Here is a 120,625-nt window from a genome sequence, read left to right as displayed (position 1 = left end):
TTATATTTTCAAATGGATGGTCCTTAAATTTTCATCGAGTATGATCATCATCACACATGTTTTTCACCAACGGCATTGTTTTTTTTATATCATGAAAATCACTCAAAGCTTTGAACAACCCAATCTGTTGGATACCTGCAACCTTCCTACATACGAGTAAACGAGCTCCAGCCCCCAAATTACGATGTTGCCAACTTGCCATGTAAATAAATTAATTAATTATATATATTATTATATTTGATTAAATGGATTGATTGGAACATAAATATTTCTTTTTTCTTTTTTTCTTAACATAAATCATTCTTTGTTTTAATATATTAAATGAACACCACAATTCACTTATTGTTATTAATTCATTGTGTATTAAATAAATGCCGTTAAGAAAAGTCTTTTCAACTCTTTATATTTAACGGTAAGTGCAAGATTGTTTGAGTGATTTGTTTGCTTTTCATATTATAGAGTTGGTATTCGAACCTTGTATGCTCTCCCTCAACTAACCCATAATATTCTTGTTATAAAAAAAAAATATATATATATATATATATATAACCACGTGATTGAGATTTGTTGTCAATTTATTTTTATTTAAGTATTACAATCTCATAATATTAGAGTGATTATGTGTATTAAAAAAAATTTAAGGAGGTAAAGATGTAAGGCTTAGAACACGAATTCCTAAGAAGCAACCCAACTATTCGGATAACACAATACTTACTAATAATATTGAGTTAAAATGGTGATAATTCCCCTCTTCTCAAAAGGAAGGTTGGAGATTCAAATTTACTAATTTAAGTAAGAACAATAGTAAATTTATGAATATTTTATTTTACCGAACCTAAAAAAAAAAAAAAAAACCTAATTTTGTCACGGTCATACTCTCCTCAACTATCAAATTTTTGTCAAATGAAGACTAAACTTAAACTATTCAAAATAAATCAAAACGATTATCATATGTTAGTTTACTGTCCAAACTTAACAAATAGATTGAGGCATGTGACTACCACGTGAGCAGTTAAACATTTGATAAAAAATCATCTTTTCATGTTTAAAATACCCTTGCAACTCATTATATGTGAATGCATCCTTTGTACTCCAATTTTATTTTCTTTCTTAGTGTTGTCTTTAATCTTTATGTATATATTTCAATAGTTCTCTTCCATCCATGCTGTGTGACCTCGACGTGCTTCTATGCGTGTGTGTGCTTTTTTGTACCAAAAGTGCCCCTATGCGCTGAAGCTCTTAGAATTATTATCTACTGAAAAATGAAAGAAATATTCTAAATGGAAGAGTATTATAATTGTAGGATCGATCAAGGTAATGCTAATTAAAGGTTTTTTTACCTTACAAGTTAATTGTGTCGCTTGTCTATTATTATTATTTATTTCACCAACGAAAAATTATATTAATGGACAACATTCAGGACATATATTTAGGGGTGGCCACATGTCGAATTAGACATTAATCATAATCTGATTCGCTCCTAACGAATTAACAAAAAATTTATTCACCACCGATCCGTTATTACACAAATTCGTGTAATAACGGATAGGATTGGATATGCGAATTGGGATTTATTTAAATTATTATATTTTTTTATAAGTAATATTATTTATTATTTATTTATCTTTTTAACCCTAATCCAATACATAAAATTTTAATTTATTAATATTAATACATATATTTAAATAATTATTAAGTAATACATCCTTAGAGTACATTAAATTATCATTAACTAATTAAATTAACTAATATATTATTTGAAAAAATATATATAAATTTCAGGGATTAGATTTACAGATCAGATCGAATTTTTAATCGTCCAATCCGTGATTCTATCTGTAAGCTACGGATTTAATTTTTTAAAATTTGCCACCGATCTGTCGGTGTACCAATTCGATCCATTCCGCACAGATTCGTGAATTCACAGATTATTTATCCACCCCTACATATATCCATATGAGTTTTATCCAAAACATAAGAAGGAAAATTATCATAAATAGTTTATTTATTATTTATAAATATAATACATGAAAAGTGTTTGTTGCATTTAAAAATGTTATGAGTACTTTATATCTATAGTGTACCCAAAATAATTTGTTAAATATTTTTGTCAATAATATTTTGTATAACAATAAATGCTTTTTTAAATAGGTGTAAGTTGCCATTGGCATTTTAGTGAGTTAAAAAACTATAGGTAATTTAGTAATAGACTTTGACCTAATTTGAAAATATATCTCAAAAGCTGGATTTCACTGCCTTAAAAAAAATTATAGGATTTATTGTCTTCTCAAATTTTTTATCTTCAAATTATTTCCACCGAGAGTCTACTTGTATCTCTTTTACGTTCATAATACATATTCTTGTTGGAATAACATGTTACTTACTTAATCTAATAAAATTAAGAGTAAATTATTAGGTTAAACTATTATAAAAAACTACTCCAACATTTTCAGAAATTATTTCAATGTCAATATTACCCTTCAAATTAATTAGGGTGCATTTTTACCCTTAATTAATATGTGATGTAGACAAAACAAATTCCAAATATATGACAGAAGTACCTTAATTTTTTTTTACATAAAGTTCATCTTCTCGCTCTTTTAAGGTATTTTATCATATGTTTGGGGTTAGTATTGTATTAATTTAGGGTAAAAATGTAACTTGATTCATTTAAAGGGTAATTTACATCACAAAAAATTATTTTAAGGAAAGTAAAGGTTAACTGCACTTTCATACCTGTTCGAGGAACTAAAACAAGGAGGTTAGACTTAATTTACTTGTTAGTTTGGTGAAGCTCAGGTTTGACAATTTTGACCAGGTTGAATGTTACAAACTTCGTGAGTCTAGACTAATTTACTCAAGCTCCGTTTAGATAAATAGAAATAAGTAAGAAAATAAATGAAAAAAAAATAAATAAATAAAGTAAATGAAAAGAAAATTATTTTCTAACATGCATTTGGTTAGTATAAAAATTTATTCAAAAAGATTGTATAAAATATTAATTTGTTATTTTGAATAGCATGAAAGTGATAAGAAAATGATTGAACATACTAAAATTATCCTTATAATTTCAAATCCTAAAAAATAAGTGAATTTATATTTGATGATGCCTATTTTTAGCAAATAAATAGTAAAATGAAGGATTATTAAATTTAATAATATAATTATTTATATTTTATATATATTTAAAGTAAGATTTCATAATACTTTTGTAGGTAGAAGTATAACTAATTATTAGTTTAAGAGAAATGAAACTTAAAAAAAAAAAAAAGGGAGACGAAGAAACTGATGCCAATACTAATTTTTGAGAGAAATTTGATTATATGTTATTGTTGCAATTATACATGAACTTGTGAAAAAAAAAAAAAAAAATTGTTTTGCGATAACTTGCATCTTTGAAAGCCAATTAAAAAAAATTAAAGGAAGGAGTTGTTTTGCCCAATTAAGTTAAGAGTGAACTACATTACACCTCGATTTTCAATTTGAGTTTTGCATTAAACCCCTCTTTTCAATTTTTTAGCCAAACACCCCCCTAACTATCCAAGGGGTGACTTAACAAAATATTTGCTGAAAGGGAACTAAAATAAAAAATGACTTAAATACCTGTTATGTCTATTTGAAAATCTACTTTGTGTGTGCGTTTTGATTTTTTTTATTAAATAACCCAAAGGACTTCATTAATGGAAATTAACGCTTCTATTGACTTTTTTTAATATGTTAACATTTTACTAAACTGTCAAGTTCACATTAGTAAGATGGAAGGAATATATATAATTTTTTTTATAAAAAAAAACCTTTTTTGAAATATAAAAATATATAAAAATCAAGTATAAAATAATATAAAAGAGGAAAAAAATTAGGCATTATTTATTATAGTGTCCCTTTAACGGATCTGTATAAAATGAAAGTTAATAAAAATCACAGAAATGAATGCACAATATAATTCTCAATATATATACAGAGAGTAGATAAAATTCAAGAAAAACCAAATTTATATTGGTACTGGATAGAAATGCAAATATAGTATAAATAATATTGAATGATACATATTATATATACCACTATATTATGATACATATTTTAAATATGTATCATAATATAATTTAAAATATGTATCATAATATATTGTATCATATATGACGGGTAAATAAAAGAAGCTAAGTAAAAAGAAGAAAAGTACTTGTTGCTGCAATGGTGGAGGATATGGAGCTAAGAATAATAATGGAGTAGATATATATGTGAGGGTATATTAAAATAGGTACAAGAGCATTTTTGTCTAAAAAAAAAAAGAGTTAATTCCACTTACACCCCCTGAACTATGCTAATATTCCACACACACCCCCTCTACGTTTCATAATTCCACTTACCTCCCTTGAGATTTTGATTTATATAGCAAACCCCTGCCGTTAAGCAACTGACGGTGTCAGCATGAACAATTATGTACAAGGTCAATTTTGCCATTCCAATACTTAAAATAACAATTTTAACCTCGTTGACCAATTCAAATTTACAAAATTACCCTTAACTTATAAACTCAAAAAGTTTAATCCTTGGTGTCCTCGTATCATCGAACCCAGAACACTATTCACTGATTGCCTCAACTTTGTAAGTCGCCGGAATTGAGCCCATAGTATTAATCCATGCACCAAAAAATGGTGACCAAACAAGTTCGTTGCTCGACGGACTGAAAAAACGGACTGAAAAAGAAGGAATTTACCATATGATCTAAAATCCCCTTCTCTGTATCTTTTTGAGCTGAAATCCCCTCTCGTTGTAGAACCCTCCCTCTCTCAACTGGAAATCTTTCTATTTGGAATTTTTTTTTGCAAATCTCTCTAGTTGGAATTTTGTTTTTTTAAATCTATCTCTGTTTCTAATAATCTCGCCATTAACCCTCTCTTTCTTTGTCACCAATTCAAGATGGTTATAGATAAAAAGAAGAAAACACGTACAAATGATTAATTCTATTCTATTGAATTGTTTTATCAAAACAAAAATAGAGACCAGCACACTTCAGAAACACGGAATTCAAACCTGAATGAAGCCTTACAGGAACTGTTGATGCAGAATTCCGCGCAACCCGGATCACAGTGACCTGCTTTGGATGGGCTCCTGCAGTGACTGGAATGATAACTGCCCCCAGTGGATATACTTTGTCATCTGAAAATCCCACCAATGGTGACTTTATGCGTGGTAGCTTCTTTCGGCCAATTTTCAATTTATCGAACACCCAAGAAATAGTATGTCAACTGAGCTGCCATTGTCAACACGTATTCGTCGAATAGTGAAATTAGCGACCACCATAGAAAATACCAAAGGATCATCATGGGGCTGGTGAATTCGCTTTTCATCTTCTTCAGAAAAGGTTATGTCCGGCTTCTCAACTCGCGGTAATTTTGTTGGAGGAATTGTCACTCCAACTTCATTCATCTCTGAAAAACTCCGAATTCTCCTGGCATGAGCCCTTTGAGCCGAACTCATCTCGCCACCACTAGCTAAGCCACTCGATATAACTTTGATCTCACCTATTGGTTGATGTAGAGAAAGGCGATCATCTCAGTCCTCTCGGGCTGGGTTGGAGCCTCTTCTTCCATTCCCAGTCGTGAATCTACGTAAATGACCCTTACGAACAAGGTTCTCGATCTGGTTTTTGAGGTCGAAACAATCTTCTGTGTTATATCCATGGTCTCGGTGGAACCTACAGTATTTTTCTCGAGACCTCTTTGTTGGACCAGCTTTTAGCTTTGGCGGCCATTTCAATGATGCGTCATCTTGAATCTGTAGAAAGACTTATTCTACAGATGTATTTAGGGGGGTGTAGTTATTATACGTGCCTGGGCTCACTGGACGGCGATATGATCTGTCAGCCTAGCTGTTTGAGAATTTCTTGTACTTTGATTCCTTTTCCTCCCTAGTGCTAGGTGCTGGCCTCTTTTTATCCGACCTCTTATCTTCTCTATCTCTGTTTTTTCATGCATTCATAGCATCTTTAGAGTTCATGTGCTCCCGCGCTCTAACCATTAACTCTGTCATGCTCGTAGGTGTAATACCCCTAGTTTTCAAAAGGATAAAATTGGGAATTAATTTTGTTTTTATTGATTAATTAATTTAATTATGTGATTTATGTGTTTGGTTTCTTAATTGATTAAGTGAGTACTTATTTAAATTGTATTTGTTTTATTTATTTTAAATTAATTGTTTAATGGTTATTTTATTTAATTATTTGATTAATTGGTGATGCAAATAACGTGTTTTAGTTGATAGTTGATTTGATTTAATTGTGTTAATTGCGTATGTGCTGAGATGGAATAATTGGTTAAATTATGTGTGTCGTATATATTAGGGTTTTATTCTTTATATAATTTAGGGTCGCCGACTTGTAATTTAAAAAGGGTTTAGAATTAGGGTTTAGTGGAAGCTGTTATATATATTCTGTATTATCCAACTTAGGGTTTAGCCGTATATATATATATATATATATATATATGCTTGGTTTGTGTCAGCGAGGGTTGAAAATCCTATTCACTTATTAGTGTCTTGAGAGAACAGAGAGAATAGAGAGAGACTTTGGCAAAATATATAGAGGCTCAAGGAAATATTCGAAGGGAGCTACTCGTGGGTTGAACCAAGAAGTAACAGAGGAATGAAACGGTGATCAGAGGAGGAGAATTACTTGGGGTTGCCGAAACTGATAGACGACGTTGAAAGGTTTCAAATTGAAACCTAAAGGCAAGTTTCAATCTATCTCTTTCTTGTAAACTTGTGTTTTGTGCATTCTTTATAGACTCTAGGGTTTAATTCAACTCTTAAAAAGGATGGTTGATGCATGTTTCACCGGACTGTAACTTGTATTATATTTATTTGACTGAAAACGGTTTCTTGCGTAAACTAGTCTGTGTTTGTCTTAAAATTCTGTAAATCAATTCAAAATTAAAATTGAGGTGTTCTAGGACTATTGGGACTTATCTTGAATCTTAATAACTTTAAGGAAACTTTGGAACAGAGGTTAGAACTTTACCGGAATCAAGGAAGACGAACAGAGGCAACATAAACTGTTTTTATTTTTGGTTTAGATTTTTTTGTCGATTAATTCATACTAGAAGGAGAGGAGGTTCTAGAACAATAAGAACTTAAATTGAACCCTAGGTATGTTAAAAATAATTGGGACAGGGACGTTGAACTTCGCCGGAAGCACAGAAGATCACCGGACGAAGCAGAGACGAAGCAGAGGGTGCTCTCAAGGGGAGAGCCGGCTCCCTAAGTGTGGGAGCCGGCTCCCATGAAAAGAGAGCCGACTCTCCATGGGGGGAGCCGGCTCTGGAAGTGTTAGAGTCGGCTCCCATGGTGGGGGAGCCGGCTCCCTTGAATAAAACCCCTACGGGGTGTTTTCAGGTAAGTTTCTGAGTTCAGGGGCTTAAATGGAATTTTTGGAAAATGTTGTGGGGTTTTAAATGTTTAAAATTAACTTGATAAAACCCTAAAATAATTGGTTTATGCTAGGGTGCTAATCCTAAGGGGCGTCATGAAACCTAATCATATAATGCGCATGCTGTCCGAAAGGAAGGAGGATTGAGTTGCTATTCGTTTTAGCAAATTAAATGTATTGATATAAAATGGATTTTTAGGATTTTATATCAATGATATCTAAGGTATACTTAAGTCCCAGGAATGTTGGTTAGGTTGTGGTTATGGACATCATGTAATTTTTAGCTTTTAAGTTGCATGTCGTCAGGAGTTGTAAATGTTTAGTTACTAGCTTTGTTTTGGCAAACTAAATGGACTAGTATGGAAATACCATTAGGTTTCATATAATATACTCCGGTTAAACTTCCAAGTGTCATTATATCAGTCACTGGGTTCATAAGGAAGGATTAATGGACATCATGAAATCTATACAAGAATTTGCATGCTATCAGGTATTTAGGAGGATTTAATTACTGGTCTTGTTTTAATAATTCAAGTGAACTAGTATGGAGGAATTGCTTGGGATTTCTAGTATAATGTTGCTCAGTTTATAATTCTGATGATCATTATATCATGCTATGGATGTTAATTGTTGAACCAATATAAATTCTTGTTCTGTCAATTATATGGGAACGGATGGATTAATTGTTTATTAGTTTAACAATTTTAAAAGGAGTTTTCTTTATGATTATAATCATATACTGGATGCATGATAGGATCTTAATAATATCTAATTTCTATTATGCTGGTTTCTGGATATACTTGATATTCTGATGAATGTGCATCATTTGTGGATCATTTGCATTATATGTACCGGTATGGGACGGTGACATATCAGGGATGGATTAGATCAAAAAGTTAAGTCCTACCCCTTTCATACATACGGAATGAATTAACTAAAACAGTTAACTCCTACATGGATACATGTTCTGTCAACTAAAACAGTTGAACGACATAACGGATGTTTGTTTTATTTTTCTGCATTAGGAAGGAAGTTATATATATATACTTATGGTACCGTGATACGAACTTGAGTCTCCTGATCACGGTTAGGGTGCGTATATCGCAAAGGTTGGATAGCTAGATATAGCTGATGTTCCTTGGTAGGTCTAGGTACTTGGCCGTTGAATAGCGTGTTTTATATATCACCTTCTACCCAAGTTAAACTATGTTATAGGCTAGTTAGCATTCTATAGTGTGTGTATATATATATATGGACTATTGTAGATATTGCCGAGCTATCTAGGATGTATCTGCGTATCGGGTTTATGTACGGATTGTAGTAGATTGGAACTTGCATGTGGGCCTAACCCACTCCTATTTTTCAGGTATTCGCCAGCACCAAGCTTAGAGTTTGATCGTGTTGATGCAGATACAGACACTCACTCTTCCGGTTACATAGGATTTCTTTTCTATTTTGGTTTTGGATTTTAATTCTGTAAATTTATTTCAAGATTTGGAATTAGGGGTCCACTAGGTGGATTCCCGAGTTGTACGAACTTAAATTATATTAATTTATTTTTTTTAAGGTTTGAGGATTTTCATTTTAGTTTTCTTTCTATTTATTATTATTTTAATCTTAATTCAGTTTTATTCCTACTTGTTTACATATTGATTGTTTGGTATCCCTTGATTTTGTGCTCGGACTTGATCACCCGTGCCTCTAGAATCGAGGGGTATCACAGTAGGGGCTTCATTTGACAAGGAAAATAGGAACTTAGAGGTCTGTAGTCCTCCTATAAAGACTGTGAGGGCAACTTTGTCGTCCACCTCTTCTACCTACAGCATTTTAGTGTTAAAATGACTTATGTAATCACGAAGAGGCTCTCTGTGATACCCTCGAATTTTCGGATGCGGGTTGGCCAGGCCCACGCCCGATAACCCGAGGATATCAAATCAATTAGCAATTTAACGAACACAGAATACAATATATAAAACAAGAATGAATAAAATTTTACTGAAAAGAACTAAAATGAAAATCCTTTAATGGAAAAAAAAAACCTCCGAATAAACTTTATATACAAGAACTAGTTTGAATACACTAACTTCTCATTTACTTCTAATACAACTCGGGAATCCATCTCGTGGACCTCTACTAAAAATTCCAATACTGAACATGAACAACTGCAAAGAAATCCAATGCTCATAATGAAAAGAAATACTCCTACATCGTCGGTGGAGTGAATAACTGTATCTGCTCAGCACGATCAAGCTCTAAACCTGGAACTAACGAACACCTATAAAAATAAGAGTGGGTCAGGCCCACGTGCAAGTTCTATCCTAACTGCAATCCATACAGTGACTGATACGCAGATACACCCTAGATATCTCAGTAATAGCTATCTAGTCTATACATATATAAATATCCATACTAAGGGACATTCACTGGACTATGTAGGGGGTCTCAACCTGAATAGAAGGCAACATGCAAAAACACACCCAAAGGTGGGCATGAGTACCTAGACCTAACAGAGTACATCTCAACCTACAATAACCAGCTACGCATCCACTACATATACGCACCCTAACCAATGAGTCTGAGACTCAAGCTCATCTTGTGGTACCATAATCATATATTTAAAGTCCGTCCAACCAGAGTATGTCGTTTAATTCTTTGTTGATCTGACATAAGACGTATAATCAGTTAACCACTCAACTTATTCAGTTGATATGAGTTAACTCCAAACAACAGTAAATCCAAATGGTCACTCAACCTACTCAGTTGATCTGACCTCAACCACAAACATCAATTAATCCAGATAGTCTCACAATTTACTCAGTTGATCTGACTTAAACAAAATTAGGATTCAATATTTTACAATTCTTTTCTTTAATCCAATAGGTTAGGTTTATGCGTTTTAAGTTAAACCATCCCTAGTATGACACCGTCCCATACCGGTGCATACAATTCTCCATATCCATGTAATTGACAGAATATATATTAATTCAGTAATTAAAATTCAAAACTACGTAAAAATTACAGACTATGATAAATAGTACAACAATTTAATATCCAAAACTAAAAGCCAGGTAATTGCAGAATAGTTCATATAATACTTCAGCAATTTCAGTTCAAAACCATCATCCAGTTAATTGTAGAATAATATATACGATTTCACAATTAACATCCAAAACCATGTAAATTACAACATATAAATTAAAGTTTAGCAATTCACAGTCCAAACTAATATTCAAATAATTGCAGAACTGTGTTTAACATTCAGCAATTCAAATCCAAGTTTATAACCATATAGTTACAGGAACCGATTTAATAATCCAACAACTAACATCCAACGCATGTGTAACACCCCCTAATTTCGGAACACGGGTTGATCAAGTCCGCGCACAAAATCAAGGAATATCAAAAAAATAATTTAAGTATTTAACAAGCACAGAGTACAAAATGAAATAAAAAGAATAAATAATACGCTGAAGAAAACTAAGGAATAAAAATTTCCATTAATAACTTGTCAATGGTTACAACTCGGGAATCCATAACTCAAGGACCTCTTAACCAAAATCCGCTATCCATAAATCCATAAATAATACTGAAGTAATAATATTCTACTATGAAATAAAATAGAAAGAATAGATAAGTCCTCCAGCTGCGGATCATCAACCTTAAGACTTGAACTTCTAATAACTTGAAAAAATAAATCGTGGGTTAAACCCTACGAGCAAGTTCACTCTACCAGACCTTTGAAAACCAATAAGCAGATCATCTCTGATCAAAACCAAACCTAATAAAGTTTTAACTTTAATATAACATGATATACATATATATAAATAATTATATACAATATAACCTTCCTTTCCATTAATAGTTTTATTAATTTTCGAAACATTAAATCATGGTTAAACATAGTCACACCCAAACCAACTCAAAACTCTTCCTTTATTAAAGAGAAACCCCTTTAACCTACACTCCATTTTAAATAATTATTTAAATAATAAAATATAATTCAAAGAAAACTATATTTATTCCAAAAGTCAATAGTGAATTTAAATCATTTAAATCATATTTCGAAAATCTAAACTTTGACAAATCATCCATGTCTTCACCAGTATTATTTTATTAGTATGTATAAAATAATACACTAACTTGTAAGCAGTAGACTATTCTAATTTAAGACTATTTAATCTTAATTCAATCTATATATATAATAACCATAGATAATATTTTGATCATCTAACACATAGCAATTTAATTATGCGTTGACAAATCAACCATGCCATTATAAATATTTTCATTCATATATTGGCAACTCAACCATGCCTCCTGAAGTATATTTATTTATACTTTAGCAATTCAACCATACCTCCATAAGTATATTTATTTATACATTGGCAATTCAACCATACCTCCATATATGTATATTTATAGATTAACAATTCAACTATGCCTCCACAGACATATATATTTATATTTTTAAATTAGCAACTCATCCATATTTCCTATGTATGTATTTTATTCATACGAATATTTAGGCATTATATTTACACCTATGGCAACTCATTCATGCCTACAATTCAACTATGTACCAACTTTAGACTCAATAATAGCTAATTCATACATAAACATCTCATGCAGATTATAAGTATATCACAAATACTAACCATCAAATCCAGATATATCAAATAAGAATAATAATAATATTCTTAATTGATATATATATTACATACACATATATTATATAATATATAAATATGTATAATACCATCCATAATAATCCTTGATTATTTTAAATATATATATATATATATATATATATATATATATGTGTGTGTGTGTGTGTGTGTGTGTGTGTGTATACATATACTTCCTTCCATAACAATATATTAATTGAATTATATTTATGCAATTTAAATGCTACGAAATATCGTCAGATAAAGTTTCCCATAAATACTCCATCTCGGTAAATAATTTTCTTACATCGTCTCACTAAAACATAAATATCTCCTACTATGATGAGAATCTGATAATGAAATTGATACCATTGGAAAGAGAACGAAAAATCCTTGAATTTGAGCTCAAGAATGACCCAATTTTGATTTAAAATAATTAAGTTATGACCTTTTAAATTTTGAGTAACAAAACAAGAATAATAATAGGTTGAGCTTAATGGTTACTGTGAGCGCGCCTACACCGGATTATATCAAGCTCACATAAATGCACCACACCAGATTAGCTCACTTGAGCTCACATGTATGCATCCACACCTAATTATCTCACCGAAGCTCACATATATACACCCACACCAGATTATCTCACATGAGCTCATATGTACCCATCCACACCAGATCAACTACCCATTAATCAAGACCCATCAGAGGCCCAGATTCCATGTGCACCGTGATAGCATGCGCCGCATCACACCGGATTACTAACCTATTCTTTTTATGCCGCCGCTACAAAACCTCATATTTGTATAAATATATATATATATATATATATATATATATATATGTATGTATATTGCCTAGAATATATATAAATAATTCTAAATAATTTCAGAAAAATATAAAACAACTCTAAATTTTTTTTTTTAAATTACATAAAATTCTCAAAAAATTCTATAAACCCTAAATAATTCTCTTGGGTCAAAGATCAAGCATAAACAGTTGATATTAAATATATACAACCTATATACATAATTAAAATCCTTCAATTCCAAAAAAATAAAAATAATAATCAATCATGCTTTTAATACTTCAATTTAATCATGATTTAACCAAATAAAATTAACTTAATATTTTTGTTATTAACTCCCTTCTAACCATGATTTAAATTAACAATTTAATTAAATTAAAGCCTTGATACTCAAGGTGAAATCCTTATGGGTTCTAAGAGGAAAGATAGAGAAAACTCGCCTGAAGGTTTCAAAACAAAACCGAAACTTCAAGCCTTGACTGCCTTTTTCAAATCTGATGTCCTCTTTTTATAATCCGGCCTCCTCTTTGTCGGCCTTCTCCTTTTCTCTCTCTCTTATTTTTTTTTAGCGTGTAAACTTTTAACCCTAAAGTCTTATGCGTATATTTATACACATTAGAATCCAAATCCTATTCCTACTAGGACTTTCAAATAAAATAATAATTTTTAAATAATATATATCTATAAACACATATTATATTACAAATATATATATATACCTTCCATAATTAATTCATGGGTTAATTAAATCATATAGACCTATAAATATTCATAAATATATATCTTTATATATATCTTTCCATAACAATTATTAATTAATTATATTTATACATAATTATATATATTTATAATTAATACAAAAATGATCATTTAAATAATTAAATAATCATGAGCCTTTATTAATTAACCCAATAAGGCTTCCTACAAGCCCAATACCACATCTTTTGGTCCAACTTCCCTTAATCCCAAATTCAATTAATTTAAATAAATTAAATAATTAAATAGACACTTAAATAATAAAAACTAAAAACTAATTACACTAAGCACATAAACAAAACAATAAATTACAACCAAGTTACACCATACCAATAAAATTAATACGTCAACAATTCAATCAATAATTAAGCACACACACAACAATCATCATATCAATAATTTACGAAATATAAATAAAATAAAACAATTAATCTAAGCACTCAATAAAACAAATCAATTAAAAATTAAAATAAACGCAATTAATTCAAATTAAATCAAATATATCATTTAAAAATAAAATAAAAGTAATTAATTCTAATTAATAAATCCTTTAAAATGTCGAGGTATTACAGCATGTAAAGATCAATTCTAATAAATCATTGAATTCACCATGCATTTAAAATAAGTTTTACAATCATAATATTGTCCAAGAAATTGCTAAAAATTAATCATAGCAAATCAGTTCCTTTTATCCGTCAATGGCATGCTAAGTTGCTTACTTGAAAACTGTTTTATTGTTTTAGCACCGAGCCATAAACCATGCCACAAGTGATCTATTTAACACTTAATCATTAAGTTAAGAACCCCAGTATACTCCCAGTATAGTTTAGAAACACTTAAAACCATCCAAACAACGCCCAAAAACTCCTGAAAATACACCCGTGGAAAAGCCTGCTCCTAAAATGGAAGAGCAGGCTCCAAAATAACCTAGAGCCGGCTCTACTCATGGGGGAGCCGGCTTATCGCTCCATGGAGTCGGCTCTCTCCCCGTGTAAGAGCTTCGGTCCGTTTTTGATTCAGTTATGTCCTTTTTGCTTCTTCTTCGGCTTATTTCTACCCTTCAGTTGGTTCCTAAAACTAATCCTAAGGGTCTTATTAATATCCACTAGCATCCCAAAGGTTTGATTACAACCATTTGATTCAATTACATAGATCAAATTTGCTACCGAACTAGACATGCTTTAGAGACAACACTGAAACTATTTTGCAATAACAGTTCTATTCTAACCCCTCTGTTCCTCTTCACTACTGATCTTAAGAGTCCTATAACACCCCATAATCATCCCCATGATTTATTTACAGAGGTTAAAAGCAATTACAGAAATTAAAAATTGCTAACAACATAACATGCTTAAAACAAAAAACTGAAACAAGACTTGCAAGAATTAAACAGAATTGATTTTTAACACGCATAGACCATCAATATAACATATAATAAGCATGTAAGTTCCAATTCATAATTACTTAAACCCTAGAGACTATCTAGGTGTACAGAACATAAGCCAAAGAGAAGGAGCAAGGAAAGAACTTGCCTTTCGGTTTCGGTTTGAAACATTTCAACGTTGTCTTCTTCCTAGACTCTCTGGTGATCGTAACTGCCATCAAGGATTCCTTGGCTCCGGTTCTAACCCTTAAACAACCCTCAAGCTTCCTCCTTAGTCCGGCTTACAATCCTTGGCTTAAACCTTACCTTCCTCTCCTTCAGTTTTTCACTTAAACTCTCTATTTCACTATATGTATTTCACTATTCGTGAATGGGTATTGTGCTTACAACCCTCAATAGACTTATAACAGTATATATATATACTTAACCAAAATCCTAGGCTTTGTGTAATTAGAGACAAAACCCTAATCCTTATTGAAATCCAAAACCGACGGACAGAAAACCTAATGTCGTAGGATAAAATGATTAATATATATATAATTTATAATTATATATATATACAACATGTTAAAACCCTATTATTAACATACGTAATACCACTCCATCCTTACATACTGATCGGTTGGTCAATTAAACATCAATCTTCGTAATAGCACGAATCATTGTAAAATAGGGCTATTGGTCGGGTAAGTCCAACCACTGGGACTGCGCTAGTCTATGGCAACCTAAGAGTCTAGAATTGTTCTTAGAATGATAAGGGGTAATAAGGGTTTGTTTGATTGGTTTGTCACTAAGCTAGTAATTGAAGTGCATAAAACAATAAATTGCAAGGAAATTAAAGGAGTGAGATACAAGTAGAAAAGACTAGGGAGATGAATCCACACTACACCCTAAGTACATGCTAGATTAAGGCTAAATTGGGGAAGTACAATGTATAAAATGGTCACGGAATATATAGCAACACTAGATTACCATATACCCTTAGAGAAGTTCATTAAATCATTAAACAAGAATAATCCCTCAAAAATTAATACATTTGAGCTACCTAAACTAAAGTGTAGCCTTCAACATACTCACTCAAGCAAGAACTATCAAGTTTGTAATCAAATGATAAAGCCCATGAGGTAGGAAACTAGCATAACCCATCAAAGGAAGTTCCTAAGTAATGGACTATCCATTTTCTCCATCAACATGCCTTGAAAATTATTCATAATCCTATCTCCATTGTCACCATGAAGAAGCAAGCATTATGATTACTACAAGAAACCATCTAAGACAAGATAAATCACTTACAACAATCATTTATAAACATTAGAATTCATTACAAGAAGTAATATGCTCTAGATTATGAAAAGACCAAAAATGATACATCTTAATCCCCAAAATAGATCCTAATCTAGAACATAAGCAAAAGGGGAGGCTTCATCACCTCCCTAGATGAGGTTTAGTTACCCATGAGTGAACCTAGATGAAGGAAGAAGCAAGGCTTTCCCCTCCATTTTCGAGCTTCCTCCTTGAAGCTTCAAGAACTCCTCCTCCTTGCTCTCTTCTCTCTCCTCTCTCTTCCCAAACTGAAGTTTAATGATATTGTGTGGCTCTTATCTACCACTAAAAGGCCACCAACCAACATCTCCAACCACTTCATTAAAGAGGAAAACAAAATGAAGAAACCAAGGTGCAAGTGGGCTGAAATGAGCCATTTCCGAAGGGCATTCTGCCCAAAATTCGAGCACTCTAAGCAAGGCCTCGAGCACTCGAATTTAGTGTAAAAAGCTCCATGCTTCACTTGCTCCGCCCAGACCTACTTTGGTTAAACAGCCATAACTTTGCGCTCCGAACTCCGAATGATGAACCGTTTGAAGATTTAGAAAGCTAATTCAGAGCTATAAATATTTTATGTTTTGGTAGAGATCCAATTCTCAAGGATGGTTGGTCGAAAATGAAGATTAAGGCAGAATTTCATTGCTGCCTGGCAGTTCTGCGCACCTCTGGTAACAAGGCCATAACTCTCTGCTCCGAGCTCCGAATGACAAACCGTTTGAAGATTTAGAAAGCTAATTCAGAGCTATAAATCTTTTATGTTATGAGGGAAGTCCAGTTCTCGAGTTTGGAAGGTCAAAATGGGGAGCAAAGTCCAGGTTCTTCTGCTGCCAGAATTCAGCATTGGCACCTTTTGTTGCTCAAGATTCCACAAGGCTTTATTCTTGTTCCATTTTGGCCAATGAACCTGAAAATGCATAAAAACATAGAAATGAAGATAATCTACATAAATTAACATACAACGGACTTTACTAATGCAATTTAGGGCGCTTGAATATACAATATTCGGCGCTTATCACACCCCCAAACTTACATTTTGCTAGTCCCTTAGCAAAACTACAATGAAAAACTTAATGAAAAGACAACCATGGGCTTGCTACTACAAAAATATCATCCATGGTAAAATAAGATATATACATTGCTCAAAAATAACTTGAAATAGAAAAAGAGCTGGAGATGGGGTCATTGGGAAGACTACCTTGCATATAAGAAGCATTGATACAAAAATTAGCTAAATACATTTCCACATACATGCATCAACATCAAAGTTTATATAAATAACTCAATTATCATCTCTTGAATGGAAATCAACTCTAGCTTCAGTGAAAGTGAATTGGATTCTCAACATGCGGCTTTTACTTTCTTTTCCAATTCCAAAGCACAAGTTTTCAAATCATTGAATTCCCCTTTAAATGAGGTTCCTAAGGCATGATTTTATTTACAAGACAACTTTTATTGCTTGTTGACAATTTATCGTAACTCATAAGCGAAACATAGAATGGTTGTGCAATGCTGAAGTCCCTTAAGCTTTCTAACCAACTTATGTAGCAAGCGTTAGGCCAACAACTCCCAAACCAGATGGCTTTAGGGTGTTAAGTGTAGAGACACTCCAAAGGGCTTAATAACTCAAGTTGGAAAGGCTACGAACTCTAGCGAACCATGTTTATTACCAGTTTATTTTTTGAATGACCGTGCAATGTTTAAGTCCCTTAAGCTTTCTAACCAACCCTTGTAGCAAGCGTTAGGCCAACAACTCCCAAACCAGACGGCTTTAGGGTGCTAAGTGTAGAGACACTCCTAGGGCTTAATAGCTCGAGTTGGAAAGGCTACGAACGTCAACTGGTCATTATTTTCTTTCCTTCTCAGTTTTTTTTTTTTTTTTTTTTTTTTTTTTTTTTTTTTTTAGATTCATGCCAAAAGTATTCATCCATTAGGTTCATCAAATCAGATTAACTAGGCCAAGATCAAGGTCAATCAAGTTGCATGCCTCACAGTTAAGTTTCCAATGTGCATCTGTGCATTGTGAAGCTTAAAAGAGTGTCAAATCCAGCAAGAATCTAATTGAGACATTTATACAGACTAATTTGAATCTACATGATCATTTCAACTCAAATTTTTCTTTATTTTCAAAAATGTCACAATTGCTTCTATACACGAGGTATTAAACATATGCTTCATCTCCAACAGGTTTCAAATTACAATATCATTGCTTAGCAAAAATGCAAAACCAAAAATGCATAAATGCACCCCCCAAACTTGAATGTCACATTGTCCTCAATGTGAGAAGACAAGTAAATGAAAATAAGAACAGAGAGGGTTAAAGAACAATAATACCAAGCGGAGTGAGGAAGGCAAAGGTTTCCATCTATGTGAATGTGCAAGTGCTTCCCCCAAACTTGGACATGAAGACCTAGCAAAACACAACTAATATACAAATGTAAAAGCATAGGCTTTTAAGGAAAATCAAAACAGAATTAAAAACACTAACCTGAATTGTAGTGCAAGATAAAAATCCAAACAAAACACAAATGCAGACATTAGCCACAAGTGTAAAATGGATAGCAAAAGAATGCCAAAAGTGTGCCATTTTTTTTTTTTTTTTTTTTTTTTTGAATGGCATGCATGAGGGTGTTGTGGAGGAATTGAGGATGGGGTTGATTGAGTGTGAAGGGTGGTGGGTGGTTAGGGAGTGAAGGTACCGAGAGAGAGATGGTGGCATGCATGGTGGGGTGAGGTGAGGAAGTTTGGTGAGGTTGGTTGGATGGTTGGGAAAACAAAGAGGATGCCGAGAGGGGCATGCATGGTTGAGGATGATGAGGGGTTGCCGAGAGGTTAGTTTGTGGGTTAAGGTGGTGGAAGTTGATGGTGCATGCAAGATGCCGAGAGGGTGGGGTTGGTGTTGGAAGCTGAGGGAAATGAGGTGTGGGTTGCTTGGGTTGCCTAAGGATTGCATGGTGGAGAGGGAAGTTGGTGCGAGCACTCGGCATGGTGGTTTGGAGGTGGAAAGTGATGCCGAGGGGTTTGTTTGTGGGTTGGTGCATGGATAGAAGTGAGGTTAGGTTGATGATTTGCCGAGAGGGGTGGTGTGGTATGTTGCCGAGAGAGAGGGAGTTTAGGGGTGAGTTGGTGGGTTTGTGCTGCATGGGGGTGGTATGCAGGTGAAGTTGTTTGGTTGGAGCCTAAGGAGAGGGTAGGTTGGTTTTGATGCAGGTCGTGGAGTGTTGCATGAGAGGTTGGTTGCAGTTTGCATGGAGATAAGCCGAGAGTGATTGAGGCTGGGTTGGTGAGGAGGTTGATTCAAGTGCTCGAACTGAGCCTGCGAGCACTCGAATTGAAGGCAGCCGAGATAGGTTGGCTGAGGAGATGCCGAGAGGGAGGAAGGTGGTGTGTGGGGTTGAGGTTGAGTTGGTGGTTTGCAGGTGAGGGAGATGGGGAAGATGGTTGATGCCGAGAGCTGGTAAGGGTTATGGTTTGGTGAAGCGAGTTGTGAGAGATGAGGGATGGTTGGAAGGTGAGTGTGTGCTCGAAGTGAAGGCAGTGGCCGCGGAATGGGTTGAGAAGTTTCATGGAGTTTTCGAGCACTCCAAATGGGAGAGAGAGGGCTCGAAAATGAGGCAGTGAGATTGAGAGAGGTTAGTATGGGATGGAGCAAAATTCGAGCACTCCAAAGAGGAAGCTGGAGTGCTCGAGCTTGGGGCAGAGAGAATGGCCAAGATGTGGAGGGATGTCGAGCACTCGAAATGCCAATTCGAGTGCTCGAAATTGGATCAGTAAGCTCGGGAAAATGAAGAGGCTTACATTTCGAGCACTCGAAATGGACTTAGAGCGCTCGAAATACAAGCAGTAGCCTCGGAATGGTTTTGTGCAAGCTTCATAGAGCTTTCGAGCACTCCAAAGAGGAAATAGAGTGCTCGAAATGAAGGCAGTAGCATTGAGGTTGAGAGATGAATTTTTGCATGCATTGTAACATTATGCAGTGAGGTTGAGAGATGAACTTTGCATGTCATTCCATTAGGTGCCTCATTCTTATGCATTGTGAATGTATACATGATCAACTGAGAGCTGAAGAATTGATAAAACCTTGCAACATACTTCCAAATCAATGCATGGATGAATTATTTTCACCTTGCATGCATGGAAAATAATGAAACTTTGCAAATTAATACAATCCAATGCATGGATGGATAATTGTCAAACTCTACACTTCATTGCAATGCAAGGAAAATTTTGAAAATTTTTCAGATTGTGCAATTTTCCTCCAATGAACTTCATTCCATTCCATGGAAAATTTTGAAAATTTTGTTTTTAAACTTTGCAATTTTTTTTTTCAAACTTTGCAATCATCTCAAATGCATGGAAATATATATATATATTTTTTTAAACTTTGCAACTCCATTTTAATTCAATGCATGGAAAAATTTAAACTTTGCACTTTCATTCCAATGTAATGCATGGATGGAAAATTTTTGGAAAAATTGTCAAATTGCTTAACATTTCTAATGCCTGGATGAAAAATTTTCAAACTTTGCATTTCATCTCCAATGCATGGAAAATTTTGAGAAAATTTTCAAACCTTGCAGCTTCTCTCTAATGCATGGAGAATTTTGAGAAAATTTCCAACTTGTGCATTAAAAATGAGAAAATATGCACATGAGAAGCATTCCCAAGATCCGATGAAATTGCTAGGAAGCGATGGAAATTTTCGGGAATGAAAATTAGGGCTGAGAAGGTCTAAGAAACCGGTCTAAAATTGCGGAACACAACTGAAGACCATTTCAGAAAAATCAAATTTTTGGCTTTCCGAAACCATTTCCCAGAAAATTTCAAGGCACGAGCAATTTGAGAAGGTAGGGAAGCTTGGAACATCGAAAGAATTTCTTCCCTTGCTTTGCTAAATTTAATGTCGATAGCTAGACGAAGTTAGAGCAGGCACTAATCCTCAAAAATCTCGATAGCTAGACACACCGAGATCAGGTTAGTCCTCCTTACCCTATACCATGTCTCTATAGAGATTCAAGCTTCCCTAAGTAAGAAAGTTCGTTTGGAAGCGGAAGAAAAAGAGCTTGAAGACAAAAGTTGGAAAGAGGTAATGGAAAGACCTCAATCCACTCTTCATCCTCAATGAAGAACTTTGGACTATGGGGCTGATTTGGATTATAGGAAGATGGAGTAGGTGAGAGTGCACCTAGCAAAGGCTTTTGAAGGGTCATATTGAGCACGGGAATGCTCGACAACTTATCCTTCAAAATTTCAACATCCTCCTCACACTTATCCGGCGGTTCGGGCTCAACAACTTGAGACAACTCAAGTGAGGGAATGGGATGAGATGCAAGCTCCCAAGAAAGAGATACATTTGATGTTGACCAAGGAAGAGAATGAATATGTGGATGAATATTAAGCAAAGAATTCACCTCTGAAATGGAATTGTCAACATTAAAATCCTCACAATTGAAATGAGCCAAACAAACTTTTAGAGGATCCTCCATTGAAGGAGGTGCATCAAGCAAAGGATTATTTAGGGGTTGTTCTGGAGTTTTAAAGGATGCAATCTTATCATCTTTTTCCTCATTTTTAACCACAAATTCTTCCATTTTATGAGTGGCAACAATTTGATCTTTAACCACCATTTCATCATTTTCACATGTAATAACCACTTGTTCATTCTCATGATGAAAGTTACTAGGAGTAATCTCATCATTCATAGAATTTTCTTTTGGATTGGCCATAAATTCAAATGAAAATGTTTCCTCCTCTTCATGATTTTTAGCATTAATCCTTTGTTGAATTTGAGATATTTGGTCATCTATCATTGCACTAACTTGGGACTGAGAATGAGTAGTGGATTGCATGCCAACAATGTCATCCAACATTTGCTTATTGGACTCCATCATTTGCGTGTGGAAAGACTCCATCATTTGTTCATTGGCAGCAATAAATTCATCCAATGAAGACGGTGGACAAGGAGAAGAGGGCGAGAAAGAATGATCATTGGGTTGAAAAGGTTGCATATGAGATTGTGGGGTTGAATTTCCTATGTCATGCCACAAGAAGTTTTGTTGGTCTCCCCAACCCGAGTTATAACCATTGAAGTATGGATCACTACCCGGTTCAAAGAAATTTTCATTTGGTTGCTCTAGATAGAAGTCCGAGAATTGTCTCGTTGGAAGACATTCTCTTGTATGATGTGTATGACTAGAGCAAAATGCACAAAACTCATGTGGTGTGTAGAATTGAGTTGGAAGATAACTATTCTCCATCTAGGAGTAATTCAACAACACACAAAGCAATCAACACACACTTCATCACCATAACCTCCACATACAATGTTCCCATTCTCCTCAATTATCAAGACAAAAAATGTAAATGGCCACGACAAGGACCGATGCTTGAACACGAAATTTAAAACAATTGAAATAGCCTCGACAAGGGCTTGCAATTTAACTACTTCTAAGCTTAACACATGCACGATATTCACAATTCGAAACTAGAAGTCACAAGACTTACCTGGGGTCCTCTAGACTTACAATTTGCTAGCATTCCCACGGCGAGCTTCGAGTTCCTAGAATCTCACTTACAACACAAAAAAGGTTAAACCACACAAGAAATATTCACAAAACACAGTATTCACAATCAAACTAAATTTAACCCTAGAACCTTGGTCGCTAAACCGTTTGCAGTCCCCGGCAACGGCGCCAAAAATTGATCGGTTGGTCAATTAAACATCAACCTTCGCAATAGCACGAATCATTGTAAAATAGGGCTATTGGTCGGGTAAGTCGAACCACTGGGACTGCGCCAGTCTATGGCAACCTAAAAGTCTAGAATTGTTCTTAGAATGATAAGGGGTAATAAGGGTTTGTTTGATTGGTTTGTCACTAAGCTAGTAATTGAAGTGCATAAAACAATAAATTGTAAGGAAATTAAAGGAGTGAGATACAAGTAGAAAAGACTAGGGAGATGAATCCACACTACACCCTAAGTACATGCTAGATTAAGGCTAAATTGGGGAAGTACAATGTATAAAATGGTCACGGAATATATAGCAACACTAGATTACCATATACCCTTAGAGAAGTTCATTAAATCATTAAACAAGAATAATCCCTCAAAAATTAATACATTTGAGCTACCTAAACTAAAGTGTAGCCTTCAACATACTCACTCAAGCAAGAACTGTCAAGTTTGTAATCAAATGATAAAGCCCATGAGGTAGGAAACTAGCATAACCCATCAAAGGAAGTTCCTAAGCAATGGACTATCCATTTTCTCTATCAACATGCCTTGAAAATTATTCATAATCCTATCTCCATTGTCACCATGAAGAAGCAAGCATTATGATTACTACAAGAAACCATCTAAGACAAGATAAATCACTTACAACAATCATTTATAAACATTAAAATTCATTACAAGAAGTAATATGCTCTAGATTATGAAAAGACCAAAAATGATACATCTTAATCCCCAAAATAGATCCTAATCTAGAACATAAGCAAAAGGGGAGGCTTCATCACCTCCCTAGATGAGGTTTAGTTACCCATGAGTGAGCCTAGATGAAGGAAGAAGCAAGGCTTTCCCCTCCATTTTCGAGCTTCCTCCTTGAAACTTCAAGAACTCCTCCTCCTTGCTCTCTTCTCTCTCCTCTCTCTTCCCAAAATGAAGCTTAATGATATTGTGTGGCTCTTATCCCTCTTATCTACCACCAAAAGGCCACCAACCAACATCTCCAACCACTTCATTAAAGAGGAAAACAAAATGAAGAAACCAAGGTGCAAGTGGGCTGAAATGAGCCATTTCCGAAGGGCATTCTGCCCAAAATTCGAGCACTCTAAGCAAGGCCTCGAGCACTCGAATTTAGTGTAAAAAGCTCCATGCTTCACTTGCTCCGCCCAGACCTACTTTGGTTAAACAGCCATAACTTTGCGCTCCGAACTCCGAATGATGAACCGTTTGAAGATTTAGAAAGCTCATTCAGAGCTCTAAATATTTCATGTTTTGGTGGAGATCCAATTCTCAAGGATGGTTGGTCGAAAATGAAGATTAAGGCAGAATTTCATTGCTGCCAGGCAGTTCTGTGCACCTCTGGTAACAAGGCCATAACTCTCTGCTCCGAGCTCCGAATGACAAACTGTTTGAAGATTTAGAAAGCTAATTCAGAGCTCTAAATCTTTTATGTTATGAGGGAAGTCCAGTTCTCGAGTTTGGAAGGTCAAAATGGGGAGCAAAGTCCAGGTTCTACTGCTGCCAGAATTCAGCATTGGCACCTTTTGTTGCTCAAGATTTCACAAGGCCTTATTCTTGTTCCATTTTGGCCAATGAACCTGAAAATGCATAAAAACATAGAAATGAAGATAATCTACATAAATTAACATACAACGGACTTTACTAATGCAATTTAGGGCGCTTGAATATACAATATTCGGCGCTTATCACATACGTATATACTCAATTAAATATATATACCATCCTTATATGAGTAATTATTCGTACCCACAATTACCTCCATCCAGATAATCCACGAGACCCCTTTGGGTCGATCCATTACTCCTACTCCAATTCCTTCTTTTTAAACTAAAAATAAAACAACATAAAAATAAAATACACATTAAAGTCAAATAACAAATAACAAATAACAAATAACCGCAAGTCAAATAACAAATAACCGCATTCAATACTTAATGTAAACACAACACTTAAGCACACACTTACATATAAACAATTAATTCATTTAAACACATAACATGAATCCATATAATCATATAAAACACTTAAAATAAATAGTAAAATCTCAATTATATCCTTTTTAATTTTAGGGGTATTACACTTTCCCTTCTGCTACTTCACATTCAATAAGTGTGTTGCTGGTCTCCTATGAATAAGTGTCCTATAAATTGTTTGCTCAACTCATTAAGGTTTTCAATGGAGCCTGGCTTTAATTTATTGAACCAGAGACGAGCCTAACCCTTTAGTGTGGTAGGGAAAGCCATGCACATAATCTCGTCCGGTACGGCTTACAAATACACGAGAGCTTTGTAGGTCTCCAAATGATCGAGAGGGTCCCGCGTCACATCGAAGCTCTTAAGAGTTGGCATCCTGAATTTGCTAGGTAGAGGACAACTCATAACAATAAGGCTAAATGCTATGTTGGTCTTCTATACCAGATCATTCACTGCGACCTAGCCCTTCCTTTTCATTGCTTGCATGACGTCTTCGACCTTAGCTCTCAGATCTTGCATCTGTAGATTGAAATGAGTGACGTCCTTGGTCTTGTCGCCAACACGACCAGAGGTATCTCCACGAAGCCTGGCGGTATTCCGTTTAGGAGACCGATGGTGATGGCTTCTCTATTGACCCTCTATTTGACTAAGCTCAACGTCATTGTCAATCCTACATGAGTCATTGTTTGGTACTTCACTGTTCTCCACCTCGTTGGGGGGCGGCTAAGCGTTGCAGAATCATCGCATTTTGCTAGACTAATTTGTTCATTCCCTCATTTAAGGTTTGAACCTGTTGTTCCAATACTGTGACGTGTTCCTGATCGTTTAGGACGAAGGGGGGTTGCCTCGTCGAGTCCCCTTGATCAGAAGTCTGCAACGCTTCGTCCTCGTCAGTAGCCAGACCAGATCGCAATTGAACTATGCTTTGTTTAGAGAACTAAAATCGTTCCCACAGACGGCGCCAACTGTTGATGCAGAATTCCGCACAACCCGGATCTGATCTGACTTCCTGAACAAAGAGAAGAAAAGGTGATCCTACAGGCATCGGTGTGTTACTGGTGGAGTAGGCTTCGACGAATAAGCCAGTATACAAAGTAATCTCTCTGGAGAAATCAAGAAATTGAGTTAGGATCTATTGTATACCTTAAAACATCGATTAACCCCTTTATTTATAGGGCTTAGGTTAGAATGTAACGTAAACTTACCGTTGTCTTAATCCTTATCGTAATCTGTAGCTTAATCCTTATTATAATCTGTAGGCTTAATCTTTATCGTAATCTGTAGAACTTATCTCAATCTTATGAGATAGTGCGTTAATTTAACAACCTTCTCCCATCCGCAGGTATTTAAATTATATATCCATCAGGAGCAAACTGGGTCTTTGTTGGACCAAGGCGGGAGGGAGTGTCACTGAAAAGAGGGGATCAAGCATGATCACTAACCGCTTTTTTGAAAAGAAATTCTTTCACTAAACGAACCTGTAATTCGAGGATTGATGGAGACAGAAAAAGTGTTGCTGAAGAATCTGACGATACGCATTCAAATAGACGGCGGTTACTAACAGGGGGTGTAGGTGGAATAATGAAACGTAGAGGGAGTGTGTGTGGAATATTAGCATAGTTCAGGGGGTGTAGGTGACATTAATCCAAAAAAGAAAAAAGAAAATAGGGGTTTGTTATCCCAACTCCCTTTCCTTTATTTTTATTTTTTGGGTAAATTTCACTGACACCCCCAGTAGTTTGGCCAAATATCAGTCTAAAACATCTTTCGAAAATAACTATCAGTTAGGTCCAATTTCGCTTTTCCGTCACTAACTCCGTTAAAAACGTGGGAAAAGACATGTTTGCCCCTAATTTTTTAATCAGATTTAATACAAAATATCAGATAAGGTAAATGGCTTTTATACCCTTCATTAAACTCTCACCTACCCACTCTTCCGCCAATACACAAAGACACTTTCTCTCTCCTCTATCTCTATCTGTATCAGACGCTTGTCTGTCTCTCTCTCTTTTCTACAGATCAAAACCACTCTCTCATTTCTCTACAGATGAAAATCATTCTTTATCTTCTCTACAGATCAAAACCACTCTCTCTCTTCTCTACAGATGAGACCCATAGATTAACAAAAGCATGAAACCCTAGCTAGTTTCAGAGTCGTAGTTCTAGAGTCCATATTTCATACCATCAAAGCCTAGTTCTAGAGCCATATACCTTTCATCGAACTGTGTACCGCCGATCAAGTCCATTTCAGGTCTTTTTCATGTACAATTGACCCATTTCAGAGTCGTTTACACGTTAATCTCAGGTTTTGTTTTTGTTTCCAAGAACCCTAATCTAATCATTGCTATGTTATTGTTTTGTTTTCTGCATGTTATTGTTTTCTTTTTTGCATGTTATTATGCAATTAAGATCTTCTTTTTTCGTGGAATAAGATGGTGTAATTAACCCTAATTCTAGCAAAACCCCCATAATTAATTAGGGTTAATTGATGGGGCTTTTGCTGGATTAACCCTACTTTAGGTTAATTATCTCTGAAATTACCCAAAATTAGGGTTTATTAACCCAAATTTTGGGTCATTTTAGGGTTTACATTTGGGTTTACTTTTAACATGTTTATTTTTGTTGGATTAAGGTTTGTTGATCGTTTGCAATTACTTTTACCATTCTTTATTTTGGCTATTAGCAATTAGTTTTGTTTGTTAGCATGATTATTTGTCTTCTTCTTCTTTTTTTATTTTTTTTTATTTTTTTTATTTTTTATTTTTTATTGGCAGATTCAAATGGCATCTGATACTTTGCATGATATCATTGTTCACTATGAGGGACATATATATGTCATAGGGAACATTAATCCTGATAAGTATAGTTATTTGTCACTGAATACTCATGTTACCTACTTGCTACGTGATGAAGTGTGTCATGAGAAAGGTTCTGTGGCATTTCATATTTATTTTCAAATTCCTGATTGTACTGATAGAATGTTGCTAGAACTGGATGAAGATGTAATTATCATGTTTGAGTTGATGAAGGGCTGTAAGGATATAAATGTATTTGTTGAAGTTGTTCAGTATTATTTAGCTTTATGTAATAATGGTGCAGGCTCTAGTAATGCTTTTGAGGTGGGAGGAGACAGTGATGTTGAGGAAGTCATTCCAAATGAAACAGTGATGTCAGATGAGGAGAGGAATGATGATAGGAATGATGAGGGGAGTGATGGTGGTGAAGGAGATTCTCAGTATAGTTTTTCTGACAGTGATGATGAAGAGTGGACTGGTGTTCATGAGGGAGGGAGAGCTAATAATTTGGGAGATGACAATTTGGATAATATTGAGTTAGAGAAGGAGACTTCAGACCATAGTGATGGTGAGTTTTCTGATTATAATGAGGATTACGATTTCAGTGGAGAAAGTGAAAGTGAGGAAGAAAGAGAGACATGTGGGAGTCAAAGTGGAAAAAATAAAATTAGAAACAGAAAATATAGAAATATAACTATGAAGTATTTACACAGAGCTTTGAAGGGAAATCCATTTAAATATGGTGAGGGGGGTAAAATTGTATTTGAGAAGTACCATCTCTTTGATAGTATCCACCACTTCAGAGATGTCTTGGTAGAATATTCTATCCAAAAAGGTTTTAAACTTGTGAGGCAAAAATATGAAAGGAAAAGAATTACCTGTCACTGTGGGAATGCAGGCTATAATTGGGGAATTCATGCAATCTTATTGCCTGACAAAATGTCTTTTATAATAAAAAGAGTTGGCCCAGAACATTGTTGCATCAGAACATTTAAGAACAAATGTGTGACTTCTACATTTATAGCAAAACAGCTTCTAGATAGGTTCAGAAAAAATCCTGACATTTCAATAAAGGATTTGAAACAAGAAGTTAGAGAGAAATTTCTTACAGTTGTTACTGATATAAGTTGTTGGAGGGCTAAAAAGAAAGCAAAAGAGGAGATTGAAGGGAGTCATACTGAGTCGTATGGAAAGCTATGGAAGTTTGTAGCTGAGGTGATGAAAACAAATCCAGCTAGTTTAGTGTTCATAAGGAAAAATGCAGATGAGCCTTAAAAATTTAAGAGAATTTTTTTATCATTTGCTGCATGTCAGAATGGGTTTGTTAATGGGTGCAAACCATTTATTGGTATTGATGGATGTTTCTTGAAGGGACCTTTTGGGGGTACTTTACTTAGTGCTATAGGACTTGATGGAAATAATGGGTTGTATCCATTTGTTGTTGCCATTGTTGAATCTGAAGGAAAGGACAGTTGGAAATGGTTTTTAGATCACTTGCACAAGTTCCTTGGTGATACAGCTGGAGCTATTCCTTGGACCTTTATGTCAGATGGGTAAAAGGGAATTTTGGGAGCTATTTCTGATATTTTTCCACAGGCACTAACTAGGAGATGTTGCAGGCATATCTATGCCAATTTTAGGACAAAATATTCTGGTCTGAAGTATAAAAGTTTATTCTGGGCAGCTGTAAATGCATATAATCAATTAGAATTCAAATCTGCAATGGGGCAACTGCAGGCAATCCGTTTTGGGGGGGGGGGGGCTGCAATTGGTTGATGGAACATCCTTTAGAGACATGGGCTAGACATAAATTTGATCCTAGGGCAAAGTGTGACTTTGTCACCAACAATCATGTGGAGTCATTTAATTCTTGGCTTGGGAATATCAGACAAAAACCAATCACTGGAATTCTAGAAAGCATAGCAAAAAAGCTGATGTCCAAGTTTGGTAAAAGATTTCAAAGGACAGTAGAGTGGACAAATACAATAGTGCCAAAAGCTAGGAACAAATTGAACTCTAACATCTCTAAAGCTGCTACATGTGAACTGATTTGGCCTGGTGGGAATTTGTATCAAATTACACAAATGGATACACACATGTCTTATATTGTGAACCTAGGTGAGATAAGTTGCTATTGTGGGAAATGGCAAGTGTCTGGAGTGCCTTGCAGGCATGCATGTGCAGCTATTACACACACAAGGCATGATTTTGAGAGTTTTTGCTCAGATTTCTACAGTAAGAATACATATGCAAATACTTACAGTACTTTTATACACCCACTGCACCATGACACTATGTGGACTGAGGTTGACAAAGCACCATTGGAGCCACCAGTTCTCAAAAGACCAATAGACAGACCTAGAGTGAAAAGAAAGAGGGAAGTTGGTGAACCAGAAGCAACTAGAAGGTCAAGTGTTATCACTTGCAGCATATGTGGTGTGTTTGGACACAACAAGAGGGGATGTGAAAAGGCTCCTACTGCAGCACAAGTGAAAGCAACAAAAGCAAATGCAACAACAGGCCCATCATCATCAACAGCCCCAGCAGTAAGGAGGAGGAAAAGTGTACCAAGAAGATCAAGAAGGATTGGAGCAGCAGCACAAGGTTCTCAGGTATTTAATTCATCTCTTAAGGTTTTGATTTATATTGTAAAACTTTTTTTATTTCAGTTTATATTTATATTGTGAACTTTTGTTTTCATTTCAGGGTTCAAGAAGTATGGCAGCAGAAACAGCAGCAACAACACCAATAACACAAGGCACTCAGGTATATAATTCATATATGTCTGATATTATTCATTTTAACAGGTATAGGTATAAATTATGAAGCTTTGTTTTCATTTCAGGATTCAACAAATAGGGCAACAGAAACAGTAGCAGTACCACCAACAGCACAAGACACTCAGGTATATTATTCATATTTGTCTGAGATTATTCATTTAACAAAATAATTTATAAAGTTTTGTGCATTTCAGTTTATGTTTATATTTATGTCCTTGTTATTCAGGGTTCAACTTCAATATTTATGGAACCAGCAAGAGCAACATAAGGCATTTAGACTCCATGTTGCACCACTTTACCTCCTACAACAGGAATTAGGACATAGTTTATGGTAAACATGACTTTTTGCACAGTGCCAACATAATTTTTTGCACAGGCTAAATTTCACACACAGCACAGTTTTTTGGGTTATGCAAGTAGATATGAGGGATACTTTTGGGTTATGCAAGTAATGATATGCAATGGGGAATACCTTTTTGGTTATTTTGAAAGTTTTGTAATGAATTTGAAGAGATATTTAAACTTAGCTATGTGGCTGTTGGTAATGGATTTGAAGGGATGTATTTTTTGGCTTTTAAAGTTTGTGATATTTGATGGATTATATTTTGTTGTGAAAAATGGTTTTGACTTAGTTAAAGGCTGTATGCATGCTTTGATATTGTAGTTGTGTTGCATTACTATATATTGATTATAATAGAACACTAATTATTTTATTTAGATAGAAAGGCAATGAACATTGTTAGGACAGCTATAATACAAATGCCCATGCTTGCATACACAATTGACCTCATCAAAGACATTAAACCATCTATAATGTCATTCCTGATTCCATCATTGACATTAGCAGCATTCACATTAGTAATAACATCAGGTGCAAGTACATCCTCAGGACTCAACCATTTGAAGTATGCACATCTTCCATTATAACAATTGTAGAAGTGTCTTCCAGGATTTTTGTCTGAATGAGATACCCTCAATGCTGCTCTTCTTCCACATGAACATATTTTAGTTCTGAACATTGGCAACACACACTTGATTGCCCCTATTTACTTGAAAATATACATGTTACAGGTTAAAAAATATTGGCATTGGCAATTACATATTCAAAAATATAATTTGTAATTACAGGTTAAAAATATTTTTCAAATATCACCCTCAAATTTACATACATTTTTTTTTTTCCACATTTATGAGGTTCAAATCAGCAAACAATTATAAAGGAATTACTTGTAAAAAAAAAATTGTAATTACAGGTTACAAACAAAAGTACAATTTCACAAAAAATTTCTTACCAAACGCACACCTTATTCCTTTCTTTGGAGCCTTCAAGTATGTATGAAGTGCAAGCAGTTTACGCATGTATGAAGAAGTGCAGTGTGTATTTATAATGCAACTACCAACGGCTACTTTGGAATCATTTAATTGCAACGGTTACTTTTTGAGCCAAGGCAACTTGTTCAGCCACTAATTACTTTTGGAGCCAAGATATACGATGACTGAAGCGGTTAGTTGATTTCAATGGCAAAGAAGGGTAAATATGTCATCTGAATGATGGTAAATATGTTATTTCAATCATTAAAGAAATAATTAAATGGGTCAAACCAAAGTCAAAGGGTAAAAATATCTTTTTACATGTAAAAAGTGGTCTGACACACATGTTAATTAACTTTTGGAGTGTGAGTAAAAAACGGAGCAAATTTTTGTAACGTGGGTGATACTTATTTTCTCCTTTTTTTTTTTTTTTTTTTTTTTTTTTTTTGTCAAACGCGGGTGATCGGCGACACTCTTCTCTCTAGGTGTGTGGCGCAAGAAAACTTTAAAACTTGTCGAGGTTTTATACGGAGTAAGTCTTTTCTCAAAATCAGAGCGCTCGTGTTCATCATCTTTCATCTACGAAGAGGTACGCCCTTTAACTCATCCTCAATCCTTTCAATCTCGTGATAAATTATTATGGTTGACTGCAATCAATTACTCAATTGGGTTTATACCCAACCTCTATTGGATCTAGTTTCTTTTACACTATCATTATTGTCATAATTATTTATTTGCATTCGTTGAAAACAAAAACAAACAATGGTTTTAGTTTCTAGGGTTTCTCGATGAATTCTCGAGAAGTCACGATCGATTGACTCAATTGCTGGGAAATTTGCATATTCCTCTGATTCGAGAAACTAGGGAAGCAGAAAGGAGTCTTATACTTACGATTTTGTTTCAATTTTTAATATATCTTTTTTAATCTTTGGTGTAATGGGTATATTTAATATACATGTTATTCGCTTTGATGAACTATATGCTTTCTGGTTAAATGAAAGAAGAAACCTGATTACCAATTCTTGCAAGCCTGTTTGGGTTTTTGTAGTCTATTTGTACTTCAACTATTTGGACAAGGTTCAGAGACTTGGTATCTTCCTTGGCCAAGAAAGAAGAAACCTGATTAGCTGTAGTGTTCTCTCTTGTTTCAGGCACTAAGCATGAAGCTTGACTTTAGTGGGCTTGAATTGGCTGCCCCACTCTTTGGGGCTAGCACCAAGCTGTTCGATGGGTTTTCAACTGCACCAACATTCGAGATTCCTAATACTACCGACGTAAGTTTGAATATATGTGGTATGTGTATAGTGGGTGTAGGGGGTTCAATAATCCCAAGGGGAGGATATATCATGTTCTATTATTTTTTTAATATACTTTTTTCTGTTTTAGTTTGATGACTTCCAGAAAGAAGCTGTACAAATGGTTAAGCCAGCAAAGGGGACAACGACTCTCGCTTTCATATTTAAGGAGGGAGTCATGGTGGCAGCGGATTCCCGTGCAAGCATGGGAGGCTATATCTGTATGCAATTTGTCTTCTCTTACTTAGTTCTCACTTTGTTTTGTGGAATATACGAATGTGTAGTTTGATCAATTATTCAATGAATAATTCAATTTGGGCCTTTTTCTTTCCCATTGTCACAATGCATCATATGATAAAATACCACTTTTCTTGTAGACCCTTATTTTTTATTTATTTTTTAATTATTAACATTAACCTGGAGCCTCGCATTTATTGTTCTCTTGTATGTGTTTTAATAGGTAAGTAGTCTAGATGCTATTTATTATTTCTAAATGTCAATCAGTAGAGACTTATAGATGATTCTTTATAGTTACAATATAAATCATCTAGAACCAATTTGTGTTATATATTACACTTCAAAAGGATGTTTTAGTAATGAGCTTTCTCGCCAGCCCCCTTCTTTCCAAATGTGAGTTCGTTCTGCTCTAATACTTGGTGATTTTTCAATGGCTTTCTGGCATATTGATGCAGAATGTTGTGAACTCTGATGCCAATCAACGTAAGAGAGTGAGAATAGAAAGAGAAGAAGGAGGGAAGGTGACAACAAAGAAAGAGATTTCATAGAGGATGAAAATACTACAAATCTGCACTGTCATTGGAAGCCTTGCGATTATAAAAATTTGAAAATACAAAAACAACCTTAAGTATATGTCCTTGGAAGCCTTGCGATTATTCCTACATCTAAAATAGGTGTACATCGACTGTGGTTCATAGCCTATCATTATCTCCAATGTCCTCGTGTCGAATGGTGTCCTTAAAATGGAATATTACTTAAATTTCTTCACGGTTTTACACTTGTTAGTTGGGGGAAGTTAGGAAGAAAACTATTGGCTTTTACACCCTTTTACTTACACCAACATTGTTTGTTTTTTTTTTTTTAATTTTCTTTTTTTCACATTTACACCAACATTGTTGAAGGATATGTTAATATGGGATTGTTTTCCTTAGGTTGCCCAAGACCGCTACATGACATTATTCTTAGTTATTAGTAAATAGTTTTTCCAAAAGAACTCACTTTGTTTTTTGCAATAAGGCTGCTAATGCTTCAGATGTGACTAAGGTGTTCTTTAACTAGTTTGTTAGGTCTCATGGGTTACTAACTTCCACTGTCTCACATTAGGATGCGAAGTTCGTAGGGGCAGATAACAGAGAAACTTTCCAAAATTGCAGCTGCACCATGGAAAGATTATTTTACTATATCTTGTTACATATATGATTTTATGAGTCTTGACGAAATCTAAGTGAAGATATCAAGCAGGAAAAGTGGTTTCTGCTAACAATAACTTAAAAATAACCACTAAATTGGCTAATTGTAGAAAGCACTCCCCTGACCCAAAAGATGGTTTCTTTCTTGAATGTCTCATAATATATATCTTCTTTGAAAAGTTGAAATATACAGTGTTGTGTTTCCAGAACTACTCTTTTTGAATGACGTGAATGCATTAGCTAATGCTAACGGAGGTTACTTTAGGAATTTTTTTGTTATTGCTCGAGTTGAATGTATTGATTGAGTCCTTAAAAAAATTAAAATTTCTAGTAGAGATTTATTTTTTGGGATGTAAGGGGTAATTTTTTAGTAGCTTGAATTATATATTGATAGCAATAACCAATTTTGTGCTTAGATATTATAAAATTTACAAAAATACACTAAAAAAATAGACACAGACTCTACAGGTTGTTAAAGAAGATAACTATTTCACGTAGCTGATTCTTGTTACACTTTAACTAATACTCATGCTACTGTCACATTGCCATCATTGACCATTACCATGAATGATGTTGAATTTTAAAACCATTGCCTCCAGATGGCATTTGGTATGGCAGGCCCTTGGGTAAGGTTTCTTCTTGTTGGCACTTTGTGATTCAAGAAATTTTAGTGATTATGATTTATGACTGGCTTGAATTTGGAGTCAAGTTGCTTCATGGCCTAATTTTGTCGCATGAAAAATTCTGACACTTGGGCATGAGTAACCTAATAAAGCATATGCTTCATGGGAGGCTCGCCTAAAAATTTTCTTCAAAACATTTCCTTCTACCTCATCTCAAGGTTTGCCTCAAAAACACTTTTTAGAACTCTCATGAATTGTATGATGCATGACAATAGCATGTGTTTATAGTGCCATTATTTCATACTTATCAAGAAAATAAAAAAAATATTGACATTATTTCACCGAATACTATTTATTATATTTTACTTGGTTTTCTTTTATTTTTAATTTACAGTAATCAAAATACTATGAACTGTTCAATTAGAGAACTGTGAGTTTGGTTATGGTTTTTATTTCATAAATGTGGTTACAATTAGAAACTTGGATTTCTAATGTAAGAAGGACTATGTAATATCCATTAAACATTTTTTTACATGCATTTTATGTTATCATAGTGTTTGTTTTCATTGTATTTGTGTTTTTAAAGAGCGTATTACAATTGTCATTGCAATTTTTACACAATCACAATCTGTGAAGGAAATAACCGAGATCAATTTTTGCATGCTAAGAGGACCATATGACATTTTATATTTTAGTGTCTGTTTTCGTTGCATTTGGGTTGTTTAAAGTGCATTTTACAATTAGTATTGTTATTTTTACAGCATCACAGTCTGTGAAGAAAATTATTGAGATCAACCCGTACATGCTAGGAACAATGGCTGGGGGAGCTGCTGACTGCCAGTTCTGGCACAGAAATTTGGGCATTAAGGTGATTCACTTTTGCCTTCAGATCCGTCACTTTATGTTAAATATGAATTAGGGTGGCATCTATTATGGTCTATGTGTGCATGTTGCAGATATTGTATATAATTTAGAATTTAATGTGTTTAAGAAAGTTCTTGCATAAAAAAGTTTTAGATTTCATTTGTTATTATATATATATATATATATTTATGTTAGCCAAAAGAAAGAAAAAAAAAAAAAAGGAAACGAAGAAGAAAGAAAATAAAAACTGTTATCCTTGATGACTAGCAAAGAAGGGGTTTGGTTCTGATGCATAGAGTTCTACTTCCCTCTATGTATAAAAACATGGGTCAAGCAAGAAAGTAAAATAAAGGACCACCTCCACCCCATTCTTTCTGTTGGTCTGATAATCTTATTATTTTGTTAGTTCATCACTTCATTGCATTCTTTTTGTTTGGATTGATCTGTTTGTGTTTTCTGTTTCGTAAATTCTGAACCCTTTTGAGTAATTTTCCTAGTGCTTATATTTCAGTGTCGATTGCATGAACTGGCAAACAAGCGAAGAATATCAGTTGCTGGAGCTTCAAAGCTTCTGGCGAACATTCTGTATTCTTACCGTGGAATGGGTTTGTCCGTTGGGACCATGATTGCTGGATGGGATGAAACGGTAATGACAATTGAATATTGTAGTTTGAGTATGTCCTGCATCAATTCCATTCTTGTGAGGCTCTTACATTGTGGCTTGTAGGGTCCTGGGCTTTATTATGTGGACAGTGAAGGAGGAAGATTAAAAGGAACCAGATTTTCTGTGGGATCTGGTTCACCGTATGCTTATGGTGTATTAGATAACGGGTGTGTTCCTTCCCAACTTCTTATATTATTATTCTCATATATGCTGTTTTCTATAGATTGTTAAACGTGTCATGTTGCATTTGTGAATTTGGTAGGTACCGTCATGATATGTCGATTGAAGAAGCTGCAGAGTTGGCTAGGCGTTCCATTTATCATGCAACGTTCCGAGATGGAGCCAGTGGTGGTGTTGCTAGCGGTACTCTCTCTCTCTCTCTCTCCCTCTTTCTCCCCACCACCCCACGCGGTGGCATGTGCGTGCGTGTTTCTGTGCCCACACGCACGCGCAAACTGCGTGTACCTGCATTATGGATTTGTCCTTGACTTCTGGTTTTGGTTTGTTATCAGTTTATTATGTGGGACCAAATGGATGGAAGAAGCTATCTGGTGACGATGTTGGGGAACTTCATTACATGTATTATCCAGTCGAACCAACAACGGTGGAACAGGAGATGAGTGAAGTATCAGGGGCTTGAGGTGAGAGTTGCTGGGTTGGTCTCCTTATGTCCAATTAATGTGTATTGATCCTATAACAATTACTTAACAGACCTGGACAAGTTTACAGCTGTTTTCCTGTGATTTTCACCTTCAAGTTTATGCTATCTTTATTTAGAGGCAGTTTAATCTTGCTGTGTAGTTTTTAATGGTGGTTACAATATTTGTGGGTCCTGTTGTGCTTGAAATATGTCTGGGAACTCTAACCCTAATCCTTCTTCCATGAGATTTCCTCTCAATTTAGTTATTCCAATATGCCACTTACTCAAAGACCTGGGAAATACCCAGGAAGAGACAGGGACTTGATTTTGTGATTGTAGGGTTAATGTTTCTCAATCCAGGAGAAATGGCTAGTTAGAGATCACAAAATCTTTCTCAGCATCAAACCATTCCGCACAATCATTTACTTAGTCTTAGATCCTGGATAGCAACCAGCAAGTATAGCGCAAAATATCATATAATTATGCCTAGTATAGCTGGGAACCTTTGTTTAAGTGATTCATACTCCAAGTACTTGCATAGTTTTTTCAGTAAATAAGTACTTGTATAGTTATTCTAACTTAGTATAAGCAATAAATTTTTTTCTCCAGCAACTAACTCTCTGACAATGATCTTGGATAGATTTAAACCCTCCACCTTCCCTTTTTAAAGTAGAGGGGATACCGCCACATGCTTGCTATAAGAAACTAGTTCAATTAGATTCAATTCAGGCTTCGTTAAGAGTCCTGAAATTACTCCGTCTTTTTCTAGGCCCGGTCGTCCCCTTAGTCGGTGGAAAAGGTCGGAGCTAATTGAGGTCAATAGGAAGAGGAGTGAGTTAGGAATCTATTGACAAAATTCATGCCGGGACGATCTATAGGGGAGTGTAGTTTTGTTGATGCATTCCTGTTGAGATTTCGCCAAGCCAGAAGAAAGCTGACCGGAAGGATCTGTGAGGCCTTCTTTGAATCCAAGGAGGGCTTCTCTCTCTCTAATTCAGTGCACAACAATTCGAAACTAACGCTAGAATTGAACCATGGAAGTAAAATTAGGTTGTGATTGGCCGGAATCATATAATAATTTTTCATTTAATATGCAAATATGTACTATAAATAAATCACTTTCAGTAATAATGAAGTATAGTTTTACAATTTTTGTATTAATGTGAAGATACTGTGTTATGACCTTCCACTCCACGGTGATAAGTTAATTAATTCGAAATCATTGTCCATCGAACAAGTAAAAAATAATGATTACTCAAAACTTCTTCCATTGACCTAAAATATTAGATTATATAGTACCCCGTTCTATTTTTCTTTCCTTCTCTCTCTTTATCAGATCTGAAACTTTGATTTAGAACTTGAAAGATACAACCCAAATCAAGAGGATAAAGGTAGACAAGTAAATTACTGAAACTTTGAATCTTGAATTTGCGCGTGGTATAGAAAAAAGAAGAATTGGTTTTAGGATACAAGAATGTTGTTCCGAGTGAGCTGATTTGTGCAAAAGACCACATACATGATACACCTTCCACTTAAATATTTTCATCTTCTTCTTCTTCATCTAGAAGATGCCCATCCGTCCACTGCATCATCAATCCAAAACCCTAATGCTTTATGGCTCGAAAGAGATCATTTTCTGGCGCCAAGGGTGATAACCAATTCGTAGTAGTTTTTAGACATAAGAGATGATTACGTGGCGCGTTTTGATTGGGGCGGGATATTACATCTCTCTACCTCGTCAATTCGACTGGATAGATGAAGTACTACTATAAATAAAGATACAATAGTAAATTAGATCAAGGGTAAAATAGTCAAATCGTTCTTCTATTAACGGCAACTTGATATAGTGACAAAAGAATAAAATGTGTATATATATATATATATATTTATTGATAAAAAAACACACGTGTGATACTACTAGGCCACAAAATCTTTGTAGAAATTATAAATATAACAATTTTACAATTCAAAGGCAATAAGAAAAAGTTAAATTTTGTTGTTAGAAACTAAAGGAATATATTGCATTAATATTGAATAAATGAAGAATACATAAAGATATGTTTGGAATAGGTGAATGATGGACAAATAATCTATAGATAATAATATGGTAGTATGGTAATTTGTAGTATACAAGAAATCTTAGTAGATAAAAGGATAAAAAAGATTGAACGTGTAAGGTGTCTAGTACTATTTTTTTTTTTTTTTTCTTTCTTCTGTATTCTTTAAATTGGGGAAAATACGGTGAAATTAAAATCTCTTCAAGTAACAGTATATGTTCTGTCAGTTGGTGGGGTTTTCGATTTATTGAACATCATATCATATGATATGGATGAATTTTAGTCTCTTCAAGTATCTTTGTGTTGAAATTGTTGCCTGAAAGGTTTTTGTTCTGTATTCAAATTCACCTTTTGCAAGATCAATGTGTATACAGTATACATGTAAAACATTGCTTCTCAGCCCCGAATAAATGGTAAGATTTTAATTGATGGAGAAGAAAATTAATACAACTTATGTATTATATTTTGTAAATGACAAAAGCAACCTAGTATTATATAACAAATAACACAAATTCAATTATCATATCTGCTGCCAAATCTCTGTTTCCGCCCCCAATGCATGCATCTTCAAACAAGCCCATATTGACCGCAGTCACAATCACACAGACAACAACATCAAAAACAAAAGCACAAAAAAAAAAAAGAAATCATTTTTCCCAACTTTCCTGCATCATTCATTTGCATCTTTCAAACCCCAGCATACTATGCAGACCAGCCAAACTCACTGCAATAACCGCACAATGAGGGATCAAAATGGGAAGTGAGTAAATAAATAAATAAGAACACTACAACTATGGAAATATAACAAATTGTACGTTCCATTACCTTAAACCTTAGCTTCTCCTCATCTCTATCATCCGTCGCAAACGAGCAACATTAATTGCAAAGAGCACGACGATCCAATCTTCAGCTTTATCTAGGAATCTGAAATAGGCATGTCTCCAAGACTTCTTTATAATCAAACTGCCAAAAATGGCCCAAAATCCCACAACGAATCCAAATCCCATGCTAAGGAAGAACCAGAGCTTATCAATCTCGTCTTCATTTTTGCCTTTCTTTTCATCGTCATTGTCTTCTACATCTCCATCGTTTGGCGTGGTGCACTCGGCTGACAATGGAGCCCCACAAAGCTCGGGGTTACCTTCATAAATGGATGGATCATTGAGGGTTTGGAACTGGTTGGTTGACGGAATTGGTCCTGAAAAGTTGTTATAAGACAAGTTCAAATGGTTTAAGAATGTCATAGAAGACATGCTTGGAGGAATTGGACCAGAAAGATGGTTACTAGAGAGGTCAAGAGTTTCTAAGTGCCGTAAGCCTCCAATTCCCTCTGGTATGTTGCCGGTCAGTTGGTTCCTAGACAAGTTCAAGGAGCCTAACCTTGAGAGATTTGTTATCTCTTTTGGAATTTGTCCATTCAAATTATTGCTTGAAAGGTCTATGGTTTTCACAAGCTCAAGTGTAAGGGTATATTCAAGTTGCCTTCCCTTCACAGTCACATCCAATTGAGGAGTATAATAAAGGCGGAGTGCAGATGGTAGCAAATTATACGAGTTCACAGAATTGAAGCCACTCAAATTGCCCAGACATGGTGGGATGGCTCCTGATAAATTGTTTTGCGCAAGATCCAAGATGTGAAGCTTAGCAAGACGACATATTTGTTCTGGAATTTTGCCACTAAACATGTTGGCCCGCATGCGTAGTTGTGACAGTGACGAAAGACTTTCTCCAATCCACTCTGGCATGCTTCCAGATAATTTATTATCTCCAAGATCAAGGGTTTCCAGGCTTGTGCAATTTCGTAAAGGCAGAGAAAGTTTCCCGGAAAGATTATTGTTGCTCAACTTCAACCACTCAAGCCAAGGGAGTGAACATATTGTGCCAGGAATTGTACCTGATAGATTGTTGTGGGATAGGTCTATGCTTGAAAGAACTGACAAGTCGTCCCAGTGATGGGGGATTTTCCCATATAAATGGTTTTTTGAAAGATCAAGAGCTACCAAATCCCTTAATTTACCCATGGACGCAGGAATGGTGCCCTTCAGGAAGTTTTCAGAAAGATCGAGAACTAGCAAAGATGACATGTTAGATGGGACTGGTCCTGAAAATGAATTGTTCTTCAAATAGAGAAACCTCACGTTAGGCCAGAGGGGAACTAGACCCTCTAGGCAGTTGAAGCTTAAATCCACTGTATAGGGAAATTCTAATGAATTGGGAAGCACTCCGCCAATTTGATTGTGAGAAAGATCAAGTGTTTCAATCTGCGGCGATAACTGCCAAAGCCAATCAGGTATTATGCCTGAAAGAGAGACATTTGTGAGGACTATGGATGAAAGCTGTGTCTGAGTTCCAAGCCATGCAGGAAACGCAGGACCCAACGGATAGTTACTAATTTTGATGGACTCTAGGCTAAAAGGAGGAAGCCATTCGTGTCTCACATCAAAAACAAAACTTTTGTCCAAAGATGAGATGGAGAACTGTGTCAGTTTTGTGAGACCCTGTAAAAAGTTTTGAGAAAGGACACCTTTCCAAGAATTCTGATAGAGTTGCAAACTCGTTAGTTCCGTTAGTTTTCCAACGCTTTCTGGGATAGATCCATTCATTTTATTAAATGAAAGATCTAATTCCTTTAAGAATGACAACCTTCCAACGGATTGTGGAATTGGACCTGAGATTAAGTTTTCGTTTATCAGAAAGGATCTCAAATTCTTAAGGCGTCCTAGTGAACTGGGCAACTGCCCACTGAGTTGATTAGACATCAAATTCAGCTTCTCCAAGCTGCTATTACTGCATCCAGACAAATCGATTAAGAGTTTCCCTATATCACCAACTATAGAATTAACAGATAGATCTACATTCTGCAAGTTACAGTGACTTCCCCATGCAACATTGCCAACAGGACCTCCTAATTTGTTGATGCTAAGATTAATATCCACAAGGGTACTAATATTAAACAACCATCCAGGTAACGAAGAGTTAAAGCCGTTGGAAGAGAGATCAATGACTGAAAGGGAAGTGAAATTGAGATTTGGTAGAGAATGAGGCAAGTTCTGAAGTCCACAGTTGCTCAAGTGCAACTCCAACAAAGAAGAAAGCCTATTTACAGTTTGCAACCAACCTGTTGCATTTCTAAGGTTCACACTATCCATATTGAGGTATTTTAAAGAAGGGAGACCAGAGATCCAGTTTAATTCCGAAACCCAACTATTTCCAGAAAAGAAATATGCAGAGACATCAAGATAATGCAGGTTTGATAGATTTCCAAGATGGGGTGGAATCATTCCACCAAAAGATGCTTGAGAAAGATTGAGATACCTCAACTTCTTAAGTGAACCTATGAATTCTGGAATTGGAATTCCTTGGAAATCATTCCCGCTTAGATCCATGTACTTCAAAAATTTTAAGTGAAGCAAAGAAGGACTTATCTTACCACCCAAATATGATGAGAAGTCATAAACATCCATTCTGAGGTCAAGCTTCACAACATTCCCGGTCCTTTTGCTGCAGCCTACACCCATCCATTTACAGCAATCTTCACCAACCCAAGAAGAAAGCCGGCCGGAAGGATCTGTGAGGCCTTCCTTGAATCCAAGCAGGGCTCCTCTCTCAAATTCAGTGCACCGCAACTTGAAACTACTAGCAACACTGGAATTGTTACTAATCGCTCCAACGAGAAGAAATTTTGAAAACAAAGGAATAAAAACAAAAATAACAAGTCGAAGAATGGTGCTCCAACAAGTCATTCTTGTTTCAAATTAACCACCGAGGATAAGGTAATTCTGTGATTTAAGGATCAAGGCTTAGATGCGTTGAATACATATATATATTGAATATGTAGAAACGCTAACTATTTTTTCGTTTGTATTTGTATTTGTATTTGTATTTGAGAGTGCACCAGGACTTGGCTTTTATAAAACAAAGAGCTTGACCTAGTGACAGTTCAATCAATTCCACTTTGCTGGTTTGGTCCAGCATTTAAAAGTCAAGTCTGTGATGAAAGCGTGGAAAATTTGAACCATGAGAGGGATAGTGGTAACTTGGCACGATGTTCTGCCAGTAGTTTCCATTCTACTTCTCCCATGTGGACCAGGGTTCAATTGGAAATAATTGCACCAACCACCCATGTTCTCCTATCATTTGATAGATGGATAACTAAGATTCCCAACACGCTTTCAAATTGTAGAAGTTGTAGAACCTCTTAGACTTAGAGTTGGAGTCAACTAAAGTCTTCCAAGTCCCAGTCAACAAAGCAATATATTTCTTGCGGGACATACTTTCTATTAAGCAGTGAAGAACTCTCCACGGCAATGTTTTTCTTCTTAGAAAACTGCTGAAATTCAATGTATTTTTCTCCAATAGATGATGTATATGCCCTCCTCATTCTGATGTGATCATTGTAAAAGATCCTAAGCAGTATTTCTGAAACTATCTCTAGTTGGCAACAAGCATTCCTTGCCACCAACAACCAGCACATTAGCAGCACTCTGGTCCAAATATCTCATAGCTTGAATTAATCAAGAAAAATATCCACGACAGTGGTGTGAATATGAAATATCGAGGATGTGGTGTGATAGCCCAGTGATAGGGCTTGTGCACCTTGTGGCCAAAGGCTTAGGTTCGAATCCCCACTCTATCAGTCAATTGCTTTACCTTCTAAAAAAAAAATTGAAACAATAAGCAATTGCATGAAATATCCTCTTTACAACACAAGTGTCTGCGTGAGAGAGAGGAACAAGAGCAAATTACCAATGCAACAATATCATTAAAATAACATTGTTGTTAGGGAATATAGGAATGTAAGCCACTGTTAATAGCATAGTTAGTTAATGTTGTTACTTTGTTAGGTTGAAAATAATCATTGAAAAAATGCAGAAAGTATTTCGGGCATTTAGAGTGTCACTGGCTCTAACTCACATCATCTGTCATCTCCGCATCCTCGGCCGTTATGATCTCCATGTTCCTGATATCTTGCTTCAACATGTTGCCAAGCCTTGCAACGGCTTCTGTCCGCTGTTGTACAACCTGCCCAGTAAAACATGAATCATTCGCTACTGCCATTACATGTTTTATGAAGCGTAAAAATATAAGAACTAATATTTGGTTTTTGGCAACACCCACTCATGGTTTAATTAAAGGAGGTGGTTACGGAGTTCGAACCATGAGAAACAGCAAATACATGGGGACCTATACGGACTCTTCGCATTTAAAATGAATTGACGGGAGAATAGTAGCCAATAGTAGCATTTTGTAATGCTAATATTGTTAATATTTTTAAAATCATGTGTTAATTGACAATGCATAACGCGGGATAAAAGACACTGATAATTATAACAGCACCCAATGGACACACTTTCAGCCTTAATCATGATGTTTCAGAGTTCAGACCTTGTCCGCTTACCTCCTGCATATCGACAAGACTCTGCTCATGTATCTTGGCTGATCCCGGAAGATAATTGAACCACCACCACCACCACCAGCATTTGCCTGAACACACGAGATATGGTGATCGAGTTTTGGACCCTAACCCAGTATTTTCTACCTCTAATTGACCCTTTATTCCATCCCAAATCAAAGTCAAACTATGGGGTTTTCATTCCAATCTTTTCAAAAAAATTCTCGAAGCGGTGCGATAGAAAAGGTGTTGTTGGCGGTGAAGGAGATGAAGCCAAAAACAGTGATGAACGTCAAGGAATCAACCAACCAAGACTAGATTTCTTGAACCCATTCATGGAGTCGTTGCATTATTACCGAACTTTGTTAGACGGGTTGTGGAAAGAGGAATGGCAGGGGATAATGTTTATAAGTGAGGGCAAAATTGATATTTCACATTAAAAGCTTTTTTCTTTTTAAAACATTAAAAATATCAAGGGTAAAATGAACATTACACATATCTTAGAAAGTTTAAAATAATAAAGGTAAAATATTGCGAATTATGTATAATTTGTTCAAATCTAAGTAAGTTGTTGTTTTTTTTTTTTTTTTGTTTTTGGGACCAAAATTTTATTATTGTGTCTATGTTGGGCAGTGTCTATAAGTGTCAATCACTTCTTTTCCGAAGAATGTGAGACATCAGACAAAGCTCATTCTTGACAATACCGGATTAAAACGAACAAATAAGTTTTTATTGACTTGAAGATGCTACAGTACTCAAAATCATATAATATTTTGTAATTCAAAAAATAATTGTTATAAAATAAATTTAAAATATGAAATACAAGACATTATTAGGTCTTCTGGGCAGAAAGTTCTATTTTGTATTTTTTATTTCATATTAAATAAACATAGTAACTTTTTTTCCCCTTTGTGGTGCAATTTATTCCGAAACAAAAGCATAACTAATTTGTTGCACAATATTTCACTAAAAAACATATATTTAATTTATTCTAAAAAATAGTATTGTAACGACTCGAAAAAATACCAAAATAATAATAAAAATCTATAAAAAAATTTCGGCATGACCTCCGCAGAAAATGTCCCTCAATAACCTGTAGAAATACAAAAATAAATGCAATAGTCTCACTGGGCCTTAAATCTAACTTATCCTGTCCCAACGCACAATTCAGATATTATATTACATTCCCAAAATGGCTACATACATACAGAAGTCATGTTCCTCTATCTCATCCAAACAAGAGATATACTTTAGTTACATCAATTTACAGTCCAAAATGTAATAAGAACTTAAAAGTTCATAACTTATAACATTATACTAATTAAACTAAAGTGTCACAAGGTAGTTAATATTACATTTACAAAATACTAGAGTCTAATACAAAAGATAACAAAATATAATGGGTCTTCAAGATCATCTAAACCTGTGGTGGACCGTCGTCCGCCACCTCTTTTTCATATCCTGAAAAATGTTAAAAAGAAGGGGGTCAGCATAAGCTCAGTATGAAGTGTCTAAGACACATTTCTTATGTCCCCGTGAATCCATACAATGAATAGATAAAAAGTGAACGGGATCATGCCATCGGAAAATACACATTCTCAACCACAATAACAAGTATATAACAAATATCAACCAATCACAAATTTACCACAATGTCATGAAGTGCAATGTTATGCAAATGTCACTCCCCATTTCCGAAATAATTCCGTTTCAACAACCAAACCGTTAATGTAGTCCAACCCAAGGCACCTCAATGGCGTCACGAAAGGAAGGTTGGTTAACTATCCACGATCATAAGGCACCTCTAAGGCATCGCATCCGGCCTAGTTAATTCAACTACATTCCCTTCTAAATTACACCAACATCACGGAGCACTAGGCGCCTCCTAGGCGTCCGGTTTTCGCAACACTTTTAGAAAATATTTTCCCCAAAATAATTTTATTTGTTCTAACAAATATTTTTCCCCCTTTCTCTTTCCCAATGGATGCATGAATGCTTCATACTTCAAATCATTAATTTAACTATATGTTTTCACACATTTCCATTTACATCATCATCACAATTTAATGAAAATTTCTAAACATTCATTTCCTTTATTTATTTATAACCATAGCACCCATTTTTCTTTAAGACAATAAATAAATAAATAATCATGGAACATATAACACATCAAACACTAAGCATGTTCATTTACTGTAATGAAAATAGACATGTATATGAACTCAAATAACACATGGAACACAATTATCATTGTAATTACACATGACTACAACAACAACAAGCTAAGTAATTAAAATTTAGCATGCTTAGGATCAAATTTAAGGGAAAAAATTCACCAAAGGCCAAGAAATTGTAACACCCCTACCTCAATGGAAGTGAAAACCCTCAATTTGAGCCCAAGAACCCTAGAATTTCGAACTCCTTAGAGTGCACCAAATGATGATTGGCTCCTATCAAATTGATGACCTCGACGAGCTCAACAACTTTGTTTTACAATGTTCTATCAAAATTCAAAAGATTACAGCTAGATCAAGCTTTGAGATTGCAAAAAGAAAAAAAACAAAGTGAGATGTCAAAGGATGCAGCAGAGAGACAGAGAGAGAGAGGAAACAGTTGAGTCGTGAAATGGCTTAGGAAACAGTTGAGTCGTGAAATGGCCTTATGGCCTTTTGTGTGGTAATATGTTGGTGGGCCCACCAACTTTTGAGAAAAAAGAATAACTTTATAACTTTAATATATATATATATATATATATATATATATATATATATATTTATCTCACAAACATTGCAAGTATTTACATTGTTTTGCTTTTTAAAATTGGTATTCACATTGTTTTGTTTTTAAAAATTTTTTAAAAAAAATCTCATTACAGTTGTTCAGTTATAATAATAAAAACGAGTGAAGAAAAAAAATAAAGAAGAAAATAAAAACAAAAAAATATGATAGAAATTTGAAGGAAATCACAGTTCGATGGAATAAAGGGAATGTAATATTTTGAAGAGAATTATAAAATAAAAATAAAAAAATGAAGCAGAAGAATAAGAATGAAAAAAACTAAAGAATTAGAGAAATTTTTTTTAAAAGATAATTCTAGGGGAGGCAATTTATAAATTTTTATAAATTATAGGGTTTTTTTATAATAATAATAAAAAAAAAGAGTGGTACCAGGCTACCAGCTGGGTCCATGCCGGATGCATTCCTTTGTGAATCGTCACAATTACCCCCTTCTTTCCCTATCATGTCCAGCAGCTCATAGATTTGACTAAAAATTAATTTTGATACCAAAAATCTGTGACAAATCATCACATAAATATTGTCTGATTTATATACTCTCTATGCTAACAACCTTCAAATTACAGGCGTCCTCAGGCCCAAGTGTCAACCTGTGTCGGCACACTTTATCTCCATTATTTCCTTCCTTCAAGGCCATGAATAACTTTCGTAATAGATTTTCCCAACAGATGTGACTGCTGTGGAAAGGGCAAAAGAAATGCTTTATGATTGTACATCTCCATTCATATAGAGAGTCAAATTTTAGAGGTCTAGTCACACAGTTCACTTTTGTCAAAATCCTTCCCGATATTTCAACAGTTTGAAGTGCATTCTATTAACTGAATTTATGTAGTCAACCCGGGCTGTGTTGTTCTTTAGAAAATCAAATATTAGAGTTCTAAGTAACATGAACATTTTAACAGTAAAGATTCATTTCAAAGATACTGTGATTAAGGTATTTTTATTAAAAAATTTAATCTTTACGCATTAAAATACTCTCGTGACTTTAAAGGAAACTTAGATTAAGTTTAACTCCAGAGGGCTAGCAAGATGTACCAACTTCAAAGAATGTTATGAAAACAAACCGTAGCTACAGTTTTGAACCACATGAATGATTTCCAAAACGGTCTGTGCCAATTGCCTAATCGCAACTCTGTCCAATTCACAGTTCCATTTGCAAGTGGAGTGACCAGTAAAAAATCAACCAACTAGATCCACCCAATGACCCAAATAGTCTCGTAGAGGCCTCGATTGTATACTGCTGAAATTCAATATATTTTCTCCAATACATGATGAATAAGCCCTCATTCTAATGTGACCATTATAAAATATCGATCTTAAGCACTATTTCTGAAACTTTATTAGCAAACTAGCAACATTCGTTGCCACCACCAACCAGCATATTAACAGCACTCTGGTCCTATTATCTCATAGAGATTAAATTAATCAAAAAAAAAAAATATCCACAACAAAGGTGTGAATATGAAATATGGATGTACCAATAAACTTCAAACACAATAAGCAATTGCCAACATGAAATGTCTCTTATACAACACAAGTGTCTGTGAGAGAGAGGAACAAGAGCAAATTACCAATGCCTTGATATCATTAAAATAACACTGTTGTTAGGGAATATCGGAATGTAAGTCACTGTTAATAACTTAGTTAATCTTGTTAGGTTAAAAATTATCATTGAAAAAATGCAGAAAATATTTCGGGCATTTAGAGTATCACTGACTCTAACTCACTTCTTCTGTCATCTCCGCATCCTCTGCCATTATGATCTCCATGTTCCTGATATCTCGCTTCATCACGTTGCCAAGCCTTGCAATGGCTTCTGTCTGCTGTTGTACAACCTGCCCAGTAAAATATGGATCATTCGCTACGGCATTACATGTTTTATGATCCGTAAAAATTTTAGAACTAATATTTGATTTTTGGTAGCACCCACTCATGGTTTAAATAAAGGAGGTGGTTACGGAGTCCGAACCATGAGAAACAGCAAATACATGGGACCTATACTCTTAGAATTTAAAATGAATTGACAGGAGAATAGTAGCATTTTGTAATGCTAATATTGTTAATATTTTTAAAATCACGTGTTAATTGACAACGCATAATGCATAACGCAGGATAAAAAGCACTGATAATTATAACAGCACCCAATGGACACACTTGAGCCTTAAGCATGATGTTTCAAACCTTGCCCACTTACCTCCTGCATATCGACAAGACTCTGTTCATGTATCTTCGCTGATCCCGGAAGATAAATTGAACCACCACCACCACCAGCATTTGCCTGAACACGGGATATGGTGATCAAGTTTTGGACCCTCCTAGAAAGCTCTGCTCCAGATCCTTTCAACTGCAGATGTGTCTGCTTGTCAGCACAATTCCTTCTACTGCCAAGAGTTGGAAGCATGAAATGGAAGGATAAAAGGACAATGAACACAAACCTGTCTAGTTATTGCAGCCAATTTCTCAGCCAATTCAGCTTCTCCTTTCATTAAAGGTACTCGGAAACCCTTCCCCTCCAATCCCTCCACTATTCTCATCATCTTTTTACCACAAAAAGCAGCAGCATTAAAACTAAAAAGTAGATCTAACACTGCATGAATAAAATTTTTTACACAAGAATGATATAGAATGAACCAATGAAAAAGACACGTCCAGGTTGGACAAATCATCTGATAAAACCCAGACATGTCAGAAAAAAATTATATAAACAACAAGAGAAGTGTTCAATCAGACTGCAGAAATGTTTTACAAACATGCTTCATAACCACTTTCGTCTTCGGTAGATGATGGCAACTAATCAGGCCAGAAGGGAAATTGCCTAGTTTTTGGTGCAATCTAATCATTCCTCTTTTATACACAAGTTTAACATATAAAAAGAAAATTTGTACCCTTAGGAGGCGCCTTTGAAGACCTTGCTCTTTATGTCTCATTCTTTGGATCCAAGGAAGAGTCTCAGCTTGCAAATGCCGTTGAAGCTGCAATGGGACATAGAATATTTCAAATCCACTTACCATATATAAATATAATTCAAGTCCTTGACACAGAGAGTGAGAGAAACTACCATCTTCACATTGCTTTGAGTCATCCTCAATCTCTCAGCATCTGAAACTATTACTTCATCCTGAAGCTGCATCAATTGAACCTTAAACTGTTAAGTATTCAATAACCACAAACTGCAAAGGGACTATTATAATAACAAAAGAAAAATCTGTTTTGTGGGGGGGGGGGGGGGGGGGTGGGGTGGTGAGAGGGAGGATTCAAGAGAGAGAGAGAAGAGAGGGGATGAGAGGGATCTGCATTAACATGAAAGCACCCAAGAGATGGGCATCCCAGAACAAAAAATTGCACTCACCAACTATGCCAAAAAACTACATGACAAAAACCAATAGATCAACAACATATTCACTCAGAATCCGTGCCATAAGCATAATTAAAATTTTATTTTCACAACCCACTTTTCTTTCCTTCCCTCCAAGAATTGCAGATGTCTTCTCATACATGTGTTCATCGACAAATCCAAAATCCTTGCCTGAGTCTACAAGTTCTAAACTAAACTCAACTCAACAAAGCCTTTACTCAACTGCTTGCGGTCAACTATATGGATCCTATTTTTCCATTCTACTCTATCTAAAGGCTATAGCCTCAGGAAAACTACATTCTTTCCTTACTAACTCTACCCATGTTGGTTTGGTCTTTCCCCTTCCTAATATTACACTTATTAATGTGGACCATGTCATTCTTCCTAAATGATGTACATAGTGGTCTTCTTTGCACACGTCCAAACTATCTTACTGGATTTTCTCCCATTTCAAGTTGGAGCTACTTCAACTACCTCACGCATGTGTTCATTTCTAATTCTGCTACTTCTACACCATTTCTCACTCTTTTTTTTTCTTTTCTTCTACACCATTGCCATAGTGGATCTATAACAATCAAATGAAATATGATTTTTCATACCTCTAATGGTTATCCAGATTTAGGCAGCAATTTCATTATAAAGGAAATTTTTGGCATTATTTTAGCCCGTGAGAAGCAGCAAACAAAATGAAATGATTTCATTTTCCACCTGTTCGATGTCCTAAAGAGTATCAAGAGGAAACAAGTTGAAAAAATAGATAAGCATTAGAGATTACTTCGGTTTTTATTGTATGATCCTGAGACCTATAATGATCAAGTCCATGTTCTACTCGAGTCCTATTTTTTGTCTAGTTTGGGTACGGGCATTGTTGGCCAATTTCTAGTATGTTGTCTTATGTTTTGAGAGTAAAAGGTAAATACCTCAAAAAAATTCTAGACATGGGGCTTCAGTAGTGGTTAATGAAACACTTTGGATCAATTATGGTAGCAAATCTTCATATATATTAGGGAAAATTACCCTGACCTCCCCTAAGGTTTGGGAAAATCACCATCAGTTTAAAGTTTAAAAAAAAAAAAAAAAAAAGAGTGAAATGCCTATATTGAACACTATGTTACCTAAAAACATTATTTTACTCTAAAAATAAAATAAAGATATTACTTATCAAAAGTAAATAATAAAAAAAATTTGAATAATATGAATATGTAGTGGTGTCCGTGTGACCCTATGCTTAAAGATTTGACACATCTAACACGTGGATGCATACCCGCACATGTACCCAAGTACATGTAACACAGATTTAAACCATAATATTTTGGACAAAGATACCCTTACCAATTTGATTATAATATTATTATATTTAATTTATAACTATTAAATATATTTTTGGAAATTGAATATATAACCAAAAATAAAAGACATGTACTTATGTCTATGCCAAATCAAGATTACACATACCCATGCACAAAGAAGAACGCACAACAATGAGGACTTCATGCACACTAAATCTTTGAGGCATTTTTCCAAAAATGACACCGGCATCTACTTTGGAAATGATTTTACAGCAAACAAAGTGAATAATCAAACCTACCAATCATTACCCTCCCAATGCAGTATATATTTACAAATCATCCCCTATTTGTTCTCTTACTCATATTCAATCCCTAGACTCCAAAAAATTACAAATATATGTACAATTATACAAGCATATATTTGATATATAAAACAATTACATAGGGTTTTAAAGATGACGAAAGAAGATGAAACATGGAGATGGTCAAAATCAACGGAGCTTCAATTCACAATACGAAGGATGTGATAGAGTCAGAGGAAATTGAGGGCCATGCATGGGTTCTTAGAGATTGTCTACGAGAACAAATGAGAGGTCCTTGAAGGGTTGGCAAAATAAAGTGAAATCAACAAAGTAAGAGCATGGCAGAGAATGACGGACCTTAGAGATCTTGAGCATGCATCTTTGATTATAAATATAAAATTTATGCTATTATATATATATATATATATATATATATATATATATAATTTATCAAGACTACTAGACTACGGCTAATAGAAAAAAGGAACTAAAACCAAAATTAAAAAAAAAAAAGGACAAAAATACCTCAGATTTGATTGGCACAATGTAAATCTGGAAAATAACCCTTATTGCTTCCAATTCAGTAGATCTATCCTTCAAATCAACATATCTATCCCCCAACCATTAGAAGAGTGTAGAAGATCACTGCAGTTAAAGTGGGAAAATTGTAGTTCCACACACCCAATTCTGTTTTTGACCAAGTCAAGCCATAACAACCACCAAGGGCTATGGCCCAGTGGTATCTCCTCTATCTTCCAAAGTGGAGGGTGAAGGTTCGAGTCCTCTTAGTGACAAATGGGTGTGCAAGTTTCTTGCCAAGGGGGAAAAATAAAGTCAAGCCATAACAGCCATTTTTTTTTTTTGGATAAATATCAAGCCATAACAGTCATCAAACAAAACTAACGTCCATCAAGTACAGAACAATTGGCAACATTCGTTAACAGTAAAATATTTTCCTGTAACATTACAGGCAATTTCTTCTGTAATAAAGTAGGGTCTAACAAGATTGGCAGCTCCAAAATCCATTACAAATTACGTAAGGGCTGATATTTAACTTTAACTCACTCTCTCTCTCCCTCCCTCCCTCTTTCTCTAAAATTATACATAAATATATGTATGTACATATTCCATGTTGAAATTGATAATATGGTTTACCAACATGAGCCATATTTCACCAATGTGATTTAGCTAATCCTCCTCAAGTTCAGTACAAAGTTCTTTACAAATAAGGGTCAAGGAATCCTTCTTGATAACAGAGTTCATTTCATTTTTTGGACTGTTTCACTGTTAGCCAAATGGACCGACAATTGCAACTCTCTCATTCTACATTTTTTTTTTACCTCGATAAATCAACACTGATTCCAGAATTTATATATATATATATATATATATATATATATATATATATATATATATATATTCATATAAGAATAAATTAATTAGTGACAATAAATTAGCTCATTAATTCAATAAGAAATTACAAATAATAAAAATCAAACCAACAAGCATGTTAATATATTGGGATCACTTCACAGGTAGCTCTATTAACAATGCATCTCCACTTCAGTGCATCTGTTCTGATAAGGAGAACTAAATGCTCACAAGTAAAACATTCACGTGCAAGCAAGCACATAATTACTTACTGATTGAGTATACAACTCAATATTAAAATTCAATTAAAATTAATAGAATAAAGAAATGCACGAGTTTATTTTGATCTTATAATGTAACAATGTGACTCAATCTTTTAGCTCCTAAAAGCTAAGCCAAAACTAATATCAATAGAAGTTAAATGAATATTTTGCTAAGTTGTCAATACTGCAATATCAACACAAAAACATAATTGCACACTCATAAAAGCATGCATGCATACCTACCATATGTGTTTGTATGTTGGTGTTTATAGAATAATTTATTACCCAACATAGTTTCCCAGGTAATGGACCATCTCCTCGGCAGTCTACTTGATATTAAAAGCCCATGTGCTTGTACCAAGAAAAAGAAAAAAAATCCTTTTTTTTTTTTTTCATATAATTAATGGGCCATTGAGCAAAGACCTTTATGCTCCATAGCTATAAGAAGTACCTTCAGGCGCTGTGAAAGATCTTTGAAACCCTGAACAAGCTGAGGCCAAAGGCGTTCCCTATCAGAACTCTCCATACCCTCCAGCTTCCCCATTGCTTCCGCCCACATGATCTGGCAAAGCAAAGTATTGCTTAAACTTAGCAAGAAAAAGAAAACCCTTAACAAAGTAAACAACATGCTAACGACAAACCAGAATTTGTACAACAAGAGCAAGAAATCAAGAGTCAATGGCATGTTAATGGACTCACGTCTGATACGCCAGCAGGCTTTATCCTAAATTGAGGTTCAGTCACACTGAACAACAAATGCTGCAAATCAATAGAAAAATATTTTGTAAATCCCACAATCCTTTACACTCAGTTTGGTTGTTGAGAAGGAGATGACAATAATAATAATAAAAACAAAAACAACAATAATAATAAGAAAATAAGTTATGGATATTAACATTATTCCTCCTTGTTTTTTTGGACCAATAGGAAGAAAAGCCTCCTTGCAACCGAGGCACTTACAGCTTATTGAAGTAATTTCATTCATTTTATACACGAATCATAAGATTCAAACAAATGCAGTATATTACATTGCATGTAACATTTCTATCAGAGATAAACGAAGAACAAAGAAAAGAACCTTAAAAGCATATTTAGGGTTCCCAGGCTCTTCCTTATAAGCATCAACAATAGCCTAATAATACAAAAACAAAACGTTAATAAAGATTAATAATAATAATCAAATTGAAATTGAATAAATGTAGGGGTAGGGTTTAGGGTTTTGCAGAAGATGTAGAATTGACCTGAATATCGCGATCAGCGAGAGAGAAAGGAAGAGGAGCGACAGGCGCCATTTGAGTGGTCAACTGAGAATTAGCGAAGGGAGTCGCCGACTGTCCGAAAGGAGTGGATTGCGGCGGAGGAGTGGCGCCGAAGGGAGTCGAAAAGCCGAAAGCGCTGGCGCTCTGTTGCGGCTGAAACATCGAGGGCTGTTGCTGTTGCTGTTGTTGTTGCTGCTGTTGTTGCTGTTGAGAGAATGGGGTGGAGAAGAGGGATGTGCCGAATCCGGTGGCGAAGGACGGCGTCGATGGCGTGCCGAAGGCTGGAGTGGAGGAGGGAGTGCCGAAAGCTCCGAAGGCAGGGGTTGAAGATGGGGTCCCGAAGGCCGACGAAGAGGCCTGAGCTCCGAACATTGTAGCGAATCACAATCTGTCTGTGAGAGGATAACAATACTTTATGCCCTAGATATTTAGATTAGAGTGTTGTCAAGCAATTGCCGCCATTTTTGAGGGACTAAATTGGAAGGAGATGGAGGTTTGGTGTGATGAGTTTGCATACATGTACTGTACACAGAGTAGCCGCTTTGGGAGGTGTTTGGATGGAAGAAACTTGCATCCGTTTGGATCCAAAAGTATTTTAGAAATGAGGAGGAAAAGGAAAGGGTTTTAGCTAGGACTAGGAGTTTAGGAAGGAATTGGGGCTTTTAATATGTGGGTAGTATAATACTATCTTGGTTCAGACTTAAAATTGACTACAATACTGTAGTTTGTTATTATAATCATGAATTATATTAGTGAAGGAAAATGATATACTTAACTGCTTTATTATCGAAGTATATACTGATTTAACGTGGCAATTCATTCATAATAGCTATATAAATATAACAAAGTATTTTTATTCTTTTGAAAAATTAAGATTGATTTTTATAACATTACTCGTTAGTTAAGGAAAAAAAATCTAATTTTGTCGTCTCAATTAAAATCCATTAATTATTATTTTTTTTCGAATGAATAGTTTAGGCAATGATTCAATTTATGCTAACGGAACCCCCCATCCCTCTCAGTCACTGCTCTTTCCATGGTATAAACTTTTAATGTTCTAAGACAAAATTGCATAAACACCCACCAAATGCATTGTCTGGACTCGAGTTTAGGATGAGCAAATACACCACTTTATTATAGAGGGATGCAGTTATAACACATTTTACAGCGGATGGCTCTTTGTTAGGTGGGATTTATAGTTGGTCAGCTGGGTACACTTTTGATGAGGCATGTATTTTGCAACTGTATTTTTGGTTTACTCTGCTGCTCAATCTGTTCAACTGAGTTGAGAAATTATTCTCGTCCCGCGTGCTAACACAAACAAAAAAATGTGAGATAAAGCTGACAGATTTGGTTATGGCCCGAGACCATATAATAAATACTCCACCCTGAATAATTTACAAATATCAAAGAAATTCTTAACTACAATTGGCACTAGAAATTTCTTTCTTATGCTCATTTTTTCAGTTTTGTCCCATACCACACACACCTACCTTAGTACTTCGCCACAGTATGCATAAAAAGTAGGACAGAAACCCACAAGGCAGGCTTTGGTCCATGGAGGCATCGCCTGGGTTGCCTCCCGTCAACAAATAAGGCCTTTGCATTCACGAATACTTAAATAGTGAGATTGAACATGGAGTTAGAGACCCATAACATGCAACCATCAAACATAGCAGCTAAAAAAAAGTGTAGGAACTGCTGGAAATTGACAGTAAGATGAAGTGAATATATCAATACTCCACAGTTTCATCATCAGCTGGGAGATTGAAATTGATAACATAGGATTAAAGCTACGTGCGAAATAATATGAGCATCAGCCCCATGAAACACACTTTCAACTGAATCGTGGGGATGAACATGCAAAGTGATGCTTGATGGACGCCTGGTTGAAGACAGAAGAAGTGCGCGTAATCAGTAAACCTCCTGCAACTGTTCCATCTCAACTATAGAACAGAAAGACTTTGCAGTGAAATAAGTCTCTTTGCATTACACCAATTACCATTAGAGGCCAAGAATCTTCGTTTCCAAACGGTCTCTTCAAAGATCCACCATGCTGAGAGAGTAGAAACTCGAGACAAGGATAATATTCCAACAGTAGTTGACAATCAAGAGTCAAGACCACTCGTGTCTTTACAGGGATAACCTTAGTTGTTCCACATATGCACGTCCACGCAATCAAGCAGCCAAAAATTTGCCAAGCAAATAAATTTTTCACCCAAGAATAAGAAAAGAGTTACTGTTATAAATTAGGACTCTTTTTAGACATAAATTATAAAGTTTTACGTGTTGGTTCTCTTGAGCTAAAGGTAGGACTCATCCATAATTTTTCCCGAAGATATAAACGGAAATGATTCCAGTGACTCGCTTGCAGGTTAATACAAAGTCACAATTCCAAGTTTCCTGTACCTAAAATTATGACATTTTACTTTTTTCATCTTCTCCCAAAAGAACCACATCAGCTTATAGGGGGATCTCCCTCGTATCCTTGTAAAAGAGAACATTACATAAAGTATTTCTTTAGGATCAATTGGAGATATGTGTACTTATCAGATGTCAAGGGTTTAGACAATTACCTTTTGCATAAAGAAATGGCATGATATACCAAAATGGCTGACTAAACCAGTCACTCTACATCAATGAATTGAAACAGATCATGCATCTTCTGCAAAGATCAAACTTGTTACCCAATAACACTTCGCATAGAGCTTACCCAATAACACTTCGCATAGAGCTTCTACTAATATAAGAGACAGGTCATAATTTGTACACTCACTCATGTTTGTTTCAAACACACCTCTGTCCCAAGAGCATACACAAAACAAGTGAATGACAATAACAACTGAACAATAGCAACTACTAAGGATGGGTAGACTACCCTTCACAAAATAAGCTAAATGCAATGTCAATAGAATTGCAGCTCAACAATCACGAGAAGGAATTATATGAACAAATACAAAATTGAATGCCTGATATTAGCATGACTAATTATGTCTTAAGTAACCTGGCTAGCCTTTTTTAGTTCTCTAGGGTTGATGCTGTCAATCCTATTTGATCTCACACTTTACAATAAAATGTATGTCTTAATAACAATATTTATATGCTTAGAGGGCCAAACTAGACCTTGAACCTCACCAACCGTATGCATGTTTAGCTACCAGTGGCATCACTTGACAACCCTAAGCCACCTATTTGTATACTAACCCAAAGTCAAATTCTGAACCTTGCTCGGTGTTATTTCATATAATGGTCATTTTCATTACCTCGTAATACCAGTATGCCTTGAACTCAAAACTTGTAGAGATGGCTACAACCAACATAAGTAAACTCCCACAAAACAAATATTACACAAAAGAAAGGTCAAATTCTGAAATTCCTGACTGGTTGTCCAATGTTGAATTCCTAAAAAGCCCATATATATGTTACCTTGTACACCAGTGAACCCCAAACCGCAACTACAGGACAGTTCCCCTTTTCAGATTCATCCATCAAAACAAAATAGTCCTTGGCTTCTCTTGCACAAAAACCCCTCAGCCCCTCCCTTCCCAGTAGTATTTCTGAAATGCTCCAAAGATTCACAGCCAATGCTTCAAGCTTGTACAACTTGGCTATACTAGGAAAAGATTTCTGGAGTATGCCTTGAACCCAAAACTTGTAAAGATGGCTTCAAGCTTACAACTAACACAAGTCACCTCCCACAAAACAATGACTATATTAACAAAGGTTGAATTCTAAAATTCTCGACTGGTTTTCAAATTTAGATTTCCTAAAATGCTCATGTACACTTCATTTATAACATCAGTGAACCTCAGACTGCAACCATGGCAGTTCCTTCTTCTGAATTAATGCATCAAAATACTATCAAAAAAAAAAAAAAAATTAATGCATCAAACCCAATAGTCCTCAGCTTCATTAATCCCTCCCTCCATCCCTCCCTAGTAGTGTTTCTGACATGCTCCAAAGATTCACATTTATATTGGTTAAAGCTTGTAGAAACTTGGCTATGCTAGGACAGATTTCAGGAGTATGCCTTGAACACCCAAACTTGTAAAGATGGCTACAAGTAACATAAGTAAACACCTAGGAAACAAATATGAATATACTATTACTAAACAAAGGTCTAAATGAAGTTCCTGATTACTTGTCCAATATTTGAATTCCTAAAATGCTCATATAAGATACCTCATAATACCAGTGAACTTCAAACTGCATCTATTTACTTAATTATTTCAGAATCTGGCGGAGGATTTCATTTATAACTACAAGATTTAGAAAGACTAGGAGAATGTCACATCTATTGCTTAAAGCTTGTAGAAACTTGGCTAAACTAAGAAAAGATTTCAGAACAAATTAAAAAATTTGGCTCTTCGTAGTTTTGACCCAGAAAATAAATATATATATGTATATGTATCTATCTTCATTTTCTATAGGATGGTATCTCTAACTTTATTGGCAGTACGCAGGTCTATCTGAATCAACTATAAGTCTTCTACTAGAAACTCCTGTGTTGATGAGGCCATAGCATGATTTTCTATAATCATCATCATAATCCTTGCCCTTGTCCCATATTGATGGGGTCGGCCACATAAAATTCTCTTTTTCCATTCGTTCCTATTATAAACCTCGTCTCTTACAATATTTAATTTTTAAAAATAATTTTTAATTATTTCATCCCATGTAAGTTTTGGGTGGCCTCATTGCCACTTATCTTCTAGGGAAAAAAAATTTCCTCTCCTAAATGATGCATCTTCGGCTCTACATTGTACATGTCCATACCACCTAAGCCTACTTTCTCTAATTTTTTCACTAATAAGAGCTACTCCTAACTTACCCCTCACTCATTCATTACTAATCCTATCTCTTCTAGTTACTCCTATCATGCATCATACATCCTCATTTGCACTTCATGAATGTGTTGTTCTTGTTTCTTTTCAACACCCAACACAGGGCTCCATACAACATAGTTGGCCTAATAACAAACCTATAGAATTTTCCTTTTAATATATTTGAGATTCGTTTGTCACATAGGCTGCAACTAGCTTGCCTCCATTTTGTCCACCCTGCTCCAATCTTTCTTACTACATTACCATCTATCTCCCCATTTTTTTGTAATAATGACCCTAAATAGGAAAAATAGTCATTTTGAGTAACTATTTGATCTCGAATAATAATATTTATATTGTCTTCTTCTATTACTTCATCAAAATCACATCTTATATACTCTATTTTACTTTTACTAATTTTTAAACCCTTGCTTCTAAAGCTTTTCTCCATAGTCCTAATTTTGTTGCTAAAGTTTCTTTCGACGTATCTATTAAAACTATGTCATCCGCAAACAACAAATACCTTGGAATTTCTTCTTGGATATCTTCCATTATTTCATCCAACACTACTGTAAATAGGTATGGACTTAACACAGATCCTTGCGGTACTCCTACTTTTATGGAGAAAATCCCCAGCTTCTCCACATGTAGTACGAACTCTAGTCAACGTCTCACTATATATATCCTAAATAACTGATTTGTGACTCATGATCATGATGTGACCTTGACAAAATGATTAAAGATATATTAGTGGCATATGGATTGTAGATGACCCCATCCACCACCACCTAAAAATTGATTCATGCAAAAATGAAAAAATGATGCACAAAAGTGAAAAGGATTGCAGCAGATTTTTATTATTATTATTATTTCAATAGCAGCAGTCTATGTGCAAGGAAAACCTGGTTTAAGGGTATTAGTGGTACAGGAGTTGTATTGTGAGCACCGAACTCACTCAACCTATTAAGTACAGTGCTCTTGGAGGTCCACAGACTCTTTATTGACTGGGCAAAGTGAACGAGGTAAAAAGTTTGCTTTCACATTGAGTGAATGAAGTGCATGAGTTTAGTACCATTACTCGGTCACTCATTATCTCAGATTCTGATCCAGAGAGCACTATGATCCGAAAAGAAGGTTTGAGGGAACAAAGAGAGTGAAAGCAGAAACAACTTTTCATAAGTAACTTGAGCCACTCACGATATGAGGTGGGAGGCAGTTTTCCTTCTGCTCCTCATAAACATATAAGGCGAAGAGGAAATGGCCAACACTGGATTGGATCCAGTTCTCCGGAGGAGAGTTTGCAAAGTTACGTTACAATGAATCAACAATTTGATTATTAACCGGAAGGAATTACTTGTTTTCTTCATTCAATAAAAGAGAAAACTTTCAAACATACAGTACCCATAAACGAAAAATATAAATTAAACTTGAGGTTGCAAAATTTAAATTTCTTTAGTCATGGTATAACATTGTAACATTTGGACCACCCAATAACATTATAGATCCATAGAGAAAAAAAGTCACAGCCACAAGGTACCTAATACATCCAGAACAAAGAACCCAACAAAATACCAAATATGATTAGTGCAATGACCTACTTTTTGGCAGTCTTCTTCTTTGAATTGGAAGTAGCAGGTGCAGGCTTCGGATGCTTTTCGGCTTCACTAGGATCCAACCACTTGAGAGGGTGGCGATTGAAGAAAGGCCAATTGGGTACAGTGATAAGAGTAGTCAAAACGACACCCCCTGCGTATATGAGAAGCATCAGCTGAAACTCGCCCAAGGCATAGCCAATAACGAACGCAATGACTGCAAAGGCCAACAGCATTATCTGCATCAGCTGCTCCGCTAGCTTTTGCCCTTGCCAATCCATCTACATGAGATGAGAGAGACATTATTAAATATAATATCCAAAAAAAATGAACTTCATCAGAAATTGGACATGGATCACAGAATCATGAATGTGAGTGATCAGAAACCCTAAAACCATCGAACCATCGATCAGAAACCCCAAAAACCATCGATCAGAAACACAATTACACAAACATACATATACGTACGAATAAATTAGAGAGACTAATATCTGGTACAGCAGCGATGATAAGAAAAGGAGTACCATTGATCGCCGTCAAAAAATTTACTCCAAATTAATTAATCGAGATTTACATAAATTCGTACAGAGACACTGAAATTCATGGATAATCCATCAATCGGAGCAGAGAGAGAGAGGCGTGACTCACCGATGAAGCCAAACAGTTTGCCAACGATGTCTGAATGGGAGAGGGTATGTGTGGAAGATACAGCTACTGGTATAGACTTATAGATTTATAGACAATATAAACCCAAAATGCATGTCAAACCCAGGTTTAGTCCTTATTCTTTGTTGGGTAAATTACTCTCACCCCCCTGCAGAATGACTAAATAACATAAATTTCCTGTATAATTTTAAAAATAACAATGACTTTCTCCGTCGATAGTGCCGAGAGTTTGAAATGATAATTATACATAAGACAGTCATAAAAACATCTTTAATATTTTAATTTTGGGTAAATAACAGGTCGGCTCAACCTTTAGGCATCCAATAGGAATGCCTCAAAATTTTAAAATTTTCTTATAGTTATACTATAATTATTCCTTAATATTGTTAAACTCTAATAAATATAAAAAATTTACATTAGGCTTCAAATATTTATATCCTAAAATAACTTCTTCTTTTTTTTTTGTCTCTTTCCCCTAGCTTCGATTTTACATTAGCCTTCAAATATTTATATTAAAAAATAACTTATTTTTTCTATTTCCTCTCTCTCCTCATTCATTTCAATTTTATATTAGGCTTTAAATATTTATATTCTAAAATAACTTCTTCTTTTTTCTCTCCTTCTTCGTTTCTTCGTCTGGTTGAACTCTAATTAATATATAAATTTAAACATCCTTATATGACTTTTTTCCCTCCCCTCTCCTACTCTCATTCACGTTTTACCATAAATCCTAACCAATATAGAAATTTAATATTAGCCCCAAAAAATTGTATCATTAAATATTTTTTTTCTCCCTTTCTTTCTCTCTCTCGTTCACATTTTTTATACCAGCACTAAAAATATTTTTGAGTAAGTTACACCAACAATAAAGTTGTTGTTTGGAAAAATGACTAAAACTTTTCATATATATATATATATATATTTTTATGTTTTATCTTTTTCTTTTCAACAAGTTTTCTCCTTTCACTCTCATTACAAGTTTACAGTTGTTATGAACGCATTTTTATTCTATTGAAAAATTTGTAGAAATATTAGATTTGGGTTTTTTAAATCAGGTTTAATGGTTTTTTTTCTTTAATTATTTTTTTAATTTTATTAACTTTTGTTTTTATAAATTTGGGTGTATATATATTTGTATATTTTGTTTTTTGAGTTGGGACTAATTTTATTTATATTATTAAAAAGATCACTTTTTATTTTTCGTCTAATGCTCTGTTCGGTAGGAAGGAAGAAAGAGGGGTGAAAAGAAAATAGGATGGAAGGAACAAAATTCATTTGTTCGGAAGGAAGGAGACACGGAGGGAAAGGATAATAGGAGGGATGTCTTATCCCTCCTCCTTTACAAATTTTCATCAGCTCAAATTTGAGCGGAAGACAGGAGAGAAAATAAGTGGAGCTATTATAAAACTATTAAATTACAATATTATCTTTTCCAAATATTAAAAATTAAACCCTACACATCTCATCTTACGCAAAAAAAAAAAAAAAAAAAAAAAAAAAAAAAAAAAAAAAACAAACAAACAAACAAACAAACAAACGTATCAAGTTATGATTCGTGTGTTTTATATATATATACACACACACACCTTTTCCTTTATCATATTTTTGTACCCCAGGTCATGTAATCCTTGTTTGGTCGAGATCTGGATCTTTTGTCTGTGTGTATATATATATATATATATCGATTGTTTGTTATATAATTTCCTTATTAGTAAAAAAGAGGATAGAAGAAAAAATACAGAGTCTACATAAAGAACCATACAATGCCATAACAGTTTTTTTAGAACATATTTAGAACGAAAAAAAAAAAAGAATCCTGTTCACACCTAGTTCGAAAAACAGTAGTTACTTCACTAGTATTGTCATATATTGTAAGACTACAACTAGTGGTGCAAATAATTTTAAGTGTTCAGATTTCATGTTGTAATGCAAGTTAAATACAATGCATATGGCTGAAAATAAGAATTTTAGTTTGACATGACTCTACTGGGATAATATTTATCAACAAAGTATGTAGATAGGGGGGTACATTTTTTTATATTATTATTATTCATGATGAAATATGATTATATATATAAAGCAAACAATAAATTAGAGTAAAATTAATGCTATCGTTTAAATGAGTAGTAAAGATGATGGCTATTTACCGGGGGAAAAAAATAATGAATGGTATAATGGTAAAAATAATTTAAAATTCCCTCTTCCCTTCTCTCGCAATGAACAAAGGAATTTGGTTAGTTCTTCTCTTCTTTTCCATCCAACCGAACAAAACAAGGATCTGAAAAAAGAGGATGAATTGAAACGGTATTTTGTAAATACATAATTATCTTGAATATGTTAACCATTTCTTTATTTTTCGATCGCATGGAAGGACAAAATCGAAGAAAGGCATGAGAGAAAAATATATTGGCTAAATCTAATCTCCCGTTATTCCTCAGTAGCTCAGTGGTAGAACCGTCGGCTGTTAACTGAGTTGTATGTTTAAATCCTACTTAGAGAAATTTGAATTATGAAATGAGTATTTATTCTTATGGAAATTGATCTTTTGTTTCTACCCAGACCGATAAAAAAAATGGGATCCCGTTCCTATCTTTGTTTCTTTTGCATTCTATCTCATTGTATCACATTCAAATTTGAATTTTCATCATGAACGGATTTTATAATATGGGAGGTCAATATTACTCTGACCATGTTAATAAGAAAAATTATTTATTATTTTTTGAAACTACAGGTGAGACATCATAATGTGAAACCCTTGTTATTAGGCATTCTACAGGAGAAGTTAATGTAATTTACCCTACTTTATTTATCAGTTTTAATGGACTACGATTTTATTTAACTCCAAATCTTTGATTTCAAATTTATTCATACGATTCATTACTATTTTCAGTGCATATAATGTACCATCTAATTAAAATTTTAAAGAATTGAGTATTATATTTATGGGGGTGTCAGGAGAAGGTAGTAGTAATCAGTCCTTGAAATGACACTGCCAGTGGGGAACACAAAGTATTGGTATTGAAGGAGCTTGGAGAATGGAGAATAATCAACTAACTTGAAGGCCTGGACTAGTAGTTGTGGTGGTAGGTAAGGTTCAATCAAGGATTACTCGATGAAAATTTTTGATGCCATAAAAATGCCTCCTCCAGCAATATTGAGATCTCTAATATTGAAATAACTATAATTATCACAGAAATTTTCAATATTTAAAATTTAGCTCTTATATTTTAAGTATTTAATTTTGAGTTTTATCAATCCACTATTTTTAATTAATCGAGAAAGTCTGTATCAAATTGGAACACTAGGCCCTGTTTGGTGACCTTTTTAGTTTTACTTTTAAAAACTCTTTTCATATTTCCTTCACAATTCTCAACTCTTACAAATGTGAGCTTTGGTTTTCAATTTTGGTTTTAAAATAATCTTATTTTATTTTTTTTCAAAATGAGAATTAGAAAAATATTATTTTATTATTTTTCACAATTAGAGAAATGTTAATTTATTATGAATTACTAAAATAAAATTGTTGCATCCCAAAATAATTTTGCTCAATTCTCGATTTTAATGATATTGTATGGTTCAAATTTAATAGCACTAAAAAATACAGTGCCAAATAATGAACTCAAAAAGATAAAAGAAAAAAAAATATTGTCCACCTTTCCTTTTTTGTTTATTCCAAAATAAGTGTCCCAGTTCAGAATTCATTACACTATATTTTTAATATTTCTAATTTATCCTCTTGTGTTGAAACAAATGTCTCGTCAAGAAAGTTGAACATTACACATTTTTTTTTGCTTTCCTTCTTAATCAAGTCTGTTTCCCTCAACAAAGCAAATCTATCTATTCTTCTCATCACAAACATAATGACACAAATGTTATAATTAGTTATTAAGCAATTATTTATCCACTAGAAAGTAAATTTGGGTCTTATTCATTACAAAATTCGAAACAGAATTGAATCCGAAATATCTCCTCAATCAGTAACCATCTCTCTTTTTTAATTGATGTGGAGTTAATCAAAACTTTTATTTGCTGATTTTCATTGAACAAAAAACTGCAAATATATATATATACAAAGAATTGTTAACTTGCTCCCGGGAAAGCAAAAAAGAAAAAAACAATTTATTTTACAAAAAGGATTGCCCGGTATTTCTAGTGGTTCAAATGGGCAAAATTCAGTAAACAAAATGGACATAAAACATAAATAACCAAACACAATGTCCGTCGAACGTGCGCACTGAGACATAGGAAAGCTTAAATGTGAACTTTAAATAGTGCACATTCAAGCTTAATCCCAAATGAACGTCAAAAGCCAAAGAATCGATTGGTCAATGGTTTAAACGATGAGAAAGTTACAAAAACAAAATAGCATCACATGCATAATTATATTTATCTGGGAATCCAATTACGTTGTTATCAAAAATTCCAAATAAGTTTTGATTAAACATTTAACTAAAAAATAGAATCTGGTAGTAACAATACAAAACATCCAAATGATTAAAACAAAGCTTGTCTTCAAAAAGAAATGACAAAAAAGTATCTCAAAACTTTCTTATATTGCTAGTAATATAATGTCACATTTAAGAAGAAGCACCACTCCGTAGAGCTTGGGACTTCCTGGATCTGCTGCTAGTTGCCAATTGAGACTCCGGCTGTTAAAAAGATAAAAAGAAAAAATATCAAATTTATACTTCTATACCTCTCAACACCAATCTTCTAATTATATGCTATAAAATTTGATACATCAATAAGATTGATTACCTCCTTTTTGACTGCTTCTTCCTTCTCAGACAAAATCAATTCAATATGGCATGGTGATGACATATAGGCTGGCCAAAATAGAGAATACATTCATGTTGATATTTGAAACATAAAAATGCACAAACAATGTAAAAGCAAGAAATCAAACATACGGTTTATTCTTCCATGGGCACGGTATGTGCGGCGCCTCTGTTTTTGTGCTTGGTTCACCTGAATGTGCGATATGTAAAGAGAATCCACATCTAAACCTTTCACCTAGAGATTGATTAAGTTAGTAAAGAAAAGTTGAAGGCTAGTATTACTGGGCATCGATTAGTAATGAGAAATTTAAGGTCACAAACACTAGGCATGCACAGAGGAGTCGGTACCTCAGCATTACTCTCGGCATTCTTTAGTAAATCCAATATAAATTTTGCAGATTTGACAGGCCAACGACCTTGTCCATTGGAATGCCTATTCTTGGCCTGAGCAGTTCGACCAACACCCCTACAAAAGCGTGTGAATGGTATGGCCTGCTTGTGGGCCAGAACATCCTCCAAGTACCTCTTAGCCTTGGTCAAAGGCAACTTCCTGACAGCATGCGCGGTCTCCCTTGTGTTCTATTAAGTAAATATAACACACTGTTAGTTATCGATTAAAAATTAGAACATGTATATGGATGCAAAGATAATTGAACTATGGATGGCAAAGAAAGAAAAATCCTGAGTTATCTCAAGTGAACCACAAAGACCCAAATTTTGAACAAGAACCTACACAAAGAACTACCACAGGAAAAGAGTACTTCTAGCACCACAGGCATAAACCCAAAATATGGAGTTCCAGCAACTACTCTTGAAAAAATGTGGTCTCTAAATCAAAAAAAATATATGTAGAGTTTCAATTTTTAACATCTAAGAATCCAAATAATCCAATAATTTCAAACTGATTTAAGAAAATGACAACACGCATCAATTATTGAACCACTCTATAAAGTTCCGTCCATTAATAGTGTATATTTTTAAGAAAAGAGATTGTTCAATAGACAAAGGCCTTCATTTGATTACGATAGAACACTGCAGTTCCAGTATTTGCATCTAAAAGAGAAGAATTGAGAAAGAATAATCCAAAATAATCCATTTAGCAGGTGTAAATGGCAATGTTCCATCATTTACTGAACCTACAGTCATTTGAACAGATTCAGAGGTTCACCCAATAACAATGGCAATGATTTTCCTGAAGTTTACAAGAGTCCAGCTCACAAAAGGCAGCAAGACACTGCTTTTTTCATCAGGTTATGCGATCACAAAGTAACAAATTACAAAATTCCTATCACATTTACCCCAATTAAAAATAAAAAAAAAAATCCACGACAAAAGTGGATCATTTGATTCATTTATACCAAATTTCTAGTAGAAAAGCCTACAGAATTCTACTAGAAAACCCGATTAAAAAAAGGAAAGAAGAGAAGTTTACATGACAAAAGTTTAGCGATTGATTCATATATTCCAATTTTCTAGTAGAACAACCTACTAAATTCTACTAGACAATAGACTATGAAATTATAGAGAAGGGAGCTCCAACAATAATTTTAAAACATCAATTAATTTAATGAGATCAGGACAATGTTTCATCCAATTATTTCGAACTGAATTAAGCAAAAGACAGAAACCACATCAAATATTGAACCACTCTTCAAAGGTGCAACCTAAATAGTTTCAACCGTTAATGTTACGATATTTTTGAGTGCACGAGAATGTTCAATTGACAAAGGACCTCATTTGAATCTAAAAGAAAGACCTTAGAATGACAATCCCAAAAAAATACATTTAGTAGGTGTAAAAGAGAAAATGTTCCATCATTTACTGAACCTTCAGTCACTAAAACAGATTCAGAGGTTCACCCAATAACAATGGAAATGATATTCCTGAAGTTTACGAGAATCCAGCTCACAAAGGCACAGCAAGACACTGCTTTTTTCATCAGGTTATTCAATAACAAAAAATAAATAATTTTTTTTTATAAAAATCCTTCTACATTTAACCAGAACTAAAAAAGAAGTTTACATATGACAAGCGTGCAGCATCTGATTCAACTCCTCCAAATTTCTAGTAGATAAGCCTACAGAAAAGAGAACTAATACCGACACTGAACTATGAATACTCACATAAAGGAGATGCAACTTTAGAGCACCTCCAACAATAATTTTAATTTAATGAGATCAGTATCATGTTTCATCAAATAATTTCAAACAGAAATAAGCAATAACAGAAGACACATCATTCATTAAACAATTTGAACTACTCTTCAAAGCCACAACCTAAAGAGTGCCATCCAATATTGTTCAAGAGCAAGTGATACTGTTTAATAGACAAAGAGACTCATTTGATTACTACAGGACACTGTTCCACCACTCACATCTAAAAGAAAAGAACTTAGAAACAGTATACAAAAAATAAATCCATTTAGCAGAGGTGTAATTGACAATGTTCCATCATTTACTGAACCTTCAGTCACATAAACAGATTCAGAGGTTCACCCAATAACAATGGCAATGATTTTCCTGAAGTTTACGAGAGTCCAGCTCACAAAGGCAACAAGACACTGCTTTTTTCAACAGGTTATTCAATTACAAAGAAACAAATTATAAAATCCGTTCTACATTTGACCCAAATTAAAAAAGGACAAGTTTAAATTGCCAAAGTTCAGCATCTCATTTATGGATCACAAATTTCAAAGGATATTAAATTCTACTAAACACTAGACTATGAAGACTTGGAGAGAAAATGCAACTTTAGAACAGCTCCAACAATAATTTTAGGGCATCTATTAATTTAATAGATCAGAATCATGTCTCATCCAATAATTTCAAACTGATTTAAGTAAATAACAGAAGACAGGTCATTTATTAAACAATTTGAACCACTCTTCAAAGCCAGAACCTAAAGGACACTGTTGCTCCAGTACTCACATCAAAAAGAAAAGACTTGAGAAAGCCTGTCCCAAAAAATTCTTTTCAGCAGAGGTTTAAATGGCAATATTCCATCATTTACCCTTCAGTTACCAAAACAGATTAAGAGGTTCACCCAATAACAATGGAAATGATTTTCTTGAAGTCTACAAGAGTAGAGCCACAAAGGAAGCAATACACTGCCTTTTTTGTCAGGTCATTCGCTCACAAAAAAATATATATATATAAAAAGAAGTTAACATGACAAACGTTCGGCATCTAATTCATCTATCCCAAATTTCTAGCAGAAAGTCTACTGAATTCAGCTAGACACTGGACTAGGAATATACTCTTGGGGAGGAGAGGAGCAGCTCCAACAATAATTTTAGAGCATCTGTTAAATGAATGATATCAATATAATGTTCCATCGTTTACTGAACCTTCCTTCACAAATCACTCCAGAGGTTCACCCAATAACAATGCAATTTCATTTCCCTGAAGTTTACGAGAGACCAGTCCACAATAGGCAACAGATCCCTGCTTTTTTCATCAGGTCAACCAACAAAAATTGCTAGATTTCACAACATGACCTAGTTTATAAAGAAAAGTAACATATGAACCGTACGCAACCATAAATAGTGTGTCCATCACAAATTTACAATCAGCAACTACCAATTCACATTTCAATAAAAGGCCCAGATAACCATATCCAAACTATGGCGTACCACTAGCTATCTATCCAAAATCAATAATACAAGAGGAACAGAAAAATCAAGACAAGAAGTATATCATAATTATTGAAAATATTTGAACTTGAGTACCATCCTAAAATCCAAAACCTAATAATATATTGCATTTCCTACAACATATTCCTAAGAAAAAATACAAATAATAATACCTTGAAATGAACTCTGAGATCAGATCCTCTAGCCTTGCAGGCTGCAATACAAAAGACAGAGAGAAAATGAATACAATTACGATGAAACGTCGCAACAGATAACGATATACTCTACTGAAATGGATCAGATCAAAGAGACCAGAAATTAACTGCAACAAAGCAGGGGATATAATAAATTGAAGAGCTTGAAGCAGAGAAGCACTCACACTTGGTGGGATTGCTCGGCTCTTTTGAGTACTTCACCTGAAAGAACAAGAGAAAAGCATCAAGACTGTTCAATGAATATGGTTATACATATACACGCCCATATGTTATACATATATAGATAACAGAGAAGAAAGAAGATGGATGAATTTAGAGAGAGAGAGAGTACAAACCATGGTTCCGTCTGCTTTATCAGAAGAGCTGGAGGCTATGCATTAGGGCTTCGTTTTATTTTATAGGAAAACGAAACCCTAATTCCTGAGCAGTAGTTGAGTCATTTGGCTGGGCTATAGAAGGCCCATATGAGGTTATTATTATTATTTTTTTTAACTTCTTTTTAAAATTTTGGGATTATCCCAGTAGAGTAGTTGGGTCATTTGGGCTGGGTTTTATTATTTTTTAGTTCTTTTTAAAGTAGTAGTAGTTGGGTTATTTAGGCTGGGCTATAAGCCCACATGATAGTGGTATTTTCTTTTTTCCCCCAACTTCAACACCAGACTTTTTTATTTTGAAACTAGACCTTTTTATTTTGAAAGGTGAAAAAGTATTAATGGAGTACCAAATACTATACCTTCATTTGACAAAATTATAAATGACATCTTACATCAATAAAGTATGTATGCTCAAGCATTAAAAAATTTAATAATAATTTCAAAATAATATCCCATGCATCATGTTATAATTTTCTTATACGATAAGTTGTCTACAATTAGTATCATTAAGTCGCCAAATGACGAAATTATTGTTTTTGTTATTATTATCCAAAACCAGGAGTTGGGGTTTACAACTTCACGTGCTGAGTTATGCGGCTTGTGCCTTAAAACATACCATAGACTCTTCTTGTGCAAAGCTAAATTATGAAAACGATAAGTGAGAAGACAAAAGAAAAAATCCGCTTATGTGGTTCAATTGTGAACAAATTTTGGCTTGTAATGTGAAAAAAAATTGTGAACAAATTTTGGCTCGTAATATGAAAAAAAAAAAAAAAAAAATTCCCTTTTTTTGTTTTTTCTCTAAATTTCTCAAAATCACCGAGACAAAAGAACTTCTAAATAAATTGGTTGGGTGTGTTATTGGCCAAGACAAAAGAAGTTAAATTAAAAGTCAATATACAAATTAACTTGGACTAGTTTGCGACCGATTTTTTTTTTTCTCCCTCTCTTTCACTGCCAAATCAATTAAAACTAAAAATAAGTGGTGAAAGTAAGCTGGGTAAAATTTCTCTCTCCGGGGTTTTACCCATAGTCGGCAGAACGCCCAGCTCTCCAAACGAATGTGCTACTATTTTGAATCCCCCTTCCTCCTAATTTGCTAGGATAAATAAATACACACACATTATATTATCCTTAGACTTCTCTCCAAAGTTGGGAGGATGATGCATCTTTTTTCCATTTTTTATTAAATCATTTACTTCTGAAGTTTTCTTAATATATCTAATGAAAGACAATGCAATCCAATGGTAAACTCTCAAATCATTTTTTTTTTTTTTTTTTTTTTTTTTTTTTTTTTTTTTTAAAGTAGACAATCCGGGGCATCCACCAAAAAAGAAACAGAAGATAAAATATTAAATGTTTTTAAACACGTTTTTCGAGCTTATCATTGTCGCGTGTTGTTGAATGAGGTTTAAGACATTCGTATCAATTTTACTAAATTGGAGGATCTACATACATAAACTGTTTGTAGAGCAAATTATAAGCCACCTAGTGAATTTTTAATGGTTACAATCCGGAAAACCTGTATCGAACTAAAATAAATAGCTGGACATAAAACTTGAATACGCGGTGACATCTGCCCACTTTGGGAAAAGACCTTTCAACTTCTTTGCTGATTCTGTTAGATCTTGGTCTATTACAGCAACATCAATCCTTAAAGCTTCAGAACTGCTTGCCTGCAATTTCAACACACAAAATTGAGCATGCTTGGGAAAAAGTTCAGCTAAAGGGATTCAACTCAGACATACTCCACATGGACCATCTCCCAACAACATCAATGATCAATCATCTTTTATGTATAGATAAAATCGGTGTTGCACATACACGGTGAGAAGTTTGGGAGCGTCCAGAGATGACATTGAGTAAGGTCATCTTACCCATTATGGACCCTAATGATCGAGGGTGAAAAACGAGAGAGAACTAGCAGAGAATAGAATATACAAAACAAAGCCACCTAAACGGAAAACCCCTCTCTAGTGGACCATAACTCTCATCTCCAACCCCTTTTTCTCTCTGAAGATTTTTGCTTTCTCTCTCTCATAGCAAGAAGTTGTACAACCAGAAAAATCAAGATAGTTGAATATCTGAATTATACCAAAATTATAAAAACTATCTAATCATCCTAGAATTAGTTCAATACATATCCAGAATTAAAATAATTCTCTGCCATCCACAATTGTAGGTAAAGTACGCATTGAAGCACGTTACCATTGCCTTGGACTCTATTGGAACAAAGCATAAGGAGGATGCAAAATGGAGAAAGGAAAGCAACTCTTTTACCATTTCCTGTTAATAAAAAAAATTTATGGACTCACCAATGCCAAACGAAAAAGGTTGCACTTAATGAAGCACGCGGTTAAAAATTCAGATCATGCGTACACAACCAAAATGGCCTCCATTAACAACTCGCGTTTATCTTTAAATAGGGTAACATACATTATGAATATGATTTTTTTACCGAGTTGAGACTGGCACACCCACTTTGCCCCTATGAGAACTTGAACCCTCGACCTTCTACTTTAGAAGTTGAGGAAGTATCCCTGGTGGTGAATATGAATATTTTAAGATATGTGGAATATAATTTATGTATCCAACCCAAATTGTTTGAGAAAGGCTTTGTTTAGTCAAGTAACAGACCACATAGCTCCAAAACAGAATTGGATCTAGTGATGTACCTTAAAAAGAGGAAGGGTAATTTGCATAGAGGGTAGGAGGCGGAGAGGGCACACGAAATTAATATGGGATGACGTCACTAGAAATGATTTTGAAAAGTTAAATATTAGAGGTGAGATGGTTTTTAATAAAATAGAATGGAAAAGGAGAATTCATGTGGCTGACCCCATTCATATGGGATTAAGGCAACAATGATAATGATATTGATGATGAAATGCTTTAAAAAGACAAAGTAATATTGTGGATGCAACAGACTATGAAACACAGTAAGCTTTACCTCCAACCAGAAGGTCCAGTTCTCAAGGCCGACTCCACTAAGTCTACATATGTATGATGGTGGACCGCCATCCAACAATTCAGGAGCTGTACACAATTTCACAAAAATAAATATACAGTGAAAAGAAGTACTTTAAAACCTCATCCAAGCAAACAAGACAATATAAATCACCTGCAAGTATATTGTTCGCAAGTGACCAACTAGATAGTGGACCGGTGATATTAAGGACAGCAACCCAAACCTCTTTTAAGGAACTGAAAAAAGGAAAAATACAGAATGATATTTGGTAAAAAGAGTACAGAATGCTAGACTTAGTAATGAAGTTTGCAAGTACATCATATAAAGACCTCTTCTGTACATGTAATTTCACTTCCTCACAATTCAAAAAAAAAATAAAAGAAGGGTCAGTTGAACACTTCTCCATGCCACATCAGATGAAAGTACACTAATCCGACCCTATTTGCTATCATTCTAGGAAGAAAACTGGTTTTCAAACCATAGTATCATTTCTTGTGCTTCAATAAAAAGAAAAAGAAATAGTGAATTCCCAGTGTATGTCCCGCTTACTGGAGCTGCTAGGAGAGAAGACTGGTAACCTAACCTTCAGCATAATCTTGCACAAAGTGGTGACTCAGAGAATTCAACCCCTTCCTCACACTTGTCAATCTGAACTTTAAAATTGCACCAAGCAATTTTTTACTTAATAAAAATAAAAAAAATAAAAAAATAAAAAATTGCAGCAAGCAATAGCAATGCATCTGACAGCAGTATCCTAGACATTTTTTTTTTCCTTTTCCATTCTGCTTACTTATCCCAGTTTTCCCAAGCACACATTTGGGACACATACCAATATGTCTGAATGCACCATCTGATTTCCAGTTATCACATAACTACAAGGTTACCTTTGCATAAACAAAATCTATACAGAAGTGAAACAAGAATACAAAATTTTGAGCAGCATCAAGTTGTGAAGCTAAGTAAATTAGGATGAACTTTTCACTTACGCATGAAAGAAATTATTGTTAGAAATGTTGCATACAATTCATACATGCATATTTATGACTTAAGTTATGGAGTATGAACATGTCCTAAATTTTGGAGTATCAACATATCCAGGCATCTCAATGGCAACACTGAAAAAGAGTAAATAGTGAAACATGTAACAACACAGCTTATAGAACTCACCCTAAGTAAAATTCCAAGTGAACTCTCCGAGAACCCCCATTAGAAATCGTTGGTGGCTTATAAGTTGACAAATAGGGGAAATATCTATGCTGCTTCAAGATTTCATCACTTTTTGCAGGGAATGTCAAGCTGCTTGAAAACAGAAAAGACACAGGAAAAAGTGCCTGCAAAAAGAAGCAGACACTACTTTCATATTTCATGCAAGACATCAAAGAATTTGAAACTAATTCAGATTGAGCAATATAAGAAGAAATGATTTCTTCAAAGTTTTTTTTTTTCCTAAATATTTCTTCAAAGTTCGAATCAAAGTAATTTCCTGACGGTGAGCAAGATAATTCATCTCCTATCCTATAAATCACAGATAGAGAGAGAGAGAGCAAGTGAGCAAGAGAGACTCTAAAACTGCAGTTCTCGGGATCCAAAACCTAAGTTTAGTCACAGACTATAAGATTATATTAATTCAAAGAAAAGTACCAACAGAAGATAGAAGGATAGAGATATAAAGAGAGTTGATTGTTGCAGGTCACCAAACCAATGTAGTCAAGCTCTGTCCAATTGTTTAGGGTCATCTTGGTCATCAAATTATTATCCAACGAGATTTGAGAAATTTCTGCAACAAGCTCAGTTGCAGAACACCAAGTCAATCAGTCAGTGATTTTTAAAATGACAATTATCTATTAAATACAAACACATATCATGCATACTCAGATTTAGACCAGGAAGCACATACATGCTTAAAAGGTCGTTGTATCAGTGTCCACCACATATCAAACACAGAAACACGTCACACATAAATAAATAAAAATGTGCCTAGAATTTTTATTTTTTGTTTTTTTAACAAAAAAATAGAAAAGGAGATATGTAGGGAACACACATCAAGCATGCACGGACATTTGTCAGACAGCACGTGAAGTATAAAATGTGGGGTTGTTTCTAGAAAATTCCAAGAACATAGGGGTCAAAAATATAAAATATTAGGTTTAAAAGAAAGAGGCAAGTATAAGGCTGTGTTGTTTGACCATTCAATAGAAAAATCAGATTTATTATCTGCCATATCCATATCTTACATTTTTAGGGTATGTTGTGCCAGCTAGTGTCATATCGTGCATGTCCCATATCCATATCCGCAAAGAAAAAAAGATTATAAAATAAAATAACGACACTCAGTTTAGTGCTTCTTTTAACAGACAAAGTCAATATAATTCCTTACTAAGGCATAAAGTATAAACAAATCATCCAAAATGATGATTTGGCAGAATATTGGCATAAATTTTTTTTTTTCTTAGTTGGTACTCACACACCCATGCCTCCACTGAGGCTTGAACCCCTGACCTCCCTTTGAGAAGTAGGGGCTAGGTACCACGGGCTACTGGCCCGTTGGTTATTGGCATAAATTTAGAAATCACATACCATCCAGTTCTCCCGATGAAACTGACTAAAGATTTTGAAGGACGATTCTGAACCAATGTGCAGTTCCTTGGTCACTTCAGGTGCATATTTGAAGAGAAAAGGTAAGTAATTGGAGTCAACGACAGTAAAATCATAACTGGAGTCCATAATGTGATCTACATCTGTCAATCACAGAAGTAAAAAAAACTCTTTTAGAAGATACCATAATGAGAAATTTAGTAGTACATCCAAAGTCCAGAATTAGAACATAAGAGAAAAGTCCTGAACTGTAACATGCACATGCACATAATAGCAACTAAATATCTTCTTCAAAACTTAAGGAACACTGAGAGGCAGCAGCAAAGATGATTATGATTAGGATAAAATACCATCTTTCCTTTGCATAGAAAAACATCAAAAACCACATATTATTGAGTTTGTAATGAATCAAAATTAAAAACGATAATGGTCATTAACGGCCTAAAGTTCCCAACTTCTATAAATTAAAGTCTCTCTGCACTTTATCCCAGTAGGATGTTAAGTAATCATCATGTGCAATGCGTGTATGTGCTTGCTCAAATTACAAAGCTTAGCAAAGAAAAGAGAATAAACTCTACCAACAAGCCAGTGTCCTAGCGGTACCAGACCCCTACTTCCCAAAGGGAAGTCAGGAGTTCAAGCCTCAATGGAGGCATATGTGTGTGAGTACCAACTGAGAAAAAAAGAGAATCAACTCTCGTATGTCTGTAGAAACTTCGCAAGTTTAATCAGGGAGAATATTAATATCTCAGATAGAGAAAACAATTTTTTTCAAGTCATATTTAATGGCATAAACTCAGAATCCCAGGTCAAGAAAAGGCCCCAACTTCATATTTTTTAGCATATTTGATTCAATCACAAGATCACCACAGCGAGGGGAAATGTGTTTGCCTTTTATAGCCATTTATTATTTTGAAACTAGCAGGAGGACTGCTCATCTATTTTACAAATGTCATTCCCCTGTTTATATCAACACCATGAGGAAATTCGTTGTGCGTCTTATCTGGCGGGTTGACGTATAAATCTGCAGAAAAATAAGTAACTTCTGCCTATGTATGAGACACACAATAAGACCAACAAGAAGACCACAAAATTCAATGCAACAATTATCGGTCAAAGGTCAAAATCGAGAAAGGGATTTTTTGGAGGGTAGAGAATACTAAACCCGGCAGAAAGAGATTAAGCTTTGTTAACAACCAAATACTCCAAAAACTTAAGCTATTAGAGAGGGTGTAACTTAAATATTTAAATCCTTCAACACGCCCAATCACGTGTTTTAACTTTTAAATCAGGGTGACAGTGAGGTTTGAACACATGACCTACCATTCTCTGATACCATGTTTTTTTTTTTTTTTGATAAATAAAAAATTTTATAAAAAAACACTCCAAGGGGGAGCGGAACCCAAGAACGATACAAAAAGCCACTCAATCCTTCAAAGAGGATTCTCTGATACCATGTTAACAACCATCTACTCCAAAAGCTTAAGTTATTAGAGAAGGTGTAACTTAAATATTTCAATCCTTCAACAATCTTGTTCATTATTCAATGCTTAAAGTAGAGTGGCAACTAGGGCGGGCTGGATGTACAACTTGACCCAACCCGACATGTGAATTGTTCAACCCTAACACAACCTTAACCCGAGCTCTAACCCTAGTTACTCAACCCAAGCCCAACCCATCCTTGAATTTTTAAAATCGGGTTTGCAACTCGGGTTGAGATTTCCGGTTAGAAAGTCGGGTTAATTCAGGTTATCCACATGGCCAATCTCCACATTGAACATTTAAAGTGATCTTTGGTTAGCTTTAGATAAGATTTCTCCTAAGCACAAGAATAATAATAATAAAAAGAACTAACTTAAAGCAAATTTTTAGGAAATTAATTCTCCAAAATATTAACATACAATATATTAAAATTTAAGCAAAGGAAGTTGAAAAGAAAAAGGTACTCAGAATTTGAATATTATATATAATATATTTAAAATAAAAAAAATATGTATAAAAATAATATTAGAATTCGGTTTCGGGTTGGGCTCGGTTTGTTGGCACCTCAACCCAAACCGAACCCTAATTAAGTTCGGCTTGAGATTTTTCAACTCAAGCCTAACCCTAATTTTAAGTAAAAATAATTGCCCAAGCCCCTAAAAAGATCGGTCTGGGCTAAGTTGGGTTTGGGCTCGGGTTCAAGTTGGCCCGCCCAAGTTGCACCCCTACTTTAAAAAGGTTAAGCTATCATCTTGATAGCGAAATAATAGTGACAATTAGGCCACAACATATAAAATAAGGATTTTCAATAGGAATACAATTTTATAAAATCAAATCAGAGTTGTCATTATAAGCTTGCCCCACACCAAATAACAATTTACAATTCAAAGGGCCAAGTGGTGAAACAAAATCAATGTACTGTAACACAGAAACAGGCCACCAACAATCGTATACAAAAAGATCTCAAGTATTTGAACTGTTATTTCTTCAATACCTGCAGTCAATATTGTATGCTGAAAAACAACCCTTTTAGGTGCATCCTTGCTGTATGGAAAGAATTGCGATGACAAGGCCAAGGCAAGCACACCAAGATGCAACAAAAATTGCATTACAGATGATCTGGCTAACCAATGGCCAAGAACAGGTACAAGAGGTCCCACAGACCAACCAGTTACAGCTCCAATAATTGCTGCCACTATAACGTCAGGAATGAAAAAACCTGAAAGTAAAGGTTTAATTTTGACATCACATTTTAAACAATATGTATATAAATCTTTAAAAGCTGAAGTACTAACTAAACTTACTGCCTGCTTCCATGTTTTCATCATAACCTTCTTATAGATGACAACTTTTAGGAATCAAAAGTCTCAGATTAATAAATAGATGTTCCCCAGAAAACAGCTTCATCAGTTGTATTGGGAGAAAACTAATGATCATCAGTTGTTGTCTACTTAGCCAACACCCACAATACATGCGCTAAATATGACAGAGTTGCAATTTTCAAGAAAAGTATAAACACCATTTTAATTTATTTACAGCTACATAGCTGTCCAAGTGCATAATCACTTTTGTAAATGGTTCAGCGTAAGTCAAGGTAGCAAATATAAAATGGAAAGCGGGAAATTTGATTATGCGGATTGCAGATTCCTTTTCTTTTTCTTTTTTTTTTCTTTCTTTCTTTCTTTCTTCCCCCCATCCCCCCTCTTTCCCACTTTTCGGTAAGTTAAGATTCCAGAATATGGAGATTCCAGAATATGGTCAACCTTGTTGAATGTAAATGTAATAAATTTAAAATTACAATTTTATAGTTCTTTTCCTTGTAGGCGCTGCTGAGGCCGAAGCTGAAAACTGAATTTGAACGAGTTTGAGCCAACCAAAATACTAGTCTAGCACAATAATCCGCCATTACAAAATTCGGAGAATTTAAGCATCAAGAAAACAACTGATAATCACTGAAGTAAAAATATCATCAAATTTTAATAGCTCTATAAGATTAAAAAGACTAACCATAAGGAGGTGGAAGAGAACCCATCATGCCCATTTTCTCAATGAAGAATTGGATAAACAACCCACCAAAATAGACAGAGTATGCAATGCTTGGTACTAGAGGTATTACATAACATGCTGCTGACCTGAAAGAGAAAAAATTTAATTAGACTTCAACACTTAAAACAAGTTATTGAACACTAAGATTGTCTTTGAGAACAATAATGGCTTTATTTTCATCAAGAAAATAAACTGGAATCTCTTTATTTCCATTAAGGGGAAAAAATCTCTCTATTTTGAGACAACTAACAGCCAGCAACATCATACAGTCGGAGTTTTGAAATGATAGATCCTAGTATTTACATACGCCACAGAAATAAACATAAAATAACAGAACCGTCTCCAATTGCTACCTTAGTGATTGACGACCGAAGCACTTAATTGATAGCCAGTAGGAAATCCATGCAGGAAGCATAAAAACTGACAAGGAAAAAGTCAAGAAACCTCCACTCAGACCAGCTAGAAGATACGCCTGCTTTCATAAAGTTGTTTTAGCTATTTCTTATTTTTTTAATAAATAACAAATTAGGTTTCACAAAACCCATAAAAGAAAAGAACTCATGTGTGAGGTAAATAAAAATAAATTATAATGGTATCAAAGTACGCACCAAACTCACAAGAGCATAAAACCCAAATGCTCCCCAAAACCTTGCTTCATCAGCTAGTGCCTGCAAGATTCATTTGTCAAACCAGAATATCAATAACCGGGAATAGTAAGAATGCGACCCAAAGACGTGTTTAACTAACTCCCAGAAAGGTATGATTTTACCAGTTCAAATTAAAATTAGACAACAAATAGGTCCATTAAAGAGCTCCATCACCATGATGTCTGAAATCCATGAATGTGAAATATATACTGTAAATTTCTTAATTTCTGTTTATGCCAAGTAGAATACTCAAAAGTTCAAAACTCTATAAGGACCACATGATTACTCAATTTGGCTACAAAACAGATAAAATCACAACAAAGATGGGGAATATATTCAATAATGAAATGAATTTTCCAATGCTTATCGCGTGGCTAACTATTACAGTTAAGCTTTTCTAAGCACATTGAACAATTCAAAGGGCGTCGATATGATCTTATATATCTTATAATATCCTAAAACTCTTGAGTGATTGTTAAGAATGGGCTCATTAGAGAAACGAGCATTAGCTTTGGCTCAAGCTCAGCTATTCACTTTTGAAATGGACTTAAGCAACCTTACTAGCAACTTGGTTAGCTGAAGAGCTCAGCTTCATTTGACACCCTAATCTTATACTGGATAACAGTGGAATCAAGTTCAAGGTCACAATGCCACTGGTACAACTAATTGTGAGGTGTATCCTACATATTTTTTAGGATTTCTGGGCATCAAAAGTGAACAACTAAAAAGAGTGATGGTAGAAGCTTGATCTGTCAAGCGTGGGAATGCCTGTTAAAATCTGAGGGTAGATAACTCAAGCAAATAAAGTGGAGGAATAGGTTACCTAACCAGAACTGCTTGCATCAACCTGGACAGGTTGAACAGATAAAGGCCTTTTCCTACCATGGGCATTAAAAAGTAAACTATTGAAGATTTAATGGAGGAATCAGTGAAGGAAAATCTTTCAGTAATTGATGTTGTTTCCTATTATTGAAGATTTGGTGTTACTAGAGGAATCAGTGGAGAAAAATCCTCCTTAGTTCCTATTTTCTAATTTTTTTCATTCTCATAATTTCTTCTCCTATATAAAGGAGCCTCCACCATTGTATTATATATGAATTGAGAGAGTATTATAAAAGTGATGTAGCCCTTTGGGTTCTGTGCCGTGGATATAGGCCCTAGTGACTGAACCACATAATATCTGTGAGTTCTACTTGTTTTATTTATCTCTTCGCTTCCATTTTATGCTTTACAACATGCTCTCAAAGTCTAATTTCTCTTTCTAGATTCGGACCCCTAATTTGGGGTATTCCCTTAGCATCTGAAATGTTGCTAAGGGTTTCTCGGTGCTATTTGTGACTTGTTTGGGCTGACGGTTTGTTCAGCAGTAATGTTCTTCATCTTTGTCATGTCTCCAACAGTTTTTATCAACTTGTTTGGGCCGCTGATGTGTTCGATAGCATTGTCCTCGCCTTTGCCATATCTACAGCAGTTTTTTATTGACTTGTTTTGGTTGCCGGTGTGTTCGATAGCATTGTCTTCGTCTTTGTCGTGTCTCTTGCTATTTTTATCGACTTGTTTGGGCTACCGGTGTGTTCGGTAGCATTGTCATCGCCTTTGCCGTATCTCCGGCAATTTTTTGTTGGCTTTATTGGGTTGTCAGTGTGTTCATTAGCATTGTTCTTCGTCTTCTCTCTCTTCATCATTCACAGAGTTGTTGTTACCCGTCATCTCAATGGCAAGTTGGGCATTCATGCTCCAACTTGGGGGGGAGTATTGAAAATTTAATGGAGGAATCAGTAGAGGAAAATCTTCAATAATTGATGTTGTTTCCTATTATTGAATATTTAGTATTACTAAAGGAATCAATGGAGAAAAATCCTCCTTATTTCCTATTTTCTAATTCTTTCCATTATCATAATTTCTTCTCCTATATAAAAGAGCTTCCACCATTGTATTGTATATGAATTGAGAGAGTATTATAAAAGTGATGTAGCCCTTTGGGCTCTTTGTGCCGTGGATGTAGGCCCTAGTGGCTGAACCACATAATATATGTGTGTTCTACTTGTTTTATTTATCTCTTTGCTTCCGTTATCCTCCTTGTTTCCTATTTTCTAATTCTTTCCAGTCTCATAATTTCTTCTCCTATATAAAGAAACCTCCACCATTTTGTTGTATATGAATTGAGAGAGTATTATAAAAGAGATGTAGCCCTTTAGGCTCTTTGTGCTGTGGATGTAGGCTCTAGTGGCTGAACCATGTAATATATGTGTGTTCTACTTGTTTTATTTATCTCTTCGCTTCCGTTTTAAGCTTTACAACATAAATGATTACACATTACCATATCAAAGACATGCATGTTAGCTCATCTTTTAGATGAAAGAAGTTGATCCATCAGATGTTGTACAGAGTTGCTATTTATTATTATTATTATTATTATTATTATTATTATTTTGTGGCCACGACCCTAAATTCCCTAGTCCCAAAACTAAGATCTGATGTGAACTATATCATTCCATAAAAAATTGGAATGTATTCCATGATTTAATAAGGTTTGCACAAAAGGTGTACCTCCGTTGATGTTTTACGAGTAGAAACATCTTGAGAACGAGGAAAGGATCTCCAAAAAGTTCTTGGAATCAACAGACCAACAATTGAAAAAGGTATGAACATCATGAACGCCAAGTAGGGATGAGCAAACCTGTGTTATGCCAAGCAGGTCATCAAACTCCAAGCAAATTTCCAAGTAATAGCATTGTACACTAGAAAACATTAGCTGAAGCTTGTAAACTTATAAACTTCATGGCAAATTTCAACTTGATTGTGGAACTAATTTACAGTTGATTGACTTTAAAAATAATACGGTAATACCTCATTTGGAACTTCGACTCTAAAAGAAGAGTAATGTTGAATCTACCATCCAACCATAGTTATGGGTACATATCCTGCAGGATACATTCTGAAACCTAGTCTAATTTTATCTCCACCCACCAACCTGGTAGGTGTTGATTTTGCCTGGAAGATGAAAAGGAGAGAGAGAGAGAGAGAGAGAGGGAAAAAAATTATTTAATAAAGCAATACTTTATTGAGTCCAATCTGAGTTTCTGCTTCTTCTTTTTCTCTCTTTTTTCTTTCTTTAAATTTAAGGAAACTACTATAGGCACCAAGGATATGCAACTTACGTAAACACAGTAAATATAACGAACCACAAATATAAAACACAAGCCTACATGATAAACTTTAAACCAGAACACACAACTAGGGGACCAAGACCAACAGAAACAGAACTCCCTGAGAATTGGAGACTGCTATACCCCCCCTCCCTAGTCCCTACCTTGAATTCCTCAACTTAGCCTCACAACCACTAAAGAGAGGAAGTCTCAGTGAAACAACCACCTCAGTAGATGAATGATTGTGTGAAGTATATTTACTTGCGAATTGAGATGCAAGTTCTCCATTCCATTAGAAGAGAGGTTTACTTTCTCAGTTCAAACAAATCCACCCATTGACAAATTCCCAAGCTTAATTGAGTATATCAGTGTATTTGTTGATAATCACCCCTCCCTGTTATCAAACTTCTTTTGGTATTTTGTTTGAATTAACTTAATCCTACCTAAATGCCCCTATCTGTGCCACAATAATAGAAAATTATGTTGGAATCAAGACAAACAGGTACTAATTATGTCTTCTTTACTGTTTTTTTAAATAAAGATCCACACATGTTTCTAATTCTTTTTTCTGTCATTTTTGCTTTCAATGACAATCCTACCAAAGATATAATTTTACTTAATTTTGACATAAATTATTCACCAAAAACAAATAAAAGGAAAAAAATATCATTACTCACTACTCCTCATGGTCGTGGATCATGCACAAAGAAAAAGTCATCTAACAATTACTAGGCCACAAGGCCCTCAATTATGGAACAAAGAACTCTTCTTGTTAAGAAAATCAATTTTTAACAGATTAATATCAATCGTTACATGTAGACCGAAGCCTAAATTGCACACTTTCTAACAGAAAAACCTAGGATGAACACATCTATGCATGGTAAAAGTAAGATGTCCAACATTCATACCAGGCAAAATTTCTTAGAGTTGAGTAATTAAGAAAGAAAGAAACCCCTACCAGTTCATAGATTGACTACAGAAAAGCAATCTCAAGATGGCAAAAGTAATTGGGCAAATAACAGCAAGTATAACGCCAATAGCATGGAGCAATATTCCTGCAAATTTAGCAAAGATAAAACATTATACAAATATAATTCAACTAGCAGGCAGGCAGGACTAATTTCCAATAAAGAATTAGTAATTAAAAGAAGCATTTTACCTTTTATAAAATCACAGAAGGTCACAAACCAAGAGCATAACCCAATATTTGGTAAGTGCACCAAAAATGGCATAAGAAGATAGATGGCAACAGGAATACTGTGAAGTACCAGAGCTTGCCTTTTTGAATACAATATCTGAAAAGTTTGTAACAATATTAGAAAGATAAGTGTTGCTTATCACTTAAACAAACACTTATTTAATGATTAATGTGTTATCATATAAATCAGAAAGAAAAAAAAAAGTTTTAAACATCAAATCATAAAAATGTAGATTGTAGCATACCAAGAACCATGATAAGTAATCAAAGAAAACAGCTTGTTCATCATCTGGAATATCAGCAGCAGCTCTAAGTGATTCTCTTTCGTAGGAATTTCGTAGCTTAGAAGAGTTGGCAAAGGCCTTAATCACACTGAACAAATTGTTCCCCCGTGCCTGGATGCTTCCGGGTCTGCTTCACACAGATGTGAATGTATCAGAGGAAGTACCAAAGGAAAGTGATTTAAAGTTCCAACTAAGTCAACTGTACCAAATAGCAGTTGAAATGCATACAATAGTCTTTCCACAGTATCAGAGGAGGTGTGATAAAAATAACCACCAAGGAGAAAGATAACATCCAGTCCAGGAATGTCGCCATAATCATTAGCGAATATTCTGTAATCTGTATCTCCAGGAATAACAGGAAAAACATCCTGCATTTGAAAAATAAAATATTCACAATCATACCAATTATACAGACCCAGAGTCAAGTATAGCCCAACCAACCAAAAAAGAGGAAAAGAAAACCATGTTAAATATAACTGAAGTGGTAATGGAACTACTTGCACTGTTCCAAACTCATTATGAATGTAACAACAGTTGGAAAGATGATATCCAGCTGATGCAAAAAAATAAAAAATAAATAAATAAAACAGTAGATATAGTACAGAAGTAAGTAGAAATAAACTTTAGTGTTCCAGCCTCATACTAAAAGTCTATAATTTCCTAATAGGTTGATTATTGTCTGAAGAAAGGTAAGATCAAGTAAAGTTTCCAATTGGCAAAGAATATTCAATGACTTCATTTATGGTAGTATGCCATTTAATATAACCTTGCCCGCAAGTCATTATCTCACAAACTCGTTCAATAAGAACCTAAAAGGGCAGGTCAGAGTGCAGTGCCATGCTTCCAGGCCGTTAGGTTCCAGCATCTGATTGAGCACTGTGGATGGCACATCAACTCACCTTTGACACAGTTGCTGACATGCTTTTCACATGACCCAATCAGACGCAAGAACTTGATGATCTGCACACAAGGAAGAGCATCTAACTATAATCCAATATAAAATTTTGGTATTGCTAAGATCTAATATTATTTTGTTCTGACGTCTCCAACAATGTGTTAAATTCAAATCTAAATAGCCGTAAAAGCAACTTCTACGGTGATTCATATATATTTTAAATTTATTGAATTCAAGCTTTCATATTAACCTGCACGTTAGTGAAACCATAACCATAAACAACTTTGACATTTAAGTTCCAATACACGTGCCATGCGTTATTATGCTTTTAGAATCTAAGTAGCTTTGTGTCATAATTTTTACTACTTATTTATCAGTTGCATATCTTTTGCTGAATTCTTTCAAGTAAGAAAGATCTACACATTCACTTCAAAATTAATTTTCAATACCTTTAAATGCTTCCATTGGACCAAGCTCATCACATGTGATGTGAGATCTAAATTTTACACATTCACGCCCAAAAATTAGCGCTTCCAGCATTAACTAGTATAAGTTGTTAATAAGAAATGCATAAAGAAGTAAAGCTAAAACCTGAGTTGCGCTATTTGCCATAGGATGTAAAGCTGATTGTGCATAGACATGAGAGGGCCAAGACCCAGGTCCAGATTGGCAGACCACATCTGTTAAATGAACAGTTTATAAATCAACAAAAAGGAGTATAAGCTTCAAGGCAATAGCAATATAGCATGACATGGTCGGGAGGGTAGACTGTATCTACAGGGGTGAAGGGGAAGAAGGGTCATTACCCAGGGCCACGCTAAACAAGGGTGCCGGGAGGGTAGACTGGATACAGGCCTAACATTTGACATTATGCGCACAAAGTGGCTGCTCTAATGATTCGAACCCATATTCTCACACTTGATTGCCCAAGCACTTTACAAGAGCACCAAGCAATGGCCTTTATCGAAAAACAAGGAAGAAAAGAAAAAAAAAATTAGTTTGTACCCCCAACACTGAAGAGAACACTTTCCTACGGTATTTTTTGTAATTGAGCAGATGATGCATTTTTAGAGGTCAGTTGCTCAATCACATCAATCTAAAGCCTAAGCCATAGCTCTAATATAGTACATTAATTTTGCAGTCAAAACAATTACTTCACAGAGATAGATTGCACTGGGTCAGTGGCCAGTGATAAAGGTAGAAAGGAAATTGGGAGAAAAAAATATAACTATATTAATCATTTATGAACAATCATGCTTCCATTCTTTCTGAAGTTAATATTACCATCTAGTAATCATATGAAATAAGTTATATGTTCATTTAGTATATGCACTCCACAGCAGGATTAAGGTAATGGGTCCCTTCCTATTTCCACACCAATAAAGAACCAAGGTCTACCAAGAAGATATTTGCAGTCCTAACTAATAACATCAGCGTTCAGCGTACAACAAACACTTCAAAAGCATTTGCAGAAGTATATATAATCAGTAGACGGAATCCTACCAGGCCCTCCTGTTCCAGATGCTTCAACATTTATAAAAGCCCCGATTGTGTCACGCCATTTGTGTGTGGTCATGAAGCCATGGGAAGCCTGAAATATCATGAGCAAATAGTCTGTCATCAGATTATATGCACCAGAGTTCATATATCTATGCCTCTACCCAGAGAAGATCATCAGGTTATACAGACTTCTAACACTTCTGTTATCTTTAAATAGACACTCTCCTACCTCATTCTTTTTATATATTATCTATAATATTTTACATATACATACAAAAAGATATTTGGTTTCTTAAGATGTTGCTACAGACAGTCATGCAATGTACAGTTTAAGCATATTAAATTTTTTAACAGTGCAAAAAGGATAAATTGCTTTTTTTTGTCTTGTGGACAAAATACATTTGAACCTTAATGGTAATGAGATAATACAAAGAATATGCCAACACAAGACGAAATAGATCTTATATTTAAGGAAATTCTGCTTTTGACAAAATATAAATAACATGAAAAATGTGATTAAAAATGAATCCACAGAAAAAAAATGTTTGGTTTCATTTCAATGTATTATGCCAAACGACACCAAAATAGAATTCATTCAGAATTTCATGTTATATAACAAACACCACGGAATTGGTATAAAGAATAAAAAAAAGCTAATAACGACAAAATGATAAAACAAACTTTATTTAGATGCAAAGATGCACCTATTATGTAATTAAGTGAGCTATTTTAAGACTGCATGCAGATTCAAATTAAAAGAAATCGGATTGGAGCCATAGTGAGGACAAGGTGGTGATGCAGAAGTTGTCAAAATAATGTCTACCATATTTTTAAGCTTCTTTATCGTACAAAATAAATCATGGCCAACAACAAATATATTTAATATAAAAAATGTACGTGTGGTCCCACATTACACGATACAATTCATTTTAAGTTTTTAACTAACTATAGTAGATATTAGTTGACGAGTGATTACGATTAAGTTAAAAAATAATAATAATAATAATAATTGAAAACATAGTTTGTTATAGCTAACAAAAATATCAATTATGACCAATCAGGTTCAATGAATAATTATACTTCAAATGGACACGGCCATCCAGGTATTTCTATTTATAATGTAGTAGTAACCTAGTTTGCATTTGGTGGTGTATATGGCTTGAAAGAAATAGGTACTTCGAAGGAAAGGAGACTCCTATGGGGGAGTTAAAATTCTCTATTATTAGCACTCTTTTTTGTTGGGTTATACGGAGATATTGTAAATCCATGGAGGAGATAGTTGATTTTTTTGGACTCTCTGAGAGTTTAGAGGCCCTACTAGGCCTTGTGTATTTTCTGAGGGATGCGTTCCCCCTTTGAACGCTTCTTTATACAATCTTTACTTATCAAAAAAAAAAAGTTTAGTAGTAACCTAGTCAAAATCGCAGGCAAACTTTGGGTGGAAGTTAAAGAAAGGCAAAGGAATAGGAATTAACTTCACAACTATGTGATCTATATAAGAAATACTAAAAAGATAAAATTTTCTAAAATGACAAAACTTAAGTGGAAAGCCTGAAAGGATACAGAAGTCAAAAATAAAAAAAAAGAAAAAACAGAAAGAAAGATAATGGAAAAAGAAAATATAGGTAAGCAGCAAAATGTACATATATGATAACTAATGTTAAAAGGTCACTGAATCTGCAAAAACATTCACAATATCAATATCAGACAGGCCCAGCTTGCGGAAACACCAGCCACAAGGGCTGATTTGGGATGTGAAGCATCATCACCATGATCCACAACCTATCACTTTTGGTCGTGAATGCCCCTGATGTTTCATTTATATTTTTATATATTCTTCATAATCATTTCAATTCTACAAACATGTCCTTTCACAAAGAAATTTAGTCACATCCTTGATGTAATAATCCTCATTGCATGGTTACAGTGTCCCCACCAAGTAATTAAACTCAATTTGTCATAATACTTTGCCTTTTACTGCCAATTCTCTTCTAGTATCAAAGTAAGATCCCAACCATTTCTATTTTAGAAGGATGGTAGTATGATCACAAATTCATTAAATCAAGAGAGAAGTTCTAAGGTGATACCTTTTCGATGGATAATGCACATATAGCAAAAGGTTAAGAAATATTTTTGAAGAAAAGCCATCCATTAGCACCATTCTGGCAAGGTAAATTATTGTAACAGAAAAACAGAGCACTCATGTTTCAAGTATAAAGGTATAAAATTCTATGATGAAACCAAGAAGAAAACAAAATTCAAGTATTTGTGCATAAACCTACTTTATCTTCTTATACCATGTTCTTACAGCTGGTTGACATAGGTCCAAGATCACATGGAAAATTGGAAATTGTTTGGACCAACGATCGCCACATTAATGTCCTGTTATCAAACTTAGGTCATTGATTAAAATTCTCTCAACAACCAAGTTTCTCATATTGTAATATCTAGGATATGACAAACAGATCGCTTGAACAACAGAGGATGACATTAAGTGCTCAAAAACATGCATAAGAACTGTTTGATATTTAAACAATAATCATCGAAATGAAATATTCCTTCCATACTGAACAGTGTAAATATATTTTACCAACATAAAAAGTTCTTCAGCACCGTTGAATAGAAATATAATTGGCCGAGGAGGAGTCCAGCCCAAATCAACAGTAAGCCTTGCTATTTCCAACATTGATGCTACAAAAGAAAAAATGATACAATAAAGAGAGACACATCTAAAATATTTCTATAAAACAATAATAATAATAAATTAGAAGAAAAAAAAAAATTAAAATTGAAAAGATTACTAGTAAACCCCACCAACACATGATCCACAATCACCAGCGCCTGGAGAGCCAAGTGGACTGTCAAAATGGCCATTCACTAAAACTGAAGGATCAGTGTCTTGTGAATCTACAGAAGATATCCTGTAGCTCAATCCAAGTTAGTACAAAATGTCATTTGCTAACAAAACCATAATATGTTTACAGTGATGCAAACCATTGTATGCCAGACACATTGATAAATTGCCACTTAGACTATAGAATATAAAATATAAAAAACTAAGAAGTATTGATGATTTGTATAATCGTTTTTCACAGTTCATTGGTAATTGCTCAAGTATGACAGTAATTTCAGCACCTAAAAAAGGCATAATGGAGCCAGTATTTTTCTTCAGTGGGGCCATTTACCAATTAAATAATATATTAATTTTAAAATTCAATGATATCTAAATAGATTAAATAGCACATAGAGATTGTAATAATTGATTTTTTTTTCTTTCAAAATATTAGAAAATTTGGACTGTAAATAGTTATAAGAGGAATATATAATTTGTTTTTACAACATGTCGTTTCTGATATACTGAAAAGTTTTTCACTATTACACAATCCTCACCTAGTCAAGTGGCTTGGGGCTTGGATTGATAAGTGCTGGGTAACTCGATAAAAAGTAATCATGCAACAGAAGGGAGGTCGTGATCATACTTTATTATTTATTATGAAATTTGCCCCTCAATTTTCAATATCCGAAATTGGCCTCATCTTACTTTTGTTTTATGATAATAGAGGGGCCAAAATTTATGAAGCCCAGAAATTTCATGATATGTTGTTTACCCACTATTATATTCAAATTCACTGAGGTTAGCCCATATGACTCTACCCAGTGAAAGGTACCTTTTGATATCAGATTAACGTTTTTCTTTCATATATGACTCACTTAATGAGAAGAAAAATGCCAAGAATTTTTGTTTGAGGAAAACATTTATCCTTTTAAAACTAGAAAGAAACTAGTAGAATTGCAACTTCCAGTGAGACCTACGATTGGTTTCAACTGCTTTGAGATGGATGATTAAAATTTATACTTCAGCAACTGTACAAGAATGACAAAAGTAAAGGGAGAAGTGTTCAACTCTTAACCATTTCAACCATCAACATTCCTACTCAAATGATGAATGGCTCAATTTTTTTCAACCCGAACGTAGTGGTATCAACTATGAAAGACCTAAAACTTCAAGAGTGTTCTTTATTTGAACAAAATGAACAACATGTTTTTTGCTGATCAGATGGCAACCCACTAATTAGAAAGTGATTCCCAGAATGTTTGTCGCTGTACCTAATTTTAGAAAAATGGATCCCAGTAATAATCACTACAAGGGTGTATGAATTTTAAGGGGGCACACATCATACAACGTGCATTGGGCAATTTATTAAATCCCATTCTAGAACATACCTTACATGGTCAAATTTCATTAATTAATTTTCTTGTAGCATATTTTGGGAAGATTGTGTAATACTTTTTTTTTTTTTTCATAATTGATTGTGTAATACTCTCTCTCTTTCTCTCTCTCACACTATAATTGAGTTCAAAATTAAAACTACTAAAGTATCCTGTCATAAATAAATATTGGATGAAATAATATCAGATGTCCTAATGTCTCATAAAATTTACCCAAAAGTTCCTCATACTTAATCTAATATGCCAAACAATAGCATGATAAATAAAAAATAAAACAAAGTGAAGTACCTCATAACAATATTTGTGTGGTTTCTATATGCAAAAGATAAGCTGTGGCCTAAAAACAACATGTTGAAGGTACCATTGACAGTGGTTTCCTCGATCTCTATCCTACAAATAAGCCAATTTCAGAGCCAAGTTATGAAAGGAACTAAACAAAATTTAGAAAAATAAAATAAAACAAAATGTACAATTAAAATTAAGTAACAAATTGCATAACCTTGAAAAATGTTAAAACCAACCTTACATTGGATCCAGCTCTCTCCTTTATCATTTCCAACTGAGTTTTAATATATTCGGCAGCATCTTTTAAACCCCTACGCCCTTCCTATCAATATTCATACCAGTTAATTGTTTAACTCAAAACAGGGAATGAACTTTCTTCTATTAATCCACTCAAAAAAAAAAAAAAAAGGATGAAAGTCAAGGCAACTAATTCACAATATCGTATTGGACCCATTTTGGGGTAGATTAACGGTCTCAGCTCTAAAAAATTGATAAATTCGAGATTCAATTATTATTTTCTATTCAAGCGTAATCCAAAACAATTGCTCTTAGTCACCAACTAGAATCAAAAGTAACAAATTGAACAAGAAGTAGAGATATATATACGTATGTATAACTATACACACGTACAGTGTGTGTGTATATATACACACATACAGAAGGAGAGATAAGCGGGTGATATATACGGACCTGGCGACCATCGATCTCACTGGACAACACACGTACGTGCTCGATGGCTCTGGCTTCGGAGAAGCGATCAAGTGGGGCGTCGATATCAAGGGGTTTGATGAATTTCATGTGGATTACCGAATACACTAGAATTGACATGAGGCCGTATAGAATCGATAAATGTAACAATAATTTGAATCCGGCGATGTCACCGGAATTTAATCTGAAGACCATTTTCGAACCCCAAGTCGACTCCTTTGACCGATATAATATATATATATATATGATAAATATATACCTATTCAGAGAGAGGTTGAACCTAAACGATGACCGAGAGCATGAGAAGATGCCAGGTTTTGGCCGTCGAGGCAGTCAGAGGGCTACAGAAATTACAAATGGTTATGGAGCCAATGTCTTGCGTCATTTGATTCTCTTCGCCGACTTCCTTTTTAAATACTCATTAATGCTCGTTTTGGCACGTTAGTTCTTGAAGTTTCTTTTAACCATCCGTCACCCGATTGAAAAACAGCAATTTTTTTCTTTTTTATATTTTATTTTTTGCTTTTTCCTTTTTTTTTTTTTTTTTATCTCCTTGAGAGTACCATTTTTTTCTCATTTTTTAATGGTGATTCTGACAGTGGGAGAATTATGAAAGTTAAATGGGAAAAGTGCAAGAAAATGAAAATAAAAATAAAAATCCTAAACTATCATATTTTTATAAAATACTTCGTAACTCCTTACTCCTAACATTGTAAAACATTAAACTATATAAATAAAATAATTTGCAAATAATATTCCAATTACTTGGGCTTTTGATAACCATTTTTACTTGGTGTTTTTTTTCTGGGGACGGTGTATGTGGCAAAGCAAAAGTATATTTTTTTTTTTTATGTTTGGTAACTTTTACTAGAATAGTACCAAAATACTTTCGATAAAAAAGGCCAAAACCGACTATCCAAAAAAAAAAAAGAAAACCTCTAAAATGATATTTTTAACTAATCATTTTATTTTTTACAACACTTTTTTACCAAACATATTTTCATGTTTTTGTTTCCAAAACACTTACAACAAATATACATTATCAAATATACTTTTGAATAGTATTTAACATTATTTGAACATAACACACTTTAAAACAGAAAACTTTACTTTGCTTCTGCTTCTATCAGAGCAAAAATACAACGCATACGTGGTTACCAAACAACCCCTTAATGATTATAAGTTATTATTTTTATTCATTTTGTTTTGACAACTTTTACTTTATATTATGTCCAGTCAACAATTAAGGATTTATAAAATACACATTCAAAATTAAGGATTTGAAAAATACATATTAACGTAAAGTGAAGCCTAACCTAATTCACCACTGGTTTTATTCACAAGCTGACCCTAACATCTAGTTCATCTTTCCTTTTATCAATTTTTTTTTTTTTTTTACCTTGTTGGGTTGTAAATAAACTGAGTCAACTCAAGCAGAACTTGAGTTTGTTTGAATCCAACTTGTTTATTCGTGGGCTCAGTGCAAACTCGTTCGAGCTCTTAACCAATCCGAAAAGTTAAGATTACACTTGACTTAATATTATTTTGAGAATATCAAATTCGGCTCGTTTAATAACAAAATTTGTTCAAGCTCAATTTTAGCTCGTATTCAATCTCTCTTTGTTTCATTTATAAATTCAAATGAGCCTACGCAAAAAAAATGTTAATAACATGCTCACAAGCTTACATTTGGGAGCCTGTACAAACCGATGTTTATGGAGTCTACGAGCTCATACTCGCAAACATATACAAGACAACATAGGTTCACATTTACTAGTTTAGAAGAATCAAACCCAAGACTTTTCAGATCGACTCCTTTACTAAATGATTAATTTCAGTGACACCTCCTGTGATTTGCCCTATTGACAACTAAATGAAACTTGGCTCATTTTTGGACAATGGCACCATTTCAAGTTGCTAAAGTTAACAATGTCTATCATACACAATGTAAATTGATGTTAATGCCTTTTGACTTGTGAATTTCTTTATTTGAAATATATAATTACCATTTTAACCTTCAATTATTTGAATGAGCCAAAATATCATTTATATATATATAACTATTATTAAAAATACAAAGAGTTTTAGTATTAATAGTCAGATGTAACTTAGTGCAAATCACTGGAGGTGTCAGTGTAATTACTTTTATTAAATGAACCCATAAATCGAGCTCAAACTCCGGTCGTTATTCATGCGATGTTCATTTAAGCAAATGCAAACAACTCATCTCCTTTCTTTTAATCAAATTTTTAAAATATATTATAGATAATTAATAATTGAGGGACAAGAAAAGAAAAGTGTGTGAGATGTACAAGTAGTTCAATTTTGATTAAAAAAATATTATTAAAAAATCAGCATACAAAAAGGGTAAAATTACAGGGCATTTAAACATCTTCACTTTGCACCCCATTTTTTGGTCATGTATTTTATTTTATTTTTTCGTAGACGATGAACTCAATCACACATTATTTGTCTTTTTGGAAATTTGAATTTGCACTTTCGCAAGTTGAAAAATATATCAATAAATTACAAAGAGTGAGCAATGAATTTTTTTTAACACACTTGAATATTGAAAATAGAAAGTTGTGGCAAAAAATTTCACAGTAAACACATACTTTGGTTGTAACCTTCTAGCTAGTTACACTCATTTATTAGTGATACTATTTTCTCATTAATTATTATTATTTATATATTAGCGAAAAACCACACCTGCATATTTATTTTATCCATACGAACTAAAACATTTGACTTTTTACTTTAAGAAGCCGATAAATAAACATTAGACATCAACCTTTAGTATTTTTTTTTTATTGTTCGGTTGAATGTGAATATCGTTTGCGTAAATTTGAGACTTAAAGACCATTTGGCCTGCTATAATTAAAAATAATAATAATAATTTATTTTTTTAAGTAGAGTGTTAGCAGAAAGGTTGGGGTAATAATACTTTTTAAAACAACTATATGGCCAATTTATTAATAAAACCAATCTAATGTTAATTTTACAATAATATTATTTAATAAAATATTACTGTATTGGATGATAACAACTTTATAAAAAAATGGTAAAATTATTTTTATAAAACATAAAAAAAATAATAATAATAATAATAATTTTGTCTAAAAAATAATAATTACCTAGAATATAAAACTTCTACTCTACACGCAATTTTAAAAGTTAAGAATATTAATTTTATTCTAATGATTCACTGAACTAAAATCCATTTAATAAAATTAGCATTGAACCGAAAAGTACTTGTTGGATGGAGGAATTGCATATATTAAGTGACTACTGTAAGGTGCTTTAATAATTATCAAAATATTGAAAACCAAAAAATTAAAATAAAAGCACTCTTGAATAAACAGCAACTACAAGGGGTGTTGAAACTGATATATTGAAATGGGGAATATCAAGGCTTAGAGGCACATAATCGCTTCCTGAAATAGTTAAAGCATCTCCCACGTACAAACAGAAAACAAATGACAGTACTATCTCATGATTCAACTAAGCCCAGATATCAAATTTGTATATTCATGAAGGTTGCACTTCACTTCATGAACCTGTATATTTATCTCCGTCCGATTAAATAAAAATATGAAACTGACACACTCGAAGTCAATAATTTGAAAACACTTTTTCAAATCTCACTTTCTCTTACTTTGTTTTTGAGAGAGTGTATCATACGCTTCGTATGCCATACTATTTATACTAATATATTTATAAGACATTAATAAAGTATTTAATATAATTTTAAACTTAACTCGTATATAACATATTAATATAGTAGATTAAATGCATCAGGTAAAGAACTTAAAGTTTAAAGTTTGTAAAATCAATACTTTGTCTCTGTAAATATAAAATTACTCTATTAATTTGAAACATAACTCCAACAATCCCCCTTTTGTTTCAAATTTCTTTTGTTAATCGGTATAGTCACGTGCACCAATAATGGTAATTTTTGGACTCGAACCATTACCTAGCGTAAGCACCCTTAATTTCATCTAGGAATTTGGTGAACGATATCTTGAGCCAAGAACCACGTTGATGAATAAAAATACCACACACACATTTATGTTCGGAGATAAAGTACCGAAGCTTGACACGTTTCGGCCATGTGTCCAGAATCAATACATCTAAGAGTTGTTAAGGATCAAACATATCTAGATCCTATAAAAGCGGCCCTACTTCCACACTCAAATCAGTGTGTCTATCAAGAGTGACCTTACACACTCCAACCAAATACCAGTTATGGACTCATTATAAGACTTTAATCTCATCCTCCTTATTGCAACATAAATCAGTGAATCTATCAAGAGTGATTATACACACCCTAATCGGAAAATCGATCTATAGAATTCATTAAAAGATCAAAGTCTCAACCTCCTCATAGGTTAGTCGGTGAATATATCAGAAGTGATCTTGTACACTCCAATCGAAAATCGATCTATATATTCATTAAGAGATCTAAATCTCAACCTCTTCGATTACAGGATTTAGCACCCATATCACATCATAGGGAAAAGAGCATTAATGTGCTCACACAAGTTGTTATGTTACTTATTTTTCCCATTGAACCAAGGAGAAATATCACTGGGTTGGGTTGCCATAACATCACAACATCGATTGCAGGCTCTTTTCAATCCTTTTAGATGTCTTAGACACAAGCTCCCTTCATATATATTTCGACAATAGATATGCCAAATAAGATATGGCCTTGGACATTAGGTCCCTTCACATGTCTTTCGACAGTGGATATGCTAAATTAGATTTAGCCTTTACACAGTAAATTGTGATAATCCATTAGCCATGATATCTTTCTGATGATTATGCTTCAACTGCATATGTATGGACTTTTCATTGTAACACTCGTTGTGAGCCTGAAGTATCACAACCTTATTATCATGAAAATATTCCAAGGGCGGTATAGGCTTATTTTGTATTGGAATACCCTCCAGTAAGATCCTTACCCAGTTAACTTCCTCTCCAGCAGAGAAAGTGCAATAACATTCAGATTCCATCGAGCAATGAGTTATACAAGTCCACCTTTTTTATTTCCAATAAATTATAACTCCACCCAAGGTGAAGATCCAAGCCGACACGAACATTGAACATCCATAGCAAAGAACAACTGGGTATTTTCAATAATGCGACCCATGATCCATAGTACTCTGTAAGTACCTCTATATTCGCACAAGAAAAAATCAACGATCTCTTCCCAGATTATTTACGTACTTCATAACAAGTTGTGTTTGCCCTGATGCAGTTCATCGTGTCATAAAAGACCACCAATAATTTGAGAATTCAAGTTGATTCTCTGTACTACCTTGATTGCAAAGTGGCTCCGATCTAAGATCAACAAGAACAAAGACTGCAACATCTAATAAGATTTTGAACCTTTTAAGATTAATTGATAAAATTGGATTGCGTGAAGACAAATCCATGTTGAGCCCCCATACTTTGATTTACATAATTGCACTGGCCTCGCTAAGATCAATCGTGTCAAAAAGTTCAAATTAAGAATTTATAGGCAAATAATAATTGCCAGAATTTCATTAGAATCTCTTAATGTTTTGAATTTTTTTAAAATTTTTTGTATTTATTTTTTCGTACATCGTTTTGCGCATTGTGTGGGTCCTGGTATTATTATTTTTTTCATTATCAATTATTTATTTATTGGGCATTGGTGTGCTTGTGTATATATATATATATAAGTGTGTGTGTGTGTGTGTGTGTGTGTGTGTAGTTAGTGAGTGGAAAGAAATATTTTGTGGCTTGAGTATAGTTAGTTGGTGAAGGGAGTTCATTTTGGTAAAGTTGGAAGTAAAAGGGGGAGACTTGACATGGGCCACTCATTGGAAAAGGGGATAAGGGTCAATTTCGGACCACATATCACTCATCATCATCACTCTCCCTCCCTCTTTTCTCGGCCACCACTATTTCTTCCCCCTCTATTTTTCTTTTTCTCTCTAAATCTCAAACTTTTCTCTAAGATTTTATCTACTTAAAGTGAGATATAGGCAAAGTGCAAGAAGGGAAGTTGATTATACTCTTCAAGGGCTTCATTTTTATAATGGTCTTGCTTTGGGTGGATTTCGAGAATTGGATCTAGGAGTTTTGGGTTCATCTTTGAGGAAGGGAGGTCTAAAGTATTATGTTTTGACTTCTATTTGAGTTTTCCCTACTTGATTCCATGCTATGTTTGCTTAAAATGATGATTATTAAACATTGAAGCAAAGTATATATTCCAGATGAAATTGATATGTTATACATTGTTGGGTGTATATTTGAAATGCTAGAATTGTTGGAAAGCATGCTTTAATTGCAAGTTGCAATCTTAAAATTGTTTGGTTTATCATGATGATGTGATTTCATTAATGTAAAGCATGCTCTATGAAATGATTGGGAATGAAAGCATGAAGGTATTAATTTTTATAATGCATGAATTTATTCATGTCTTGAGCATGTTTAGGGAAAAATAAGTTTGAAATGATTTTAAATAAAGTATTTTGGGAAAGGTTGGGAAAGTGATTTATGAAAGGAATCGGGTTTCGCGATCCCGGGTCTAATTCGACCTAGAGGGAGAGTGCTGGATTTTAACGTGTAACGTTAATTGTTAAGCACCAAATAGTTTCCAGATTTGGAACTAGGGATAACCAATCAATCTCGCATCGATAAAGTCAGTTAACGATTTTCGGTATGTGTTGTGTTGGGAAGGGATTATAGTCAGGAAGGCATTACATTCGTGACACGTTGACATGCTTGAATTGATTATAAACTCTTGATATTCCCATGTATGATCCCGATTTTCTTATATCTATTATTGGTGTGTTGACTCAAAGGAGCCCAAAGCTAATACTTTAGGCATTTCTTACTGAACCATTGTGTTCACCCCTTATTTATCATTTTCAGGACATGGTAAATAAATTATAGAAGAAGCACTTCCGCAAGCTTAGGATTTATTGATGTATTTTGACATCTTTTGGAATGTAATTACATAAACAGTGGAAGCATGTAATTTAACTTTATTATATTGTTAGCTTCATGTGAAGCTTTTGTAATCATGGCCACGGTGGCCTTATTGTTTTGTAAAACTATTATTTTGGTTTAAATCGTTATATTTTTGGGATATTTACGTATTGGAAGGTTTAAAGTCCTTAAATGATGATTCACGCGTTCATTTTGGTGATTTAATGCATTGTTGATGAATTGGATGATGTTGTGGGTTTTAATTTTCACGTTCACACACGTCAGTGGTAGTGGAACAGGACAAAGGGAGTGAGTACATCGATCACATGGTTTTTAGGGACCATCTAACTGGTTAAATGCCTCATCTAAACGATTAGATCGTCTGGCAGTGAGTGTTGTAAATGTAAGTCATTCATTTGTGTGCACTAATCTGTGTGCACTGATCCCTGAAGTGTGTGCACAGATGAACATTTGTGCATACAGATGTGGCAAGTATACGTACAGATGGGGTTTTGGGGTTAGCATTGTAAGCGTGAGTCATTTATCTGTGCGCACAGATGAACATCTGTGCGTGGCAAGTGTGTGCACATATTGGATTTTGGGTTTTGTAGGGCCGCTGAAATTGTGATACCCCTCTATTCTAGAGCCACGGGTGATCAAGTCTGAGCACAGATCCGAGGGATACCAAACAATTAATGTATAAACAAGTAAGAATACAAAAGAATTTAAAATAAAATAATAAGCTGAAAAGAATTATAATATGAAAATATCCTCAAAAGAAAAAAAACATTAATATAACTTAATCTTTCCAATCCGTACAACTCGGGAATCCATTAAGTGGACCCCTAATAATCCCCAACTATAAATGAAATACAGAACCAAAATCCAAAACTAAAATAATAAAGGAACTCCTATGTAGTAGGAAGAGTGAGTGTCTGTATCTGCTTCACGACGATCAAGCTCTAAGTCTGGTACTGACGAATACCTAAAAAATAAGAGTGGATCAGGCCCACATACAAGTTCCATCTTACTACAATCTGTACATAAACCCGATACGCAGATACATCTTAGATAGCTCAACAATAGCTAAAATAGTCCATATAGATATAAATACACACTATAGGACGCTCACTAACTTATAGTCATCACACCTGAGTAGAAGGTAACACACAAAATACAAGTAGCGTAGTCATGCACACCTAGACCTACCAGGGAACGTCATTAGGTCCAGTTATCCATCCAAGGCGATATACGCACCCTAACCGTGATCAGGAGACTCAAGCTCATATCACGGTATCGTAATGATATATATTTAAAGTTCTCTCTTATCTATTCCTAAGAAAACCAGTTAGTCGTTCAGCTTATTCAATTGCACAGACTAAATATCCGTAAGAAATCCAGTTAGTCATTCAGCTTGTTCAATTGTACAGACTAAAAATAAATAGGATTTTATATTCACAATCCATTTCATTCCTAATACAGAAAAGTAAAACAACCATCCGTTATGTCGTTCAACTGTTTTAGTTGACAGGACATGCATCCATGTAGGATTTAACTGTTTTAGTTAATCCATTTCGTATGTATGAAGAAGTAAGACTTAGCTTTTTAATCTAATCCATCTCCAATATGCCACTGTCCCATACTGGTACATATAATGCAAATGATCCATAAATGGTGCACACTCAATTGAACATCAAATACATCCCCAATATCCATATAATTGATAACGTTAGTATTTAATGATTTATCAATTAAAATCCAGCACAATATCCACGTAATTGACAGACATATTTTAATAGTCCAGCAATTAAAGTCCAAATCAATAATCCAAGTAATTGTAGAATCAAGTTTAATATTTCAGTAATTAAATTCCAAAACCGTAATCCATGTAATTGTAGATTAAAATTTAATATCTCAGCAATTATAACCCAAAATAAGTATGACATTCCTCGAATCCGAGACATGACATAATGCTAATCAGAAATATAAACTAAGCACATTAATCTAATCCATGACGTACAAATATAAAACGGTACATCAAATAGTCCAAAATATCATGAATAATATCATATATTCAATTATTGCATTTAATCTAAACAATAAAACAGTTCTAAGTAGTACACATTTAATTACAGAATAAGAAATTAACATGCCTCTCAAATAGACTGTAAAACATACACAGCATGATTAAACTATTTCAATTCAGTTGATTGATTTAAAATAGTTTAAAACAATATCCATAAATTAACCATTACATTAATTTTATCCCAGACCTAGCATACTATTTTATATTATGCATTCCGGTTAATTGTCAGGTCCCAGAAATTCATTAAAATTATTTAACCAGGCCCAACCATCCCTAGATACCAACTCCCGTGCCAAAATCCGACACTGGACAACCCATATGACGATTACAGGAACCAGTTGATGTAAAAACCCAAGTGTTGACTGGTTCGCCTAAACCGGTTGATGTAAAATCCCAAGTGTTGACTAGTTCACCTAAATCGGTTGATGTAAAACTCCTAGATATCAATTGGTTTGCAAAAGTCCACTGAATCTAAAAGACGTTAACTGATTTACAATAGATGTCGACTGGTTTAATAACCAGTTGATATTTTTCCCCAAGGTGTCAACCGATTTCAACCAACCAGTCGACCGAATTACCAAGGTGTCGACCGATTCATGCAAACCGGTTGACTTGTGCACTAAATCGGTCGACCGAATTGTGACAGTTCGTCTTCCACGGTTCTGGCGATTACGTTTTCCTCCGTTAAGGTCCTAAGACTACTGTTTTAAGTCCAGAACAACCCTAAACATTATGTAAATCTCTTATGCATAATTTAAACAAGTTAAAATCATAACTTATGCGATAAACTTTAAACAAAATTCAAACATATACACGTACAATTAACATACTGTAATTCAAGTTTTAGCATGCATATATGGTTGATTTTTAATAACTTAAAGTTCCTGGAGACTACCTAGGCATGCACAGAACACAGGTTTAAGGGAAAGAGATAGAAATAGAACTTGCATTTAGGTTTCGGTTTGAAACCTTTCAACGTCGTCTCTAAGTTCCAGCAACCCCAAGTAATTCTCCTCCTCTGATCATTGTTCCGTTCCTCTGTTACTTCTTGGTTTAACCCACCAGTAACTCCCTTCAATAATTCATTGAGCCTCTATATGTTTCGCTCAAGCCTCTCTCTGTTCTCTCTCAATAACCCTTACATGAATAGGGTTTATTTTCCGACCCTAGCCGACGTATACCATTCAATATATATAGGCATTTACTTAAAACCTAATTTTAATTCCCAACCTAATTATAAAACGACTAACCTAATTACATAAAATAAAACCCTAAACTATATATGACACCTACCAAAATATAAACTAACTAAGTCACACAAGCCATTAAATAAAACACGTCACTTAAACACCAATTAAATTAAACAATGAATTTAAACTAAATAAACAATTACAATTAAACATATAGCCAGATATTAAACATTTAAATGCACGTAAACCAAATAATAAAATAAAATGCACATAAAACAAATAATCAATTAAAATGCACATAGAACAATAATTAAATTCCAATAATATCCTTTTGAGAAATAGGGGTATTACAGAAATCCTATCTTAACTATTGGATGGACCAAGTGTGCGCACAAATGGTCATCTGTGCGTACAAATCCACCATGTGTGCGCACAGATGGTCTAATGTTCACTATTTGACCTCAATTTTTTGTACAATTACATATTTAACCTTAAAAATGACAGAATTACCACTGAAGGGTATAAACGTTATATTCTGACTAATAAATTACCATTGTGCCCCTATGGGTTTTTAAATCACCTTTGGCCACGATAAATGTTTATTTTATCCTTTTTGGATTCTATATTATTAATTGACCACGTAAAATGGTTATTATACCTTTATGAACCCTAGGCGTATAGAATGACATAGGACGACCACGAGGCCCATAGATCTTATTTAAATCATTAGTTGACTTTAGTGAATGACGGTTTTACCCTTAGTGGATCTTAAAGTATTAATAAATATGAAATGACCATAGTACCCTTTTGTAACCTTGGGTTCAGGTAAATACCTGGTTAGCGACCCGAATCCTTAAGTTTAGGCTGTTACAATCTCCTTCAATCAATCTGAAATTCAGCTACAATCATTGTTTTCCTAAACTTTCATTCTCTATTTAGGAGCTTTAAAAAATGAGCTTTTAAGGATAAAATTTTGTATCATCAATAAAATGATAACATAACACTTTCTTTCGTGAATATAATTAGCTCATTTCAAACATGTCAATATGGATCAAATTTCCAGTATTAGTGTATTTTCAATACATCAATAAAAGTTTACATGTGATATGTAATGTTTTGATCTACATGAACCATACCATTGCTTATCCTTTTGATTAATGAATTTAAACTCATGTAGTTAAATATATGACATGCCATAAATTAATAAATTTATCAGTAACCAAAAATCAGTTTTATAACTGAAAAGCATACTATTAATAGAATGGCTTATTTCGATAATCATATCAATTTTTGACGAAAATTTGATGAATTTAGAACTCACCTCGAAGCCATTATTTGCAAATCTGAAGACTTCTTTCAGATATATCACTTACCAAGAATTATACTTGTGCATACCACTTTGGAACTAAGTTGAAGAGTTATCCTCTTATATTGTCATCTGATCCCCCCACTAGTCATAGATCTCGCATAATTTTGACTAATTGTAATGTGAAAAAATGCTCTAGCTTCAATCCATCGATGACACGCGTCCCGAAAGAAAAGTAAACTTCTTTTATGATCTTCTCGTTCATCACAAAATATGATATAATCAAGCAGAAAGTGATCTATTAGAGCTTTTAGCTTTCATAAAAGGATTCAGTTCATTGACCAAGTTTAAAACATGTGTTTTAATCAATGAACTTGACAATATAACATAAATTATTGCGCAAATTGTGACATACCTTTAACAAAAAAAATATTTCAAGGAACATACCAGATTAAAAGATAACCTTGAAGTGAATAACCAGCTTACTAGAAGTGTAATTTCATCCAATTGCCAACATAGGATATTGGGTTACACGATTCCCCACTAATTAATAGGTATGGAATAATTATGATCACCTTTAATAGGTTGGATGCCAATTCAATCCACCTTGTGATCTTCTCATTGATCAAATTTTAATTTGATCAGATGGTGCTTTATCACCCAGAGCAGTTGGACATGGCATAATGATAGTATAAGCGATTTTTCAGTTGGTAATTTTTTATTTTATCATAAAAAACCTCGATATTCGGTTAAAACACCGTTGGAAAACAACGAAGATGAAGCCATTGAAGAGAAAACTATCTTCAAATTATTAGAACTGATATATTGAAAAGGGAAATATCAAGGCTTAGAGGTGCGCAATCGCTTCTTAAATATAGTTGAAGCATCTTCCACGTGCAAACGGAAGACAAATGGTAACACTATCTTTGAAATTCAACTAAGCCCACATATCAAATCTGTATATGCATGAAAGCTGCACTTCTCTTCATGAACCTATGTATTTATGTCTATCTAATCAACTGAAAATATGAAACTAACACACTCTAAGTCAATAGTTTGAAAACAGTTTTTCAAATCACACTTTCTCTTACTTTGTTTTTGAGAGTTTGTATTGTAGGCTTCATATGCCAAACTATTTATACTAATATATTTAGAAGACATTAATAAAGTATTTAATGTAACTTTAAACCTAACTCATAAAGAACATATTAATATAATACTCCGTATATTAAATGCATCATGTGAATAACTTAAAGTTTAAAGTTTGTAAAATCAATACTTTGCCTTCATAAATATAGAGTTACTATATTTATTTGAAACATAACTCCAACAAGGGTCTCTTAGACCACTATTTATGAAATTTAAAATTTTGTTCGTCTCAAATTGTAAGCGTCAAGACAAGATTGAAACTAATTCTTACTTTCTTTTTTTGTGCGCCAACAGTGCAAAAGATTGCATGAAACTAATTATTACATGGCATGGACATAAAGAAGGACTTAGAATTGACCCTGAATTTTTTTTTTTTGGTAAAGTATAATGACACATTTTTTTATTTTTTATTGGTAAAGTATAATGACACTCCTTGATGTTTGGCATAAGTATAGTCAGATAAAAGTTGGTCTATTTTTGGATAATGACACCCTTTATCAAAATTCGATCCAAACATGCCTTTAAAAATTATAAAAAAGGCAATATTGCTCTTTAATATTTTATAATTTAATGAAAGATAAAATATTGCTCTTTAATATTGCTTTTCATTGACTCTTTAATATTTTAATGAAAGATAATTACAAGAGAATATAATGAAAATAACTTACAAACTGACAGATTACTGGTAACTTACAAACTGATAGATTACTGGTAGATGGTTGTATACCGCATACTGGATATGTAATACAACGAAAATAGAAAAATAAATATTACAAATGAAGACTGATAATATGAAAACTGAAACCTGAGTTCCCTCTGAATGAAGCCTGCTCATCCAATAGAAGGGATTCTCTCTTTATAGCTGGGTTCTGGCACTGTTAGAGGACTGTTGGAGACATCTTTCCGGAATCTGCGGCGTAACTTTTGGCTTTGAAAGATGCTTCTGACTTTTTTGACTGTTGGAGACATCTTTTCGGAATCTGCGGCGCAACTTTTGGCTTTGAAAGATGCTTTTGACTTTTCTGACTGAGGTTTACTGTAGATGTTACTGTTCCTGTCCTTTTGCACTGACATCGACGGCACTGTAAATAAATAGTGTTTTGTCGGGTGACTGTAGAAATAGTGATCTGCCGACAGTACTGGAGCAAATAGTAATGTTGAATTGGTACTGTAACAAATAGTAACTCTGACCAAATAGTGATTTTGACTTTTTTTGGCCTAAAATTCAAATGGATTCTGGGCATCTTGAAGATCATAATAAGGATCTTGTGGGTGACTTGACTCAGCAGCAGAGGAAACATTATTTGCTTCTTCTTCATCTTGGGATAGTTCTTGGATGCGATCAGTCAGTATGGCTGCCATCCTTTTGAGTTCCTCAATTTCTGACTTGGGAGTATGCTTTTGAGACTTGGTAGATGTAATAGTGTTTGTAGGATAAGACTGTTTTTGTTTAATGGCTTGTTTTGGTGGTGGAGTGACTTATCTTGAGGTTTGCTTTGGGTAATTATCTTCAACATACCCAATAATTCTGTCAATTTTGAAAATGTCCCACCATTTAACATAGTGGCGATGGATGAGCATGTTGTCCTGGATATCGTATTGTCATTTGAATATCCATGGGACCTTATACTTGCAACAAAATAACAAGAGGACTGGGAATTGTGAACTGTGTTTGTTAACTTTATGAACTGTGTGGAAGTATTTGACTTGATCTGCAAGGGAAAGTGGCAAGATATCTGGAATGGCGCCATGATGAGACCACCAATGCAAAAACCAGGTAGGGAGTTGACTTTTGAATTGACTATCAAAATTGAGAAATCAGGAATGAGTATATGACTCATTTTGGTATATGAATATGGAGGACCAGGCTGATACATTATCATAATATGTAAACTGAATATTATGATTAGACAGTGGTTGGGGTAAGTAGGGATGACTGCCCCATTCTTCCATGGAGATAATCCGTCAGATATATAGGGAGTGGTAAATGACTTTGGAAGAATCATTGCGATCATAAGTTGTCTTAATGGTGATGGACTCTGTATGGTACATAATATCTCAATAAAACCCAAGAGTTTTATGAGATAATTTGGGGCATAGTGAAGGTTACATGGAAAATAAGAGCGAGCTAATTCTATAAGGTCCTTAATGTGACTAAGGTGCGGCTCAATGTGGAATAGAACAGGTGTTTTTTCATAATATGGACTTGATGGCTTTCTAGTAGTTGATTTTTGGACTTGGGACTGGGTTTGAACTTGTGTTTGGACTTGGAAGGGGTCTGGTGCTGGATTGACCAGAGCTGACTTAAAGGTTGATTGGGAGGCAAGTTGTTGGAACCGGTTGACCACTGCTAGGGCAGAAGAGGTTTGTGACTGTGATCGAGTAACTAAAGCTTTGTCTGAGCAAATATCAAAGTGTTTAACTGGTTGAGGCCTCTGGGGAGGCTGCCGGTCTGCCATCAGATTTCTGCAAGAATTCTCTGGTGAGAAAATCTGGAATGGAATTGTTACTCCTTTAATATATTCTATATCAAAATCAAATATACTTAATATGGCTTGCCACCGGGCAAAAATCTGTTTAGAAGCAATATTTTCAACATCTTTTTCTAAAATATATTTTGCACTTTGACAATCAACTCGAACTAAAAACTTTTGATTTAAAATATCATCTTGAAATTTACTAATGCATAAAACAATAAATAAAATTTCTTTTTTAATAGTACTGTAATTACTTTGTACTTTTGTCTAAACACCATAATGAAAAGGAACAAATTGTTCATGTGCATTTGGACTGACCCACTGTTTGAGGATGCCACCATAACCAATGTCTGAGGCATCAGTTTCAATGATTTTGAAAGAATCAGTAGTTGGAATGCCAAGATAAGGCAATGACTTGGCATATTGCTTGATACATTTAACTATACTAGTATGAACAGAAGTCTATGGAGGAGGATTACTTTGAAGACGGTCAAAGAGTGGTTTACATTGCTTACGATGATCTTTGTAGAAATCAGCAATGTAATTGAGATATCTTAAGAACCTCTGAAGTTGTGTCTTATCAAAAATTTCATCAAGGAACTTATCGGCAAATTGGATTGATCGGTCAATAGGACGGATTTGGCCTTGATGAATGTGATAACCTAAAAAGCGGATTTTGATTTTAAATAACTTGATTTTTGAAGTAGAGACTATAAGACCATTTTTTTGGATGACAGCAAGAAACCTTTTTAAATGTTTCCAGTGTTCATCAATTGACTTTGAAAACAGGAGAATGTTATCAATATAAACAATGGAAAAATGACTATAAGGATTAAAAATATCGTTCATGATATTTTGAAATTCACTGGGGGCATTTTTTAACCCAAAGGGCATGACTTTCCACTCATAATGACCAAAGGGAGTGGTGAAAGCAGTTTTATACCTATCCTTTTTTCTCAAACGAATTTGCCAAATTCCTGACTTCATATCAAATTTAGAGAAAATGACTGCCTGACTTAGGCGGCTAATAAGGTTTTTCTTATTGGGAATAGGATACCTGATCCATTCTAAAACCTTGTTAAGGGGCTTGTAGTTTATGACTAGACGAGGAACTCCTCTCTCTATTTCAGAATTTTTCTAAACATAGAAAGCTGGGCATGACCAGGGTGACTTGCTTTTTCTAATGATCTTTTTATGTAAAAGATCAGAAATTTCTTTCTTGCAAAATTCCATAACTTCAGGACTCATTTGGATTGGTCTTGCCTTAGTGGGAATGTGTCTTCTTCTTAAGCCTTTAATGTAAGGTAACCTAACCGAATGTCATTTTCTATGCTAAAAGGCAGTTGGAAGATCAGAACAAACTTGGTTTTTAATTTGGCGTTCGAAATCTTGAATTTTTTGTTGAAGCATTGGATCAGCTAACTGATCCTTAATGTGTTTATAATTAACTTCTTCTTTTAAAAATTCTAACTGTTGAGTTTTACTTTGGAGTAGGTTTACGGATTTGGAAACAAAGGAATCATTTACTGATTTTAATTCTTTCCTAGAGGGGGGGCTTAGGAATTTAAACTGGACTTCTTGTCCAAAAGGACGAGTGACTAATCCTTCGTTATTAGTAGTGAATAGATAAAGGAGGTAGATAAATGGAACTCCTAGGATTAACTTATCAGTCATATTTTTTACCAAAACAATGGATGTCTTGAAACATACATTGTTTTGACAAATATGAGCTTTAGATAACTTGTATTTTATATCCATTTTACTTCCATTAGCTGAGCTTAGCCTTTCAGAGGTTTTCTCATAGTATTTGGTTGGTATGAGACTTTCCTGAATACAATTAAGATTTGCTTCCGTATCAATCAAAGCAATGACTTCAAGTTTGAAATCTTTGTTAATGATAAGGGTAACTTTAGCATACCATTTCTGGAATGATATGTGATTTAAAGTTTGGAGTTTTTGAGAGGGTTCTGAATGTATTGAATGTTCAGAGCCTTTTTCATCAGATAATTCTTTTCCTTTGAAGGAAAACGCAGGGTTTGTGTTTAACTCCTTGATATCATTTTTTATGACTTGGGTTTCTAGCTTGAGATTTTTAATTTCGGTTTTGATTATGTTAATTTCTGCCTGAAGGTCCTGAATGGTGATATCTTTAGGCTAGTTATTAAACCTTTCTAATGTTTTATATAGGCTAAAATTGGGTTTACTAACTGTTGGGGGTTCAGTTTCTGAGTTACCCAATAATACCTTAAGTTTTTTAAGATACAAGGTTTTTAACTCAGGGTCATCTACTTTGCTGATTAAATCAATAAGTAGATGCTCTCGTTCATCAGTTTTTGTGAGAACATTAAGTGACTTATTGGGATTGCAGCAACTATCTTTACATCCTAATGTAATGTTAGGAGAACTAGGAGAATTATCAAATGACTGGGAGGAAGAACTGACTTCTGGGTCACTACTACTATCATCAGTGTCTCTTAACTGGAGTATTTGGTAGATAGAGTCTTTAATTTCATCAGAAATGTGCAACTGATTGATCTTCTTTTTCGCATAATAGTCTTTTGCAAAGTGACCTAGTCGACCACACTTGTAACATTTAATTTTGCTAATATCTTTGGTATCTTTGTTATCTTTTTGTCTATAAGTGTTTTTTACGGAATTTCTTTTTAGGTCTAGACTTTTCTTTAGAATAGTATTCATTCTTGTGGAATACTGATTTTCTATTCTTATAATTCCTACGATAACCTTTGTGACTATTGTAGGTTTTCTTCTGAAGCTTGGAGTTTTGTCTTGAGGGAGCTATAGGAGGAAGACCATACTGTTCACAGAAGGTTCCCATCTCATATTTAGCTCGTTTCCTATCATCTTGTAACTGGTTACTGATTTTCATGTCAATACACATCCTTAATCCTTATTTTTGGATTAAGCTAATGATATTGCCATAAGTAAGGTTATCATAATCAATGTTACCTATGGCTTTACTAAGAGTATCTCTAATTTTGTGGGCAAAGAGATTAGGTAGGCCATTAATGAATTTTTTTTTCCAAAATGGTTTATTACTATCATCTCTAAGCATGACTCTGGAAAGGAATGCATCTTTATACCACCTAAAATCACTCATCGTTGGACAAGTAAGGTTGGTAAGCTGGTCATGTATTCTGGAAGTGATGTTACTTGGAGTGCCTATAAAGTGTTCAACTATGGTATAGACTAGTGTGTTAACTCCATCAGGAATACCACGTCCTACGGTTTCATTAAAGATGGGAAGGCCATTGTTGTCTTTTTGGCCAGCATTTTTTATCTTTCCACGAGAATCTTCATTGAGATGTTTTTCCCACCATGATTTTAACATTCCTGAAAATTCAGAAGTAAGTAAATCAACTATTTCCGGCTCACTAAGGTTATGTGAAGTAACATAATTGTTGGCTACCACAGATATATGACTGAACAGGAAATTCTCAATATGGATATATGACTGAACAAGAAATTCTCAATAATGAAGGATTAGTCACTCGTCCTTTTGGACAAGAAGTCCAGTTTAAATTCCTAAGCCCCCCCTCTAGGAAAGAATTAAAATTAGTAATTGATTCCTTTGTTTCCAAATCTGTAAACCTACTTCAAAGTAAAACTGAACAGTTAGAATTTTTAAAAGAAGAAGTTAATTATAAACGCATTAATGATCAGTTAGCTGATCCAATGCTTCAACAAAAAAATCAAGATTTCGAACGCCAAATTAAAAACCAAGTTTGTTCTGATCTTCCAACTGCCTTTTGGCATAGAAAATGACATTCGGTTAAGTTACCTTACATTAAAGGCTTTAGAAGAAGACACATTCCCACTAAGGCAAGACCAATCCAAATGAGTCCTGAAGTTATGGAATTTTGCAAGAAAGAAATTTCTGATCTTTTACATAAAAAGATCATTAGAAAAAGCAAGTCACTCTGGTCATGCCCAGCTTTCTATGTTCAGAAAAATTCTAAAATAGAGAGAGGAGTTCCTCGTCTAGTCATAAACTACAAGCCCCTTAACAAGGTTTTAGAATGGATCAGGTATCCTATTCCCAATAAGAAAGACCTTATTAGCTGTCTAAGTCAGGCAGTCATTTTCTCTAAATTTGATATGAAGTTAGGATTTTGTCAAATTTGTTTGAGAAAAAAGGATAGGTATAAAACTGCTTTCACCACTCTCTTTGGTCATTATGAGTGAAAAGTCATGCCCTCTGGGTTAAAAAATACCCCCAGTGAATTTCAAAATATCATGAACGATATTTTTAATCCTTATAGTCATTTTTCCATTGTTTATATTGATGACATTCTCCTGTTTTCAAAGTCAATTGATGAACACTGGAAACATTTAAAAAGGTTTCTTGCTGTCATCCAAAAAAAATGGTCTTATAGTCTCTACTTCAAAAATCAAGTTATTCCAAACCAAAATCCGCTTTTTAGGTTATCACATTCATCAAGGCCAAATCTGCCCTATTGACTGATCAATCCAATTTGCTGATAAGTTCCCTGATGAAATTCCTAATAAGATACAACTTCAGAGGTTCTTAGGATCTCTCAATTACATTGTTGATTTCTACAAAGATCTTCGTAAGCAATGTAAGCCACTCTTTGACCGTCTTCAAAGTAATCCTCCTCCATGGACTTTTGTTCATACTAGTATAGTTAAATCTATCAAGCAATATGTCAAGTCATTGCCTTGTCTTGGCATTCCAACTACTGATTCTTTCAAAATCATTGAAACTGATGCCTCGAACATTGGTTATGGTGGCATCCTCAAATAGCGGGTCAGTCCAAATGCACCTGAACAATTGGTTCATTTCCATTATGGTGTTTGGACAAAAGCACAAAGTAATTTCAATACTATTAAAAAAGAAATTTTATCTATTGTTTTATGTATTAGTAAATTTCAAGATGATATTTTAAATCAAAAGTTTTTAGTTCGAGTTGATTGTCAAAGTGCAAAATATATTTTAGAAAAAGATGTTGAAAATATTGCTTCTAAACAGATTTTTGCCCGATGGCAAGCCACATTAAGTATATTTGATTTTGATATAGAATATATTAAAGGAGTAACAATTCCATTCCAGATTTTCTCACCAGAGAATTCTTGCAGAAATCTGATGGCAGACCGGCAACCTCCCCAAAGGCCTCAACCAGTTAAACCCTTTGATATTTGCTCAGGCAAAGCTTTAGTTACCCAATCACAATCACAATCCTCTTTTGCCCTAGCAGTGGTCAACCAGTTCCAACCACTTGCCTCACAATCAACCTTTAAGTCAGCTTTAGTCAATCCAGTACCAGACCCCTTCCAAGTCTAAACACAAGTTTAAACCCAGTCCCAAGTCCAAAAATCAACTACTAGAAAGCCATCAAGTCCATATTATGAAAAAACACTTGTTGTTCTATTCCACATTGAGCCACACCTTAGTCACATTAAGGACCCTATAGAATTAGCTCGCTCTTATTTTCCACGTAACCGTCACTATGCCCCAAATCATCCTTATAAAACTCTTGAGTTTTACAGAGATATTCTGTACCATACAGAGTCCATCACCATTAAGACAACTTTTGATCGCAATGCGTAATACCCCAAATTTTAAAAGGATATTTCTAGAATTAAATTTATTATTTGATTGCATTTTACTTGATTATGTGTCATTTTACTGGATTATTTGTTTAATTTAAATTATATTGTGGTGCTTTAAGTGATTATTATTTAATTTGAATTATTTGTTTATTTGAATTAATTATTTTATTTGAATTATTTGTATTATTTGAATTATTTTTATTATTACATCTGTTATATTACTTATTTGTGATATTTGATTTATTGGTGATTTATTTGGTCTATCGTAACTTATGAATTACAGTTATAACTTTAGCTTATAATTCACGTATAGGTGAGCCGCCGTAGGTTAGAACTTAGATAGTTTCATGGGCCGATTAGGAGGGGAATTAGGGCTTGGTCTCTAAATTAAACATGGACTAGGGTTGCTAGGATAAACCTATAAATATGTGCATTACCGTGGTTTAGGGTTTGGAAACAGAAAAACAAGAACAATATAACAACGTTTTGTAAAACAGAGAGAGAGAGATTCAGAAATACAGAGAAAGAAACACAGAGTGGAGTTGAGTGTTATACAGAGCAGTTCAAGGAGAAAGGAGCATGGTTGTGTGGAACTACAGTCTAGGATATTAACAGAACCTTCAGAGACAGTAAATTAGAGTTTCAAATCTGAAACTTAAAAGCAAGTCTCTGTTCTTCTCTTTCCCATGAATCTGTGTTCTGTGCATGCTTAGTTAGACTCCAAGAATTAAACTAAGTCTTAATTACATCATTTATACATGTTAAATCAGTTTCTAGTATCATTAAATTAAATCTGTTGCTCAGTTGTTACAAATTTAGTTTATATATGGTTGTTGTTTGCTTTAAACATTAATTTGTAATTAAACTCTTAGTTGTATAACTTTGTCTTATGATCAATCTGGGAGGAGAATGGGACTTTAAAACCTGTAATAACACAGAATTCAAAGACTGGAAACCACCGGAGTAGGAGAAGACAACAGACGTTTTCCTTGAAGTGGAGAAGGCTCTCCTTAAAGTGGAGAAGGCTCTTTTGTTTCAGAACCTTCTCTTTTTCTTGTTTAAAGCGTAAAACTGAATGTTTGAGGTCTGTTTGGCTAAATTGGATTTTTCAAAGGCTGTCTATGTGCTACTGTATGATGTAATTCACTGTTTAAGACTTATAAAAAGTTGGGAAGCAAGCTTACATTCAGATATTAGAGATAGAATTAATCTAAGTTTAAACAGAGAATTCCTAGGTGGATGAGTGGAGAATTAACTTCTGTTGCTTACTGTTTTTTTGTAAATTTTGATTTCTCTGAAAGATATAAAATTGCAAATCCTTTTTCTAATTGTGTATAAGCATATAGTAGTATAAATATATGTATGCTTAGTTGGGATTAACTGAGGATTGGGTTGACATAAACTGGTAATGGCTTACTATTTTAGGGATTTAAATTTCTCTGCATGACTTAGAATTATGAATTATGTTTTGCAGTTGTGTTATAAGCATATTGTGGTTCAATTATATGTATGCTTAGTTGGGATTAACTAAGGATTAAATCTGTTATATATTGTATCTGTTACGGCACGGTTCGGAGGAATTAAGTGTATAGTTTTACTTTGCCAATTTAATGGACTGTAATTAGGATTCTAAATCATTTCTGGGATGCCTAATTTAGTTACACACATGTTAAACTATATTTATGCTTATTTTGAAATGTGGTTGATAGACAATTATATATATTTTTTTCAACTATGTTAACTGGAGGATAGTATACACCGGTATGGGACGGTGACATACTAGGTATGGATTAGTTCAGACACTAAGCCTACCTAATCTGGATTGAGGTTCGGATTAACAAGAAAAGTTAAGTCCGACTTCTATTAGTGTCAGGTCAGTAAACAACTGAATGACATAATTGGATTTCTGGGATGAATTGTTATACAGATATCGAGCCATTATATCAGATGGATGATATTCTGTATTAGGAGGACACGGACTTTATATATTTATGTTATGATGTCATAGTATGAGCTTGAGTCTCATGACCATGGTTAGAGTGCGTATATCGCATAGGATGGATAGCTAGACAGATGTGTTGTTTCCTGGTAGGTCTAGGTACACATGACCACGTAATGTGCGATTTGCATGGTATTTTTACTCAGGCTGAGACAGACCTATTAGACTAGTGAGCGTCCTATAGTGTGTAATATATACATATGTGGACTACTCTAGATATTGTTGAGTCTATTTAAGATGTATCTGCGTATCGAATTCTTGTTTGGATCGTAGTAGATCAGGACTTGCATGTGGGCCTGACCTACTCTTTTATTATTTTCAGATGCTCGTCAGTTCCAGGGTTAGAGCTTGGTCGTGCAGAGCAGATACAGACTTCTATTCCACCGACTATGTAGGACTGTTTACTTATTAGCTTTGGGTCCTATTTCAGTTATTTCATTTTACAGTTGGGATTTTTATTTAGGGGTCCACTAGATGGATTCCTGAGTTGTTAATAAATTAGAGGTTTTGAAGTTGGATTTTATATTATTATTTTGAAGATTTTCAGTTAGAGTTCTTTCCAGCCATTTTTATTTACTTTTTATTATTTCATTTTGTATTCTGCGTTCATTAAAGTATTAATTGTTTGATATTTCCCTCGGGTTTGGGTCTAGGCCTGATCAACCCGTGTCTCAGATCCGAGGGGTATCATAGTTGGTATCAGAGCACTCCAGGTTCAAGTGTCTCTAGGATGTTTCGTATTAAGACTTCCGCGTAGCGTTTTCTTTGGATTAGAGCTTAAGGTTAGGATTCATAGTATTCCTTTATGGTTCGTCTAGAAAGTACTGATGTCAAGATTATTCTGTAATTGCAGAATGTTTGGCACTAGGAAAAGGATAGGGTCAGCAATGAAAGCAAAGACGGGCCCAAGGCCAAGGAAGGTTACTCCAGTGATTCCCCTACGAAGGCCGACCAAGAAGGCGGAATTGGAGACCAGGGAGTTGATTCCAATAGGCGTCGCTTCGAAGTAAAAGTCAAGGAAAGTTTCTTGTGTGCGGGATTGGCCACCATACTGCGGACCTAACATAAATTCGGTGGTGCTCGAAGCTGAACCAAGCAGAGAGGAAGACCCCGAAGAAGATCAGGATGGAGGAGATACCGGAGCATCTAAGATGGAGGGCATCGGAGTTCAATGATGACTGCACTTTTAAGAGTACTTTTAATTACTAGTAATGGAGGAGGTATTAATAAGTGTAGTACGGATTTAATCACGTACACTAGGATTATGTTAAAAAATATTTTACGATTATTCGTTTAACAGTTTATGGTTTGGAAAAGTTCTTAATAAAGTGAACTAGTAGGTTTTGGCTATCTTTACTGTGTTTTGCAATAGCATTTTTGTGGTTTATACACGGATGGTTTTATGTTACTATATTAGAATGTGTATGTTGGGCTCATAAATGTCTATCACAGTAGAATGATTGATTTATTTCAGGCAAACAGATATTTGCTTGTGGTACATTATGTTGAGACAGGATGGTTACCAATGAGTTTGTGAGAGAACTTATGTAAATCATTATGGTAGGTTTAGTTTGGAATGAGAACGTCCCAGGATAAAATGCTAATATAAAAATGGGACAATAGTGGAGCTTTTCATTTTACCTTACGTGTTTTGCTCTACGGAGTATTCAGAAACAGGGGATTTTCATGGTTTGGGTGGTGACACATGTATGCAATAGACCTCAGGATGTTTGTACACCGTTAGGCAACACTTCCATTTTGTTTTCATGAGAGTGATGGGCCTGTGACACTAGATGTTGGTAGACTCAGATTTCTAGCCAATCTTCTAGTCTTAGACATGCACACTTATGACGTGATACTAGGGATAGATTGGTTATCATTGCCATGCTCAAGTTATTTGTTTTGGATGGGTCTATTGTGTGCACCATACTTAGTCAGGATAGGTACGTCATTGCTATGCCGCGTTCTAACGGGGTCATTAGCACCTATTGGTTCATATGGGGGAGGAAACGGAGGAGGGGACTACTGTATCATTAGATAACATCCCAATTATATAGGGTTCCCGGATGTATTTCAGGAGATTCCAGGGTTGTCGCCTAGTCAGGAAATCGACTTTGTGATAGACTTAGCTCCAAGCACTACGCCTATTACTAGGGCACCGTACAGGTTGGCACCAGTGGAGATGCGCGAGCTGAGGGATGAGATTCAGCAGCTACTCAACTAGGGTTTTATTTGCTGAAGTACTTCATCCTGGGGAGCACCGGTCTTATTTGTAAAGAAGAATGATGGTTCACTTCGCCTGTGTATAGATTGCACGGAGTTGAATAAGGTTACGATTCATAACAAATATCCTTTGTCCAGGATTAATGACTTGTTTAATAAGTTAAAGAAAGCTACCTATTTCTCTAAGATTGATCTGCGGTCTGGATATCATCAACTTCAGGTTCGGGAGCAGGATGTTCCGAGGACAGCGTTTCTCACTCGATATGGATCTTATGAGTTTCGGGTGATGCCGTTCGGGTTGACTAATGCACCAGCGGTTTTCATGGATTTAATGAACAGGGTCTTTAAAGCCTATTTGGATCAGTTTGCCATTATTTTCATTGATGATATCTTGATCTATTCTAGGTCTGAGGACGATTATGCTAGACATCTTTGGATAGTCTTGCAGACACTTCGTGAACACCAGTTGTATGCCAAGTTCGAGAAGTGTGAATTTTGGTAGCGAGAAGTGAAGTTTCTGGGTCACATGGTGTCAGAAAGTGGAATAGCGGTGGATCCAGCCAAGGTTTCAGCAGTGATTGAGTGGGGACAGCCTACTTCACCTACTGAGATTTGGAGTTTCCTCGGGTTGGCAGGATATTATAGGAGGTTTATTAAGGGGTTCTCCAAGATAGCAGGACCACTCACTCATCGGACTAAGAAGGGTGTACGGTTCGTGTGGGATGAGCATTGTCAGAAAATTTTGATGAGCTGAAGACTAAGTTGACTTTTGCACCAGTTTTGTCTACCCCACCGAGCGGGATAGAGTATCTGGTCTACACGGATATGTCGTTGCAGGGTCTTGGATGTGTTTTGATGCAGGAAGAGCAACCGATTTCGTATGGATCTCGGAAGCTTAAGCCTCATGAGCTTAATTATCCAACGCACGATTTGGAGTTGGCAGCTGTGGTCTTTGCTTTACGAATTTGGAGACATTATTTGTTGGGTGAGTCCTTCAGATTATTTAGCGATCACAAGAGTTTGCAATACTTGTTCACTCAGCGGGAGCTGAATATCAGACAGCCCAGATGGTTGGAGTTTATGAAAGACCATCACTTTTCTATACAGTACCATCCAGGGAAAGCGAATGTGGTGGCGGATGCACTCAGTCGCCGACCTGTTGGCGGTCTTTCTGCTCTATTTGCTACTGAATGGAATGCTTTGAAGACAGTGGATGAGTTGTCGAATGTTTTCATGGCTTGTATGGTAGTCACACCTTCTATCATTCACAAGGTTTTGAAAGTACAACTCACGGATCAGCGGTGCATTGAAAAAGTTACAGAGATAGCTTCCGGAGAGGTTTCATTCTACTATATTGTGGCTGATGGAGGTTTGAGGTACAAGGGACGGTTAGTGGCACCTTCTGCTGATGATTTGAGGAAGGATGTGATGACTGAGACTCACCACTCTGAGTTTTCTGTTCATCCAGGAGGCAACAAGATGTATCAGGATATGAAGCGGCAGTTTTGGTAGGCAGGTATAAAAAAGGACATTGCTCTTTTTGTGTCCCGATGTAGGACTTGTCAGATGGTCAAGATTGATCATCAGAGGCCGCCAGGAACTCTACAGCCGCTGCCGATACCTGAGTGGAAATAGGAGAGCATTTCTATGGATTTTGTGGAAGGATTGCCAAATTCCTTCAAGGATCACAATTCCATTTGGGTTATCGTGGACAGACTAACGAAATCAGCTTCGGAGTAGTTGGCGAGACTTTACATTACCGAGATTATGAAGTTACATGGCATTCCATTGTCTATTATATCGGATAGAGATTCGAGCTTTGTTTGAATTCTGGAAGAGTTTTCAGCAGGCTTTGGGTACAGAGTTGCACCTTAGTACTGCTTATCATCCTCAGACTGATGGACAGACTGAGAGGGTTAATCAAATCATGGAGGATATGCTTCGGTTGTGCGTTTTTGATTTCAAGGGCCACTGGGATGATTATTTATTGCTTGTGGAGTTTGCTTATAACAATAGTTTCCA

General features: G+C 34.6%; 6 protein-coding genes, 1 long non-coding RNA gene and 5 other non-coding genes across 12 annotated transcripts; 1 reads left to right on the top strand and 11 right to left on the bottom strand.

Annotated features, from left to right (window-relative positions):
• The first annotated feature begins 32,397 nt into the window (after positions 1 to 32,397).
• Positions 32,398 to 37,613, top strand: LOC132276229 (proteasome subunit beta type-5). The gene is made up of 8 exons (XM_059777568.1): positions 32,398 to 32,547; positions 33,110 to 33,232; positions 33,345 to 33,474; positions 36,065 to 36,171; positions 36,679 to 36,813; positions 36,895 to 36,998; positions 37,094 to 37,194; positions 37,344 to 37,613. Exons 2-8 carry the CDS (start codon positions 33,119 to 33,121, stop codon positions 37,469 to 37,471), a joined length of 819 nt encoding a protein of 272 aa, XP_059633551.1. The 5' UTR covers positions 32,398 to 32,547; positions 33,110 to 33,118; the 3' UTR covers positions 37,472 to 37,613.
• Positions 37,614 to 39,921: 2,308 nt separating this feature from the next.
• LOC132276228 (receptor-like protein EIX1) lies at positions 39,922 to 43,419 on the bottom strand. The gene is made up of 2 exons (XM_059777567.1): positions 40,354 to 43,419; positions 39,922 to 40,252 (listed from the first exon to the last, which is right to left on the bottom strand). The coding sequence occupies exon 1, from the start codon at positions 43,269 to 43,271 to the stop codon at positions 40,362 to 40,364; it is 2,910 nt and encodes a 969-aa protein (XP_059633550.1). The 5' UTR covers positions 43,272 to 43,419; the 3' UTR covers positions 39,922 to 40,252; positions 40,354 to 40,361.
• A 2,659-nt stretch (positions 43,420 to 46,078) lies between these two features.
• Positions 46,079 to 47,544, bottom strand: LOC132279376 (uncharacterized). The gene is made up of 2 exons (XR_009471307.1): positions 47,286 to 47,544; positions 46,079 to 46,381 (listed from the first exon to the last, which is right to left on the bottom strand). It is a non-coding gene; the product is annotated as an uncharacterized LOC132279376 (long non-coding RNA).
• A 1,647-nt stretch (positions 47,545 to 49,191) lies between these two features.
• Positions 49,192 to 56,202, bottom strand: LOC132276227 (nuclear pore complex protein NUP54). Its single transcript, XM_059777566.1, has 9 exons — positions 55,538 to 56,202; positions 55,375 to 55,428; positions 54,996 to 55,055; positions 54,748 to 54,858; positions 50,775 to 50,840; positions 50,602 to 50,688; positions 50,152 to 50,253; positions 49,911 to 50,060; positions 49,192 to 49,551 (listed from the first exon to the last, which is right to left on the bottom strand). The coding sequence occupies exons 1-9, from the start codon at positions 55,925 to 55,927 to the stop codon at positions 49,435 to 49,437; spliced, it is 1,137 nt and encodes a 378-aa protein (XP_059633549.1). The 5' UTR covers positions 55,928 to 56,202; the 3' UTR covers positions 49,192 to 49,434.
• A 5,580-nt stretch (positions 56,203 to 61,782) lies between these two features.
• On the bottom strand, positions 61,783 to 62,768 carry LOC132276226 (signal peptidase complex subunit 1-like). Its single transcript, XM_059777565.1, has 2 exons — positions 62,619 to 62,768; positions 61,783 to 62,251 (listed from the first exon to the last, which is right to left on the bottom strand). Exon 2 carries the CDS (start codon positions 62,249 to 62,251, stop codon positions 61,973 to 61,975), a length of 279 nt encoding a protein of 92 aa, XP_059633548.1. The 5' UTR covers positions 62,619 to 62,768; the 3' UTR covers positions 61,783 to 61,972.
• A 4,217-nt stretch (positions 62,769 to 66,985) lies between these two features.
• Positions 66,986 to 71,715, bottom strand: LOC132276225 (large ribosomal subunit protein uL22y). Its single transcript, XM_059777564.1, has 7 exons — positions 71,596 to 71,715; positions 71,425 to 71,461; positions 71,219 to 71,259; positions 67,763 to 67,993; positions 67,547 to 67,649; positions 67,395 to 67,462; positions 66,986 to 67,285 (listed from the first exon to the last, which is right to left on the bottom strand). Exons 1-7 carry the CDS (start codon positions 71,596 to 71,598, stop codon positions 67,214 to 67,216), a joined length of 555 nt encoding a protein of 184 aa, XP_059633547.1. The 5' UTR covers positions 71,599 to 71,715; the 3' UTR covers positions 66,986 to 67,213.
• LOC132280650 (small nucleolar RNA snoR74) lies at positions 68,528 to 68,658 on the bottom strand. The gene has a single exon (XR_009471655.1). It is a non-coding gene; the product is annotated as a small nucleolar RNA snoR74 (small nucleolar RNA).
• On the bottom strand, positions 69,219 to 69,350 carry LOC132280651 (small nucleolar RNA snoR74). Its single transcript, XR_009471656.1, has one exon. It is a non-coding gene; the product is annotated as a small nucleolar RNA snoR74 (small nucleolar RNA).
• On the bottom strand, positions 69,855 to 69,984 carry LOC132280649 (small nucleolar RNA snoR74). The gene has a single exon (XR_009471654.1). It is a non-coding gene; the product is annotated as a small nucleolar RNA snoR74 (small nucleolar RNA).
• Positions 70,406 to 70,530, bottom strand: LOC132280652 (small nucleolar RNA snoR74). Its single transcript, XR_009471657.1, has one exon. It is a non-coding gene; the product is annotated as a small nucleolar RNA snoR74 (small nucleolar RNA).
• On the bottom strand, positions 70,738 to 70,867 carry LOC132280648 (small nucleolar RNA snoR74). The gene has a single exon (XR_009471653.1). It is a non-coding gene; the product is annotated as a small nucleolar RNA snoR74 (small nucleolar RNA).
• A 1,265-nt stretch (positions 71,716 to 72,980) lies between the features above and the next one.
• Positions 72,981 to 94,228, bottom strand: LOC132276224 (uncharacterized). The gene is made up of 21 exons (XM_059777563.1): positions 93,604 to 94,228; positions 93,150 to 93,235; positions 92,917 to 93,018; positions 91,213 to 91,319; positions 90,989 to 91,089; positions 88,402 to 88,489; positions 87,490 to 87,578; positions 86,232 to 86,371; positions 85,965 to 86,130; positions 85,681 to 85,816; positions 85,480 to 85,576; positions 83,923 to 84,052; positions 81,334 to 81,393; positions 81,079 to 81,197; positions 80,687 to 80,811; positions 79,674 to 79,898; positions 77,180 to 77,340; positions 75,770 to 75,933; positions 74,756 to 74,838; positions 74,585 to 74,670; positions 72,981 to 73,310 (listed from the first exon to the last, which is right to left on the bottom strand). The coding sequence occupies exons 1-21, from the start codon at positions 93,814 to 93,816 to the stop codon at positions 73,167 to 73,169; spliced, it is 2,622 nt and encodes an 873-aa protein (XP_059633546.1). The 5' UTR covers positions 93,817 to 94,228; the 3' UTR covers positions 72,981 to 73,166.
• Positions 94,229 to 120,625: the final 26,397 nt, after the last annotated feature.

This window comes from Cornus florida, unplaced genomic scaffold (genome assembly GCF_030987335.1).
Source record: "Cornus florida cultivar Cherokee Brave unplaced genomic scaffold, ASM3098733v1 CherokeeBrave_3.0.0_Hap2_Chr10, whole genome shotgun sequence".
In the NCBI taxonomy this organism is placed as follows: Eukaryota; Viridiplantae; Streptophyta; class Magnoliopsida; order Cornales; family Cornaceae; genus Cornus; species Cornus florida.
Note: the sequence above shows the minus strand (reverse complement) of the source record. Positions and strands in the feature narration are given on the sequence as shown.

Coding starts and splice junctions, on each gene's coding strand:
- LOC132276227 (XM_059777566.1), bottom strand. CDS start 55,927: ATGTTCGGAGCTCAGGCCTCTTCGTCGGCCTTCGGGACCCCATCTTCA. Junction 55,056..55,374: donor ACCCTAAATATGCTTTTAAG/GTTCTTTTCTTT, acceptor ATTGATTTGCAG/CATTTGTTGTTCAGTGTGAC. Junction 54,859..54,995: donor AGCCTGCTGGCGTATCAGAC/GTGAGTCCATTA, acceptor TTGCTTTGCCAG/ATCATGTGGGCGGAAGCAAT.
- LOC132276226 (XM_059777565.1), bottom strand. CDS start 62,251: ATGGATTGGCAAGGGCAAAAGCTAGCGGAGCAGCTGATGCAGATAATG.
- LOC132276224 (XM_059777563.1), bottom strand. CDS start 93,816: ATGGTCTTCAGATTAAATTCCGGTGACATCGCCGGATTCAAATTATTG. Junction 86,372..87,489: donor TGGCAAATAGCGCAACTCAG/GTTTTAGCTTTA, acceptor TTTCAAATGCAG/GATGTTTTTCCTGTTATTCC. Junction 80,812..81,078: donor TTCGGTCGTCAATCACTAAG/GTAGCAATTGGA, acceptor TTTCTCTTTCAG/GTCAGCAGCATGTTATGTAA.
- LOC132276229 (XM_059777568.1), top strand. CDS start 33,119: ATGAAGCTTGACTTTAGTGGGCTTGAATTGGCTGCCCCACTCTTTGGG. Junction 33,475..36,064: donor AAGCATGGGAGGCTATATCT/GTATGCAATTTG, acceptor TTATTTTTACAG/CATCACAGTCTGTGAAGAAA. Junction 37,195..37,343: donor CAGTGGTGGTGTTGCTAGCG/GTACTCTCTCTC, acceptor GTTTGTTATCAG/TTTATTATGTGGGACCAAAT.
- LOC132276228 (XM_059777567.1), bottom strand. CDS start 43,271: ATGACTTGTTGGAGCACCATTCTTCGACTTGTTATTTTTGTTTTTATT.
- LOC132276225 (XM_059777564.1), bottom strand. Junction 67,994..71,218: donor ATCTCAGAGTTCATTTCAAG/GTATTATTATTT, acceptor TTTACTTAATAG/AACACAAGGGAGACCGCGCA. Junction 67,463..67,546: donor TGCCCATGGAAGAATAAACC/GTATGTTTGATT, acceptor TATTTTGGCCAG/CCTATATGTCATCACCATGC.